A 144179-nucleotide genomic window follows, 5' to 3' on the forward strand; every position below is an offset into this window, starting at 1 on the left:
GTATCGTGAGATTTTGAGTGAAAACCTCCTTCCATCAGCAAGGGCATTGAAGATGAAACGTGGCTGGGTCTTTCAGCATGACAATGATCCCAAACACACCGCCCGGGCAACGAAGGAGTGGCTTCGTAAGAAGCATTTCAAGGTCCTGGAGTGGCCTAGCCAGTCTCCAGATCTCAACCCCATAGAAAATCTTTGGGGGGAGTTGAAAGTCCGTGTTGCCCAGCGACAGCCCCAAAACATCACTGCTCTAGAGGAGATCTGCATGGAGGAATGGGCCAAAATACCAGCAACAGTGTGTGAAAACCTTGTAAAGACTTACAGAAAATGTTTGACTTGTGTCATTGCCAACAAAGGGTATATAACAAAGTATTGAGAAACTTTTGTTATTGACCAAATACTTATTTTCCACCATAATTTGCAAATAAATTCATTAAAAATCCTACAGTGTGATTTTCTGAAAAAAATAATCTCATTTTGTCTGTCATAGTTGACGTGTACCTATGATGAAAATTACAGGCCTCTCTCATCTTTTTAAGTGGGAGAACTTGCACAATTGGTGGCTGACTAAATACTTTTTTCCCCACTGTATAAATCCAGTCAGAATTTTGACTGACTGTAAAAAATTAAACTTTGTGTCAAAATGTACTTTTCAACTATAAAAAAACGCACCCAATATAATTCCTACTTTGAGACGCTTGATATGGGCCCTTGTGGCTTATTTTTTATGATCTGAAAAGCAAAAGTGATCCTAAGCAATTGATAGACGCAAACTGCTTTGGCACCTACTGACGATAGTATCTTCTGGTCGGGGGAATTTTGTTAAGATCCCCGATAATCGTTCTGAATGTTAAAACGCATCGCTTGCGGTATGGTTTTGGGAACATAAGGATCCTATCTTTCATATTAGCGAGAAATAATTTCCCCCCCCCAAAAATGTGAAATTACTACACATCTTTATAGGGTTAGGGGTAGTGTTCCCATTCGGCCATATCTCCATGTTACATCACTTGTTTACGGAAGACAGACGGAAGACATAGGAGGCCACCTGTGCTAATTAGCTATCTAGCGCGCTCCGAACACCTGTGTGTCAGCGTAACTGGGGAGGAAGTGTAGTTCGTCAACTGGAGGCACACACAGTTTGTGGATCTGTGAAAAACTGCTACAGTAAGTGTATATTTTTTATTTGAAAGATTATTTTTGAAAAATGATAATGGGGATATCAGCATATGTTTTGAAAACCAGTTTGAAAGCGATGATTATTGACATTTCTAAACGTTAAAATACACCGTTGGAACTGTAGTTGACATGGATACAACTGTGGGTGAATGGAACCTCTGAAAACCCTACATATGGAGAAGAAGGGCCCAGAAGTACGCAGCATATAAAGAGGATGGGTGAAGTGACGGTGAATAACCCAGTTACTAGTATTTCCCTGGGTTAGTTATGTCTAAGAAGGCTAAAAAGGAAGCATGGAATTCCTGACTGACCATACTGCCATGGCAACCATACTGCCATGGCAACCATACTGCCATGGCAACCATACTGCCATGGCTATATACTGAAAAAATAAGCTATAAGTGAGCTTCCCTGGTGGCAGAGAGGATAGAAGACCTGTCTTGGGTACCAAACATTGCAGGTTTAAACCCTACGTGCAGATTGTCAATATATGAAGAGTAAAAAAATATGGTTGTGTTTGTATGATTTTAAATGCTGTTCAAATGTCCAGTGTGTTATGGGAACATTTCTCGTCGTCATGTGAATGTTTTTTTTGCACCCTAAAATAAACATTGTAGATTCATCTGCACAACTGGAAAGTTTTTGTGTTTTGGGAACCTTTTTAAAGAACTGACTAAATGTGTTCTAGGAATGTTCTTGCAACATCAGGCGAATGTTCTATACAAACATTCTATAATCATCACCACGACTGGACAGTTTTTGTTTAGTGAGAACATTTGCCGCAACCTAACGAATGTTCTGGGAACTTTCAATGAACCAATTTTGGTTTGCTGGGTAGCCAGCTGGAGGCTCAGCTCACCATGGAAACAGCAGAAAACTGGAGGAGGCAGTTAAATATCATTTATCTTTTTTTGCCACGTTGTCGAGACATTAGTGACATTTTGTATTCTGGTAGGCCTACTTCTCCCAACACATTATGGTAGCTTATTTAGTAGAAATAATCAATTGCATCATATTGTAACTGTATGTGTGCACTGTGCAGTTATCTCTGCTACATCAAACATGATGATGATGATGATGATAGACATCAGATATGGATTAGAAGACAAAATACTAAAATAACTGCAGATGTGATTCTGTGAATAGTGTGTGGTGACTGACCTATCTAGATGTCTACTCTGTCAAAAGGCAGTACATTGTCAGTGTGTGGTGACTGACCTGTCTAGATGTCTACTCTGTCAAAAGGCAGTCGTCAGCACTATAAAAGTGATAACAACACGAACCCCAGTGAGAGAAAAAAAAACTAATATTAGAGACTGGGCTCTGGATTTGTATTGGCTGAGAGTGAAGTGTGCGTCAGCTTGTTGTCATTGCGTGGAGAGGGAGGGATCACACTGGACAGATGATTAACTAGGTCCCAGGGGAAGGAAAAGGAGCCGACCTACACAGGTCCCCTCTCACTGTGACGATGCGGGTCATGCAGGAGAGTCTGTGGGTCCTACCTCTGGTACTACTGGGGCTGTTAAAGCCATGGGCTGCAGGCGACTCACTCAGTCAGGTAATTCCTGCTGTAAATTGATTTAATATATTATATAGCCTAGTGATATTAGCATTGACACAATATAATTTCCTTTTGAAAATATGATTAGGAATACTAAATTGCGACATAGGCTAATATTTGACAGGTGGTACATTTGCTGTATCGGTTTGGTGTAGTAAATTATTATTCTGTTTATTTCACAATCCAGTGGTTGTTGTTAAATTGATTATTTCTATCTGGGGACAAAACTAAATATTTACCTATCCTTGGAGAGTCATGCGAACCATTACGCAAAACGCGCCTGTTATTGTACTATCATAGTAAGTGACACGTCGGGGTAATGGACGTTTCCAGAAAACCACTGGCCACCTGAGAATCGTTTGAAAAAACATCATCATCCGACAGATAAAATTAGGGCTGACCCCATTTAGTTGACTAGTTGGCCGACTGAGATTTGTTTTGTCAAGCAGTCACAATTTATTTTATATTTCATGGCACTTGAGACACCTACCTGTCTTGATTTGCGTCTGTCTCAGTGGACTAATCCATTGTGGATGGAACAGTCCATAAGACACACATGCCGCGAGGCTATTTGTCTTGGTAGCCAAGCAATTTGATAAAATTCATAAAATAAGTGAAATTGCGTTCGTTTCAAAATTGCATTGGTGTTCCATAAATGGCTACTCCTTTGGACCTGACACCGTTTGTGAGAGTATTCCTTAGGCCTACAGTAAGTCTATGTGTGAAGATAATGTGTATTGGGTATAAATTAAAATGTTGAGTCAAAAAGGGGAGTGTGGCTAAGATGCACAATGTCTCTCTCCAGAATGCGCTCTCTCCCGCCATTTCGTGTGCATTCATTGTTTCATAACTTCATTGTGTGAATCTACAATGTTTTTTGGGTACCATAATTTCTGTTAATGCATTCGATATACACTACATGACCAAAAGTATGTGGACACCTGCTCGTCGAACATCTCATTCTAAAATCATGGGCATTAATATGGAGTTGGTCCCCCATTTGCTGCTATAACAGCCTCCACTCTTCTGGGAAGGCTTTCCACTAGAAATTGGAACATTGCTGCAGCGACTTACACTGATGTTGGACGATTAGGCCTGGATCGCAGTCGTTGTTCCAATTCAACGTTGTTCCAATTCATCCCAAAGCTTGGCATTGCGCATGGTGATCTTAGGCTTGTGTGCGGCTGCTCGGCCATGGAAACCCATTTCATGAAGCTCCCGACAAACAGGTCTTGTGCTTACGTTTGGAAGTTTTGGTAGTGAGTGTTGCAACCAAGGACAGACCATTTTTATGCACTTCCGCACTCGGTGGTCCCGTTCTGGTAGCTTGTGTGGCCTACCACTTTGCGGCTGAGCCGTTGTTGCTCCTAGACGTTTCCACTTCACAATAACAGCACTTACAGTTGACCGAGGCAGCTCTAGCGAGGCAGAAATTTGACGAACTGACTTGTTGGAAAGGTGGAATCGTATGACGGTGCCACGTTGAAAGTCACTGAGCTCTTCAGTAAGGGCCATTCTACTGCCAATGTTTGTCTATGGAGATTGCATGGCTGTGTGCATTTATATTTTTACACCTGTCAGCAACGGGTGTGGCTGAAATAGCCGAATCTACTAATTTGAAGAGGTGTCCACATACTTTTGTATATGTAGTGTACATTACAGTAATTTACCATTATCATTGTCGGAGTGGAAACGTTGTTTGCAGAGCTCACAACCTGCTACACTTGTGAGAAACACGTTTTGGTTTATTTCATTCCATTTATGAGTTTTGTTTGGAGCGCTCCTGTCAATATTGAGTAAGGATGTGCACCTGATTACACATAGAATGAAGAATGGCGCCGGAGGGGTTGGCTGCCGTTTTTTACGGGCTCCTAACCAAATGTGCTATTTTGTGTGTTTTTTTTTTTCGCATCGTTTGTAACTTATTTTGTACATAATGTTGACGCTACCGTCTCTTATGACCGAAAAATAGCTTCTGGATATCAGAACAGCGATTACTCACCTCGAACTGGACAAAGATTCTTTAATCAGTCGGACGCAAAGGATATAATGTTGCTCCCAGACAAGGCCCAAATCCCTGTCATTCGCATGAAGAAAATAAGGAAATACAGGAGGCGCAGACCAGGGTGCCTTGTGAGAATTTGTTTCGGCGAGTGGGTAACCCGCCTCTACTATCCGTTCTATTAGCCAATGTGCAATCACTGGAGAATAAACTGGATGAGCTCCGTTCGAGACTATCCTACCAACGGGACATTAAACACTGTAATATCTTATGTTACACCGAGTCGTGGCTGAACGACGACACGGATAATATACAGTTGGCTGGGTTTTCCATGCATCGGCAGGACAGAACAGCTACGTCTGATAAGACGAGGGGTGGGGGTGGGTGTCTATTTGTCAATAACAGCTGGTGCGCGATGTCTAATATTAAGGTAGTCTTGAGGTATTGCTCGCCTGAGGTAGAGTACCTCATGATAAACTGTAGACCCACTATCTACCAAGAGAGTTTTCATCTATATTTTTCGTAGCAGTCTATTTACCACCACAAACCAACGCTGGCACTAAGACCGCACTCAACGAGCTGTATGAGGCCATAAGCAAACAAGAAAATGGTATTCTTCAGTATGAAAATGTATGCACTCAATAACTGTAAGTCGCTCTGGATAAGAGTGTCTGCTAAATGACTAAAATTTAAATGTATTCCAGAAATGGCGCCCCTAGTGGCCGGGGACTTTAATGCAGGCAAACTTAAATCTGTTTTACCTAATTTCTACCAGCATGTCATGTGCAACCAGAGTGAAAAAACTCTTGACCACCTTTACTCACACACACACAGAGATGCGTACAAAGCTCTCCCTCGCCCTCCATTTGGAAAATCGGACCATAATTCTATTCTCCTGATTCCTGCTTACAAGCAAAAACTAAAGCATGAAGACCAGTGACTCGCTCAATACAGAAGTGGTCAGATGACACGAATGCTACGCTACAGGACTGTTTTGATAGCACAGACAGGAATATGTTCCGGGATTCATCCAATGGCATTGAGGAGTATATCACCTCAGTCACCGGCTTCATCAATAAGTGCATCGACGATGTCGTCCCCACAGTGACCGTACATACATATCCCAACCAGAAGCCATGGATTACAGGCAATATCCGCACCGAGCTAAAGGCCGCGAACTGCCCAGTGATGCGAGCCTACCAGATGGGCTAAATGACTTTTTGTGCTCGCTTCGAGGCAAGCAACACTGAAGCATGCATGAGAGCACCAGCTGTTCCAGACGACTGTGTGATCACGCTCTCTGTAGCCGATGTGAGCAAGACCTTTAAACAGGTTAACATTCACAAGGCCGCGGGGCCAGACGGATTACCAGGATATGTATTCAGAGCATTCGCAGACCAACTGGCAAGTGTCTTCACTGACATTTTCAACCTCTCCCTAACCGAGTCTGTAATACCTACATGTTTTAAGCAGACCACCATAGTCCCTGTGCCCAAGAAAGCGAAGTTAACCTGCCTAAATGACTACCGCCCCATAGCACTCATGTCGGTAGCCGTGAAATGCTTTGAAAGGCTGGTCATGGCCCACATCAATACCACCATCCCGGAAACCATAGACCCACTCCTATTCGCATACCGCCCCAACACATCCACAGATTATACAATCTCAATCGCACACCACACTGCCCTTTCCCACCTGGACAAAATGAACACCTATGTGAGAATGCAATTCATTGACTACAGCTCAGCGTTCAACACCATAGTACCCACAAAGCTCATCACTAAGCTAAGGACCCTGGGACTAAACACCTCCCTCTGCAACTGGATCCTGGACTTCCTGATGGGCCGCCCCCAGTTGGTAAGGGTAGGCAACAACACATCTGCCACGCTGATCCTCAACACGGGGGGCCCCTCAGGGGTGCATGCTTAGTCCCTTCCTGATGTGGACACCCCTCCTGGTGTCCACATCACCAACAAACTATCATGGTTCAAACACACCAAGAAAGTCATGAAGAGGGTACGACAAGGCCTTTTCCCCCTCAGGAGACTGAAAAGATTTGGCATGGGTCCCCAAGTCCTCAAAAAGTTATACAGCTGCGCCATCAAGAGCATCCTGACCAGTTGCATCACCGCCTGGTATGGCAACTGCTCGGCATCCGACCGTAAGACTCCGGTCACCCAAGTCATAGACTGTTCTCTCTGCTACCGCACGGAAGCGGTACCGGAGCGCCAAGTCTAGGTCCAAAAGGCTCCTTAACAGCTTACACCCCCAAGCCATAAGACTGCTGAACAATTAATCAAATGGCCACCCAGACTATTTGCATTGACCCCCTTGTTTTTATACTGCTGCTACTCACTGTTTATTATCTATGCATAGTCACTTTTAATGCAATTGAAGAACATGAACAAACCTCCATGCTTAGCCAATGTGATTTATAGGATATTTATTTTTAATCAGGATATTTTCTACTTGCAATGTTTTTATTTGTTGGCTTTATGTAGGCTTTTTACCTAGTTGGCAATAGATCACAAATAAGTTATTATCATTTAAATGAAAATGTTCATATGAAAATCATAACTGGCACCCAATGCAGATCAGTAGAAATGGTGAGATAAATTGTAAATTGGCACTCCACATGGAAAAAGGTTGCCAACCCCTGGTGTAGCCTGTCTTCAGGAGCATATTGGCAGGCCGCGGGAGAATGAGGGTTGGGAATATGTTTTTCTTCTTCTGGTTATCTTGATATCTGGCTCCCTCTTGAGTCATTCGTGTGTTAATTATTTAATCAAACGTGCTTAAAGCACGCGTCAAACTTATTCCATCGAGGGCCAAGTGTTTCGGTATTCCCTTGTAGTTGATTGATAAATGAAGGTCACTGATTAGTAAGGAGATCCCCTCACCTGGTTTTCTTAATTGAAAGGAAAAACCAAAAAACAGCAGAGACTAGGCCCTCCATGGAATGAGTTTGACACCCCTGGCTTAAAGCATCAGACAAGCTCAGTGCATATAGTTGATTTTATTAAAACACATAGTGTGTGTCTATATATATGGAAAAATCAATTGGTCGAAAGAACAGATGACTCTCGGTTGACCAAGATGTATTTTAGTCGGGGACAGCCCTAGACAGATAAATACACATTATTTATTATGTAAAACAAGTAGAATACTAGTGGTTACATTCTTGGTCAATTAGACTAGAGGGGCAGACATCACTATTGGATGTCATTGTTTAGTTTCGATTTTTGTTGAAGATTGAAAACTGGTTCTATGTGCATTTGGCCTATTTTCTAAGACTAACAGCTGATAGCACCACAAGAAAGGATATACATAAATAAACACACTTCAGGGAAAATGGCTATACAGCAGAGAATATGCATAACCTGTTTAAATGTGTGTGTGTGTGTGTGTGTGTGTGTGTGTGTGTGTTGATCCTCAGGTGTGTGACCCATCCAAAGATGGCACCATCTATAACTACAAAGCTAAGACTCTGAATGGGAGTCGTTCTGTCTCCCTCAGTGACTACATGGGGAAGACCGTCCTCTTCGTCAACGTAGCCACTTACTGAGGACTCACCTTCCAGTACCTGGGTAAGATTGTCTGGCTTAAGACGAATAGTATAACAATAGACTAACAGTTGAGTTAGCTAACAGTAGGCTAACCGGTATGGTACAGAAACGGTATGAAAATCTGGATAATGACCAACCCTACCCACGCTTAGTTTATTACCAAAACTGATTCACTGTAAATACCTCTTACAATGAGCAGGTCCGTACATAGACTAACAGGCTTGACTGACCTGAGGCCTAGATTCAATCAGATCAAGCGTATAGCGGATGTTTTGGCGGTGTTGGAGGTGGAACTGCGTTGGAGCTGTCCAATCGGGTGAGCAGCTGCTCTTGTGATCATTGTCACGACGCCACACTCGCCCCACTTTAGTTTGAAGTCAGAAGGTGAAAGTGTAGGTTATATAGAAACAATGATGCTCAAATTGAAAACCATTCAACAAAATAATGAGGATTTCTATCAGCTTAATCGAGGTGTAGATTACATCTCACATTACAGTGTTGGAGCTTGTAAACAAAGGCTGTTAATGTGACTCCGTGCAGCCAATGGCAATGTCTGATTTAGGTACAACGCCAGGAGTCGCTTGTGGATTTTACAGCGCTAACACTGTTCCAACTCCGAAACGTCAAAACAACCGCAATGGATCCTATGAATGGAGCCCTTAGAGCAGTCTGCAACAAAGAGAAAGAGGCTAGGCCATACAGTGGGGAACTGCTGTAACACCATGTTATAGGGCTGGTAGGGCTGGTAGGGCTGTAACACCATGTAATAGGGCTGGTAGGGCTGTAACACCATGTAATAGGGCTGGTAGGGCTGTAACACCATGTAATAGGGCTGGTAGGGCTGTAACACCATGTAATAGGGCTGGTAGGGCTGTAACACCATGTAATAGGGCTGGTAGGGCTGTAACACCATGTAATAGGGCTGGTAGGGCTGTAATAGGGCTGGTAGGGCTGTAATAGGGCTGGTAGGGCTGTAACACCATGTAATAGGGCTGGTAGGGCTGTAACGCCATGTAATAGGGCTGGTAGGGCTGTAACACCATGTAATAGGGCTGGTAGGGCTGGTAGGGCTGGTAGGGCTGTAACACCATGTAATAGGGCTGGTAGGGCTGTAACGCCATGTAATAGGGCTGGTAGGGCTGTAACACCATGTAATAGGGCTGGTAGGGCTGTAACGCCATGTAATAGGGCTGGTAGGGCTGTAACGCCATGTTATAGGGCTGGTAGGGCTGTAACGCCATGTAATAGGGCTGGTAGGGCTGTAACGCCATGTTATAGGGCTGGTAGGGCTGTAACGCCATGTAATAGGGCTGGTAGGGCTGTAACGCCATGTAATAGGGCTGGTAGGGCTGTAACACCATGTAATAGGGCTGGTAGGGCTGTAACACCATGTAATAGGGCTGGTAGGGCTGTAACACCATGTAATACGTAAATGTGCCCTTGAGCAAGGCACTTAACCCTAATTGCTCCTGTAAGTCGCTCTGGATAAGAGCGTCTGCTAAATGACTAAAATGTAAATGTAAATGTAATAGGGCTGGTAGGGCTGTAACACCATGTAATAGGGCTGGTAGGGCTGTAACACCATGTAATAGGGCTGGTAGGGCTGTAATAGGGCTGGTAGGGCTGTAACACCATGTAATAGGGCTGGTACTGCTGTAACACCATGTTATAGGGCTGGTAGGGCTGTAACACCATGTAATAGGGCTGGTAGGGCTGTAACACCATGTAATAGGGCTGGTAGGGCTGTAACACCATGTAATAGGGCTGGTAGGGCTGTAACACCATGTAATAGGGCTGGTAGGGCTGTAACACCATGTAATAGGGCTGGTAGGGCTGTAACACCATGTAATAGGGCTGGTAGGGCTGTAACACCATGTAATAGGGCTGGTAGGACTGTAACACCATGTAATAGGGCTGGTAGGGCTGGTAGGACTGTAACACCATGTAATAGGGCTGGTAGGGCTGTAACACCATGTAATAGGACTGGTAGGGCTGTAAAACCATGTAATAGGGCTGGTAGGACTGTAACACCATGTAATAGGGCTGGTAGGGCTGGTAGGACTGTAACACCATGTAATAGGGCTGGTAGGGCTGTAACACCATGTAATAGGGCTGGTAGGGCTGTAACACCATGTAATAGGGCTGGTAGGGCTGTAACACCATGTAATAGGGCTGGTAGGGCTGTAACACCATGTAATAGGGCTGGTAGGGCTGGTAGGGCTGTAACGCCATGTAATAGGGCTGGTAGGGCTGGTAGGGCTGTAACGCCATGTAATAGGGCTGGTAGGGCTGTAACACCATGTAAGGGCGGCAGGTAGCTTAGTGGGTAAGAGCGTTGTGCCAGTAACCGAAAGGTCGCTGGTTCTAATCCCCGAGCCGACTAGGTGAAAAATCTGTCGATGTGCCCTTGAGCAAGGCACTTAACCCTAATTGCTCCTGTAAGTCGCTCTGGATAAGAGCGTCTGCTAAATGACCAAAAACAAAAAATAAAAAATAAAAATAAAAATAAAAATAAATAATAGGGCTGGTAGGGCTGGTAGGGCTGTAACACCATGTAATAGGGCTGGTAGGGCTGTAACACCATGTAATAGGGCTGGTAGGGCTGTAATAGGGCTGGTAGGGCTGTAACACCATGTAATAGGGCTGGTAGGGCTGTAACACCATGTAATAGGGCTGGTAGGGCTGTAACACCATGTAATAGGGCTGGTAGGGCTGTAACACCATGTAATAGGGCTGGTAGGGCTGTAACACCATGTAATAGGGCTGGTAGGGCTGTAACACCATGTAATAGGGCTGGTAGCGCGGTAACATAATGTAATAGGGCTGGTAGGGCTGTAACACCATGTAATAGGGCTGGTACTGCTGTAACACCATGTAATAGGGCTGGTAGGGCTGTAACACCATATAATAGGGCTGGTAGGGCTGGTAGGGCTGGTAGGGCTGTAACACCATGTAATAGGGCTGGTAGGGCTGTAACACCATGTAATAGGGCTGGTAGGGCTGTAACACCATGTAATAGGGCTGGTAGGGCTGTAACACCATGTAATAGGGCTGGTAGGGCTGTAACACCATGTAATAGGGCTGGTAGGGCTGTAACACCATGTAATAGGGCTGGTACTGCTGTAACACCATGTAATAGGGCTGGTAGGGCTGTAACACCATGTAATAGGGCTGGTAGGGCTGTAACGCCATGTAATAGGGCTGGTAGGGCTGTAACACCATGTAATAGGGCTGGTAGGGCTGGTAGGGCTGTAACACCATGTAATAGGGCTGGTAGGGCTGTAACACCATGTAATAGGGCTGGTAGGGCTGTAATAGGGCTGGTAGGGCTGTAACACCATGTAATAGGGCTGGTAGGGCTGTAACACCATGTAATAGGGCTGGTAGGGCTGTAACACCATGTAATAGGGCTGGTAGGGCTGTAACACCATGTAATAGGGCTGGTAGGGCTGTAACACCATGTAATAGGGCTGGTAGGGCTGTAACACCATGTAATAGGGCTGGTAGGGCTGTAACACCATGTAATAGGGCTTGTAGCGCGGTAACATAATGTAATAGGGCTGGTAGGGCTGTAACACCATGTAATAGGGCTGGTACTGCTGTAACACCATGTAATAGGGCTGGTAGGGCTGTAACACCATGTAATATGGCTGGTAGGGCTGTAACACCATGTAATAGGGCTGGTAGCGCGGTAACATAATGTAATAGGGCTGGTAGGGCTGTAACACCATGTAATAGGGCTGGTAGGGCTGTAACACCATATAATAGGGCTGGTAGGGCTGGTAGGGCTGTAACACCATGTAATAGGGCTGGTAGGGCTGTAACACCATTTAATAGGGCTGGTAGGGCTGTAACACCATGTAATAGGGCTGGTAGCGCGGTAACATAATGTAATAGGGCTGGTAGGGCTGTAACACCATGTAATAGGGCTGGTAGGGCTGTAACACCATATAATAGGGCTGGTAGGGCTGGTAGGGCTGGTAGGGCTGGTAGGGCTGTAACACCATGTAATAGGGCTGGTAGGGCTGTAACACCATGTAATAGGGCTGGTAGGGCTGTAACACCATGTAATAGGGCTGGTAGCGCGGTAACATAATGTAATAGGGCTGGTAGGGCTGTAACACCATGTAATAGGGCTGGTAGGGCTGTAACACCATGTAATAGGGCTGGTAGGGCTGTAACCCTTAGGGCTGGTAGCGCTGGTAACTGGGCTGGTAGGGCTGTAACACCATGTAATAGGGCTGGTAGGGCTGTAACACCATAGGGCTGGTAGGGCTGGTAGGGCTGGTAGGGCTGTAACGCCATGTAATAGGGCTGGTAGGGCTGTAACACTAGGGCTGGTAGGGCTGTGTAGGGCTGGCAGGGCTGTAACACCATTAGGGCTGGTAGGGCTGTAACACCTAGGGCTGGTAGGGCTGCACCATGTATGGGCTGGTAGGGCTGTAACACCATGTAATAGGGCTGGTAGGGCTGTAACACCATGTAATAGGGCTGGTAGGGCTGTAACCGTAGGGCTGGTACTGCTGTAACACCATGTAATAGGGCTGGTAGGGCTGTAACCTAGGGCTGGTAGGGCTGGTAGGGCTGGTAGGGCTGGTAGGGCTGTAACGCCATGTAATAGGGCTGGTAGGGCTGTAACCCGTAATAGGGCTGGTAGGGCTGGTAACGCCATGTAATAGGGCTGGTAGGGCTGTAACACCATGTAATAGGGCTGGTAGGGCTGTAACACCATGTAATAGGGCTGGTAGGGCTGTAATAGGGCTGGTAGGGCTGGTAGGGCTGGTAGGGCTGTAATAGGGCTGGTAGGGCTGTAATAGGGCTGGTAGGGCTGGTAGGGCTGGTAGGGCTGTAATAGGGCTGGTAGGGCTGTAATAGGGCTGGTAGGGCTGGTAGGGCTGGTAGGGCTGTAATAGGGCTGGTAGGGCTGTAATAGGGCTGGTAGGGCTGTAACACCATGTGACCAGATCAGGAAAAACTGTAGCATGTACCCTACTTAATGTATGTTGTTGTTTTTAAATCTTATTTTGACCTCAAGTTACCCAAGGGTTTATGGGATTGATCTTGCTGTTGTGTTATCTTTCTATTATAAAACCTTTAATCCAACTGTGTGTGTGTGTGTGTGTGTGTGTGTGTGTGTGTGTGTGTGTGTGTGTGTGATCTAATCAGAGTTGAATGCACTACACGAGGAGATGAAGGATTATGGGTTCACCGTTCTTGGGTTCCCCTCCAATCAGTTTGGAAAACAGGAGCCAGGAGAGAATCATGAGATTCTGGCCACTCTAAAGTAAGTATTGTTTGTCTCAGAGACCAGTTAACAACTGAACAGTCATTAAAATACATATAAAGTGGTGTAATGTAATGATATGCATTACATTACCAACGTTTTTATTATAAAGTGGTGTAATGTATATGATATACATTACCAATGTTTTTTATTATAAAGTGGTGTAATGTATATGATAAATAAACCTGAAACCATGAAACTAATGCAAGGGTCCTGCATGCCTGAATGCAGGCAACAAGACCGCAATAAAGACAAATCCTCTTGTCAATCAACAGAGCTTCATTTAGTTTGGGAAAAACCTTCCAGGATTGGGAGATCAGTTTCTGAGAAGCGATATACAAATCCCTAAGATGTAGCCCATTCTGAGAAGTATATAACATTCCTATGTTATCTGGTCCCCCCTAACCCACCCTCTAGACTGTACTCCTGGCCAGTTTAAAGGAAAGCTTAAACCCCATGTACACTAGAATAGAAACCATGGTTTCACCAGCATCTGCCTTCAGTATATTTGGGTTTTATAACCTGGGTTGTTAACCCCTGGTAAAAGCAGAGTTTGTATGTATATGAGGCTTAAGAGTGTTGTGTTTCATGTTGTGGTTCGTGTTCGTGTCATATAGTCTTATCTGTCTAGGGCAATAGCTTAGTGAGTGAGGTCTGTTAAGTTCTCAAAAGCATGTCTAGGCCATGCCACTGTCCCAAATGGCACCCTATTTCCTAAATAGTGCACTACTTTTGACCAGAGCCTTATGGGGCCTTGTCAAAAGTAGCGCACTATATAGGGAATAGGGTACCATTTGGGAAGCAGCCCAGTGATAAGCGTCTCTCTCTCTCTCCTTGGGTTCCAGGCATGTCCGACCAGGAAATGGATTTGTTCCAAACTTCCTGCTATTCGAGAGGGGGGATGTGAACGGAGACACAGAACAAGGAGTCTACACTTTCCTCAAAGTAAGCAAGTGATTATTAGGGTTGCAAAAATCTGGAAACGCACTCAATATTCCCAGATTTTACAGAAATCCTGGTTAGTAGATTTCTGGAATCATGAGGGAATAGGCAAGAAATCTGAACACCTCCAACCAAGACTTCTGGAAAACTGGAACATTTTGGGAAAGTTACCAGAATTCTGCCATCCTACAAGTGATTAATTGTTATCATCCGAGTGTACAGCGGGTCAATAACACTTTGTGGGCGACTTACTTCCCACTATAATCCTGACTGAATTCTTGGACAGATACTGTGGAAGTGTCCCCTGTAGCTCAGTTGGTAGAGCATGGTGCTTGCAACGCCAGGGTTGTGGGTTCGTTACCCACGGGGGGCCAGTATGAAAATGTATGCACTCACTAGTAAGTCGCTCTGGATAAGAGCGTCTGCTAAATGACTAAAAAGTAAATGTAAAATGTAAGTGACAGCTGGCAAAATCACCCTATAACACATTTGCAACTGGGTTACACAGAGTGAGAATTATACCGTGACATTCGGGAGGACTGTTGGGTCACAATAGGCCTAACAGTAAAGACATGTATCACCTTTTTAATGTTCCATGAACACAACCAGTCATGATGTTTTCATCTGGTTGTCAAACAAATCACTTCAGACAGTAGGCTACCTGCTACTGGGCGTATTTGTCCACTCCAAAATAATTCCAGCATCCAAACAGTGCACTGTGCATCCACCATTTGATGAATGGAAAGAGACATCTGTTAGAAACAGGGTCATTAGTATTTATTATGGATCCCCATTTAGTTCCTGCCAAGGCAGCAGCTACTCTTCCTGGGGTTTATTATGGATCCCCATTTAGTTCCTGCCAAGGCAGCAGCTACTCTTCCTGGGGTTTATTATGGTTCCCCATTAGTTCCTGCCAAGGCAGCAGCTACTCTTCCTGGGGTTTATTATGGATCCCCATTAGTTCCTGCCAAGGCAGCAGCTACTCTTCCTGGGGTTTATTATGGATCCCCATTAGTTCCTGCCAAGGCAGCAGCTACTCTTCCTGGGGTTTATTATGGTTCCCCATTAGTTCCTGCCAAGGCAGCAGCTACTCTTCCTGGGGTTTATTATGGATCCCCATTAGTTCCTGCCAAGGCAGCAGCTACTCTTCCTGGGGTTTATTATGGATCCCCATTAGTTCCTGCCAAGGCAGCAGCTACTCTTCCTGGGGTTTATTATGGATCCCCATTAGTTCCCTGCCAAGGCAGCAGCTACTCTTCCTGGGGTTTATTATGGATCCCCATTTAGTTCCTGCCAAGGCAGCAGCTACTCTTCCTGGGGTTTATTATGGATCCCCATTAGTTCCTGCCAAGGCAGCAGCTACTCTCCCTGGGGTTTATTATGGTTCCCCATTAGTTCCTGCCAAGGCAGCAGCTACTCTTCCTGGGGTTTATTATGGATCCCCATTAGTTCCTGCCAAGGCAGCAGCTACTCTTCCTGGGGTTTATTATGGATCCCCATTAGTTCCTGCCAAGGCAGCAGCTACTCTTCCTGGGGTTTATTATGGTTCCCCATTTAGTTCCTGCCAAGGCAGCAGCTACTCTTCCTGGGGTTTATTATGGATCCCCATTTAGTTCCTGCCAAGGCAGCAGCTACTCTTCCTGGGGTTTATTATGGTTCCCCATTAGTTCCTGCCAAGGCAGCAGCTACTCTTCCTGGGGTTTATTATGGATCCCCATTAGTTCCTGCCAAGGCAGCAGCTACTCTTCCTGGGGTTTATTATGGATCCCCATTAGTTCCTGCCAAGGCAGCAGCTACTCTTCCTGGGGTTTATTATGGATCCCCATTAGTTCCTGCCAAGGCAGCAGCTACTCTTCCTGGGGTTTATTATGGATCCCCATTAGTTCCTGCCAAGGCAGCAGCTACTCTTCCTGGGGTTTATTATGGTTCCCCATTAGTTCCTGCCAAGGCAGCAGCTACTCTTCCTGGGGTTTATTATGGTTCCCCATTAGTTCCTGCCAAGGCAGCAGCTACTCTTCCTGGGGTTTATTATGGTTCCCCATTAGTTCCTGCCAAGGCAGCAGCTACTCTTCCTGGGGTTTATTATGGATCCCCATTAGTTCCTGCCAAGGCAGCAGCTACTCTTCCTGGGGTTTATTATGGTTCCCCATTAGTTCCTGCCAAGGCAGCAGCTACTCTTCCTGGGGTTTATTATGGATCCCCATTAGTTCCTGCCAAGGCAGCAGCTACTCTTCCTGGGGTTTATTATGGATCCCCATTAGTTCCAGCCAAGGCAGCAGCTACTCTTCCTGGGGTTTATTATGGATCCCCATTAGTTCCTGCCAAGGCAGCAGCTACTCTTCCTGTGGTTTATTATGGATCCCCATTAGTTCCAGCCAAGGCAGCAGCTACTCTTCCTGGGGTTTATTATGGGTCCCCATTAGTTCCTGCCAAGGCAGCAGCTACTCTTCCTTGGGTTTATTATGGATCCCCATTAGTTCCTGCCAAGGCAGCAGCTACTCTTCCTGGGGTTTATTATGGATCCCCATTAGTTCCTGCCAAGGCAGCAGCTACTCTTCCTGGGGTTTATTATGGTTCCCCATTAGTTCCTGCCAAGGCAGCAGCTACTCTTCCTGGGGTTTATTATGGATCCCCATTAGTTCCTGCCAAGGCAGCAGCTACTCTTCATGGGGTTTGTTATGGATCCCCATTAGTTCCTGCCAAGGCAGCAGCTACTCTTCCTGGGGTCCAGCAACATTAAGGCAGTTATATACAATGTAATATATTAACACTTTACCCAATACATATCACATATCTACAATACAGCATCCATGTGTACAAAACATTTTTTGATCCCCTGCTGATTTTGTACGTTTGCCCACTGACAAAGAAATTATCAGTCTATAATTTTACTTATTTCCCTCATTAAAATGCAAATCAATTAATAACATTTTTGACATGCGTTTTTCTGGATTTTTTTGTTGATATTCTGTCTCTCACTGTTCAAATAAACCTACCATTAAAATTATAGACTGATCGTTTCTTTGTCAGTGGGCAAACGTACAAAATCAGCAGGGGATCAAATACTTTTCCCCCTCACTGTACATATGTGTAGAGTAAGTGTCTTATCATGTGTGTCTGTACCTGTGTGTGTCTCTTCACAGTCCCTGCTGTTCCATAAGGTGGATTTTTATGTTTTTTACATCTGATTCCACTGCTTGCATCAGTTACTTGACGTGGAATAGAGTTGTGGCCATGGTTCTATGTAGTACTGTGCGCCTCACATATTCTGTTCTGGACTTGGGGACCGTGAAGAGACCTCTGGTGGCATGTATTGTGGAGTATACATGGGTGTCCGAGCTGTGTGCTAGTAGTTAAAACAGACAGCTCGGTACATTTAGCTTGTCAACACTTCTTACAAAAAGAAGTAGTGATGAAGTCAATCTCTCCTCCACTTTGAGCCATGAGAGATTGACATGCATGTCATTAATGTTAGCTCTCCGTGTACTTTTAAGGGCCAGCCGTGCTGCCCTGTTCTAAGCCAATTGTAATTTTCCGAGGTCCCTCTTTGTGGCACCTGACCACACGACTGAACAGTAGTCCAGGTGCGACGAAACTAGAGCCTGTAGGACCTGCCTTGTTGATACAGTTGTTAGGAAGGCAGAGCAGCGCTTAATTATGGACAGACTTCTGTAATGACATTCAGCGGTTGTCATTAGGCTTACTACAGTGGGTGTGTTCATGGGTGCCAAGGGAAGCTTCACCAAACATGTGAACAAGAGAAAAAGCGTCAGAGCGAGCGAAACCGCGCCCCTTTATCTCAGTATTTGTAGCCCATGTATCTGATGCTGTCTGGCCAGAGAGAGTATATATATATATGTGTGTATTTGTAGCCCATGTATCTGATGCTGTCTGGCCAGAGAGAGTATATATATATATGTGTGTATTTGTAGCCCATGTATCTGATGCTGTCTGGCCAGAGAGAGTATATATATATATGTGTGTATTTGTAGCCCATGTATCTGATGCTGTCTGGCCAGAGAGAGTATATATATATATATGTGTGTATTTGTAGCCCATGTATCTGATGTTGTCTGGCCAGAGAGAGTATATATATATATGTGTGTATTTGTAGCCCATGTATCTGATGCTGTCTGGCCAGAGAGAGTATATATATATGTGTGTGTATTTGTAGCCCATGTATCTGATGCTGTCTGGCCAGAGAGAGTATATATATATATTGTGTGTATTTGTAGCCCATGTATCTGATGCTGTCTGGCCAGAGAGAGTATATATATATATGTGTGTATTTGTAGCCCATGTATCTGATGCTGTCTGGCCAGAGAGAGTATATATATATATGTGTGTATTTGTAGCCCATGTATCTGATGCTGTCTGGCCAGAGAGAGTATATATATATATGTGTGTATTTGTAGCCCATGTATCTGATGCTGTCTGGCCAGAGAGAGTATATATATATATGTGTGTATTTGTAGCCCATGTATCTGATGCTGTCTGGCCAGAGAGAGTATGACATGGGATCCTTACTGTACCTCCCGTAAAATCCCTTATGAGGACAACACAACCTGCCCAACCCTAGTTCTAACCATGCCTTCTAGAACAGTTCTAACCCTATAACCCTGTCTTCTAGAACAGTTCTAACCCTAATACCCTGTCTTCTAGAACAGTTCTAACCCTAATACCCTGTCTTCTAGAACAGTTCTAACCCTATAACCTTGTCTTCTAGAACAGTTCTAACCCTAATACCCTGTCTTCTAGAACAGTTCTAACCCTAATACCCTGTCTTCTAGAACAGTTCTAACCCTATAACCCTGTCTTCTAGAACAGTTCTAACCCTAATACCCTGTCTTCTAGAACAGTTCTAACCCTGTCTTCTAGAACAGTTCTAACCCTAATACCCTGCCTTCTAGAACAGTTCTAACCCTATAACCCTGCCTTCTAGAACAGTTCTAACCCTATAACCCTGTCTTCTAGAACAGTTCTAACCCTATAACCCTGTCTTCTAGAACAGTTCTAACCATGCCTTCTAGAACAGTTCTAACCCTATAACCCTGTCTTCTAGAACAGTTCTAACCCTATAACCCTGTCTTCTAGAACAGTTCTAACCCTATAACCCTGTCTTCTAGAACAGTTCTAACCCTATAACCCTGTCTTCTAGAACAGTTCTAACCCTAATACCCTGTCTTCTCAAACAGTTCTAACCCTATAACCCTGTCTTCTAGAACAGTTCTAACCCTAATACCCTGTCTTCTCAAACTGTTCTAACCCTATAACCCTGTCTTCTAGAACAGTTCTAACCCTAATACCCTGTCTTCTAGAACAGTTCTAACCCTATAACCCTGTCTTCTAGAACAGTTCTAACCATGCCTTCTAGAACAGTTCTAACCCTATAACCCTGTCTTCTAGAACAGTTCTAACCCTAATACCCTGTCTTCTCAAACAGTTCTAACCCTATAACCCTGTCTTCTAGAACAGTTCTAACCCTAATACCCTGTCTTCTAGAACAGTTCTAACACTAATACCCTGTCTTCTAGAACAGTTCTAACCCTATAACCCTGTCTTCTAGAACAGTTCTAACCCTAATACCCTGTCTTCTCAAACAGTTCTAACCCTATAACCCTGTCTTCTAGAACAGTTCTAACCCTAATACCCTGTCTTCTAGAACAGTTCTAACACTAATACCCTGTCTTCTAGAACAGTTCTAACCCTATAACCCTGTCTTCTAGAACAGTTCTAACCCTGTCTTCTAGAACAGTTCTAACCCTATAACCCTGTCTTCTAGAACAGTTCTAACCCTATAACCCTGTCTTCTAGAACAGTTCTAACCCTATAACCCTGTCTTCTAGAACAGTTCTAACCCTATAACCCTGTCTTCTAGAACAGTTCTAACCCTATCTTCTAGAACAGTTCTAACCCTATAACCCTGCCTTCTAGAACAGTTCTAACCCTATAACCCTGTCTTCTAGAACAGTTCTAACCCTATAACCCTGTCTTCTAGAACAGTTCTAACCCTGTCTTCTAGAACAGTTCTAACCCTATAACCCTGTCTTCTAGAACAGTTCTAACCCTGTCTTCTAGAACAGTTCTAACCCTATAACCCTGTCTTCTAGAACAGTTCTAACCCTATAACCCTGTATTCTAGAACAGTTCTAACCCTATAACCCTGTCTTCTAGAACAGTTCTAACCCTATAACCCTGTCTTCTAGAACAGTTCTAACCCTATAACCCTGTCTTCTAGAACAGTTCTAACCCTGTCTTCTAGAACAGTTCTAACCCTATAACCCTGTCTTCTAGAACAGTTCTAACCCTATAACCCTGTCTTCTAGAACAGTTCTAACCCTATAACCCTGTCTTCTAGAACAGTTCTAACCCTATAACCCTGTCTTCTAGAACAGTTCTAACCCTATAACCCTGTCTTCTAGAACAGTTCTAACCCTATAACCCTGTCTTCTAGAACAGTTCTAACCCTATAACCCTGTCTTCTAGAACAGTTCTAACCCTATAACCCTGTCTTCTAGAACAGTTCTAACCCCTATAACCCTGTCTTCTAGAACAGTTCTACCCACCCCTGTCTTCTAGAACAGTTCTAACCCTATAACCCTGCCTTCTAGAACAGTTCTAACCCTATAACCCTGTCTTCTAGAACAGTTCTAACCCTATAACCCTGTCTTCTAGAACAGTTCTAACCCTATAACCCTGTCTTCTAGAACAGTTCTAACCCTATAACCCTGTCTTCTAGAACAGTTCTAACCCTGTCTTCTAGAACAGTTCTAACCCTATAACCCTGTCTTCTAGAACAGTTCTAACCCTATAACCCTGTCTTCTAGAACAGTTCTAACCCTATAACCCTGTCTTCTAGAACAGTTCTAACCCTGTCTTCTAGAACAGTTCTAACCCTATAACCCTGTCTTCTAGAACAGTTCTAACCCTATAACCCTGTCTTCTAGAACAGTTCTAACCCTATAACCCTGTCTTCTAGAACAGTTCTAACCCTATAACCCTGCCTTCTAGAACAGTTCTAACCCTATAACCCTGTCTTCTAGAACAGTTCTAACCCTATAACCCTGTCTTCTAGAACAGTTCTAACCCTATAACCCTGTCTTCTAGAACAGTTCTAACCCTATAACCTTGCCTTCTAGAACTCCTGCCCACCAGTAGGCGACAGCTTTGGGAACCCCACCAACAGGCTGTTCTGGGAGCCCCTGAAGATGAACGACATCAAGTGGAACTTTGAGAAGTTCCTGGTCGGACCGGACGGGAAGCCCGTGATGAGGTGGTTCCCCCGGGTCCCAGTGTCCAAGGTTCGGGCGGACATCCTCAAATACTTCCGTCAACTCTTCTCCCAGTCCACCCAGCAGAACATCGACTAAGGCTTTACTGTGGCAACATCCCAAATGGCACCCTATTCCCTATATAGTGCACTACTGGAAATTCTCCAATTGACCTGGGCCCATAGGGCTCTGCTTAAAAGTAGTGCACTATATAGGGAATAGGGTGCCATTTGGAATGCAGCCTGTGTTGTCATCAGGGCTGGGGTCGATTCCATTTCAGTTGAGTAAATTCCTGAATTGAATTGGAATTCATCCCAACCCTAATAGGCTGAATTTGAACTTTCTACAAATTTATTAAATATATGAAAACACAGTGGACCGGTTGCCAGGGTCCAGATTAAGCCTCTTTCTGGACTAAAAAGCACTTTCAATGGAAATTCTCCACATGAGCATGCTTTAATTTTATTCCAGGAGTAGGCTTAATCTGGATCAGATGTCGTACAACACGTTTTCCCATCCTTGTCAACAACCTCTGACAAACCATGTAATGTGTAGAGTTGAACATCTAGACACCAGCTGAAAGAAGAAATGTAAATCAATTGAAATGAACGGTTGTCTGTGGTGGAACAGGGTAAGGGGGTTGCTGGTCATAAGGAGGTGGCATGTCGTATGAAGGCGAGGCTTGAAAACAGTGAGTCTGTGGTGCCAAGCCTGAGTCTAGGGTCCAGGCCAGTCCTTCAGTGCATTCGGGCTGGGCCTGGTAACCCTGGGAGCCCTGCTACCTCCTGGTCCTCCTACCCAGATCAGACGCCTGTTACCCACTGCTGCTGCCCGACTCATTCATGTCAATAAATCACGTCAATGCAACACGGAGCGTGGTGCCAACTTCTTCTTCCTGTAAACGATGATGCACTGTGGTATGTGTGGCCACTCAAATGCTTTCACAAAATGTCTAGGTCGACTTAAGGGCAACAATGGGTTGTCAGGAGGATCTGTTCTTTTTTTTGTTGCAACAAAGACGACAAAAACTTTAAATGAAAATAACCACCAGAGTAAGATGCACGAAGACATTTAGGATATGTTTATTAAGCCAGTCAAATACAAAAAGTCTCATCACATCAGTAATGTCCTTTTGCCTACTGCAAAACTCCACAACTACAAACCAGAAAAAGACAACTGCCAGAGGAAAACAAAGCATTTCTTTCAAAGTGCAATTCAACTTCTCCATTCAACTATTGGACCATTCTGGAATCTAACGTCTTAAAAAAAAAAAAAAAACGTTTGAGTTATTGGTTTGATTCAGAGGAGATACAGAACATTAGTTCACCACCAAACCAAATCACACATCAGGAGGATTGGAGCTCTAGGATAGTGACCAACCCCAAATCAACCCCTCGCCCATAAACGCCAGACACTAGTGGAGATATCAAAGCATTGGCAAGGTATAAGCTAATGGTAATAACTCCACCTAAAATGAGTTGCTGCCATTTTGCCTGGAGTTAAGGTAAGGTACAGGGCTGGGCTGGGTTTGGAATTCAAGCGGGCTCTCGACGGTGTCACAGGGGTTCACAGGACTGTCGGATAGATACTGTAGACAGATAGGCGTTCGTATGGAGTCGCTGGTCTTAGAGGTGGATCGAGACCGAAGCCAAGCGGAGTCAGAAACGTGACCCAAACGGCACCCTATTCACTATATAGCGCACTACTTTTTGACCAGGGCCCGGGAGCGTCGGCCAAGAGTAGTGCACTATATTAGGGAATAGAGGGCCATTTGGGAAGCAGCCCCCCCCTTGTCTGGCTGAGGTGGTTTATCACTGTGCTGTTACTGAGGTATTGCGGACTATGACACGGAGCCTTAGGGTTAGCCGAGTCTCACAGTTTTAAAATAAACTTCAATTTCCTCGCCTCTGACTGATGCAAAAGGACATGACTGACAGGTTAAAGCAATATGATGGAGACCAATCATACCCTGTTAACTCGATTAGAAATTCACATATTAAAAGCACATACAGATCCTACATTATACTGACTATGCTCTGCTAGCAGAGCGCTCAGGTAGGCTAACGTTTACAGCAACCAGAACAGGAATACACCCTACAGTAGTACTATCAACGGTCAACAGTAGGGAAGGAAAGGAAACCTATTGGGACTGCTGGCTACACTACGACCTATGACCCAATCCTCCAGACATATGACTGGACAGCCTTGGGGTAAATATGTTGAGGACTTGTCTACCTTAGGATGTGAATACATATTGGAATCGATGATCAAATAATTTTAACCAATTCAATCCAAAAAAAAAAAAAAAAAGGGTGCTGCATTGAAATTACATTGTCATTTTTGGCCAATCAGGTGCTCTTGTGGAGGGTGTGTGTGCGTGTATGTGTTACGAACATACGATGTCAATAGCTACAATATATTGGGAGTACACTAACGACATAGAAAGAACAGCATTACTAAAAGACAAGTGATTTACATTTAGTCAATGCAACCATCAAAACAGTAGATTATAAATAAATGATCAATAAATCACCACAACCATGTTTTTTGGCATGATATACCAGCTAAATTCACTTCCCAAGTTTGATGTATTATAACAATCACTTTTTGAACAGTTACACTTGATGGTACAGTTCTAGAACACCAAATGGTACTGAAAAAAAATTCTCAGAAATGAAACATCCACGGTTACGATTTCTATGATTCCAATTCCAAGGCAATTTACCTATATAATTATATATCGTTGGAATGAATACAAGTAGTATTGGTTGTTATTGACATGGGGTGAATTGACCCCTTAACCCTACGAGTAACAAAACAGCTTTGTAAAAAGGTTACATCTTTGCAGTGGCACGATCGTCAATAGCCGATAATCACATGGGTATATTGTCTTAATATTACATTTGGATCATTTCAACCTATTACGCAGATGACTTCAGTTCCTGCATAGAATCATATGAAGCAGATATTAAATCTCCAAAAAAAGAATGAGGTTAAAAAAAGAAACATATCTAAATAATAATATTCATGTAATATATTTCTGAATAGCGAAAACAGTGTTTTTCACAAGTAGGCTTATAAAAAGGCAAGTATAAACAACATTACAACAGGATATCTACAGTTCAGTAGGAAAATTATAGTTCAAATCACTAACTGATTTATGCTGCTACCACCCAGCTAGCCCCATGGTGAGGGAACGAGACAACGAACGGTGGAGGCCCTTAGTGCTTTCCAGGGTCAATATTCTGTCGCTCTCTTTTTCCAAACCCAGTTGCTGTGGACTGATCTATAGACAGAATAGAGGAAAAGGTTTAACCTCTCATTGATCACACAATCAGTCACTCAGAGAACAAAAGAAAAAGTGAGAGAGACCATTTGTGAATGGATGAGAGAGAGAGAGAGAGAGAAAAAAATATGAATATTCTGGTAACTTTCCCAACCAGAAATCCTGGTTGGAGGATCCAGAATTTGCTGCTTATGCATCCTGATTCCGGGTGATCTTCCAACCAGGTTCTCCGGAAGTTTGCAACCCTTTTTTCCGAGGCCATCTGTTGTGTCAGCGTACCCGTGTTCTCTGGAGGTGGTCTGGATCCGTCCCCTGCTCCTCCTCCGGGCACCCTGGACCCTTTGGGCTGGGGGACCGATGACTGCCACAGGAATCCCTGATTGACCCGAACAGAGCAGAGCAGAGCAGAGCAGAGCAGAGCAGAGCAGAGCAGAACAGAGAGCACAACGTCAGTCAATCACATTTTATTTATATAGTCCTTTTTACACAAATTGTCACAAAGTGCTTTACGGTAACCCGGCCTAAGCTTCCAAAGAGCAAGTAGCTTTATAGTGACAAGGGGGAAAAGCTGCTCTGTCAGTAGCTATGATCAAGGAGTGGTGGCTAGGGGTCCATTAGGGATTGAGTAACTGGGTCATATTCACTAGGAAAACAAACTGAATAAAATGGAACGAAAATGGGGATGGACTACCTGAACCATTCCAATTAGAAACGCTTTATTTTGGTTTTCCATTGCAAAACAATTTTTGCTACAGTTTGCACTAATAGATCTATTGTGACATGGACCCTTACCGGTGTGAGGGGTGGGAAGTCGCTACGTCCCGGTGGCGCTGCGCTGGCTGCGTTGTTGGGTATCCTGGGGGGGAAGTGTGTTGGCCAGCCGTCCAGCCCCTGGGCACCTCCTGGAGCCACCTGCACAAAGGGACCACAGTAGGGAGGACTCAGAGGGCCGTTCACGGTGCCCGAGGAGGGGTCTGAGGTACGCCTCTCCTGCTGCTGGCCCTACCAGGGAACACAGGGACACACGCCTCGGTAACCCCGGTCAGAGCAGAGTAAGACAGGGCAAGCAGCCAGGTAGAGGAAGCACAGCGCCCAGTCACTTGGATTTATGCAACAGATCTAGTTGATCTACGTCTGCAAATACGGAGGGGTTGTTTTCAGCCAGGCAGAGGAATGTTCCACTAGTTTGAGAGTAAAGCACAGCCCGAGTTGGTGCTCCTCAAACAGACTGGATGGAAGCGAAGCACAGCACACAGCCATTTGTACTTACCCAATCAGGAGAAAATCCATCCCATTGCCATCATTACTTCAGCTAGGGGGAACTAGTCTGATAGGTTTACCACCACAGCCATGAGAAGACAAGGTAGGTAGGTCTGTCTGTCTGTCGGACTGAGGGGGTTAGCCTATAATACCTGTGCTAATGGACTAGGGTCACCGCAGCCACTTGAAGCCAAGCTAAACCTGTCTATAGTGGGAGGTGAGAAGGGACTGAGGCCTGGTGACTACAGTACCTGTTTATGATGCTGCATCTGTAGTCTCTCCAGCTTGCATCTCTCTGTTCTCTCTCTCTGACACTCGTTCTGGGCCTGGAGAAGCTGACGGAGGAACAAACCCAACAGAAATGGATGAACCCGTCAGGAAAAACCAACACACGGAGGTGGGAGGAGATGAGAACCTCCCTATTCAATGCAAAGTGCTGTGAAACAGTGTGTCCCAAGTGGCACCCTATTCCCTATTCAGTGCACTACTTTTGACCAGGGCCCGTAGGGTAGTGCACTACATATGGAATAGGGTGCCATTTAGGACATAGCCCCTAGCAGAAAGCAGCTCCTAACCTGATTGGTGAGGTTGGTCATCTGACCCTGCAGCCTCTCCACCTGTCTCCTCAAGTCCTCCTTTTCCTCGTTCATTCGTTCCCTGTCGCTCCGCTCTTTCCTAAAGTCTTCCTCAAAGATCTTCACCTGAGAGAGGAGATACAGCAAAGGGATGATTACCTCGGGAACTAAGTTGGTGAGGGATGATGATTACCTTGATCGATTCCCACGGGGGGCCAGTATGAAAACTAAAAAAAATAATGTATGCACTCACTAACTAAGTCGCTCTGGATAAGAGCATCTGCTAAATGACTAAAATGTAATTGAACTAAGATGGTGAGGGATGATGATTACCTCGGGAACTAAGATGGTGAGGGATGATGATTACCTCGGGTACTAAGTTGGTGAGGGATGATGATTACCTCGGGAACTAAGATGGTGAGGGATGATGATTACCTCGGGAACTAAGATGGTGAGGGATGATGATTACCTCGGGAACTAAGATGGTGAGGGATGATGATTACCTCGGGAACTAAGATGGTGAGGGATGATGATTACCTCGGGAACTAAGTTGGTGAGGGATGATGATTACCTCGGGAACTAAGATGGTGAGGGATGATGATTACCTCGGGAACTAAGATGGTGAGGGATGATGATTACCTCGGGAACTAAGATGGTGAGGGATGATGATTACCTCGGGAACTAAGATGGTGAGGGATGATGATTACCTCGGGAACTAAGATGGTGAGGGATGATGATTACCTCGGGAACTAAGTTGGTGAGGGATGATGATTACCTCGGGAACTAAGATGGTGAGGGATGATGATTACCTCGGGAACTAAGATGGTGAGGGATGATGATTACCTCGGGAACTAAGTTGGTGAGGGATGATGATTACCTCGGGAACTAAGATGGTGAGGGATGATGATTACCTCGGGAACTAAGTTGGTGAGGGATGATGATTACCTCGGGAACTAAGATGGTGAGGGATGATGATTACCTCGGGAACTAAGATGGTGAGGGATGATGATTACCTCGGGAACTAAGATGGTGAGGGATGATGATTACCTCGGGTAATAAGATGGACACCAGGTAGGTGAAATGTAGCCAATCACTGAAATGGATCAATGATCTCAGGAAGTGTCAGACTGACCTGTTCCTTTAACACTGCTATCTGAGTGAGCAGCTCCTGCCTCCTCAAGTTACTAGCCCCGTCGTCGTGGTTACCATGGTTACCACTGGCGCCCTGGCCCGGTGGCTGGTGGGAGGAGGGGGGAGGGTGCAGGTTCAGGGCCTTCTCTAGAGCCTGAAGGGTGGCAGGGGGAGACAGTAAGTCACAACACACACGGTACGTACAGACACACAGACAGACAGACAGACAGACAGAGCACACAGACAGACACACAGACAGACACACACAGAAAAACACAGACACACACAGACACACACAGACAGACACAGACAGACACAGACAGACACACAGACACAGCACACACACACACACACACACAGACAGACAGACACACCACACACACACACAGACAGACAGAGCACACACACACAGACACAGCACACACACACACACACACACACACACACACACAGACAGAGCACACGCAGACACAGCACACACAGACACAGCACACACAGTACATAGACTGTAGTGACCCTGTTGAGGCGCTGGATCTCCTTCTCCTGGCACTCTCTCTGTTTACTGAGGGGCAGCAGCTGATCCTGCAGGTAACGAACCTTCTGCTTCAACTCTGTGGTCTCAGAGTTCAGACACTCCTTCTCCCCCTGAAAACATTCAAAACAACATTGGCACAACATTACCACAATCATTTCACAACCTGCTTCAACTCCACTTTTTCAGAGTTCATTCACAGTTTAATCCAGACTGTGAAAGTCTGATGAGTAATGTTCCACTCTGGGCTCCCGAGTGGCACAGCGGTCTAAGGCACTGCATCTCAGTGCTAGAGGCGTCACTACAGACCGAGTGGCGCAGCGGTCTAAGGCACTGCATCTCAGTGCTAGAGGCGTCACTACAGACCGAGTGGCGCGGCGGTCTAAGGCACTGCATCTCAGTGCTAGAGGCGTCACTACAGACCGAGTGGCGCGGCGGTCTAAGGCACTGCATCTCAGTGCTTGAGGCGTCACTACAGACCGAGTGACGCGGCGGTCTAAGGCACTGCATCTCAGTGCTTGAGGCGTCACTACAGACCGAGTGGCACGGCGGTCTAAGGCACTGCATCTCAGTGCTTGAGGCGTCACTACAGACCGAGTGGCGCGGCGGTCTAAGGCACTGCATCTCAGTGCTTGAGGCGTCACTACAGACAGATTGGCGCGGCGGTCTAAGGCACTGCATCTCAGTGCTTGAGGCGTCACTACAGACCGAGTGGCACAGCGGTCTAAGGCACTGCATCTCAGTGCTTGAGGCGTCACTACAGACCCCCTGGTTCGATTCCAGGCTGTGTCACAACCGGCCGTGATCGGGAGTCCCATAGGGCGGCGCACAATTGGCCCAGCGTCGTCCGGGTTTGGCCAACATCATATCATAGGAAACAGTCATCCTGGCATGTTTCGCAAAAAAGGTCAAATGTCATAGTAGCTGATGTTTTTCTCAGTACATTTCAGTCAATGGGAAAAGATGTCACAGGGTTGACGTACTTATCATTTACCTCATGTCGGTCTCTCTCACTCTCCCCCTCCTCTCTCTACCTCCTTATTCCCCCTCTCATTCTCTCCCTCCCACTCCTTTCACCCACTGTCCCTCTCCCGTCCCTCCTCCAACTGGTCTGTCTGTTGACTCTCTCTCTCTCCCCCTCTACATCAGCAAGACAAATGAGCTGATCGAGGACTACAGGAAAGAGGGTCGAACGCCCCCATTCACATCGACGGGGCTGTTTTGGAGCGGGTCGAGAGCTTCAAAGTTCCTCGGTGTCCACATCACTAAAGGATCTATCATGGTCCAAACACACCAACACAGTCATGAAAAGAGCGCACAACAATGCTTCTTCCCCCTCAGGAAGCTGAAAATATTTGGCATGTGGCCTCAGATCCTTAACATGTTCTACAGCTGGACCATTAAGAGCATCTTGACTGGCTGCGTCACCGCCTGGTATGGCAACTGATCATACGGTGCTACAGAGGGTAAGGTTACCACAACCCAGTTCTCTCTGCTACCGCACAGCAAGCGGTCCCCTTTGTCTGGGACCAAAAGGCTCCTGAACAGCTTCTACCCCCCAAGCCATTAGACTGCTGAACAGTTAATCAAATGGCTACCTGGACTATTTACATTGGCCCCCCATTTTGTTTTGCAGACTCTTGCACCGGCTCTATGCACACTCGCTGGACTCTACCCACACACTGACACTCCCAACACACACAGACTACATACATTTTGTTGTGTTACAGCCTTAATTTAAAATTGATAACATTTAGATTTTGTCACTGGCCTACACACAACACCCCATAATGTCAAAGTGGAATTATGTTTTAAGAAATGTTAACTAATTATTTAAAAATTAAAAGCTGAAATGTCTTGAGTCAATCAGTATTCAACCCCTTTGTTATGGCAAGACTAACTAAGTTCAGGAGTCAACATTTGCAAAACAATTCACATAATAAAGTTGCATGGACTCACTGTGTGCAATAATAGTGTTTAACATGATTTTTGAATGACTGCCTCATCTCTGTACATACAATTATCTGTAAGGTCCCTCAATTTCAAACACAGATTCAACCACAAAGACCAGGGAGGTTTTCCAATTCCTCGCTAAGAAGGGCACCTATTGGCAGATGGGGGGAGAAAAAAAGCAGACATTGAATATCCCTTTGAGCATGGTGAAGTTATTCAATGCACTTTGGATGATGTATCAATACACTACAAAGGTACAGGCGTCCTTCCTAACTCAGTTGCTGGAGAGGAAGGAAACCGCTCAGGGATTTTACGATGAGGCCAATGGTGACTTTAAAACAGTTACAGAGTTGAATGGCTGTGACAGGAGAAAGCTGAGGATGTATCAACCACATTGTAGCTACTCCACAATATTAACCTAATTGACAGAGTGAAAATAAGGATGCCTGTTCAGAATACAAATATTCTAAAACATGCATCCTGTTTGCAACAAGGCTCTAAAGTAGTACTGCAAAAGATGTGGCAAAGCAATTAACTTTTTGTCCTGAATACGAAGCGTTATGTTTGGGGCAAATCCAACACATTACTGAGTACCACTCTCCATATTTTCAAGCATAGTGGTGGCTGCATCATGTTATGGGTATGCTTGTAATCATTAAGGACTGGGATGTTTGTCAGGATAAAAAATAAACGGAATGGAGCAAAGCACTGCCAAAATCTTAGAGGAAAACCTGGTTCAGTCTGCTATCCACCAGACACTGGGAGATGAATTCACCTTTCAGCAGGACAATAACCTAAAACACAAGGCCAAATATACACTGGAGTTGCTTACCAAGAAGACACTGAATGTTCCTGAGTGGCCTAGTTACAGTTTTTGACTTAAATCTAGTTGCAAATCTATGGCAAGACCTGAAAACGGTTGTCTAGCGATGATCAACAACCAATTTGACAGAGCTTGAAGAATTTTGATGAGAATAAAACGGCAAATGTTGCACAATCCAGGTGTGGAAAGCACTTAGAGACTTACCCAGAAAGACTCAGCTGTAATCACTGCCAAAGGTGCTTCTACAAAGTATTGACTCAGGGATGTGACTACTTACGTAAATTATATATTTAATATATATGTAAATTAGCAAACATTTCAATTTTTTTTTTTTTTTACATCCATTTTGAATTCCGGCTGTAACCCAAAATGTGGATTAAGTGAAGGGGTATGAATAATTTGAAGGCACCGTACATGTGAATATTACGTCAATTATCTCAACTACCTGGTATCCCTGCCCATTGACTCAGTACTCGTCTATAGCCCTGTAGAGACCTGAAAATAGCTGTGCAGCGACGCTCCCCATCCAACCTGACAGAGCTTGAGAGGATCTGCAGAGAAGAAATGGGAGAAACTCCCCAAATACAGGTGTGCCAAGCTTGTAGTGTCATACCCAAGAAGACTCAAGGCTGTAATCGCTGCCAAAGGTGCTTCAACAAAGTACTGAGTAAAGGGTAAATATACTTATGTAAATGTGATATTTCCGTTTGTATTTTTAATACATTTGCAAACATTTCAAAAAACCTGTTCTTGCTTTGTCATTATGGGGTATTGTGTGTAGATTGATGAGGGAAAAAAACGATTTAATCCATTTTAGAACAAGGCTGTAACGTAACAAGATGTGGAAAAAGTCAAGGGGTCTGAATACTTTCCGAATGCACTGTATGTCTTAGAGTGATGGACTGTGCCATCCCCGCGGCCTCCGCAATGGATTAGTCCACTGAGACGGAAGCGAATCAGACAGGGGTGTATTCATCACGGAAACCGTTTACCGTTCATGAACCAAACGGAAGCAAACAGAGCAAAAACCAGTGTCTATTAGACAAGTTCAGGTAGGTCCCCGTTTTGTTCAGTTTGCTTCAGTTTAAGAAAAGTTTGGCAACAGAATCGGCTTAATGATTACACCCCATGTGTCGTGTCGTGTCAAAAAAATAATAAGAGCACTCACTAAAGAAATCTCGGTCGACCAAACAATCGACCAGTCGGCTAATTGTGGTCAGCCCTAACAATCACACACTACATACGCTCACACACAAAACACACACACAAGCATATTGACGCACACACACACACACACACACACACACACACACACACTCACACATAGACACTGTTTCACACTTCACATACGCTGCTCCTGCTCTGTTTATTATCTATCCTGATTGCCTAGTCACTTTTAACCCTACCCACATGTACATATTACCTCAACTACCTGGTATCCCTCCACATTGACTCAGTACTGGTACTCCTTGTATATAGCCTCATTACTACCTGGTAACCCTGCACATTGACTCAGTACTGGTACTCCTTGTATATAGCCTCATTACTACCTGGTAACCCTGCACATTGACTCAGTACTGGTTCTCCTTGTATATAGCCTCATTACTACCTGGTAACCCTGCACATTGACTCAGTACTGGTACTCCTTGTATATAGCCTCATTACTACCTGGTAACCCTGCACATTGACTCAGTACTGGTTCTCCTTGTATATAGCATCATTACTACCTGGTAACCCTGCACATTGACTCAGTACTGGTACTCCTTGTATATAGCCTCATTACTACCTGGTATCCCTGCACATTGACTCAGTACTGGTACTCCTTGTATATAGCCTCATTACTACCTGGTAAACCTGCACATTGACTCAGTACTGGTACTCCTAGTATATAGCCTCATTATTGTTATTTTGTGTTACTATTTCCTTTTTATTATTTTGCTAATTGTTCTTACTTTTTAACTCTGCGTTGTTGGTTAAGGGCTCATAACTAAACATTTCACGGTAAAGTCTACACCTGTTGGGTTATTCGGCGCATGTGACAAAATGTGATTTTGATCTCTCTCCCCCTTCTCTCTCCCACAGACAGGCCGGCCGACCGGCAGGCAGGCAGGCAGACAGGCCGACCGGCAGGCAGGCAGGCAGACAGGCCGGCAGGCAGGCAGGCAGGCAGGCCGACCGTCCGGCAGGCAGGCAGGCCGACCGTCCGGCAGACAGTTTCAAGTAAATAGACCAATATCCTCTTCAGAATCTAGACCAATGGAGGTAAAAATGCCTTTGGGTCAATTTACTTTAAAATTTCATTGCTGGGTCATGACGGTCCCCCGGTCACAAATATGTACAATTTGGGAATATTCAACCTTATGACCCCCAATTAAGTAACTTCCTGTAAGCAGAAATGTGATGCTCTGTAAGGCCAGACCAGGGGACAGTACAGCGGCTATTCTTTCAACCAAAATGCATTTCAATTAACAGGTGTGCCTTCTTAAAAGTTAATTTAAGATTTAATGCCAATCTGAGCCAATCAGTTGTGTTGTGACAAGGTAGGGGGTCTTTTACCTATTTGGTAAAAGACCAAGTCCATATGATCTCCATATGTGTGGTTCTCACCGTGAAGCATGGATGTCTGCTAAATGGCATATTATTATTATTATTATTAGTATTATGAGGTGTGATGGTGTGGGGGTGCTTTGCTGGTGACACTGTGATTTATTTAGAATTCAAGGCATACTTAACCAGCATGGCTACCACAGCATTCTGCAGCGATACGCCATCCCATCTGGTTTGGGCTTAGTGGGACTATCATTTGATTTTTCAACAGGACAATGACCCAACACACCTCCAGGCTGGTCAAGGGCTATTTGACCAAGAAGGAGAGTGATGGAGTGCTGCATCAGATGACCTGGCCTCCACAATCCCCCGACCTCAACCCAATTGAGATGGTTTGGGATGAGTCGGATCACAGAGTGAAGGAAAAGCAGCCAACAAGTGCTCAGCATATGAGGGAACTCCTTCAAGATTGTTGGAAAAGCATTCCTCATGAAGCTGGTTGAGAGAATGCCAAGAGTGTGCAAAGCTGTCATCAAGGCAAAGGGTGACTACTTTGAAGAACCTCAAATATACTTTGATTTGTTTAACACTTTTTGGGTTACTACATGATTCCATAAATGTTATTTAATTGTTTTGATGTCTTCACTATTATTCTACAAATGTAGAAAATGTAAAAAATAAAGAAAAACCCTTGAATGAGTAGGTGTGTCCAAAATTTTGACTGGTAGTGTATTTCCTTGAACTGATAAAAAATAAATAAAAACGCACACAGAAGTTATCAGGATAATTCAGTTGCTACTGGCAGCCTGCAGTACCCCGGTTGGCCTTCAACTTGAGATACTCAATGAGAGGGGGCAGCACTGAGTTAGCCTGCGACGTCACTTCCTGGAGTAGCTTAATCCGTGCATGTTATGTCTACATACATATATGACTTCCTTGGGTTCAAATGCGCTATTGAGTCCATTCATATACAGTCATTGTGACAAACAGACAGGTGAGAGATACTCAAGGAAGCATGGCTATTCTGAGTGGGCTGGGTTGGAGCTGTTGTCACTAACGTGTTCATTGCAGTGAAGACTGCACACTCACACAGCAAAAATGTTCAGTGTAAGTGTGTGTTGTTGGGTTTGTATATGTCTTGAGGACATTGTTGGGTCGGTACTAGGTTTCTGTACGTTCTCACCTGGACGTTCTCGATCTTGGACTTGGCAAGCAGCAGCTTCTTATCGTAGTCCCGCTGCCTCTGTTCTCGCTCCGTCTCCAACTCCTGCACGGCCTTCTGGGAGTCCGCCAGCCGCTGACGCAGGTCTGTGATCTGATTGGAGGGGAGGGGGGGGGGGGGTTCAAACTGTTTTAAAAACAGGGAGTATGTCTTTTCAATGAGACAAACAGATGATCAGAATCATCATTTCAGACCCAGCAGAATAACACAAAACGATATGTTGAGCAGTTTGGGGTTAGACTCAAGGATACATGGGGTCAAACCTCTGAGCCATTGGAGTTTGTGTGGGCGTGTGTCTCAGTGTGTGTGTGTGTGTGTGTGTGTGTCTCAGTGTGTGTGTGTGTGTGTGTCTCAGTGTGTGTCTCAGTATGTGTGTGTGTGTCTCAGTGTGTGGACCACAGCAGGAACAGTGGGTACCCGAGAGGTAAGGGGATTTCTGACTGATGTATGACTAGAACATGTGGTTGACTCGTACACAGCCTGGGTGCCATCCAAGTACACACACACACACACACACACACACACACACACACGACTGCACCTTTTCCATCACCACACACAGGTTATTAGATGAACACACAGTAAACAAGACTGTATGTGTGTGTGAGAACATACCTTCTGTTCAAACTGTGACTTCATAGAGTTCCACTGGACATCCCACTGCTTGTTCACGTCCAGTACCTGTCATCATCATCATCATCAACAGAAATATAACTGAAACCAATACGTCATATACACATTTTGCACAGACTTCCCCACAAGGAAACAGGACACCTTATCAAAAATGTGCGTCCCAAATGTCACCCTATTCTCTTTTATAGTGCACTACCATGGACCCTGGTCAAAAGTAGTGCACTATAAAAAGAGAATAGGGTGTCATTTGAGCCGCAACATCCACATTTTTCACAAAGACCTTTCCATATGTAAAAGAGGACACCTGATGTAACGTTGAGAGGAGAGGGACTCACGTCTTTCCTCTGCTTCTCTAGAAGCTTGATCTTCTTCTCATAGGCCTCTGGGTCACAGGGCTTGGCCGGGGCTTTCTCCTTCTCTGGGGCTTTCCCACTCTGCTGTTGGACAGGGATATAAAACATGATGATTCTTAAAAAGGAATAATCTACTCCAAACCTGTTTTTTTGTATTTGTTTTCATTAGTCCACTGTTGATACAGTGGCAAAATGTTTTCTCATGTCAGCAATCACGTTTTCAATAAGCAAAATTGTCACGTCACAATGACGCGTTTTGCATCATATGATGCATTTTGCAATGCATTATTTAAAAATTACTTAATTCATTCATAGAGCCCACTCTGCAACAGGACAGGGATATGAAACATCGCGCTTAAATTCCCCCGCACTGGTACAGATCACCATTTATACAAGCTGTGTCATATTTTTTTTTTAAGCATTTGCAAGAGAGACCTGGGAAGTCTCTCACAGACATTATACACTGACCAATGTGACACTATGAGAAAGATCCCACACCAACATTACAGTAGAACTACAGTCAGTCACATGTACTGTACGTTAGGATGAGACATTAGTCATGCTAACTATCCCACTACTGTGATGCCTGGCAATGACCTGACTCAAACTGACAATACTCAAACTAGACGTCTATGCTGATCATTTGCCCTTTCCCTCTCCCAGCTTTTAAAAATGTCCTCTGAATCAGACAGGTGCCATCCCATCCATTCTGGGGCAGGATTTGCATACCTTCTGTGGTGTGCTGACCTCCATCTTGGATCTAACGCTGGCAGTTTCCTCTTTCACCACATCTTCTTTGGCTTCTGGCTGCCCCTCGCTCTCCGTTGCAGTATCTCCTCCTCCAGTTACCAGCTCTTTCAGCTTCAGGTTCTCCTGTCTGCAGTGACCAGAGAGTGAAAGCAGGGTTAGTGTTACTATGCAGTTATGGAGATATCTATAATATCTATCCCAGTGTTTAGTAGAGTAATGTGCAACTTGGCAGAGCCATAGGATATCCTCTGGGAAGACCCTACAGTCCCACTGAGGTAGGGAGAATATTCGGGCAATTCCAGAATCATCAAAAACAAAACTTTGACCAACTGTCACTTCACTTGAAGCTTTGTAGTTGCTGGACAGAGAATCATAGTGAAAAAAGAAGTCTACTCATCGTTTACTGACTACCAAGTGTTTATTGCCTTTATTTAAGCTCAATAAACTCCAACAAAGTCCTAAACTTGACTTTGGAGCAGAAAAGAGTATAAAGCCAACATTCAGTTTCAATTCACAATAATAAACTCAAACTCCTTCTCTCCCCTGGGGAGCTGAAAGTCCAACTGAATCCAGAGAAAATTCAAAACTCACCTCAGCTGTTCCAAGTCACCGTTTCTGTACTGAAGGTCCTCCTCCATCTTCTTTCTCAGCTCATTGTTCTCCTGTCTGAGCTGCTCACAGAGAGTCTAGACAAACAGAGGGACAAGCATTAGTAACACAGCACTCTCCTCTCTGAGCTGCTCACTAAACCTCAACTACATCTCGTAATGAATAATGTGGAAATTGAGCAAGTTGAGGTGACTAAACTGCTTGGAGTAACCCTGGATTGTAAACTGACACGGTCAAAACATTGATACAACAGTAGCTAAGATGGGGAGAAGTCTGTCCATAATAAAGCGTTGCTCTGCCTTCTTAACAACCCTATCAACAAGGCAGGTCCTACAGGCTCTAGTTTTGTCGCACCTGGACTACTGTTCAGTCGTGTGGTCAGGTGCCACAAAGAAGGACTTGGGAAAATTGCAGTTGGCTCAGAACAGGGCAGCATGGCTGGCCCTTAAAAGTACACTGAGAGCTAACATTAATGACATGCATGTCAATCTTTCATGGCTCAAGGTGGAGGAGAGATTGACTTCATCACTACTTGTTGTAGTACGTAAGTTGTTGTAAGTGTTGACAAGCTAAATGTACCGAGCTGTCTGTTTAAAATACTAGCACACAGCTTGGACACCCATGAATACCCCACAAGACATGACACCGGAGGTCTCTTCACAGTCCCCAAGTCCAGAACAGACTATGGGAGGCGCACAGTACTACATAGAACCATGGCTACATGGAACTCTATTCAACATCAGGTAACTGATGCAAGCAGTAGAATCAGATTTTTTTTAAATACAGGTAAAAATACACCTCAAGGAACACAACTGTTTTATCTTTTGGTTTATATGTAATGTAAGTACTTTCATGTGTTTGGACCCCAGGAAGAGTAGCTGCTGCCTTGGCAGGAAGTGGTGGGGATCCATAATAAACCCCAGGAAGAGTAGCTGCTGCCTTGGCAGGAACTAATGGGGATCCATAATAAACCCCAGGAAGAGTAGCTGCTGCCTTGGCAGGAACTAATGGGGATCCATAATAAACCCCAGGAAGAGTAGCTGCTGCCTTGGCAGGAACTAATGGGGATCCATAATAAACCCCAGGAAGAGTAGCTGCTGCCTTGGCAGGAACTAATGGGGATCCATAATAAACCCCAGGAAGAGTAGCTGCTGCCTTGGCAGGAACTAATGGGGATCCATAATAAATACAAATACAAAGAGTCTAGACAAACAGAGGGACAAGCATTAGTAAGACAGCACTCTCCTCCTGTACCAAGACGCACACCTCCCCCCTGACCGACCTGTTCCCTCACCATCAGACTCCATCACAACCGCCGTCATCGTGGGCAGCTCGATGGCGAGAGACATTGGCCTGCCTACGGCCTGTGGGCCGACCATGGTCCACTGTCACCCAGGCGCCCGTGTCCGATACGTCAACTCCCTCCTGCCCACATTTCTAGCCAACTACTCTAATACTGGCACCATCGTCACTCACGTTGGCTTTAACGCCATTCGCTTTTGGCAATCTGAAGGACTACAACATCGTCTTGAACACCGTTGTTGACATGGCAGTAATATGGCTCCCTAAAGCCTATTCTCGTAGGAAGTTGCTATAGACCACGGAGTGCTAAAAGTCCGTATTTGGACTGTGTGTGTAAAATGCTCGATAATGTATGTGATCTCAACAGAGAGGTATATTTTCTGGGTGACCTAAATATTGACTGGTTGTCATCAAGCTGTCCACTCAAAAAGAAGCTTCAAGCTGTAACTGATACCTGCAATCTGGTTCAGGTTATCAGTCAACCTACCAGGGTATTTACAGAACAGAACAGGAACTAAAATCACCCACATGTATTGACCACATCTTTACTAATGCGGCAGAAGTCTGCTCTAAAGCAGTATCCACACCCATTGGATATAGTGATCATTATATAATAGCCATATCTAGAAAAAACAAAGTTCCAAAGATTTGGAAGTAAAATTGTGTATTATCGATTACACAAGAGGTTTTGCAATGATTCCTATGTCAAAGATGTGAAAAATATTTGTTGATCTGATGTGTGTAATGAGGAACAACCGGATGCCCGCACTTGAAGCATTTATGAAATTGCTTTTCCGGTTACTGATAGGCATGCGCCCATCACAAAACTGAGTGTTAGAACTGCCAAATCCCCATGAATAGAAGAATTGAAAAATCCAGGTAGTCCCCTGTAGTTCAGTTGGTAGAGCATGGCCCTTGCAACGCCAGGGTTGTGGGTTCTTTTCCCACGGGGGGCCAGTATGAAAAATGTATGCACTCACTAACTGTAAGTTGCTCTGGATAAGAGCGTCTGCTAAATGACTAAAAATGTTTTTAAAAAGTACAAAAAAGAATCAACTGTATGGCTGAGAGGGATGAGGCAAAGGGAATAGCAAGCTGTCCTGCTGAAAACAGACTCAATGGTTGCAAAAAACAAAATGGGAAGAGGTCTGTCCATGATGAGGCATTGCTCTGCTTTCTTGACATCTAAAATCAACCAAGCAGTTCCTGTGGCCCGGGTTTTGTCGCACCTGGACGACTGCCCAGTTGTGTGGTCACGTGTGGCAAAAGAAGGACGTAGGAAAATTGCAGTTGGTCCAGAACAGATCAGTACGTATTGCACTTAGATGTACACAGAGGGCGAATGTCAATGACATGCATGTCAATCTCTCCTGGCTCAACGTTGAGGAGAGATTGACTGCATCACTATTGGTCTTTCTGTGAGGTATTGATGTGTTGAAGGTACCGAATTGTCTGTTTTAAGCAGTTGGCACACAGTTCGGACACTCATCGGTTCAACACGAGACATGCAGCCAGAGGTCTCTTCACAGTCCCCAGCTCCAGAACAGAGGCTGGGGAACACACAGTATTAAATAGAGCCATGACTACATGGAACTCTCTGCCACCCCAGGTAACCCAAGCTAGCAATAAAACCAGTTTCAAAAACCAGATAAAAGAGCACCTTACGGCACGACGGGGACTGTGAACAGAGACATTTTGATATATTTTGTATTGTATTTTGAATTATATGTATTGTGTAATGTATATTATTTGTTGTGTTTTGTTTCCTATTTGGACCCCAGGAAGAGTAGACGCTGCCTTGGTTTTGCAACATAATTTGGTTCAGCATCAGGAATGACAAACACACAATAGTTATTCGCTATTCAAGTGACATGCTGAATTTCCAGTCTTTGAAATACCTGTGTGGACAACCTGTTTACTTCTCAGCCTGTCTGTCTCCCAACCTGCCCCTCTCCCTGTCAGTTACCTGTAGGAGGGACGTCCTCTGCTCATTCTTCTGGACCTTGGAGGAGAGGTGGTGGAACTCGACGGCCATGCGTCCCAGGTGGGCTAGGAGTTGGTTGGGGTTGGACTCCTCAGCAAAGATACTGAAGGAGCTTTCTAGACGCTGCAGCTGGCTGGCTAACTCCTGGTTCTCCGGAGGTAGCTGCCCTGCTCCGGTACCAGTCTGGAGATCAAATCAAACTTTATTTATATAGCACTTCAAAACAATACATTTTCTAGACAAATATGACATTAAGATCGATAAAAAAGAGAGTTAAACAATAGTAAAAACTGAGGACCTGAGAGACACCAGTCAGACCCTCTGTACCACCACACTAATCAAGTAATGTCAGCACAACACCACATACATTTCTAGCTCTCCAGTTTTGAAGATACTGGATGTATAAAAATAAAAGGACAAATCCCATCTGAATCCTACAGCATGTAGATAGATAGACTGGCACACGAGGGAGACTCGGTCCCTCCTCCGTGTTGATTGGCCATGTAAGTAATGCTCCATATCCTATATGCAATGCAGTACTATACATTTTGTGCAATATTGTACAATGAAGCAAAACTCCATTGAGATTGAGTCAGAGGTGCTGAAACGTTCATAAGGAGCTCAGGTCTATAGACGTGCCAAAATGGGTCACCGTTTTCCTATACTTTGGCTGATGATGCGTATATCAGGTGACGGTCATTTGATTCTATACCATATCTAGCCGGAATATTCTGTGACTGCCATTCTTCCATGTCAGGCATTCCCTAACAGCACATTTGTGTGTGTGTGTGTGAGTGTGAGTGTGAGTGTGAGTGTGAGTGTGAGTGTGAGTGTGAGTGTGGTGTGTGTGTGTGTGTGTGTGTGTGTGTGTGTGTGTGAGAGAGTGTGAGAGTGAGTGTGTGTGGTCAGTAATACATCGTGGACATTCCCTGTGCCGACTCATGTTGAGCTACCAGTATTGAGTTAGTTGGCTGTTGACTCACCAGAGAAGAGACACAGGATAAGTTTCTGATATGGAAGAAATGACCAGAGAGCTAAGGAAATGAAACTTGAGGAGCTGCTGTCAAGCTCTTAGATTCTTCACCAGGTATAAAATTACACGTTCAATGGTTTTAACCTCTTTAACTCTGGTGGCATTTTCTAAACGACGCAGTACACTTCAGTTTCAGAACGATACGTCCTACAAACACATGCTTAGTGCTGTAAGAAAGGTAACAACTGGAATACTGATGAAGGTGTCCGAAACAATGGGACTAATACAGAGATACAGAAGTTCCCCCCAAAAAAGATACATTTACTTTTTCTGGGGGCTCACCCCAATTGTCCCCTGGTTGGTGAATAAGAGATTTTAACTAAAATATATATATGTCACCTCAACAATTACGCAACTTGCTCACGAGTTGAACAGGTTAACTGTTTTGACTGGAAGTTGAACGTGATCTATCTAGACATAAACAGATGCATTGAGTGGTCCTGAACACCTTTATGGATTAAACAACCAATTTACATAAAGAACCTGGATCGTTTTTCAAACATCCCATTTGAGCCCCGTTATTGTTAGCTAGCCCCGTGTGAAAATTGGTACTTACCGTCTGGGTATCGGAGGTCTTCTCCTCCATGTTCACCACCTCAAACTCTGACAGACCTTCCTACAAGCACCAAACAGGACAATGACAAACTGGAATAGATCCAGACTGAACAGTGTTAAAGGGATAGATGGGAATTTGTCAATGAAGCTCTTTATCTACTTCCCCAGAGTCAGATGAACTTGTGGATACCTTTTTTATGCCTCTGCGTCCAGTAAGGAGGAAGTTAGACGTAGTTTCCTGAGCCAAGGCTAACTAGCGTTAGCGCAATGACTTGAAGTCTATGAGAACAGCTAGCATGTTGCACTAACGCTAGTTAGCAACTTCCTTCAAACTACACGCAGAGCCCCAAAAAAATGTATCCACGAGTTCACCCAACTCTGGGGAAGTAGAAAAAAGGGCTTCATTGCCAAAATCCGGAACTATCCCTTTAAGTAAACCAATATGACTATTTAGCTAACCAATATGGTCCCGGGGTTTGACACTTGTAGCTACAAGGTACTGAACGTAAGTGAACCGTTTAAAATGAAAACTACTATCAGTTAGCCTTTGCTGGAAGCCATAAACCAGTTGAGAAAGACATAAAAGCACAACACCACCTGACATGTAAATGTTATGTTTCAGGCTGATGAGGTTGTAGGCTGATGAGGTTGTACTTTATGTTCTGGGCTGCTCAGCCTGATCAACAATATCTATAAAATATAAAGTACTCTATAGCTATAAAGTAATATCTGTTTACTTACACTGGGCTGCTCATCCTGATATCTATAAAATATAAAGTACTCTGTAGCTATGAAGTAATATCTGTTTACTTACACTGGGCTGCTCATCCTGATATCTATAAAATATAAAGTACTCTGTAGCTATGAAGTAATATCTGTTTACTTACACTGGGCTGCTCATCCTGATATCTATAAAATATAAAGTACTCTGTAGCTATAAAGTAATATCTGTTTACTTACACTGGGCTGCTCATCCTGATATCTATAAAATATAAAGTACTCTGTAGCTATGAAGTAATATCTGTTTACTTACACTGGGCTGCTCATCCTGATATCTATAAAAATATAAAGTACTTTGTAGCTATAAAGTAATATCTGTTTACTTACACTGGGCTGCTCATCCTGATATCTATAAAATATAAAGTACTCTATAGCTATAAAGTAATATCTGTTTACTTACACTGGGCTGTTTTCCGATATCTATAAAATATAAAGTACTCTATAGCTATAAAGTAATATCTGTTTACTTACACTGGGCTGCTCATCCTGATATCTATAAAATATAAAGTACTCACTAGCTATAAAGTAATATATGTTTACTTACACTGGGCTGCTCATCCTGATATCTATAAAATATAAAGTACTCTGTAGCTATAAAGTAATATATGTTTACTTACACTGGGCTGCTCATCCTGATATCTATAAAATATAAAGTACTCTATAGCTATAAAGTAATATCTGTTTACTTACACTGGGCTGCTCATCCTGATATCTATAAAATATAAAGTACTCTGTAGCTATAAAGTCATATCTGTTTACTTACACTGGGCTGCTCATCCTGATATCTATAAAAATATAAAGTACTCTGTAGCTATAAAGTCATATCTGTTTACTTACACTGGGCTGCTCATGATGTAGGGCCTTCCCCGTTGAGAGACACGGCCGACTCTCTCTCTGGTCCATACTGGGCTGGCGGTGAAGCTTCCCCTGACCTGAACCAGTCAGGAGTCATCATACAGTTATAGGGTCATTATACAGTCACAGCACTGTTAAGTACCTTACTGTGATTGTTTTCAATGAAAATTGTCAAAAAGAAATTAAAAATAGCTTCTTAGCAAAGTGCAATTTCTCAAGCAATAATTTTGATATGACTGTCTGGGAGTGGTATGGAGATTAGCTGTTATTGACAGAGAGATTAGGATCTATTTCTTATTGGTCTATTGACTAATTTACCCAGAACTCCATCCCACCAAAACAGGCTGACATTTCAAACAGCTCTTACACTAAAATGTCATTATCATTTTCAAAAAATGTACAGATTTACTCCAACCTCAGTGTGGAAATGAACATATAAAAACACAGGACAATCACACGTTTGAATGCACTGGGCCATTGACGATAACATCCTGCTGTAAATCATGAATAATAATAATAATGTAGAAAAGCCATCTCTGATACCATACCCTGTGTCTCAGTCTGAACAGGTCCTCCTGTACAGAAGCTGGAGGTAGAAGACTTCAGGGCCTCGTTGTCTCTGACCAGCTCCTCGACACGCTGACGCAACTTAGACGCCTCCGACTGAGACTCCTCCAACAGGTCTCCTACACTCCAGGACAGACAGAAGGTTAGAAACATCTTTGATTTGAAGTAGGCCTAGTCACGTGTTCATTTTGGGTTGTGGCATATAGCTGAATATGTTATTCATGGCCTATAATACATCAAGGACAGACAGTAACTAGTGCTTCTGATGACTAACAACTAAATCATGCCGGCCCTGAAAACATTACTCATTACAGAGAAACAGCACACTACCAAAGAATGGACCACGCCAACCCAACGCTCACTATAGAGAAAACTCCCTGCAAACATTACAGCATATAACCAAAGAATGGAATCAGGCCTGACCACATTCTTCCTACAAAGGCTATGAGAACGGAATATGTAGCTATAATGTTATAGGTCACAACACTAATCTAGTCAGATGAGTGTGACGAGGGTTGAGGTCCTGGTTGTGTAGGGTATGGTGTTGAGATCTGTCAGATCAGATGTAGTTAACCATCTGTCATAGCCGGCCGCGACCGGGAGACCCATGGGGCGGCGCACAATTGGCCCAGCGTCGTCCAGGGTAGGGGAGGGAATGGCCGGCAGGGATGTAGCTCAGTTGGTAGAGCATGGCGTTTGCAACGCCAGGGTCGTGGGTTCGATTCCCACGGGGGGCCAGTATGAAAAAAATAAAAATTATGTATGCACTCACTAACTGTAAGTCGCTCTGGATAAGAGCGTCTGCTAAATGACTAAAATGTGAATGTAAATGTACTGCTGTTCTGTACAGTGGTCAGATCAGATGTAGTTAACCCAGGTCTACTGCTGTTCTGTACAGTGGTCAGATCAGATGTAGTTAACCCAGGTCTACTGCTGTTCTGTACAGTGGTCAGATCAGATGTAGTTAACCCAGGTCTACTGCTGTTCTGTACAGTGGTCAGATCAGATGTAGTTAACCCAGGTCTACTGCTGTTCTGTACAGTGGTCAGATCAGATGTAGTTAACCCAGGTCTACGGTCTAGCCCAGTGGCATTGGTAGGCTATATCCGATTAGGATCATAATAAAGAGCTGGTGACCTAGACCAGAGAGGTAGGCTATATCAGATTAGGATCATAATAAAGACCTGGTGACCTAGACCAGAGAGGTAGGCTATATCCGATTAGGATCATAATAAAGAGCTGGTGACCTAGACCAGAGAGGTAGGCTATATCCGATTAGGATCATAATAAAGAGCTGGTGACCTAGACCAGAGAGGTAGGCTATATCCGATTAGGATCATAATAAAGAGCTGGTGACCTAGACCAGAGAGGTAGGCTATATCCGATTAGGATCATAATAAAGAGCTGGTGATCTAGACCAGAGAGGTAGGCTATATCCGATTAGGATCACAATAAAGAGCTGGTGATCTAGACCAGAGAGGTAGGCTATATCCGATTAGGATCACAATAAAGAGCTGGTGATCTAGACCAGAGAGGTAGGCTATATCCGATTAGGATCATAATAAAGAGCTGGTGACCTAGACCAGAGAGGTAGGCTATATCCGATTAGGATCACAATAAAGAGCTGGTGATCTAGACCAGAGAGGTAGGCTATATCCGATTAGGATCATAATAAAGAGCTGGTGACCTAGACCAGAGAGGTAGGCTATATCCGATTAGGATCATAATAAAGAGCTGGTGACCTAGACCAGAGAGGTAGGCTATATCCGATTAGGATCATAATAAAGAGCTGGTGATCTAGCCCAGAGAGGTAGGCTATATCCGATTAGGATCATAATAAAGAGCTGGTGATCTAGCCCAGAGAGGTAGGCTATATCCGATTAGGATCATAATAAAGAGCTGGTGATCTAGCCCAGAGAGGTAGGCTATATCCGATTAGGATCATAATAAAGAGCTGGTGATCTAGCCCAGAGAGGTAGGCTATATTCGATTAGGATCACAATAAAGAGCTGGTGATCTAGCCCAGAGAGGTAGGCTATATTCGATTAGGATCACAATAAAGAGCTGGTGATCTAGCCCAGAGAGGTAGGCTATATCCGATTAGGATCATAATAAAGAGCTGGTGATCTAGACCAGAGAGGTAGGCTATATCCGATTAGGATCACAATAAAGAGCTGGTGATCTAGCCCAGAGAGGTAGGCTATATCCGATTAGGATCACAATAAAGAGCTGGTGATGTAGCCCAGAGAGGTAGGCTATATCCGATTAGGATCATAATAAAGAGCTGGTGATCTAGCCCAGAGAGGTAGGCTATATCCGATTAGGATCATAATAAAGAGCTGGTGATCTAGCCCAGAGAGGTAGGCTATATCCGATTAGGATCATAATAAAGAGCTGGTGATCTAGACCAGAGAGGTAGGCTATATCCGATTAGGATCATAATAAAGAGCTGGTGATCTAGACCAGAGAGGTAGGCTATATCCGATTAGGATCATAATAAAGAGCTGGTGATCTAGACCAGAGAGGTAGGCTATATCCGATTAGGATCATAATAAAGAGCTGGTGATCTAGACCAGAGAGGTAGGCTATATCCGATTAGGATCATAATAAAGAGCTGGTGATCTAGACCAGGGAGGTAGGCTATATCCGATTAGGATCATAATAAAGAGCTGGTGATCTAGACCAGAGAGGTAGGCTATATCCGATTAGGATCATAATAAAGAGCTGGTGATCTAGACCAGAGAGGTAGGCTATATCCGATTAGGATCATAATAAAGAGCTGGTGATCTAGCCCAGAGAGGTAGGCTATATCCGATTAGGATCATAATAAAGAGCTGGTGATCTAGACCAGAGAGGTAGGCTATATCCGATTAGGATCATAATAAAGAGCTGGTGATCTAGACCAGAGAGGTAGGCTATATCCGATTAGGATCATAATAAAGAGCTGGTGATCTAGACCAGAGAGGTAGGCTATATCCGATTAGGATCACAATAAAGAGCTGGTGATCTAGCCCAGAGAGGTAGGCTATATCCGATTAGGATCACAATAAAGAGCTGGTGATCTAGACCAGAGAGGTAGGCTATATCCGATTAGGATCACAATAAAGAGCTGGTGATCTAGACCAGAGAGGTAGGCTATATCCGATTAGGATCACAATAAAGAGCTGGTGATCTAGACCAGAGAGGTAGGCTATATCCGATTAGGATCACAATAAAGAGCTGGTGATCTAGCCCAGAGAGGTAGGCTATATCCGATTAGGATCACAATAAAGAGCTGGTGATCTAGCCCAGAGAGGTAGGCTATATCCGATTAGGATCATAATAAAGAGCTGGTGATCTAGCCCAGAGAGGTAGGCTATATCCGATTAGGATCACAATAAAGAGCTGGTGATCTAGCCCAGAGAGGTAGGCTATATCCGATTAGGATCACAATAAAGAGCTGGTGATGTAGCCCAGAGAGGTAGGCTATATCCGATTAGGATCACAATAAAGAGCTGGTGATCTAGCCCAGAGAGGTAGGCTATATCCGATTAGGATCACAATAAAGAGCTGGTGATCTAGCCCAGAGAGGTAGGCTATATCCGATTAGGATCACAATAAAGAGCTGGTGATCTAGCCCAGAGAGGTAGGCTATATCCGATTAGGATCATAATAAAGAGCTGGTGATCTAGACCAGAGAGGTAGGCTATATCCGATTAGGATCATAATAAAGAGCTGGTGATCTAGACCAGAGAGGTAGGCTATATCCGATTAGGATCATAATAAAGAGCTGGTGATCTAGACCAGAGAGGTAGGCTATATCCGATTAGGATCATAATAAAGAGCTGGTGATCTAGCCCAGAGAGGTAGGCTATATCCGATTAGGATCATAATAAAGAGCTGGTGATCTAGACCGCAGAGGTAGGCTATATCCGACTAGGATCATAATAAAGAGCTGGTGATCTAGACCGCAGAGGTAGGCTATATCCGATTAGGATCATAATAAAGAGCTGGTGATCTAGACCGCAGAGGTAGGCTATATCCGATTAGGATCATAATAAAGAGCTGGTGACCTAGACCAGAGAGGTAGGCTATATCCGATTAGGATCATAATAAAGAGCTGGTGACCTAGACCAGAGAGGTAGGCTATATCCGATTAGGATCATAATAAAGAGCTGGTGACCTAGACCAGAGAGGTAGGCTATATCCGATTAGGATCATAATAAAGAGCTGGTGACCTAGACCAGAGAGGTAGGCTATATCCGATTAGGATCATAATAAAGAGCTGGTGACCTAGACCAGAGAGGTAGGCTATATCCGATTAGGATCATAATAAAGAGCTGGTGACCTAGACCAGAGAGGTAGGCTATATCCGATTAGGATCATAATAAAGAGCTGGTGACCTAGACCAGAGAGGTAGGCTATATCCGATTAGGATCATAATAAAGAGCTGGTGACCTAGACCAGAGAGGTAGGCTATATCCGATTAGGATCATATTAAAGAGCTGGTGACCTAGACCAGAGAGGTAGGCTATATCCGATTAGGATCATAATAAAGAGCTGGTGACCTAGACCAGAGAGGTAGGCTATATCCGATTAGGATCATAATAAAGAGCTGGTGATCTAGACCAGAGAGGTAGGCTATATCCGATTAGGATCATAATAAAGAGCTGGTGACCTAGACCAGAGAGGTAGGCTATATCCGATTAGGATCATAATAAAGAGCTGGTGATCTAGACCAGAGAGGTAGGCTATATCCGATTAGGATCATAATAAAGAGCTGGTGATCTAGCCCAGAGAGGTAGGCTATATCCGATTAGGATCATAATAAAGAGCTGGTGATCTAGCCCAGAGAGGTAGGCTATATCCGATTAGGATCATAATAAAGAGCTGGTGATCTAGCCCAGAGAGGTAGGCTATATCCGATTAGGATCATAATAAAGAGCTGGTGACCTAGACCAGAGAGGTAGGCTATATCCGATTAGGATCATAATAAAGAGCTGGTGATCTAGACCAGAGAGGTAGGCTATATCCGATTAGGATCATAATAAAGAGCTGGTGATCTAGACCAGAGAGGTAGGCTATATCCGATTAGGATCATAATAAAGAGCTGGTGATCTAGACCAGAGAGGTAGGCTATATCCGATTAGGATCATAATAAAGAGCTGGTGATCTAGCCCAGAGAGGTAGGCTATATCCGATTAGGATCACAATAAAGAGCTGGTGATCTAGACCAGAGAGGTAGGCTATATCCGATTAGGATCACAATAAAGAGCTGGTGATCTAGACCAGAGAGGTAGGCTATATCCGATTAGGATCACAATAAAGAGCTGGTGATCTAGCCCAGAGAGGTAGGCTATATCCGATTAGGATCACAATAAAGAGCTGGTGATCTAGCCCAGAGAGGTAGGCTATATCCGATTAGGATCATAATAAAGAGCTGGTGATCTAGACCAGAGAGGTAGGCTATATCCGATTAGGATCACAATAAAGAGCTGGTGATCTAGCCCAGAGAGGTAGGCTATATCTGATTAGGATCACAATAAAGAGCTGGTGATGTAGCCCAGAGAGGTAGGCTATATCCGATTAGGATCATAATAAAGAGCTGGTGATCTAGCCCAGAGAGGTAGGCTATATCCGATTAGGATCATAATAAAGAGCTGGTGACCTAGACCAGAGAGGTAGGCTATATCCGATTAGGATCATAATAAAGAGCTGGTGATCTAGCCCAGAGAGGTAGGCTATATCCGATTAGGATCATAATAAAGAGCTGGTGATCTAGCCCAGAAAGGTAGGCTATATCCGATTAGGATCATAATAAAGAGCTGGTGATCTAGCCCAGAGAGGTAGGCTATATCCGATTAGGATCATAATAAAGAGCTGGTGACCTAGACCAGAGAGGTAGGCTATATCCGATTAGGATCATAAAGAGCTGGTGATCTAGCCCAGAGAGGTAGGCTATATCCGATTAGGATCACAATAAAGAGCTGGTGATCTAGCCCAGAGAGGTAGGCTATATCCGATTAGGATCACAATAAAGAGCTGGTGATCTAGCCCAGAGAGGTAGGCTATATCCGATTAGGATCACAATAAAGAGCTGGTGATCTAGACCAGAGAGGTAGGCTATATCCGATTAGGATCACAATAAAGAGCTGGTGATCTAGCCCAGAGAGGTAGGCTATATCCGATTAGGATCACAATAAAGAGCTGGTGATGTAGCCCAGAGAGGTAGGCTATATCCGATTAGGATCACAATAAAGAGCTGGTGATCTAGCCCAGAGAGGTAGGCTATATCCGATTAGGATCACAATAAAGAGCTGGTGACCTAGACCAGAGAGGTAGGCTATATCCGATTAGGATCATAATAAAGAGCTGGTGATCTAGCCCAGAGAGGTAGGCTATATCCGATTAGGATCATAATAAAGAGCTGGTGATCTAGCCCAGAGAGGTAGGCTATATCCGATTAGGATCATAATAAAGAGCTGGTGATCTAGCCCAGAGAGGTAGGCTATATCCGATTAGGATCATAATAAAGAGCTGGTGACCTAGACCAGAGAGGTAGGCTATATCCGATTAGGATCATAATAAAGAGCTGGTGATCTAGACCAGAGAGGTAGGCTATATCCGATTAGGATCATAATAAAGAGCTGGTGATCTAGACCAGAGAGGTAGGCTATATCCGATTAGGATCATAATAAAGAGCTGGTGATCTAGACCAGAGAGGTAGGCTATATCCGATTAGGATCATAATAAAAAGCTGGTGATCTAGCCCAGAGAGGTAGGCTATATCCGATTAGGATCATAATAAAGAGCTGGTGATCTAGCCCAGAAAGGTAGGCTATATCCGATTAGGATCATAATAAAGAGCTGGTGATCTAGCCCAGAGAGGTAGGCTATATCCGATTAGGATCATAATAAAGAGCTGGTGACCTAGACCAGAGAGGTAGGCTATATCCGATTAGGATCATAAAGAGCTGGTGATCTAGACCAGAGAGGTAGGCTATATCCGATTAGGATCATAATAAAGAGCTGGTGATCTAGACCAGAGAGGTAGGCTATATCCGATTAGGATCATAATAAAGAGCTGGTGATCTAGCCCAGAGAGGTAGGCTATATCCGATTAGGATCATAATAAAGAGCTGGTGATCTAGACCAGAGAGGTAGGCTATATCCGATTAGGATCACAATAAAGAGCTGGTGATCTAGCCCAGAGAGGTAGGCTATATCCGATTAGGATCACAATAAAGAGCTGGTGATCTAGACCAGAGAGGTAGGCTATATCCGATTAGGATCACAATAAAGAGCTGGTGATCTAGCCCAGAGAGGTAGGCTATATCTGATTAGGATCACAATAAAGAGCTGGTGATGTAGCCCAGAGAAGTAGGCTATATCCGATTAGGATCATAATAAAGAGCTGGTGATCTAGCCCAGAGAGGTAGGCTATATCCGATTAGGATCATAATAAAGAGCTGGTGACCTAGACCCAGAGAGGTAGGCTATATCCGATTAGGATCATAATAAAGAGCTGGTGATCTAGACCAGAGAGGTAGGCTATATCCGATTAGGATCACAATAAAGAGCTGGTGATCTAGCCCAGAGAGGTAGGCTATATCCGATTAGGATCATAATAAAGAGCTGGTGATCTAGCCCAGAGAGGTAGGCTATATCCGATTAGGATCACAATAAAGAGCTGGTGATCTAGCCCAGAGAGGTAGGCTATATCAGATTAGGATCACAATAAAGAGCTGGTGATCTAGCCCAGAGAGGTAGGCTATATCCGATTAGGATCATAATAAAGAGCTGGTGATCTAGCCCAGAGAGGTAGGCTATATCCGATTAGGATCACAATAAAGAGCTGGTGATCTAGACCAGAGAGGTAGGCTATATCCGATTAGGATCATAATAAAGAGCTGGTGATCTAGACCAGAGAGGTAGGCTATATCCGATTAGGATCATAATAAAGAGCTGGTGATCTAGACCAGAGAGGTAGGCTATATCCGATTAGGATCATAATAAAGAGCTGGTGATCTAGACCAGAGAGGTAGGCTATATCCGATTAGGATCATAATAAAGAGCTGGTGACCTAGACCAGAGAGGTAGGCTATATCCGATTAGGATCATAATAAAGAGCTGGTGATCTAGACCAGAGAGGTAGGCTATATCCGATTAGGATCATAATAAAGAGCTGGTGACCTAGACCAGAGAGGTAGGCTATATCCGATTAGGATCATAATAAAGAGCTGGTGACCTAGACCAGAGAGGTAGGCTATATCCGATTAGGATCATAATAAAGAGCTGGTGACCTAGACCAGAGAGGTAGGCTATATCCGATTAGGATCATAATAAAGAGCTGGTGACCTAGACCAGAGAGGTAGGCTATATCCGATTAGGATCATAATAAAGAGCTGGTGACCTAGACCAGAGAGGTAGGCTATATCCGATAGGATCATAATAAAGAGCTGGTGACCTAGACCAGAGAGGTAGGCTATATCCGATTAGGATCATAATAAAGAGCTGGTGACCTAGACCAGAGAGGTAGGCTATATCCGATTAGGATCATAATAAAGAGCTGGTGACCTAGACCAGAGAGGTAGGCTATATCCGATTAGGATCATAATAAAGAGCTGGTGACCTAGACCAGAGAGGTAGGCTATATCCGATTAGGATCATAATAAAGAGCTGGTGACCTAGACCAGAGAGGTAGGCTATATCCGATTAGGATCATAATAAAGAGCTGGTGACCTAGACCAGAGAGGTAGGCTATATCCGATTAGGATCATAATAAAGAGCTGGTGACCTAGACCAGAGAGGTAGGCTATATCCGATTAGGATCATAATAAAGAGCTGGTGACCTAGACCAGAGAGGTAGGCTATATCCGATTAGGATCATAATAAAGAGCTGGTGACCTAGACCAGAGAGGTAGGCTATATCCGATTAGGATCATAATAAAGAGCTGGTGATCTAGACCAGAGAGGTAGGCTATATCCGATTAGGATCATAATAAAGAGCTGGTGATCTAGCCCAGAGAGGTAGGCTATATCCGATTAGGATCATAATAAAGAGCTGGTGACCTAGACCAGAGAGGTAGGCTATATCCGATTAGGATCATAATAAAGAGCTGGTGACCTAGACCAGAGAGGTAGGCTATATCCGATTAGGATCATAATAAAGAGCTGGTGATCTAAACCAGAGAGGTAGGCTATATCCGATTAGGATCATAATAAAGAGCTGGTGATCTAGACCAGAGAGGTAGGCTATATCCGATTAGGATCATAATAAAGAGCTGGTGATCTAGACCAGAGAGGTAGGCTATATCCGATTAGGATCACAATAAAGAGCTGGTGATCTAGACCAGAGAGGTAGGCTATATCCGATTAGGATCATAATAAAGAGCTGGTGATCTAGACCAGAGAGGTAGGCCATATCCGATTAGGATCATAATAAAGAGCTGGTGATCTAGACCAGAGAGGTAGGCTATATCCGATTAGGATCATAATAAAGAGCTGGTGATCTAGACCAGAGAGGTAGGCTATATCAGATTAGGATCATAATAAAGAGCTGGTGATCTAGACCAGAGAGGTAGGTTATATCAGATTAGGATCATAATAAAGAGCTGGTGATCTAGACCAGAGAGGTAGGCTATATGAGATTAGGATCATAATAAAGAGCTAGTGATCTAGACCAGAGAGGTAGGCTATATCAGAAAAGCAGGTACTTACCCAAGCTCTTGAGTCCCTTCATCCTCTCTCTGAGGACGTTATTCTCTTCCAGTAGTTGTCTGTAGCTGCCCACTCCACTGCTGCTGCCCTCCTCTCTGGCCTTAGCCTCAACCCCGCCTGGGTCGTAGATACGATAGGGCCCTTTTCCTTCCATCGCCACCGCGTCACTTACCAGGCATGGTGCTGGGAACTGGAGGAACAACAGAACTGAAAGGTCAATAGGAAAGAACCAATAGAAAAAGAGAGGCAGAGCTGCTTGGGAGGTTACAGTCAGGGAATGTGTTTTGACTGTGCTCAGTAGCTTTTGTTACAGTATGGGGGAAATAGGCCCATGTCATGTTTACCATATGTCATGGGAGAACCTGGACTTTAGTAGCCTGGTTCCAGATTTGTTTGTGCTATCACGTCAGCTCCTTGGCATGGCAATGAGTGACAAGGAGTTGACAGACAGATCTGGGAAACAGGCTAAGTCAATAGATCTAGAACACAAGGCTAAGGGGGAAACTAATAGGACATTGAGAAGATCTTTAGCCTGCCATTACAAAACGCAAACCTCCTACTACCTCATATAGGAGAGGTACTAACCTCCTACTACCTCATATAGGAGAGGTACTAACCTCCTACTACCTCATATAGGAGAGGTACTAACCTCCTACTACCTCATATAGGAGAGGTACTAACCTCCTACTACCTCTTATAGGAGAGGTACTAACCTCCTACTACCTCATATAGGAGAGGTACTAACCTCCTACTACCTCATATAGGAGAGGTACTAACCTCCTACTACCTCATATAGGAGAGGTACTAACCTCCTACTACCTCATATAGGAGAGGTACTAACCTCCTACTACCTCATATAGGAGAGGTACTAACCTCCTACTACCTCATATAGAGAGGTACTAACCTCCTACTACCTCATATAGGAGAGGTACTAACCTCCTACTACCTCATATAGGAGAGGTACTAACCTCCTACTACCTCATATAGGAGAGGTACTAACCTCCTACTACCTCATATAGGAGAGGTACTAACCTCCTACTACCTCATAGGAGAGGTACTAACCTCCTACTACCTCATATAGGAGAGGTACTAACCTCCTACTACCTCATATAGGAGAGGTACTAACCTCCTACTACCTCATATAGGAGAGGTACTAACCTCCTACTACCTCATATAGGAGAGGTACTAACCTCCTACTACCTCATATAGGAGAGGTACTAACCTCCTACTACCTCATATAGGAGAGGTACTAACCTCCTACTACCTCATATAGGAGAGGTACTAACCTCCTACTACCTCATATAGGAGAGGTACTAACCTCCTACTACCTCCTTATAGGAGAGGTACTAACCTCCTACTACCTCTTATAGGAGAGGTACTAACCTCCTACTACCTCATATAGGAGAGGTACTAACCTCCTACTACCTCATATAGGAGAGGTACTAACCTCCTACTACCTCATATAGGAGAGGTACTAACCTCCTACTACCTCATATAGGAGAGGTACTAACCTCCTACTACCTCATATAGGAGAGGTACTAACCTCCTACTACCTCATATAGGAGAGGTACTAACCTCCTACTACCTCATATAGGAGAGGTACTAACCTCCTACTACCTCATATAGGAGAGGTACTAACCTCCTACTACCTCATAGGAGAGGTACTAACCTCCTACTACCTCATATAGGAGAGGTACTAACCTCCTACTACCTCTTATAGGAGAGGTACTAACCTCCTACTACCTCATATAGGAGAGGTACTAACCTCCTACTACCTCATATAGGAGAGGTACTAACCTCCTACTACCTCATATAGGAGAGGTACTAACCTCCTACTTCCCTCATATAGGAGAGGTACTAACCTCCTACTACCTCATATAGGAGAGGTACTAACCTCCTACTACCTCATATAGGAGAGGTACTAACCTCCTACTACCTCATATAGGAGAGGTACTAACCTCCTACTACCTCATATAGGAGAGGTACTAACCTCCTACTACCTCATATAGGAGAGGTACTAACCTCCTACTACCTCATATAGGAGAGGTACTAACCTCCTACTACCTCATATAGGAGAGGTACTAACCTCCTACTACCTCATATAGGAGAGGTACTAACCTCCTACTACCTCATATAGGAGAGGTACTAACCTCCCTACTACCTCATATGGGAGAGGTACTAACCTCCTACTACCTCATATAGGAGAGGTACTAACCTCCTACTACCTCATATAGGAGAGGTACTAACCTCCTACTACCTCATATAGGAGAGGTACTAACCTCCTACTACCTCATATAGGAGAGGTACTAACCTCCTACTACCTCATATAGGAGAGGTACTAACCTCCTACTACCTCATATAGGAGAGGTACTAACCTCCTACTACCTCATATAGGAGAGGTACTAACCTCCTACTACCTCATATAGGAGAGGTACTAACCTCCTACTACCTCATATAGGAGAGGTACTAACCTCCTACTACCTCATATAGGAGAGGTACTAACCTCCTACTACCTCATATAGGGAGAGGTACTAACCTCCTACTACCTCATATAGGAGAGGTACTAACCTCCTACTACCTCATATAGGAGAGGTACTAACCTCCTACTACACTCATATAGGAGAGGTACTAACCTCCTACTACCTCATATAGGAGAGGTACTAACCTCCTACTACCTCATATAGGAGAGGTACTAACCTCCTACTACCTCATATAGGAGAGGTACTAACCTCCTACTACCTCATATAGGAGAGGTACTAACCTCCTACTACCTCATATGGAGAGGTACTAACCTCCTACTACCTCATATAGGAGAGGTACTAACCTCCTACTACCTCATATAGGAGAGGTACTAACCTCCTACTACCTCATATAGGAGAGGTACTAACCTCCTACTACCTCATATAGGAGAGGTACTAACCTCCTACTACCTCTTATAGGAGAGGTACTAACCTCCTACTACCTCATATAGGAGAGGTACTAACCTCCTACTACCTCATATAGGAGAGGTACTAACCTCCTACTACCTCATATAGGAGAGGTACTAACCTCCTACTACCTCATATAGGAGAGGTACTAACCTCCTACTACCTCATATAGGAGAGGTACTAACCTCCTACTACCTCATATAGGAGAGGTACTAACCTCCTACTACCTCATATAGGAGAGGTACTAACCTCCTACTACCTCATATAGGAGAGGTACTAACCTCCTACTACCTCATATAGGAGAGGTACTAACCTCCTACTACCTCATATGGGAGAGGTACTAACCTCCTACTACCTCATATAGGAGAGGTACTAACCTCCTACTACCTCATATAGGAGAGGTACTAACCTCCTACTACCTCATATAGGAGAGGTACTAACCTCCTACTACCTCATATAGGAGAGGTACTAACCTCCTACTACCTCATATAGGAGAGGTACTAACCTCCTACTACCTCATATAGGAGAGGTACTAACCTCCTACTACCTCATATAGGAGAGGTACTAACCTCCTACTACCTCATATAGGAGCAGTATCAACCTCATATAGGAGAGGTACTAACCTCCTTCCCTCAGCCAGGGCATTGAAAATGGGTCGTGGATGGGTATTCCAGCATGACAATGACCCAAAACACACGGCCAAGGCAACAAAGGAGTGGCTCAAGAAGAAGCACATTAAGGTCCTGGAGTGGCCTAGCCAGTCTCCAGACATTAATCCCATAGAACATCTGTGGAGGGAGCTGAAGGTTTGAGTTGCCAAACGTCAGCCTCTCCAAGATCTGCAAAGAGGAGTGGGACAAAATCCCTCCTGAGATGTGTGCAAACCTGGTGGCCAACTGCAAGAAACGTCTGACCTCTGTGATTACCAACAAGGGTTTTGCCACCAAGTACTAAGTCATGTTTTGCAGAGCGGTCAAATACTTATTTCCCTCATTAAAACGCAAATCAATTTATAACATTTTGACATGCGTTTTTCTGGATTTTGTTGTTGTTATTCTGTCTCTCACTGTTCAAATAAACCTACCATTAAAATTATACACTGATCATTTCTTTGTTAGTGGGCAAACGTACAAAATCAGCAGGGGATCAAATACTTTTTCCCCCCTCACTGTAGGAGGAGGACTAACCTCACATAGGAGTACCAACCTCCTACTACCTCTTATAGGAGGAGAAGTACCAACCTCCTACTACCTCTTATAGGAGGAGAAGTACCAACCTCCTACTACCTCTTATAGGAGGAGAAGTACCAACCTCCTACTACCTCTTATAAGAGGAGAAGTACCAACCTCCTACTACCTCTTATAGGAGGAGAAGTACCAACCTCCTACTACCTCTTATAGGAGGAGAAGTACCAACCTCCTACTACCTCTTATAGGAGGAGGAGTACCAACCTCCTACTACCTCTTATAGGAGGAGGAGTACCAACCTCCTACTACCTCTTATAGGAGGAGAAGTACCAACCTCCTACTACCTCTTATAGGAGGAGAAGTACCAACCTCCTACTACCTCTTATAGGAGGAGAAGTACCAACCTCCTACTACCTCTTATAGGAGGAGAAGTACCAACCTCCTACTACCTCTTATAGGAGGAGAAGTACCAACCTCCTACTACCTCTTATAGGAGGAGAAGTACCAACCTCCTACTACCTCTTATAGGAGGAGAAGTACCAACCTCCTACTACCTCTTATAGGAGGAGAAGTACCAACCTCCTACTACCTCTTATAGGAGGAGAAGTACCAACCTCCTACTACCTCTTATAGGAGGAGAAGTACCAACCTCCTACTACCTCTTATAGGAGGAGAAGTACCAACCTCCTACTACCTCTTATAGGGAGAAGTACCAACCTCCTACTACCTCTTATAGGAGGAGAAGTACCAACCTCCTACTACCTCTTATAGGAGGAGAAGTACCAACCTCCTACTACCTCTTATAGGAGGAGAAGTACCAACCTCCTACTACCTCTTATAGGAGGAGGAGTACCAACCTCCTACTACCTCTTATAGGAGGAGAAGTACCAACCTCCTACTACCTCTTATAGGAGGAGAAGTACCAACCTCCTACTACCTCTTATAGGAGGAGAAGTACCAACCTCCTACTACCTCTTATAGGAGGAGAAGTACCAACCTCCTACTACCTCTTATAGGAGGAGAAGTACCAACCTCCTACTACCTCTTATAGGAGGAGAAGTACCAACCTCCTACTACCTCTTATAGGAGGAGAAGTACCAACCTCCTACTACCTCTTATAGGAGGAGAAGTACCAACCTCCTACTACCTCTTATAGGAGGAGAAGTACCAACCTCCTACTACCTCTTATAGGAGGAGAAGTACCAACCTCCTACTACCTCTTATAGGAGGAGAGTACCATCCTACCTCTTATAGGAGGAGAAGTACCAACCTCCTACTACCTCTTATAAGAGGAGAAGTACCAACCTCCTACTACCTCTTATAGGAGGAGCCCACCTCCTACACCTCTTATAGGAGGAGAAGTACCAACCTCCTACTACCTCTTATAGGAGGAGAAGTACCAACCTCCTACTACCTCTTATAGGAGGAGAAGTACCAACCTCCTACTACCTCTTATAGGAGGAGAAGTACCAACCTCCTACTACCTCTTATAGGAGGAGAAGTACCAACCTCCTACTACCTCTTATAAGAGGAGAAGTACCAACCTCCTACTACCTCTTATAGGAGGAGAAGTACCAACCTCCTACTACCTCTTATAGGAGGAGAAGTACCAACCTCCTACTACCTCTTATAGGAGGAGAAGTACCAACCTCCTACTACCTCTTATAGGAGGAGGAGTACCAACCTCCTACTACCTCTTATAGGAGGAGAAGTACCAACCTCCTACTACCTCTTATAGGAGGAGAAGTACCAACCTCCTACTACCTCTTATAGGAGGAGAAGTACCAACCTCCTACTACCTCTTATAAGAGGAGAAGTACCAACCTCCTACTACCTCTTATAGGAGGAGAAGTACCAACCTCCTACTACCTCTTATAGGAGGAGAAGTACCAACCTCATATAGGAGAAGTACTAATCTCCTATTACCTCATATAGGAGGAATGGTACTAACCTCCAACTAGCTCATATAGGACGAGAAGTACTAACCTGTAATATATATATATACTACCAGTCAAAAGTTTGGACACACCTACTCATTCAAGGGTTATTCTTTATTTTTTACTATTTTCTACTTTGTAGAATAATAGTGAAGACATCAAAACTATGAAATAACACATATGGAATCATGTAGTAACCAAAAGAAGTGTTAAACAAATCTAAATATATTTTATATTTGAGATTCTTCAAATAGCCACCCTTTGCCTTGATGATGGCTTTGCACACTCTTGGCATTCTCTCAACCAGCTTCATGAGGTAGTCACCTGGAAAGCATTTATATTAACAGGTGTGCCTTCTTAAAGTTAATTTGTGGAACTTCTTTCCTTCTTAATGTGTTTCAGCCAATTACTTAACCAGCATGGCTACCACAGCATTCTGCAGCGATATGCCATCCCATCTGGTTTGGGCTTAGTGGGACTATCATTTGTTTTTCAACAGGACAATGACCCAACACACCTCCTGGCTGTGTAAGGGCTATTTTACCAAGGATTGTGATGAGTGCTGCATCAGAAGACCTGGCCTCCACAATCACCCGACCTCAACCAAATTTAGATGGTTTGGGTTGAGTTGGACGGCAGAGTGAAGGAAAAGCAGCCAACAAGTGCTCAGCATATGTGGGAACTCCTTCAAGACTGTTGAAAAAGCATTCAAGGTGAAGATGGTTAAGAGAATGCCAAGAGTGTGCAAAGCTGTCATCAAGGCAAAGGGTGGCTATTTGAAGAATCTCAAATATAAAATATTGATTTGTTTAACACTTTTTTGGTTACTACATGATTCCATATGTGTTATTTCATAGTTGATGTCTTCACTATTATTCTACAATGTAGAAAATAGTAAAAATAAAGAAAAACCCTTGAATGAGTAGGGGTTCTAAAACTTTTGACCGGTAGTGTAAGTATTCAGACCCTTTGCTATGAGATTCGAAATTGAGCTCAGGTGCATCCTGTTTCCATTGGTCATCCTTGAGATGTTTCTACAACTTGATTGGAGTCCACCTATGGTAAATTCAATTGATTGGACATGATTTGGAAAGGCACACACCTGTTTATATAAGGTCCCACAGTTGACAGTGCATGTCAGAGCAAAAACCAAACCATGAGGTCGAAGGAACTGTCCGTAGACCTCCGAGACAGGATTGTGTCGAGGCACAGATCTGGGGAAGGGTACCAAAAAATGTCTGCAGCATTGAAGGTCTCCAAGAACACAGTGGCCTCCATCATTCTTAAATGGAAGAAGTTTGGTACCACCAAGACTCTTCCTAGAGCTGGCCGCCCGGCCAAACTGAGGAATCGGGGGAGAAGGGCCTTGGTCAGGGAGGTGACCAAGAACCCGAAGGTCACTGACAGAGCTCCAGAGTTCCTCTGTGGAGATGGGAGTACCTTCCAGAAGGACAACCATCTTTGCAGCACTCCACCAATCAGGCCTTTATGGTAGAGTGGCCAGACGGAAGCCACTCCTCAGTAAAAAGGCACATGACAGCCTGCTTGGAGTTTGCCAAAAGGCACCTAAAGACTCTCAGACCATAAGAAACAAGATTCTCTGGTCTGATGAAACCAAGATTGAACTCTTTGGCCTGAATGCCAAGCATCACGTCTGGAGGAAACATGGTACCATCCCTACAGTGAAGCATGGTGGCAGCATCATGCTGTGGGGATGTTTTTGAGCGGCAGGGACTGGGAGACTAGTCAGGATCGAGGGAAAGATGAACGGAGCGAAGTACAGAGAGATCCTTGATGAAAACCTACTCCAGAGAGCTCAGGACCTCAGACTGGGGCGAAGGTTCACCTTTCAACAGGACAATGACCCTAAGCACACAGCCAAGACAACGCAGGAGTGGCTTCAGGACAAGTCTCTGAATGTCCTTGAGTGGCCCAGCCAGAGCCTGGACTTGAACCTGATCGAACAACTCTGGAGAGACCTGAAAATAGCTGCGCAGCGACGCTCCCCATCCAACTTGACAGAGCTTGAGAGGATCTGCAAAGAAGAATGGGAGAAACTCCCCAAATACTGGTGTGCCAAGCTTGTAGTGTCATACCCAAGAAGACTCGAGACTGTATTCGCTGCCAAAGGTGCTTAAACAAAGTACTGAGTAAAGGGTCTGAATACTTATGTAAATGTGGTATCATTATTTTTTTTTATACATTTGCAAAGATTTCTAAAAACCTGTTTTTGCTTCGTCATTATGGGGTATTGTGTGTAGATTGATAAAGGGGGGGGACAATTTAATCCATGTTAGAATAAGGCTGTAACAAAATGTGGGGTCTGAATACTTTCTGAATGCATTGTAGGAGAAGAAGTTTGGTTACATAACAAGCATTGTTTTGGTTCCCCACCCTAAACCATTTACAATACAAAGAGTCACATTTGAATGCCACTATCAAAGGGGACTTCTGTAAAAGCTATTTCAAGACTGTGTAACTTAAACACTGATGTGGTCAAATCATTGAGTGATAACATGGTTGTAAAAATGTTATGAAAATGCCACACGGGAGAATGCCTCTGAAAAATGACCATGCAATATTAAACTGAACTTCCAGCCAGACAGATGAGAAACAAAGACATTGTACAGTAACCAGACGATTTAATAGACCCTAGCTAGTGCAGTTGATTTTAGTTGCAAAATAGAATAATGAAATGAAAGACAATACATTATTTTTTGAAAACTTCATAATTCAAACCAATTGAAACTGGATGTTGTCATGAGATGTGATGACGTCATCCAAACGTCACGACAACACCACATTATCAACATGACCCAACTCACTCTGGCGTCTTTTCGGCCTCTCTTTCTTTCTTCGTTCATTATTGATTAGAAGAAGAGACGGCTAAAGTGTCCAGTCCAGAAAAGATAACGGTCCCTGATTAGATGACAAGCGAGAACAACATCTATCGCGCTTCAGTAGTTAAGAGCGACATCCGATAGTCACACTGGCTTAACTAACGATACAATTATGGCTAGCCATGAAGCTAGCTAGCAAGCTAGCTAACGTTAGTCATATCAGTTGCTATGCTGGGATGCCGAAAAACCATTAGCTAGGTAACGTCAGCTAACAAGTAGCAAATCGGACTGTTTAGCAAGCTAACATTATGCTTACTTGAACGATAGCTAATTAGCGTTAACTAGAGAGTTAGCTATCTGTCAATGTGAAAGTATTTCTACAAAACAACGACCTGGCTAACCCGTTAGCAGATTGTCATGCAAATTATAGCTAACATGACAGAATAGATCTTACGGATAGCTAGCTAGCGAGCAAACTAACTAACTAGCCATTTGCTACGCATCAAAACCAGTGTCTGATTCCAGATAACGAAGCTAGCCAACTTTCAATTAATTTCATGGTAAACAAAGAGATCGACGTTGGCTTATGTTAGCTACCTTTCTGCTTCAGTGGCTCCTTCGATTTACCCAGACACCAATAGCGGAAGTGGTCTCTGCTGTAACCTGGGAAATTCCACCTCGCTGTCTTTTGATGTTGTAAACAGCTGTGGTTGACAACCGGGCCGACCAATGCAGAAGCTGGTTTAATCTTTAAAGGGACAGTGCAGGGTTTTGCGCCAAACCTTGGTAGCGTAGGGATAGAGTGGGGGCATGCATGACCGCAGCCAGAGCAAGGCTTGAACTGGTGACCTTCTACCATCAGGCCCTTAAAGCTACAAATCTTAGTTGAAACAATAACAAAGCGGAAACACCCCGCCTCTGTTTTGGTAAAACGCTGAGGGATGGACCTGGAGACATGTAACTACTCTCAAATTCATAGACAGAGCTATAGATGCAAGGACTGACCATCCATGATATCACAATTATAGTTTTAACCATGGTATGAAAAATGTATGCACTCACTAACTGTAAGTCGCTCTGGATAAGAGCATCTGCTAAATGACTAAAATGTAAATGTAAACAAGTGTGTGTTTACATTTATGTTGTTTACAAACATTGGAGTAAATGTCAGGTTCTGATTGGGTACGACAGTTGAACTAAGCTCATGAGGCATTTATAAATGATGTTCTTCATGAATCAATGGGTATATATCATTCATTTATAAGTCCCCAAAAATATGTAGCAACTAAGGATTATAGCTATAAGCTCCACACCTCTGGGCAGAGGCTGTAGTACAGTCACATAGACTTCACTACTCCTTTAAAGCTCCACACCTCTAGGCAGAGGCTGTAGTACAGTCACATAGACTTCACTACTCCTTTAAAGCTCCACACCTCTGGGCAGAGGCTGTAGTCCAGTCACATAGACTTCACTACTCCTTTAAAAGCTCTACAATAGGCTGAAATACTATTTCCATGATGTTCTATCTATGCACATATGAACTCTGGGACAACCTTGATAAAAGTACCAACACCAGCATGCATACGCCTACTGCAGATAGGTCTATGATCAACAAAATGTGTTCTTCTGCTCAGTTATTTTCAAAGATAGGAATCTCATGATGGGTGACCTCCACACACTAGATGCAACCAAAACCAATAGAGACATCTTGTGGAAAATAAAAATAATACCTCAACATCAACCGCTATTGACTAAGATATGTGAGACACAGTGCAGACCTGTGTCTTTACCATATAGATACTGTTGAAGTCTAAAGTTTACATACACTTAGGTTGGAGTCATTAAAACTTGTTTTTCAACCACTCCACACATTTCTTGTTAACAAACTATTGTTTTGGCAACTCGGTTAGGGCTTCTACTTTGTGCATGACACAAGTCATTTTTACAACAATTGTTTACAGACAGATTATTTCACTTATAATTCACTGTATCACAATTCCAGTGGGTCCGAAGTTTACATACACTAAGTTGACTGTGCCTTTAAACAGCTTGGAAAATTCCAGAAAATGATGTCATGGCTTTAGAAGCTTCTGATAGGCTAATTGACATAATTTGAGTCAATTGGAGGTGTACTTGTGGATGTATTTCAAGGCCTACCTTCAAACTTACTGCCTCTTTGCTTGACATCATGGGAAAATCAAAAGAAATCAGCCAAGACCTCAGAAAAAAGAAATGTAGACCTCAACAAGTCTGGTTCATCCTTGGGGGCAATTTCCAAACGCCTGAAGGTACCACGTTCATCTGTACAAACAATAGTATGCAAGTATAAACACCATGGGACCACGCAGCCGTCATACTGCTCAGGAAGGAGACACGTTCTGTCTCCTAGAGATGAACGTACTTTGGTGCGAAAAGTGCAAATCAATCCCAGAACAACAGCAAAGGACCTTGTGAAGATGCTGGAGGAAACAGGTAGAATAGTATCTATATCCACAGTAAAACGAGTCCTATATCGACATAACCTGAAAGGCCGCTCAGCAAGGAAGAAGCCACTGCTCCAAAACTGCCATAAAAAAGCCAGACTACGGTTTGCAACTGCACATGAGGACAAAGATCATACTTTTTGGAGAAATGTCTGATGAAACAAAAATAAAACTGTTTGGCCATAATGACCATCGCTATGTTAGGTGGAAAAAGGGGGTTGCTTGCAAGCTGAAAAACACCATCCCAACCGTGAAGCACGGGGGTGGCAGCATCATGCTGTGGGGGTGCTTTGCTGCAGGAGGGACTGGTGCACTTCACAAAATAGATGGCATCATGAGGAAGGAAAATTATGTGGATATATTGAAGCAACATCTCAAGACATCAGTCAGGAAGTTAAAGCTTGGTCGCAAATTGGTCTTCCAAATGGACAATGACCCCAAGCATACTTCCAAAGTTGTGGCAAAATGGCTTAAGGACAACGAAGTCAAGGTATTGGAGTGGCCATCACAAAGCCCTGACCTCAATCCTATAGAAAATATGTGGGCAGAACTGAAAAGGCGTGTGCGAGCAAGGAGGCCTACATACCTGACTCAGTTACACCAGCTCTGTCAGGAGAAATGGGCCAGTATTCACCAAACTTACTGTGGGAAAGCTTGTGGAAGGCTACGCGAAACATTTGACCCAAGTTAAACAATTTAAAGGCAATGCTACCAAATACTAATTGAGTGTATGTAAACTTCTGACCCACTGGGAATGTGATGAAAGAAATAAAAGCTTAAATAAATCAATCATTCTCTCTACTATTATTCTGACATTTCACATTCTTAAAATAAAGTGGTGATCCTAACTGACCGAAGACAGGGAATTTTTACTATGATTAAACGTCAGGAATTGTGAAAAACTGAGTTTAAATGTATTTGGCTAAGCTGTATGTAAACGTCTGACTTCAACTGTAGATGGAGGACTCATCTTTGTATCTGTGCCATTATAGCGTCTGTGACAGCATGGGCAGAGCCATTGAGGCTATCTCCATTTTGAACAGTGGAGGCTGGTGGGAGGAGCTATAGGAGGACGGGCTCTGTGTAATGGCTGGAATGGAATACATGGAACGGTATCAAACATATGGAAACCACGTTTGACTCCGTTCCATTAATTCCATTCCAGCCATTACACAGAGCCCGTCCTCCTACAGCTCCTCTCACCAGCCTCCACTGATTTTGAAGTAGTGCATTTCTTCTTCACGATTGGCTGATCCCTCCTGATGACCCAGTTCAACAGTGTCACCAGGAGGGATCAGCCAAGGAAGTTGGAAGTCCCATCCAGTTGACTACATTAAAATGGTGGAAGCTCTCAATGGCGCTGCCCATGTTAAAACAGCCTTTTGGCCACTATCAAAAATGAAAAGCCAAGTGGCGTTTACTCCTGATGTACTGACCTGTTGCAACCTCTACAACCACTGTGATTATTATTTGACCCTGCTGGTAATCTATGAACGTTTGAACATCTTGGAGAAAAATCAGGCCTTAATGGCCATGTACTGTTATAATCTCCACCCGGCACAGCCAGAAGGGGACTGGCCACCCCTCAGAGCCTGGTTCCTCTCTAGGTTTCTTCCTAGGTTTCTGCCTTTCTAGGGAGTTTTTCCTAGCCACCGTGCTTCTACATCTGCATTGCTTGCTGTTTGGGGTTTTAGGCTGGGTTTCTGTATAGCCCTTTGTGACATCTGCTGATGTAAAAAGGGCTTTATAAATACAATTTGATTGATTGATTGAATACAGTAGACTAGAGTACAATAGAGTAGAATAGAGTACAGTAGAGTAGAATAGAGTACAGTAGAGTAGAATAGAGTACAGTAGAGTATAATAGAGTAGAATAGAGTAGAGTAGAATAGAGTACAGTAGTGTAGAATAGAGTACAGTAGAGTAGAATAGAGTACAGTAGAGTAGAATAGAGTACAGTAGAGTAGAATAGAGTACAGTAGAGTATAATAGAGTACAGTAGAGTATAATAGAGTATAATAGAGTACAGTAGAGTAGAATAGAGTACAGTAGAGTAGAATATAGTAGAATAGAGTACAGTAGAGTAGAATACAGTAGACTATAGTAGAATACAGTAGACTAGAGTACAGTAGAGTAGAATATAGTAGACTAGAGTACAGTAGAGTACAGTAGAGTAGGATAAAGTAGAATAGAGTACAGTAGAGTAGAATAGAGTAGAATAGAGTACAGTAGAGTAGAATAGAGTACAGTAGAGTAGAATAGAGTACAGTAGAATAGAATAGAGTAGAATAGAGTACAGTAGAGTAGAATAGAGTACAGTAGAGTAGAATATAGTAGAATAGAGTACAGTAGAGTAGAATAGAGTAGACTAGAGTACAGTAGCGTAGAATATAGTACAGTAGAGTAGAATATAGTAGAATAGAGTACAGTAGAGTAGAATAGAGTACAGTATAATAGATTAGAGTAGAATAGAGTACAGTAGAGTAGAATATAGTAGAATAGAGTACAGTAGAGTAGAATAGAGTAGACTAGAGTCCAGTAGAGTAGAATATAGTAGACTAGAGTAGTCTCCAATCTCTATTGAAATATTTTTTTAGTCCAGGACTAGGCTTCATCTGTCCGAGTGGATACTGGCCCTTGATCTAGCCCAGGGTTTCTTAAGCTATGGGTCTGGACCCAAAGTGGGCCCTGGGCATGTGAGAGGTGGGTCATGAGTTATGAGAAAACATCTAAAATCACATACTATTTCTTCTTAATTTGGGTCGTTGGAGGACGATTTGGGTCACGGGAAGACTGTCAATTTCTCATTTTGGTCTCGAGCACATTGGTCATTCAAGTTTAACAAAAACATTTCAATTAATATATTTTTTAGATATCAAAAGTTATCAAACGTTATTTACTTCTTTGTAGGAATGAACATCAAAGAATTTGCCGCAATACATGGCTCACTTTTGGCTTCTCCTCATGCACAAAATACTGTGAAAAGTCCACATCTGGACTGTAGCTAAATAAATAAATAAATAATATGCCATTTAGCAGACGCTTTTATCCAAAGCGACTTACAGTCATGCGTGCATACATTTTTGTGTATGGGTGGTCCCGGGGATCGAACCCACTACCTTGGCGTTACAAGCGCCGTGCTCTACCAGCTGAGCTAGATATGTGCTGAAGAGAAGACCAGTCCGGAAAAACTGGCTGATATTTGCATGGTGTACACTGTTCAGTATAGGGTTGGTTTTTCATAACTCATATTGACTGTTAATGCACACCAATTGTAAAATCTGTATCATTTTTAATTTGGAGTGATCACAGAAATGTCATGTTATAATTTCTTATGTGTTTTTTGAACAAATATTACCTATAATTATTCCTCTAGAAAGGTTTGCACATGTTTTTTCAAATCAGTCAAAGAGATAATATTACATCACATAAATGGAATTAAACATGAATTTTAGATTACAGAAAGAGTATCATATTTATATTTATGATGTCTGCGATATTAAGAATTATATTCTAGATTAAAATTAACCTTTTTAATATCAACAATCATTCACAAATCAATAGCGTTTCTTCACTAACTTTGTTATCCCATGTACGCACATTGGATGATTCGTTTAGCACGACCAAGACAGAGTCAAAAAGCTTCAACACAGGAGTCTTTATAAACCGATTAACTATTTTGTAACATTAACCAAAATTAAATCTGTATATACAATTTGGAAAAAAGCTAACAAACTCACCCACACGTTGAGCGTGTGTCCGGGAGGCACTTTTTAATAAGGAAACTGGTGAAAAGGGTGGAAGCAATTTCAATGTTTTTTAGAGAGACATGGGGAATTCCCACATAGAGAAAAGGGCCTGATACAGATCATAGCCTGAACAGAAGAGAACAGAGCAGAGCAGGGGGACCTGGGCTCTGTCTAACTGCGCAGTGGTGTAGCCTGGTCTGGCCCGAAGTGAACAGCACAACACAACACAGCAGAACAGACACGATCAATGCTATCAGTCTGCTAATGTGTTAATTCTACTCTACACAGAAATACTAGAGTTGCATCGTGCTCTTTTATGAATCAAAACTAAAGTGTGATGGAAATTAAATGGCGGAGGTCTCATATGTGTCTTTGCACATTTAGTTTACACAACACAGCCATTAATGTCCATGCAATATAAGGCCTAATAACCAAGTTTAGTCTCATTTATATTCAACTGTACAATTTGACTTGAAGAGAATACAGAAGCTACTTCACAGCAGTCAGAAAGGACGATCCTGCAACACAGGGTGATGATCTGACAGCGCACTGCAAAGACGGCTTGCTATTTACCTTCATCTATGAATATATAATAATTCACATGAAATAGGGATAATTTTGAGGTTGTGTCAGTATGTAGTTTTTGTTTACGTGAGCAGTGTTGGGCTGCTGCAAGGTGCAGTCTGTACTCTACATGTTGCCATGGATTTCTTGGCCTAACGTAGGGGATTTCCTCCTCTCTCAAAACCCTTTTTTTTTTCTGCTTTCCGCTTTTAACTCTGAGACGGCTTGACAACAGCTGCACTCACAAATACAGCTCATCACATACAGTACATCATACACTAGATCATACATCATACAGTACATCATACAGTACATCATACACTAGATCATACATCATACAGAACATCATACAGTACATCATTCATCACACAGTATATCATACAGTATGTCATCCATCATATCATACATCATACAGTACATCATACATCATACAGTATATCATACAATACATCATTCATCATACAGTATATCATACATCATACAGTACATCATACAGTACATCATACATCATACAGTACATCATACAGTACATCATACACTAGATCATACATCATACAGTACACCACACAGTATATCATATAGTACATCATACAGTATATCATACAATACATCATACATCATACAGTATATCATACATCATACAGTACATCATACAGTACATCATACAGAACATCATACAGTATATCATACAGTACATCATACAGTATATCATACAGTACATCATACAGTATATCATACAGTATATCATACAGTACATCATACAGTATATCATACAGTACATCATACAGTATATCATACAGTACATCATACAGTACATCATACAGTACATCATACAGTACATCATACAGTACATCATACAGTACATCATACACTAGATCATACATCATACAGTACACCACACAGTATATAATATAGTACATCATACAGTATATCATATAGTACATCATACATCATACAGTATATCATACATCATACAGTACATCATACAGAACATCATACAGTATATCATACAGTATATCATACAGTACATCATACAGTATATCATACAGTACATCATACAGTACATCATACAGTACATCATACAGTACATCATACAGTACATCATACAGTACATCCTACAATACATCCTACAGTATATCATACAGTATATCATACAGTACATCATACAGTACATCATACAGTACATCATACAGTACATCATACAGTACATCATACAGTACATCATACAGTACATCCTACAATACATCCTACAGTATATCATGCAGTACATCATACAGAATGTTACGTTCCCCAGTTTCTGTGTTGTGGTTTGTGTATTTTCATGTATGTATTTCAGGAAATGGGTTCCTGAAATTCCCCAACAAGCAGCTGATTGGTCAATAAACATTGATGATTGGAGAGCTGACCCCGCGCCCTCGTCAGGACGCAGCTGTCTCCAATTACCAACTCCTTCTGAAGCTATATAAGAGTTATGTTGCTCAGAAGGGGGGGGACCAGAATGTCTGAGAGTTATAGCATGTTGGTTGTTGCTAAGACATTTGGTATGTACTGTGTAGTTGTTGCTGTGAGAACCAATTGTAATGTTTTGTGTTAGTTGGTTGCTTAGAGAGTTTCTTTAATGTCCTGAGTTAGTTTTTTCTCAGGTTTTGTTGTGAACCAGTTTGTGCTATTTTGTTTCATTTGTTCCCAAGGGGGGAAGGGGAAGGCACCTAGGGAGTGCTTAGGCAAGAGGCCCGCGGGCATACATTACCCGTAGAAGTTAACTGTCTATGCACACTAGGAAAGACCTGGGCGTACCATCCCTTGTATTTTGGTTAGTGCACCAGGAGGTGCTAGTTAAATAAGTAGTGGGTAGGCAGGTAAGGTAGGAGAGGGGGCTTTGATATTTACTTTCTTTGCTTTGGTTCCGTCCAGCCCCTTTTCCCCAAACTTACCGTGCGAAGGAATAAATTCCCTGTTAACGGTATTCTCTGCCTTTTGTCATCCTTACTCACACCTACAGTCCCATACCTCTTTCACACCACGGAGAGTTGAGTTGGAGCAGGGTGTTGCGTTCCCTCTTCCGAGAGGAGTGCGTAACACAGTACATCATACAGTACATCATACAGTACATCATACAGTACATCATACAGTACATCATACATCATACAGTACATCATCATCATAAAGTACAGTACATTATACATCATACAGTACATCATACAGTACATCATACAGTACATCATACAGTACATCATACAGTACATCATACAGTATCTCATACAGTACATCATACATAATACAGTACATCCTACAGTAAATCATGCAGTATCTCATACAGTACATCATACATCATACAGTACATCATCATCATAAAGTACAGTACATCATACAGTACATCATACAGTACATCCTACAGTACATAATACAGTACATCATACATACCTCATACACCATACAGTATATCATACAGTACAACATACAGTACATCATATAGTACATCACATATCATACAGTACATCATACAGTATATCATACATCATACAGTACATCATACAGTACATCACATATCATACAGTACATCATACAGTATATCATACATCATACAGTACATCATACAGTACATCACATATCATACAGTACATCATACAGTATATCATACATCATACAGTACATCATACAGTACATCACATATCATACAGTACATCATACAGTATATCATATATCATACAGTACAACATACAGGCGGCAGGTAGCTTAGTGGTTAAGAGCGTTGTGCCAGTAACCGAAAGGTCGCTGGTTCTAATCCCCGAGCCGACTAGGTGAAAAATCTGTCGATGTGCCCTTGAGCAAGGCACTTAACCCTAATTGCTCCTGTAAGTCGCTCTGGATAAGAGCGTCTGCTAAATGACCAATTATTTATAATTATTTATACAGCACATCATACAGTATATCATACAGTATATCATACATCAATCAGTATATCATACATCATACAGTACATCATACAATACACCATACAGTATATCATACATCATACAATACACCATACAGTATATCATACATCATACATCATACAGTACATCATACAGTATATCATACATCAATCAGTATATCATACATCATACAGTACATCATACAATACACCATACAGTATATCATACATCATACAGTACATCATACATTATACAGTACATCATACAGTACACCATACAGTATATCATACAGTACATCATATATCATACAGTACGTCATACATCATACAGTACATAATACATGATACAGTACATGATACAGTACATAATAGAGCACATCATACATCATACAATACATCATACATACTTCATACATCATACAGTACCTCATACAGTACAACATACAGTATATCATACAGTACATCATACAGTACATCATACAGTATATCATACAGTATATCATACAGTATATCATACAGTACATCATACAGTACATCATACAGTACATCATACAGTACATCATACAGTATATCATACAGTATATCATACAGTATATCATACAGTACATCATACAGTATATCATACAGTATATCATACAGTATATCATACAGTACATCATACAGTACCTCATACAGTCCATCATACAGTATATCATACTTGAGCTTGTACTGGGCTGAGCGGGAGCTGAACCAGTTCGGATTTACATATAGTTTTTGTATGACTGAAGCCTTTAGTGAGAGGTCCAATGCTTTAATATTTAATAATTTCTGCCCTCCAAATTCATATTCATTATATAATTAGGCCCGTTTAATTTTGTATGGCTTGCCTTTCAAAATAAAGTGGAATATTTTCTGCTCATATAATAAAATAGAAAAAGTTGTTAGGTGTAGGCAGGGCCATAAGTAAATAGGTAAACTGGGATATGACTAAAGAGTTAATCAGGGGGATTTTTTCATTAATAGACAGGTGTTGTCCTTTCCATGGTAGCAAGATCTTATCTAATATGGCTAACTTTCTATTAAAAATTATTGTAGTGAGATCATTTCTTTCCTTCGGGATATGAATACTGAGTATGTCCACTTCACCATCAGACCATTTTCTTGGTAAACTACAGTATTTTTTAGTGATCCAATACGTGATATAGTACATTTACAATAGTTCGATTTTAATCCAGAGAGGTTAGAAAAAGTATTTAGACCCTTTATGAGGCTGTGCAGGGATCCAAATTGCGGATTTAAAAGAAAACATGAATCTTCAGCATACAATGAAACCTTTGATTTTTATCCCTGGATTTCTAGCCCCTTGATATTATTGTTGGATCTGATTTTAATAGCTAGCATTTCGATGGCTATAGTACATAGATATACTGATAGTGGACAACCTTGTTTTACTCCTCTTGACAGTTAGGATCGGACCCTTTTTTTCAATTTTCGCCTAAAATGACATACCCAAATCTAACTGCCTGTAGCTCAGGACCTGAAGCCAGGATATGCATATTATTGATACCATTTGAAAAGAAACACTTTGAAGATTGTGGAAATATGAAACTAATGTAGGAAAATATAACACATTAGATCTGGTAAAAGATAATAAAAACAAAAAAACATGCATTTATTTTTATTTATTTTTAATCATCTTTGAAATGCAAAAGAAAGGCCATCATTTCATATAGGACTTTAGGCGCAATTTAGATTTTGGACACCAGATGGCAGCAGTGTGTGTGCAAAGTTTCAGACTGATCCAGTGAAGCATTGCAATACTGCACAATATTTTGTATTAAGTCTGCCCAAATGTGCTGAATTGGTAAATTGATACAGCTTGGAGACAACATTTTTGTTTACACACTCCCAGGAATGTCATAAATGACGGATCATTAGCTTATACACTAACTTTCACACATCTAGATGGCCGGGCGGGGTGGGTGTGGAGCCAGAGACAGCAGGGGTTCAAACTGTAGAACTCAGTTCCTACATTTTTATATAAAAATGGATTTTATCAAACAAAACTATGCTACATTTTATCTCTGGGACCCTCAGGATGACAAATCAGAGCAAGATTACTGAATGTAAGTACATTATTTACCTTCAGAGGTGAATGTATCAAACCAGTTGCCGTGATAAAGGTTTTTTGTCGTTGTGCACTCTCCTCAAACAATAGCACGGTATTTTTTCACTGTAATAGCTACTGTAAATTGGACAGTGCAGTTAGATTAACAAGAATTTAAGCTTTCTGCCCATATAAGACATGTCTATGTCCTGGAAAGTGTGCTGTTACTTACAACGTCATTCTAGTCACATTAGCGCACGTTAGCAACAAATGTCCCAGTATGGGGACACCGATCCTGTAGAGGCTAATACTTTCTGAGAAGTAGCCATTATTTAACATTTTACACCCAGCGTTGCTATCCATAACTTTAACCCATTGTATACGAAATTCTCCAAATTTTAAAAAGTCCAGGCATTTATATATAAATTCCAGTCATACTTTATCAAAGGCCTTTTCAAAGTCAGCCATGAATACCAGGCCTGGTTTTGTCCTCCGAAGTTTCTGAGGTTTTGTCCTCCAAAGCTGCCTCCCCTCCTTGTTCGGGCAGGCTTCAGCGTTCGTCTTCACCGGCCTACTAGCCACTGCCGCTCCTCATCTCATCATTTCATTTGTCTTGTCTTGTCAATTACACACACCTGGTTCTTATCCCCTCATTAGTACATGTATAAGTGTTCCCTCTGCCCCACTTGTCCTACGCTGACGATACACAACTAATCTTCTCCTTTCCCCCTTCTGATAACCAGGTGGCGAATCGCATCTCTGCATGTCTGGCAGACATATCAGTATGGATGACGGATCACCACCTAAAGCTGAACCCTGGCAAGACGGAGCTGCTCTTCCTCCCGGGGAAGGACTGCCCGTTCCATGATCTCGCCATCACGGTTGACAACTCCGTTGTGTCCTCCTCCCAGAGTGCGAAGAGCCTTGGCGTGACCCTGGACAACACCCTGTCGTTCTCCGCTAACATCAAGGCGGTGACCCGCTCCTGCAGGTTCATGCTCTACAACATTCGGAGAGTACGACCCTGCCTTACACAGGAAGCGGCACAGGTCCTAATCCAGGCACTTGTCATCTCCCGTCTGGACTACTGCAACTCGCTGTTGGCTGGCCTCCCTGCCTGTGCCATTAAACCCCTACAACTCATCCAGAATGCCGCAGCCCGTCTGGTGTTCAACCTTCCCAAGTTTTCTCACGTCACCCCCCTCCTCCACACACTCCACTGGCTTCCAGTTGAAGCTCGCATCTACTACAAGACCATGGTGCTTGCCTATGGAGCAGTGAGGGGAACGGCACCTCTGTACCTTCAGGCTTTGATCAGTCCCTACACCCAAACGAGGGCATTGCGTTCATCCACCTCTGGCCTGCTGGCTCCCCTTCCTCTGCGGAAGCATAGTTCCCGCTCAGCCCAGTCAAAACTGTTCGCTGCTCTGGCACCCCAATGGTGGAACAAGCTCCCTCACGACGCCAGGACAGCGGAGTCACTCGCCACCTTCCGGAGACATTTGAAACCCCACCTCTTTAAGGAATACCTGGGATAGGATAAAGTAATCCTTCTACCCCCCCCAAAAAAAAAAAATTGTAAAGTGGTTTTCCCACTGCCTATAGGGTGAATGCACCAATTTGTGAGTCGCTCTGTTTAAGAGCGTCTGCTAAATGACGTAAATGTGCCCTTGAGCAAGGCACTTAACCCTAATTGCTCCTGTAAGTCGCTCTGGATAAGAGCGTCTGCTAAATGACTAAAATGTAAATGTAAATGTAAAATGTTATTTGTGAGTTGAGTGTAGCTCGGTTGAGCTACCCGTACCTTGTATTTCCGGGGAGATTGTTCCCCGTGTGCCTGTATTTTGTTGACGCTATCCAGCGTAACTGTGTCCTACGGATTAAACTCTGTATTCTGTGATTTACCCTCCTGCGCCTGACTCCTTCAAATCACATTCTCACAGGTTTCCCATATTTTTCATAGTGTTCTATTGTTACCAGTACCTGACTTATATTATCTCCAATGTATCATGCATATAAAAAACCTGTCTGATTAGGATGAATAATATCCGACAATACCTTTTTAATTCTATGCGCTATGCATTTTGCTAGGATTTTGGCATCACAAAACTGAAGTGTAAGGGGTCTCCAGTTTTTTAGGTGGACTGGATCTTTATATTTACCACCTGGGTCCTGTTTCAGTAATATTAATAATATGCCATTTAGCAGACGCTTTTATCCAAAGCGACTTACAGTCATGCGTGCATACATTTTTGTGTATGGGTGGTCCCGGGGATCGAACCCACTACCTTGGCGTTACAAGCGCCATGCTCTACCAGCTGAGCTACAGAGGACCACAATAGTGACATCAAACCTTCTTGCTGAGTATCTGATAGTCTACCATTTTTATAGGAGTGGTTAAAACATGTTAATAACGGACCTTTGAGTACATCAAAAAATATTTGATATACTCCATCAAGCCATGGAGTTTTCCCGGACTTGAATGCTTTAATTGCATCTATAAATTCCTCCTCTGTAATTAGGCCTTCACATGAGTCTTTCTGTATAGCTGTTAATTTTACACTAAATTAAGTTACACTAGTAACTTCAATTAGTGGAAATGGAGGAGACTGAAATGAAAACATATGTTTAAAGTACCTTGCTTCCTGTTTCAAAATATTGTTTGCTGAATCATGGATGACTCAATCATTGTAAATTACTTTTGTTAGCATTTCTATGTTGAAGATTAAAAAATAACTTGGCACATTTTTCCCCATATTCCATCCAGTTCGCTTTATTTTTTGATAATATATTACACTTGATCTTTCTTGAATAAGTTCCTCCACTTCTTTAGTTTTTTCTCTTAACTTATTCTGTGCCTCTATGTTACAGTTTTTGTTGCTATCGATCTGGACTGTTAGTTATTTTTACTTAAATTGGTTTTAAAGATGAGTATTTAATTGCATGGCCTCTAAAGGCACATTTAAAAGTGTTCCTTACAATAAGGGTATCTGTTGTACGTACGTCATATAGGAAAAAGTCAGTTATAAATAATTCTGTCTTGGGTAAAAACAATTTGTCATCCAGTAGGCTTTGAATACATTTCCAATATCTTCGCCCTTGCGGAAATTCTGTAAGAGTCATGTGTCTACCAATTATTTGATGGTCCGACCGCATTCTGTCCCCTATCAACAGTCTTTTCACTTTTGGTGCCAATGAGAATGACATAAGAAAGTATTCAAGACGACTAACTTGATTCATCCTCCGCCATGTACAGTTGAAGTCGGAAGTTTACATACACTTAGGTTGGAGTCATTAAAACTCATTTATCAACTACTCCACAAATTTCTTGTTAACAAACTATAGTTTTGGCAAGTCGGTTAGGACATCTACTTTGTGCATGACACAAGTAATCTTTCCAACAATTGTTTACAGACAGATTATTTCACTTATAATTCACTGTATCACAATTTCAGTGGGTCAGAAGTTTACATACACTAAGTTGACAGTGCTTTAAACAGCTTGGAAAATTCCATAAAATGATGTCATGGCTTTAGAAGCTTCGGATAGGCTAATTGACATCATTTGAGTCAATCTCTGTGGATGACTTCGTCAACCATTTTGAAAAGAAGGTTGACGACATCCGATCCTCATTTATTATGTCAAATGATACCTCTGGTCCTGCTCACACTGCCCTACCCTATGCTTTGACTTCTTTCTCCCCTCTCTCTCCAGATGAAATCTTGCGACTTGGGACGGCTGGCCGCCCAGCAACCTGCCCGCTTGACCCTATCCCCTCCTCTCTTCTCCAGACCATTTCCGGAGACCTTCTCCCTTACCTCGCCTCGCTCATCAACTCATCCTTGACCGCTGGCTATGTCCCTTCCGTCTTCAAGAGAGCGAGAGTTGCACCCCTCCTCAAAAAACCTACACTCGATCCCTCCGATGTCAACAACTACAGACCAGTATCCCTTCTTTCTTTTCTCTCCAAAACGCTTGAACGTGCCGTCTCTAGCCAACTCTCATGCTATCTCTCTCAGAATGACATTGATCCAAACCAGTCAGGTTTCAAGACTGGTCATTCAACTGAGACTGCTCTTCTCTGTGTCAGGCTCACCGCACTGCTAAAGCTAACTCTCTCTCCTCTGCTCTTATACTTCTAGACCTATCTGCTGCCTTTGATAATGTGAACCATCAGATCCTCCTCTCCACCCTCTCCGAGTTGGGCATCTCCGGCGCTGCTCACTCTTGGATTGCGTCCTACCTGACAGGTCGCTCCTACCAGGTGGCGTGGCGAGAATCTGTCTCTGCACCACGTGCTCTCACCACTGGTGTCCCCCAGGGCTCAGTTCTAGGCCCTCTCCTATTCTCTCTATACACCAAGTCACTTGGCTCTGTCATATCCTCACATGGTCTCTCCTATCATTGCTACGCAGACAACACACAATTAATTTTCTCCTTTCCCCCTTCTGATAACCAGGTGGCGAATCGCCTCTCTGCATGTCTGGCAGACATATCAGTGTGGATGTCGGATCACCACCTCAAGCTGAACCTCGGCAAGACGGAGCTGCTCTTCCTCCCGAGGAAGGACTGCCCGCTCCATGATCTCGCCATCACGGTTGACAACTCCATTGTGTCCTCCTCCCAGAGTGCAAAGAACCTTGGCGTGACCCTGGACAACACCCTGTCGTTCTTCGCTAACATCAAAGCGGTGACCCGATCCTGCAGGTTCATGCTCTTCAACATTCGCAGAGTACGACCCTGCCTTACACAGGCGGCACAGGTCCTAATCCAGGCACTCGTCATCTCCCGTCTGGATTACTGCAACTCGCTGTTGGCTGGGCTCCCTGCCTGTGCCATTAAACCCCTACAACTTATCCAGAACGCTGCAGCCCGTCTGGTGTTCAACCTTCCCAAGTTCTCTCATGTCACCCCGCTCCTCCGCACACTCCACTGGCTTCCAGTTGAAGCTCGCATCTACTACAAAACCATGGTGCTTGCCTACGGAGCTGTGAGGGGAACGGCACCTCCTTACCTTGAGGCTCTGATCAGTCCCTACACCCAAACAAGGGCATTGCGTTAATCCACCTCTGGCCTGCTAGCTCCCCTACCTCTACGGAAGCACAGTTCCCGCTCAGCCCAGTCAAAGCAATTCGCTGCTCTGGCACCCCAATGGTGGAACAAGCTCCCCCATGACGCCAGGACAGCGGAGTCACTGATCACCTTCCGGAGACACTTGAAACCCTACCTCTTTAAGGAATACCTGGAATAGTATAACATTAATCCTTCTACACCCCTCCTCCCCCAGTGGTAAGTTGAATGCACCAATTTGTAAGTCGCTCTGGATAAGAGCGTCTGCTAAATGACTTAAATATAAAAAATGTAAAATTGGAGGTGTACCTGTGGATGTATTTCAAGTCCTACCTTCAAACTCAGTGCCTCTTTGCTTGACATCATGGGGAAATCAAAAGAAATCAGCCAAGACCTCCTAAAAAAGTTTTACGACCCTCCACAAGTCTGGTTCATCCTTGGGAGCAATTTCCAAACGCCTGAAGGTACCACGTTCATCTGTACAAACAATAGTACGCAAGTATAAACACCATGGGACCACGCAGCCGTCATACCGCTCAGGAAGGAGACGCGTTCTGTCTCCTAGAGATGAACGTACTTTGGTGCGAAAAGTGCAAATCAATCCCAGAACAAGAGCAAAGGACCTTGTGAAGATGCTGGAGGAAACAGGTACAAAAGTATCTATATCCACAGTAAAACGAGTCCTATATCGACATAACCTGAAAGGCCGCTCAGTAAGGAAGAAGCCACTGCTCCAAAACCGCCATAAAAAAGCCAGACTATGGTTTGCAACTGCACATGGGGACAAAGATTGTACTTTTTGGAGAAATGTCCTCTGGTCTGATGAAATAAAAATAGAACTGTTTGGCCAGGAGGGACTGGTGCACTTCACAAAATAGATGGCATCATGAGGAAGGAAAATTATGTGGATATATTGAAGCAGCATCTCAAGACATCAGTCAGGAAGTTAAAGCTTGGTCGCAAATGAGTCTTCCAAATGACAATGACCCCAAGCATACTTCCAAAGTTGTGGCGAAATGGCTTAAGGACAACAAAGTCAAGGTATTGGAGTGGCCATCACAAAGCCCTGACCTCAATCCTATAGAAAAGTTGTGGGCAGAACTGAAAAAGCGTGGCCTACAAACCTGACCATCTCTGTCAGGAGGAATGGGCCAAAATTCAGCCAATTTATTGTGGGAAGTTGCGGAAGGCTACCCGAAACGTTTGACCCAAGTTAAACAATTTAAAGACAATGCTACCAAATACTAATTGAGTGTATGTAAACTTCTGACACACTGGGAATGTGATGAAAGAAATAAAAGCTGAAATAAATAATTCTCTCTACTATTATTCTGACATTTCACATTCTTAAAATAAATTGGTGATCCTACCTGACCTAAGACAGGGAATTTTTACTAGGATTAAATGTCAGGAATTGTGAAAAACTGAGTTTAAATGTATTTGGCTAAGGTGTATGTAAACTTCCGACTTCAACAGTATATCTCACTAGGTCAGGATATTTAAGCCTCCATATATCCACTAGTTCCAATATATCCATAATATTCGTAATTTCCTTAAGTGCATGAGAACACCTTCCAGATATTGAGGGGATTTCCTCGTCTATCAAAGTTCCCCCCCCCCCCAGGCCAGTCTGAAGTTAGCCAATGACCATCTGGATGATCCAGAGGAGGAATGGGAGAAGGTCATGTGGTCTGATGAGACAAAAATAGAGCTTTTTGGTCTAAACTCCACTCGCCGTGTTTGGAGGAAGAAGAAGGATGAGTACAACCCCAAGAACACCATCCCAACCGTGAAGCATGGAGGTGGAAACATCATTCTTTGGGGATGCTTTTCTGCAAAGGGGACAGGACGACTGCACCGTATTGAGGGGAGGATGGATGGGGCCATGTATCGCGAGATCTTGGCCAACAACCTCCTTCCCTCAGTAAGAGCATTGAAGATGGGTCGTTGCTGGGTCTTCCAGCATGACAACGACCCGAAACACACAGCCAGGGCAACTAAGGAGTGTCTCCGTAAGAAGCATCTCAAGGTCCTGGAGTGGCCCAGCCAGTCTCCAGACCTGAACCCAATAGAAAATCTTTGGAGGGAGCTGAAAGTCCGTATTGCCCAGCGACAGCCCCGAAACCTGAAGGATCTGGAGAAGGTCTGTATGGAGGAGTGGGCCAAAATCCCTGCTGCAGTGTGTGCAAACCTGGTCAAGACCTACAGGAAACGTATGATCTCTGTAATTGCAAACAAAGGTTTCTGTACCAAATATTAAGTTCTGCTTTTCTGATGTATCAAATACTTATGTCATGCAATAAAATGCAACTTAATTACTTAAAAATCATACAATGTGATTTTCTGGATTTTTGTTTTAGATTCCGTCTCTCACAGTTGAAGTGTACCTATGATAACAATTATAGACCTCTACATGCTTTGTAAGTAGGAAAACCTGCAAAATCGTCAGTGTATCAAATACTTGTTCTCCCCACTGTATATCATATCTCTCATAGTCCTGGTCAGAGAAATAAAGAACGTAATGGATGTGCATAAAAATAAACTAGCTATTATATTAACTATGAAAAACCTTTCAATGACTTTGATGATTTCATTTCATAAAATCTTTCAAATGGGCATCAACCCGTCTTTGTGAGACAGTGATTTATGAGGACTCAGAAGACCACAACATACTCTGTTTTTTAAGATTGGATAACTTTTATGCATTGTTGGTTCAGTGAGAGAGGCAGTGAATTAATTATACAAAATGCTGTGTCCAAAATAGTAGCCTATTCCGAATGGGGTACCATTTGCTACTCCCGAAATAGTGCACTACTTTTGACCTGGGCCCATAGGGCTTTGGTCCAAAGTAGTGCACTATGTGTAGGGAATAGGGTGCCATTTGGGACGTAACCAGGGAGTTTCCTGATTCTAAAGCTCTGCCCAGTGCCCGCTGCCAACATCAATATTTAATCACTGAACTGCACCCAGAAGCTACCCGGGCAGCTGCCCATAGTGAACCGCAGTGACACGGCCCAAATGGCACCAAATTCCCTTTGTAGTGCACTACTTTTGACCAGGGCTCATAGGGCTCTGGTAAAAAGTAGTGCACTATATAGGGGATAAGTTGCCATTTGGGACGTAGAGACATTGACACGGCCTTAACCCTGGCCCTGCTGTATCTCTCAGAAGAGATCAACACAGGACATTACCTTCACATTATCTCAGCCAAATGGGGCATTACTCTGTCATATGTGCATATTGCACAGAATATGGACCTAAGAGCAATTTGGTTTAAATCTATTCAATGCTGTTTGAACATGTATGCATTTTATATGCATTTATCACAATATAGTCATTACTTATCAATCAAATCTGTCTTCATAAAAAGAAAAGCCAACAGAATACAGTACTACGACACATTCCTTTTATTTGAGGAGACATAATGTAACGTTACTAAAACCATACAGTTTTCATTGGATGGATGACCTATTGCATTGTAGAAGCGCCATACAAACACTTAAAGTCCTCAATAGGTTGACAGTTAGACACATAGCCAAGCAGTTTCCTATCTCTCACTTTCAATGTAAATACCACTAAAACTACAGGGGTTCTGTAAAAAATTAAAATTAAAATAACGTTTGACATGAAGAACACAGGCTATCTGACACAGAGGTGACAGCACAGAGCTTTGGCTCTTGTTCCAATACTTTAGAAATGCATCCTTAGTTATGGATAGGTGTATGCATTGCAAGGTTACCACCCTAACATCACTTGAACCGATTTAGATCTGTGATTACTTCAAGAAAGCTAGGAAGGAAGAAAGGAACTTGGACTCTGTGGGGAGGCTGTTGAGGTCATAGGTCACTTTGGCAGAGGAGTGGCAGCGGTGAGGGACACACAGAGCAGACTGACTATCCCCACTAGGTTCAATGGGGATGTATGCACAGCACAGTTGACCTGTAGATTGACAGCTTCAGTTGGTGTTCTAGAGGGTTCCAGAAGTTCCACTGGTGTTCTGAAGCCTTCTGGAAGCCTGCTGAGTGGTTCTGGTTCTAGAGTGTTCTGGGACCTTCTGGAAGCCTGCTGGGTGGTTCTAGTCTTCTCCTCCACACAGAATCAACAGGGTCTTACGGTAGTCCCCTGAGGTTTCACCCTGAGAGAGGAAGCAGCAGCATTTTAGGAACTTACTAAAACAAAGTCTTCGTCTCAAATGGCACTATATAATAAAAGGGGACCATTTGGGACGCATTCACATTTTGAACACAATATTTAACATACAAGCAGAGGAAGGAGTATTTAGGGTCTCTTTTACTGACTGTTTATACAGTGTACGTTATTATATCACATATTATATAACTAAGCAATAAGGCCCGAAGGGGTGTGGTATATGGCCAATATACCACGGCTAAGGGCTGTTCTTATACACGACGCAACGCAGAGTTCCTGGATACAGCCCTTAGCCGTGGTATATTGGCCATATACTACAAACCCCCGAGGTGACATATTGCTATTATAAACTGGTTACCAAGGTAATTAGAAGAGTAAAAACAACCCAGTTTATAACTTAGATTATATCACATATTATATAACTTAGATTATAACCTGGGTGGTTCAAGCCCTGAATGCTGATTGGCTGACAGCCGTGGTATATCAGACCATATACCACGGGTATGACAAAACATTTATTTTTACTGCTCTAATTATATTTGTAACCAGTTTATAATAGCAATAAGGCACCTCAGGTGTTTGTGGTATATGGCCAATATACCACGGCTAAGGGCTGTGTCCAGGCACTCTGCGTTGCGCATAAGAACAGCCCTTAGATGTAGTATATTGGCCATATACCACACCCCCTCGGGCCTTATTGCTTAATTATATCACATATTATATAGCTATATAAAAATGATACGTTATCAGTTATTCAGAGCGGCGGTACTAATCAGTTAGGTCTATGAGGCAGCTCCCACAGTAAAAGCATTGTCAACTCAGTAACGTCACACAGACACAGACACAGACACAGAGACACACAGTACAGAGAAATATACAGTACAGAGACACATACAGTACAGAGACACATACAGTACAGAGACACATACAGTACAGAGACACATACAGTACAGAGACACATACAGTACAGAGACACATACAGTACAGAGACACATACAGTACAGAGACACACAGTACAGAGACACATACAGTACAGAGACACATACAGTACAGAGACACAGAGTACAGAGACACACAGTACAGAGACACACAGTACAGAGACACACAGTACAGAGACACACAGTACAGAGACACATACAGTACAGAGAAATATACACATACAGAACAGAGACACATACAGTACAGTACAGAGACACACAGGGTTAGTGGACAGACATTTATAGAAAGCAAAGAAGGTATCACTTGTCAGAATCTAAGTTCAAAATTGGTTTTGAAATACATTCTTTTAGCAAAATGGCAATTTACTTTATGCTGACAGCAATAAAGAATGTCTTCAAATCTAGTTAGATTTGATTGTATTTTTCCAACAACTGTATTTACAGAATGTGACTTCTCGACTCTTTCAACCTGTCCGTATATCAATCCCCACCAATTCCATAATAGCTCTTAAATCCTCCTCTGGTACATGGCGAAATTCATAGATATTATTTAAGGCCCATCCTAACCTGCAGAAGTTATTACTGGTGTTGGGTGTCCCAAATAGAACCCTATACTCTATATAGTGCACTACTTTCAACCAGGGCCCATAGGGGAAGAGGGGGCCATTTAGTACACAACCCTGGTCTTTTACACGTGAGAGAGCCAGTATAGACCTGTTATTGGGCACTTCCTGCCTTGGCATCTCCTAGCCAATCACGGGTGGCGTGCCTACAGAGAGGAAGTCGAGCATGCAGGGGAAATTCCTGAACAGCTACAAGGCAGCCGCAGCCCCACAAGCCCCGCCCAACACAGGAAGCTGTAGAGCACCGTTCCCCCTCCACCCGCCTCGACGAAAAGAGGATGTGCTGCAGCACGCAGGACGGACACACACACACACACACACACACACACACACACACACACACACACACACACACAGCGAGGGTACAGGGACATGTAGAGGGATATGCAAAGTGCAGCAGACAGTCGACATGTAAAATGTGAAAACTTACAACCATGGTTTCTACCTGGATGAATTCATGGAGAGAGCAGTCGTGAGTCTCCTTGAACTCTTTGCGGATATTGAAAAGGTCGACTTCACTGCGTGAGACCATGATGCGGATGAGAGCCCTGTCGTCTGTGCCCATACACTGCAGAGAGGAAAGAGAAACATGTTTATCCATATATACTGAACAAAAATATAAAAAACGCAACAAGCAACAATTTCAAAAGGTTTTACTGAGCTACAGGTCAGTCGATTTAAATAAATTAATGAGGGCCTCCCGAGTGGCGCAGCGGTATAAGGCACTGCATCGCAGTGCTTGAGGCATCACTACAGACCCGGGTTCGATCCCAGTCTGTGTCACAACCGGCCGTGACCGGGAGTCCCATAGGGCGGCGCACAATTGGCCCAGCGCTGTCCGGGTTAGGGGAGGGTTTGGCCGGGGGTGCTTTACTTGGCTCATCGCGCTCTAGCAACTCCTTGTGGCTGACCAGGCGCCTGCAGGCTGACTTGGGTCATCAGTTAAATGGTGTTTCCTCCGACACATTGGTACAGCTGGCTTCCGGGTTAAGAAGCGCGGTTTGGCGGGTCATGTTTCGGAGGACGCATGACTCGACCTTCGCCTCTCCCGAGCCCGTTGGGGAGTTGCAGCGATGAGACAAGATCGAAATTGGGGAGAAAACGGGGGTAAAATACCCACAAAAAAACAACAATTAATTAATTAATTAAGCCGTAATCTATAGATTTCACATGACTGGGAATACAGATATGCATCTGTTGGTCACAGATACCTTTAAAAAAAAATGGGCCCCACAATGGGCCTCAGGATCTCATCGCAGTATTTTTGTGCATTCAAATTGTTATCGATAAAATGCAATTGTGTTTGTTGTCCGTAGCTTATGCCTGCCCATAGCATAACCCCACCGCCACCACGGGGCACTTTGTTCACAACGCTGACATTAGCAAACCGCTCACCCACACGACGCCATACACATGGTCTGCGGTTGTGAGGCCGGTTGGATGTACTCCAAAATTCTCTAAAACGACGTTGGAGGCGCCTTATGGTAGAGAAATGAACATTAAATTCTCTGGCAACAGCTCTGGTGGACATTCCAGCAGTCAGCATGCCAATTGCACGCTCCCTCAAAACTTGAGACATCTGTGGCATTGTGTTGTGTGACAAAACTACACATTTTAGAGTGGCCTTTTATTGTCCCCTGCACAAGGTGCACCTGTGTAATGATCATGCTGTTTAATCAGCTTCTTGATATGTCACACCTGTCCAGGTGGATGGATTATCTTGGCAAAGGAGAAATGCTCACTAACAGGGATGTAAACACATTTGTACACAACATTTTGAGAGAAATAAGCTTTTTGTGCGTATGGAACATTACTGGGATCTTTTAATTCAGTTCATGAAACATGGGACCAACACTTTACATGTTGCATTTCTATCTTTGTTCAGTGTAGTTGGATCCCAAGTATTCACTGTTGAAGTAGCAACAGCTATACTCTTTCTGGGGTCCACACACACACAATACAAAACACAATACAAAATACAATACAAAACACAATACAAAACACACAGTACATAGCCTACCAGGACAGAAACAACAACACGAACTGCTTAGAAAATGCATCCCCTTTAGGCCTGCTAATACTAACTGCTAGCCTTAGTAAAAACTGCATTTAGCTAGCTATCCACAGGCCAGTGAAATATGGCTGGGCTGCAACGGGAGCCGTTTCTAAAAGCAGCAGAAACAGACCTACCTTCATGGCTTTGTACAGGCGCTCAGCAAAGTAATTAGGCTGGTTCTTTACACTCAAAACTGCGGAGAGAAAGAGAGATATGATAGGTCAACAAAAACTAAATATTACAATACCCAAACCTGTAAGATGTAATTTGTCAACAGCCTCAATGGCCTATACTCCACTATGGAGTCAAGGGCTTAAATAAGTAAGCTATGCACAGCCATCCAATCAGAGCCCTTACCTATGCCATACATGGCCTGTTTCACGTCTCCAGACATCTCCTTCTTGATGATCTGCTCAATGTCCTTATTGCTGCATCGGACAAACTCTTGGAACACTGCAAAAACAGAAATTACAATCGTAAAAGCCAGATATCGAGGCTTGTATGTCCAATAATATATGTTTATCTAATACTGCATTAGTGATGAAGCAGTGTTTCTCTGGTACCACTCCTGAGATGTGGTCAGTAGTGATGAAGCAGTGTTTCTCTGGTACCTCTCCTGAGATGTGGGAAGCTCCTGGTACAGAGGATACTCATGAACTTAATCTCCATGTCGTCAGAGTCTTCGTTACAGGCGTCGGCCAGTTCCTGAAAAGAGCATCAACAACATTCCACAATAAACCCCATTTGAAAGTCAAAAGAAGCGAGAGTCATGTTGTCATGATGTCATGATGTACTCACCTGGGCGTCCACCAATGCTCTGTCCCAGTCCGCTGGACCCTGCTCTCTCGCCCCCTGGGGTAGGAAGAGCACAACAGGTAATGTTATGTAGAATAGACTTCATTCACTCCTATAGAATTATATGGACGGCCATATTATGGCCCTTTGGTTTTGTAGATGCACGTAGGAATAAACGTTACCTGCACCAGCGACGTGAGGATTTGACTGAAGCGTCCTGAGGTGTCTGACTGGATAGCGTCCTCCATGCTCTTCTTATAGCCTGAGGTTAATACATGGTTATTATTCATGCATAATAGGTGTTTATAGATACGGTAACTGTTAGTGCTTTAGTGTGTTACGGTTTAGTACCAGCTACTAGAACAACTGGCTCCCCCTAAAGGCAACAACAGGTACCACAGTTGAAAGAACAATTAAAAATAAATTGTTATTAGTTGCACATATTTTGCAGATGTTATTGCAGGTGCAGCTAAATGCTTATGTTTCTAGCTCCAACAGTGCAGTAATACCAAACAATACAATACACACAAATACCGCAACAAATAACATTGAAAAAAGTAAGAAATATCAGAACGAGCAATGTCAGAGTCCGCAATATAAATATATATATACACAGTGCCCAGACCGAATTTGGGAAGCCCAGGGGTAGAGTACCGGGTGGTAGCCAGCTAGTAACAGTGACTAAGGTTCAGGGCAGGGTACTGGGCGTAGGTCGGCTAGTGGTGACTGTTTAACAGTCTGATGGCCTGTGTTGCAACAACAACCGCTTATAACACAGACTAGAGGACTATTATTATTATTATTATTATTATTATTATTATTTTATTATGGAGTACGCTATAGGCCTCACCAGCCTGGTAGGCAGCGTTCATGGCGTGGATCTCCTCGTTGCTCCTGGTTACCAGGATCTCAATCAGAGCATGTTCGTCTGTCCCCGCCCCCTGGAATAGGAAAGGGATGTTGTCATTGTGGGTTTTGTTTGAGCAACCAAACATCACATCCATTGTAAATAGTGAGATTTATCTTTTAGTATGTTTGGATTTCGTCAAGACGGAAACTCCTACCTTTGTCAACACTGTGTATGCCAGGCTGAGTTCTCTCACTCACTCACTCACTCACTCACTCACTCACTCACTCACTCACTCACTCACTCACTCACTCACTCACTCACTCACTCACTCACTCACTCACTCACTCACTCACTCACTCACTCACTCACTCACTCACTGTGCTTTTTGATTCATAGTTCGTCATATCTGTCTCACACATCAATCCACCCACAGGAGAAAGTACCTGTAGGCTGTCCTTTGTCTGCGGCACATACTAAATATGTATCACACAGAACAGACGATGTTATCTCATTCTAAGACTTATCTACTAGATATCTTGCATACTGAGAGATCCACCACCTCCACATACATTCAGTATTTCTATATATTACAGTGCATTAGGAAATATTTAGACCCCTTTACTTTTCCACATTTTGTTACGTTACAGCCTTATTCTAAAATTGATTAAATAAATACAATTCTCATCAATCTACATACAATACCCCATAATGACAAAGCAAAAACAGGTTTTTAGAAATGTTTGCAAATGTATTACAAATAAAAACAGAAATACCTTATTTATATAAGTATTCAGACCCTTTGCTATGAAACTCTAAATTGAGCTCAGGTGCATCTTGTTTCTATTGATCATCCTTCAGCTGTTTCCACAACATGATTGGAGTCCATCTGTGGTCAATTCAATTGATTGGACATGATTTGGAAAGGCACACACCTGTCTATATAAGGTCCAACAGTTGACAGTGCATGTCAGAGCAAAAACCAAGCCATGAGGTTGAAGGAAATGTCCGTAGAGCTCCGAGACAGGATTATGTCGAGGCACAAACCTGGGGAAGGGTACCAAAACATTTCTGCAGCATTGAAGGTCCCCAAGAACACAGTGGCCTCCATCATCCTTAAATGGAAGAAGTTTGGAACCGCCAAGACTCTTCCTAGAGCTGGCCGCCCGGCCAAACTGAGCAATCGGGGGAGAAGGGCCTTGGTCACGGAGGTGACCAAGAACCCGATGGTCACTCTGACAGAGCTCCAGAGTTCCTCTGTGGAGATGGGAGAACCTTCCAGAAGCCCAACCATCTCTGCAGCACTCCACCAATCAGGCCTTATGGTAGAGTAGACAAACGGAAGCCACTCCTCAGTAAGAGGCACATGACAGCCCACTTGGAGTTTGCCAAAAGGCACCTAAAGGACTCTCAGACCATGAGAAACAAGATTCTCTGGTCTGATGAAATCAAGATTGAACTCTTTGGCCTGAATGCCAAGCGTCACGTCTGGAGGAAACCTGGCACCATCCCTACGGTGAAGCATGGTGGTGGCAGCATCATGCTGTGGGGATGTTTTTCAGCAGCAGGGACTGGGAGACTAGTCAGGATCGAGGGAAAGATGAACGGAGCCAAGTACAGAGAGATCCTTGATGAAAACCTGCTCCAGAGCACTCAGAACCTCAGACTGGGGCGAAGGTTCACCTTCCAACAGGACAACGACCCTAAGCACACATCCAACGCAGGAGTGGCTTCGGGACAAGTCTCTGGATGTCCTTGAGTGGCCCAGCCAGAGCCCGGACTTGAACCCGATCAAACATCTCTGGAGAGATCTGAAAATAGCTGTGCAGCGATGCTCCCATCCAACTTGACAGAGCTTGAGAGGATCTGCAGAGAATGGGAGAAACTCCCCAAATACAGGTGTGCCAAGCTTGTAGCATCATACCGAAGAAGACTCAAGGCTGTAATCGCTGCCAAAGGTGCTTCAACAAAGTACTGAGTAAAGGGTCTGAATACTTATGTAAATGTCGTATTTCATTTTTTTTTTTTTTCATAAATTTGCTAAAGTTTCTAAAAATCTGTTTTTGCTTTGTCATCATGGGGTATTGTGTGTAGATCGATGAGGGGGAAAAAAAACAATTTAATCAATTTTAGAACAAGGCTGTAACGTAACAAAATGTGGAAAAAGTCAAGGGGTCTGAATACTTTCCCAATGCACTGTATATACATTGACCACCACCTCCTCCTACCTCCATAGCTTTCCTCATCATCTTGGCGTCAAACTCAGCGGGCGTCAGCATCAGGCCGATTATCAGCCTCTCCAGGTTCTTAGAGAGCTCAGACTTCAGATCCTTCATCAGGTCCTATAGGAGAGGACATCGTTAACACACAGAACACACAACCATCTAATCTGTGGGACTACTGGTACAAAATGGCTGCTGCTGTATCACCCACCCACTGGAATGATGTCATCACATTCTAGCACACACATTGAGTTTTGGATGCGGTGGGTTTCACGTTACAATGTAAAGCGCTACTATGTGAGTGTTGGGGATGTCCGTCTTACCCTGCCGAGGATGGACTTGAAGGCCTGTCTGATCTCCTGTCTCTGCTCGTTGCTCCTGTTTGCCACAATGTCAATGATGACGTCTTCATCTGTGCCTGTAGACACGGCAGGAACAATGGTTATAAATACCTGTTTTATCAGACATATATATATATATATATATGTTTCATACAAACACCATATGATGTATGAACCAGTTACAACAATGTCATTAACATCAGAGTAAAGGTGAGGTGTTTTCCATGGGAGGCAGCGTACCAAAGCCTTTCATGGCTTTCCTCAGGTTCTGAGCATCATCAGCTGGGTCAAAATCACTGGCAGGACGGATGGTTGGTCTGAGCTGAAGAAGACAGGATGAGAGGATTAGAGGGGGCAGGGGACAAATCAGATATAGTACACACACACAGACAGACATAGACACACACACACAGACACACACACACAGACATAGACACACACACACACACACACACAGACACAGACACACACACACACACACACACACACACACACAGACATAGACACACACACACACACACACAGACATAGACACACACACACACACACAGACATGGTAGAGTTATCAGCACGGGTTGAGGGGCCACAGCAAGGGAAGAGATGGTAGAGTTATCAGCACGGGTTGAGGGGCCACAGCAAGGGAAGAGATGGTAGAGTTATCAGCACGGGTTGAGGGGCCACAGCAAGGGAAGAGATGGTAGAGTTATCAGCACGGGTTGAGGGGCCACAGCAAGGGAAGAGATGGTAGAGTTATCAGCACGGGTTGAGGGGCCACAGCAAGGGAAGAGATGGTACAGTTATCAGCACGGGTTGAGGGGCCACAGCAAGGGAAGAGATCCTTGTAAAGGTAATGAGATGCATGCCAGAGCCAGAACAAACATGCAATCTATACTATGAGCAAATCTAAAATGGAATCCTACTTAGTGCACTATTTTTTAGGTCCAAAGGGGCAAAAAGGGATGTGTCCCAAATGGCACCCTATACAGTGCACTACTTTTGACCAGAACCCACTAGTGCCCTAAATAGGAATAGGGTGCAATTTGGGATGTGTGAGTAGAGGTCAGAGGGCACGGGCCGAACCTGGACTTTGGTCATGGCGCTTATTTCCCACATCTTGTAGGCTAGCTGAGCAGCCTCTGGGAAGAACTCTCCTGCTAGGCTGCAATTACCAATGATATACCAATGAGTTAAGGAGTCAAGGACACACTGAATCATAAAAACAGACAGTGGCTTATAAGCCCATCTGGGCTGGGCATCCTGAAGATGCAAGACACTGTAATAATAAAATGTATCTAATCAACCCTAATCATGAGTCAACTTAACCCCCCACAACAACAAAACCACAGAGCTAACCCTGACCCCCCCAACAACAAAACCAGAGAGCTAACCCTGACCCCCCCAACAACAAAACCAGAGAGCTAACCCTGACCCCCCCCCAACAACAAAACCAGAGAGCTAACCCTGACCCCCCCAACAACAAAACCACAGAGCTAACCCTGACCCCCAACACATCCAAAGAGAACTGGCTATCTAATACACACTGGGGTAATTTCCTGAAATCTGACACATTCAACATGACATGATGTTCCTTTGCTTTGCCAACTCTGTTTGCTCTCCTAATAATAGTTTCCTAAAGTAGCTGGGTCGTTCCATGAAATGAGGGCCTTTTGCGTCCCTTTGATATTTTAAGTAGAAATTGTGCACCAATATTGAATTTTTAAAAACCTGTTATATTAAATGAAGTGCCCTTTAATATAGACCACATGGGGAATTCAATAAATCTGATTTATTTATATGAAAAAGTCTTGCTAAAGTGCCAAGATTCAGCATTTGGACATGTCCCGCCGTCAACCCTGTGTCACTTCTAGGAAGATTTCAACCCACTTAACCCCAACATTTCTCCAAGTTTCACCATCATTGTAAAGACATAGTTATTTTGTTGCTTTGACAAAGTCCTTTCTGAAGATTATCATTTATTTAATCTGATTAGCGATCAATTTACGTCAGTCCCTCATTTTAAGGTCAACCCTGTTACGTGAACTGAACTCTCGTTTTAATATAGTGAAACTATTCCTTTAGAAAACAATTTTTCTTCAAAAGAAACACTGAACAGTCAAATCATAGTGTAAAAGCATGTGAGCTGGTTCTACTCTTTCTGGCCATTTTCTGATGTTTTGTGGTGGAAAACTGAGTGGGTCAAGCATCACACGTCAACCCTGTTACCCATCGATAGGCAAGGAAAAGGAGATACCTAGTCAGCTGCACAACTGAATGCATTCAAACGAAATGTGTCTTCGAGCATTTCCCTCTGAATCAGAGAGGAAAAATCGACGTCATCAGCACCCGAATAGAAATGTTTTAACAATAAATAAATAAATGGTGAAGCATGCATTCAATTGCCACTCTCTGTTGCACACAACACGCTTTCATTTCGCCAGTCACAAGGGGATTTATGGCTGATTTAACCCCCTACAGTCGATTAACGCACCGGTACATCAGTCTAAATTACATAACAAAAAAAATCCCCATCAAAATCCGTCAGTTTAAACTACAGATATTTTTTGCATTGGATGCGTCTCAATCCACCGCATCCGCCAGTGTCGCACTTCCTCATCTGTGGTGTCAGAGCTAGAGAGGGGTTTGTCAGACCATGAGACGTCCCAAAAATTGGTGTTCTCACGTAAACGTCTGTAGCGTCCGAACGGTTTGACCTACAAACTATTATGACCCCTCTATGGAAAGATGAGCCTCTCATGATGGGTGGTCTCCGATTTGCTCTACGACCCCCAAAAGTGTCAGGAGACTCGTCTGAAGCCGGTACCGTCGATGTGCCAACTTCTGTTTGGTAGCGCCGAACTAATGGGAAAGGATGAAATCATCAACCCCTATTATGGTCAGCCATGTTACGGTCAACCTTGTTACGGTCAACCCTGTTACGGTCAACCCCTGTTACGGTCAACCCCTGTTACGGTCAACCCCTGTTGCGGTCAACCCCTGTTACGGTCAACCCCTGTTACGGTCAACCCTGTTACTTTATTTGGCACTTAATAGGCCTTACTATAGTATTTTATTAATTAACCTCTTGACATGTTTTTTTATTTAGTTGAACATGTGCTCTTTATGAAAGAATGTTAAAATTAGGTGAAATCAAAAGTTTCATTTTTAAACCAAGTTACACTTCTCAAAAAGGCACTGAATCGTTGGAATGACCCAGCTGTAGCCCTAACCTACGCTAGCCTGGTCACAGATCTGTTTGTACTCTTGCCAACTTAATTGCTGTCCTTGTCAAGCCAAACATCATGTTGGTATGACAATGAGTGCCATGGAGTTGGCATGACAGCACAAACAGTCTGGCATTCAGGCTTACACTATAACCAGACCCTGTTCTGACCCTTTAGGTTTTCCCGTTGAGAATTATATATGAACAGTATTTCTCCTCTGACTCATTCCTGAACTATGACAACATTTCATTCTAAATTCTCTCACTTTTTAGGGAAGCTTTGGGTTTCAGCTCCTTGGCTTAATGTTGTCTCAAAAAAAGGCATTGTTGAATCTGCCAACTGTGGATACATTTAGAGGGTGCAATGTCGCCCCCAAGTGGTGTAAACGAACTACTGCAAAACACAGTAATGATGAGCTCCATCAATCAGCAGTAACTAACTTACTCATCATCTCCTCCACACAGGGCGAGCAGAGTCCTCTTGTAATCTCCTGATGTGTCTTCCTGTTGGGTAGAAGACCAGACTGAACATTAAGATACCATGTTGAAAGATATACAGGTCAGGGAGATGTACAGATAAACAGAAAGCTACTTAGACAGACAGGGACATATACAGATAGACAGATATATCAGATATACAGATATACAGAGATATCAGATATACAGGAGATATACAGATAGACAGAGATATCAGATATACAGGAGATATACAGATAGATAGAAAGCCAGATAGTTAGACAGGGAGATATACAGATAGAGATATCAGATAGACAGCTAGAGATATCAGATATACAGGAGATATACAGATAGACAGATACAGTAGCTAGTTAGATAGACAGGGAGATATTCTGATATACAGATAGCTAGTTAGATAGACAGCTAGTTAGATAGACAGATAGACAGTTAGATAGACAGATAGCTAGTTAGATAGCTAGTTAGATAGACAGGGAGCTATACAGATAGACAGATAGCTAGTTAGATAGACAGATAGCTAGTTAGATAGACAGATAGCTAGTTAGACAGACAGCTAGTTAGATAGACAGATAGCTAGTTAGATAGACAGATAGCTAGTTAGATAGACAGATAGCTAGTTAGATAGACAGATAGCTAGTTAGATAGACAGATAGCTAGTTAGATAGACAGATAGCTAGTTAGATAGACAGGGAGATGTTCTGATATACAGATAGCTAGTTAGATAGACAGATAGCTAGTTAGATAGACAGATAGCTAGTTAGATAGACAGATAGCTAGTTAGATAGACAGATAGCTAGTTAGAGAGCTAGTTAGATAGACAGATAGCTAGTTAGATAGACAGGGAGATGTTCTGATATACAGATAGCTAGTTAGATAGACAGATAGCTAGTTAGATAGACAGATAGCTAGTTAGATAGACAGGGAGATGTTCTGATATACAGATAGCTAGTTAGATAGACAGATAGCTAGTTAGATAGACAGATATCTAGTTAGATAGACAGATAGCTAGTTAGAGAGCTAGTTAGATAGACAGATAGCTAGTTAGATAGACAGGGAGATGTTCTGATATACAGATAGCTAGTTAGATAGACAGATAGCTAGTTAGATAGACAGATAGCTAGTTAGACAGACAGACAGCTAGTTAGATAGACAGATAGCTAGTTAGACAGACAGACAGACAGACAGCTAGTTAGATAGACAGATAGCTAGTTAGATAGACAGATAGCTAGTTAGATAGACAGATAGCTAGTTAGACATACAGATAGCTAGTTAGACAGACATAGCTAGTTAGACAGACAGACAGACAGCTAGTTAGATAGACAGATAGCTAGTTAGATAGACAGATAGCTAGTTAGATAGCTAGTTAGATAGACAGGGAGCTATACAGATAGACAGATAGCTAGTTAGATAGATAGACAGATAGCTAGTTAGACAGACAGACAGCTAGTTAGATAGACAGATAGCTAGTTAGATAGACAGATAGCTAGTTAGATAGACAGATAGCTAGTTAGATAGACAGATAGCTAGTTAGACAGACATATAGCTAGTTAGACAGACAGACAGACAGCTAGTTAGATAGACAGATAGCTAGTTAGATAGACAGATAGCTAGTTAGACAGACAGATAGCTAGTTAGACAGACAGATAGCTAGTTAGACAGACAGCTAGTTAGACAGACAGATAGCTAGTTAGATAGACAGATAGCTAGTTAGATAGACAGATAGCTAGTTAGACAGACAGACAGCTAGTTAGATAGACAGATAGCTAGTTAGACAGACAGACAGCTAGTTAGATAGACAGATAGCTAGTTAGATAGACAGGGAGATATACAGTAAGTATGGAGTCATAAAGTCACTCTTATCTCAGTCACAAGACAAGGTAACTAAGACAGAACTTCAAACAAGAGGCATTGTTACATCTAGAGGTTACAATCTATAGGATCAAAATATCTATGGGTTTAAGATAAATTACGTTTAAGTTGTATCACCTTGATCATGTTGTACAGGGACTTCTCATAGCACATACGGAAGCACTCCCGGATATCCAGCATGTCTATCTCAGAACGACAGATCATGATCCTAATCAGAGTGTTGTCTTGCGTACCAAGACCCTGGAGAGGAGGGATGGAGATAGAGGGAGAGAGAAGGAGGGAGGAAGGAGAGAGAGAGAGAGAGAGGGAGGGAGGGAGGAGAGAGAGAAGGAGGGAGGGAGGAGAGAGAGAGAGAGAGAAGGAGGGAGGGAGGAGAGAGAGGGAGAGAGAAGGAGGGAGGGAGGAGAGAGAGAGAGAGAGAGGAGGGAGGGAGGAGAGAGAGGGAGAGAGAAGGAGGGAGGGAGGAGAGAGAGAGAGAGAGAAGGAGGGAGGGAGGAGAGAGAGAAGGAGGGAGGGAGGAGAGAGAGAGGAGGGAGGGAGGAGAGAGAGAGAAAGTGAGAAATAGAGAGAGAGAGAAAGAAAGAGGGAGGGAGGGAGGGGAGAGCGAGAGAGAGAGAAATGAGGTGGAAACTGAGCTGCACTTCCTAACCTCCTGCCAAATGTATGACCATATTAGAGACACATATTTCAACTTTTGTTTATTATCTATTTCACCTGCTTTGGCAATGTAAACATATGTTTCCCATGCCAATACAGCCCTTATTGAATCGAATTGACAGATTGTTGGTCAGAGTGAGTTTGATACGAGTGCAGCGGAGACTGAAAGACCTTAATAAGAAGAAGCAGTTGATTTTACCTTCATAGACTTATAGAGACGCTTGGCGAAGTACATAGGTACACTCCTGATGCACTGGACTGTAGGAGACAGTGAGCACAAGACAGACATGTTGGAATAAGAGTTCATGGATGACTTGACTAGGTATGATCTTTTAGCCTGATTAAACCCGACTGAACGATGGTGAGTTCACTCAACGGTGTTCCATTTGATTTCAATTTGGTTCCGTCTGATTTTACCCAGGCGAAAGGATCTTCATGTGTGTTATCAGAAAGAGTCAACGCGTACCGACAGCCAGCATGAGTCTCTCAATGTCCCCAGACAGCTCGCTCTTGATACTGTCCTCTATGGGCTTCTCTGCTATCTCCTGGTACTTATCAAACACTGCAGGAAGAAGAGAGAGAATGGAGTCATTCCCTGGCACGGTATCCTAGTCAGTGAACTACTGAGCCCAGACCATAGACTGTAATGTACAGGGTCAGACACATATCTCAGCAGCCTGATACAACCAGGGTCACTGTATGTTGTGGGTGTGAGAAGCAATGACCGATTCACACTAGTAGATGCCACACTGATGTGACAATGGATGCGTCCCAAATGGCACCCTATTCGTTACATAGTGCACTGCTTTTAACATCTATGGGTTACACACAGCGTACTATGTAGGGTGCAGGGTGCCATTTGGGACGTAGCCAGTGTTCTGGTCAGGCTGAGGTCATGATACTGTTGTCACTCTCTGCCTCGTGTTTATGTACCCCAGTGTGTTATACTCACCCATCTGCAGGTGGTCGACACTGCGGTTTCCCAGCAACATAATGAATATGGACTCCTCTGTGCCCCACTGCTCCTCCCCGGCTGCAAACAGCACCTGAAAGTGTTGAAAGGTGTTGAAAAGTGTTGAAAAGGGATAGTTAGAGACGGCTAGAAAAGGGGTTGATAGGGCTAGGAAGGGAAACGAAAGGATAACAAATGCTTGGTGTTTGTATTGTGGTGAATGTGTCCTGTACTACTGCTTTTAAACACTCACCTGAGCATCCTCCTCCACTAGGTCAGCATGCACTACTCCTGGCTCATCTCTGGTCCCCTGGAAATACACACACACACACACAGACTAAGACTGACTAAACAGCTATACAAATGCCTTGGTTAGGACAACAACAAGTTAGGTAACAGATTGGTACCCAGACTAGATCTACTTACAAAAAAACTCAAGCTAGAAAACAAGCTATTGACAGCCTTTCAAATAGTAAAAGCACATTAGATCAATTACATTTCCTGTTTCCTGTGACCTTTGTAAAACAACTGACCTGGAGTAAAACAACCAGCATCTTCTTAAAGTGCCCGGAGGTCTCTCCTGTAACGTCCTCCTCGATGTCTGAGCCGTACGCTGAAGACAGTAACAAAACAGACGGTTAATAATACAACCAGGATTTCACTGGAACATGCTGCGTTTGTCATACACTACATGACCAGAAGTATGTGGACACCTGCTCGTCGAACATCTCATTCCAAAATCATGGGCATTAATATGGAGTTGGTCCCCCATTTGTTGCTATAACAGCCTCCACACTTCTGAGAAGGCTTTCCACTAGATGTTGGAACATTGCTGCGGGGACTTGCTTCAATTCAGCCACAAGAGCATTAGTGAGGTCAGGCACTGATGTTGGGCGATTAGGCCTGGCTCGCAGTCGGCGTTCCAATTCATCCCAAAGGTGTTCGATGGGGTTGAGGTCAGGGCTCTGTCCAGGCCAGTCAAGTTCTTCCACACCGATCTCGACAAACCATTTCTGTATGGACCTCGCTTTGTGCACGGTGGCATTGTCATGCTGAAACAGGAAAGGGCCTTCTCCAAACTGTTGCCACAAAGTTAGAAGCACAGACATGTCTAGAAAGTAATTGTATGCTGTAGCGTTAAGATTTCCCTTCACTGGAATTAAGCCGCCTAACCCGAACCATGATAAACAACTCCAGACCATTATTCCTCCTCCACCAAACTTTACAGTTGGCACTATGTATTGGGGCGGGTAGCGTTCTCCTGGCATCCGCCAAACCCAGATTCGTCCGTCGGACTACCAGATGGTGAAGCGTGATTAATCACTACAGAGAACGCGTTTCACTGCTCCGGAATCCAATGGCGGCGATTTATCTATCTATATATATAGTTTACTTAACTAAAGTTACTACATCCAAACTACTTTGTGCAATCTGAAATTGTCATACACTACAACTTGCAAGGACAGATCATTTTGGGGTTATACAGTGCCTTCATAAAGTATTCATACCTCTTGACTTATTCAACATTTTGTTGTGTTACAGCCTGAATTCAAAATGGATTAAATATTCAGTGTGTTATGCTGTAGCTGTATGGATGTCTAATCTTGGGGTGCGTTCGTAAATTCGCTCTGGCCATCTACTCCGATTTCAGAGTGCTCTCGTCTCAGCGTGCCAGAGCGCAGAATAACTGACGCATTTACGAAGGCTCAACACGGGTTGAATATGGCCGGTGGCAGTAAACCTAGGTAAAAAAAGCGTCATTAAATTGTTGCCAGCAGCACAGTTGCAGTCACCAACGCTCTAGATAACATGAAAACAGCCTAACCAGCTCTGCTAGGGTGAGTAAAATGGTCAGAGTGAGCTGTTCTCTTTAGCCAGTTAGCTTGGGTGCTTGACTGCTGTTGTGAGGTCAGAACGCTCGGATCAACTCTACTCCTTGGCCAGATTATCCAGTGGGCGCTCTGAACGCTCCGAGAGCGAAACGCTCTGAATTTACAAAAGGACAATCTGACAACCCTCTGAATTTTACGAACGCCCAGAGCGCACTCTGAGAGCCCTCTGGCACTCCAGATTGAATTTACGAACACACCCTTAATTTGACCAGTTTCACATTTCCTGCAGCAACAGCAAACGGGATTTCAAGTGAAAATTACAAACTCCAGAAGCCTTGAATACACTACAAGTTTGCATTTCCTGCTGTGCAGCAAAATTCTCAGCAACAAAAGAGTGATCAAATCAAAATCCTAGATCTGTATTTGGTGTGTGTCAGCTGTATTTCATACTATAGCTGTGATGTACTATATTTGAGGTTCCATCGTTGCCATGACGCCGGAATAGCAACCTAGACTAGGGGCTCCTGTAAATGTGTACATATTTAATACTTTTGAAGTACTTTTGATTGCATTTTTTTAATAACATTTTTGTTTTTGTTAGCTAATTTGTTAGCTATCGGCATGGCATGACTGGCAAGTCAGTTGGTTTCACCTAACTAATGAGTCACTGTCATCACGAAGCTAAGATGGCTAACTTGCTATCTGCTTTGATTCAAAGTAACGGAGTGGTGTTTGGAGATGGCAGTTGAAGTTGAAGTTTTGAGCAGTTTTCTCCAGTGGTTAGCATCAAGGCAGACTATTCTGGACTGATGTGCTGCGTGCTTTTCTGGTGCTTTCGCTGCTGTCGGATCGTCACCTAGGTGGGTGCTACACATCGGTAGTGGAGAAGTTGTACCCATGGAGTCTGACTTCAGAGACTACTACTGAGAAGCACTGCTTCAGAGACGGCAAGGGCCAGGGTGCCCTGTTAAACGGCTCTGGACCAGTCTGACACCCCCTGGATGTGACCCCCCTCTGTTTCATCTCCGAACTGCCTCTACTCTAGCTTTCCTCCTGGTGCTGACTGCCTCAAGCCATTAATGAACTACCCTGCCTGCCACGATCGGCCATTAACTATTTGTTTTGGTTTTTCTAAATTGTATGTTGTTGTTGTTGTTGTTGTTGTTGCTTAAAGCTCTTTGCGATTGTAATAAAAAGTGCTATAAAAGTTTAATAAATTATTATTATTATCATATGGTTTATGTCATACTGTAAGTGTATTTGGCTTTTTGCACTCATTGTGATCATGTTTTGATGCTCAAGATCAAGATCGATTGTTTAATGGATCTGCAGGCATCTCCAAGATTCACCATCTAATGGGTTGACGTAAATATATCTTACCATCTAATGAGTGGAATAAATATATCTTACCATCTAATGAGTGGAATAAACATATCTTACCATCTAATGAGTGGAATAAATATATCTTACCATCTAATGAGTGGAATAAATATATCTTACCATCTAATGAGTGGAATAAATATATCTTACCATCTAATGAGTGGAATAAATATATCTTACCATCTAATGAGTGGAATAAATATATCTTACCATCTAATGAGTGGAATAAATATATCTTACCATCTAATGAGTGGAATAAATATATCTTACCATCTAATGAGTGGAATAAATATATCTTACCATCTAATGAGTGGAATAAATATATCTTACCATCTAATGAGTGGAATAAATATATCTTACCATCCTTGTATGCCTCCACCAGGTCGTGTATCTGTTGGTTGTTCCTGGAGGCCAAGACTTCAATCAGGCACTTCTCATCTGTTCCTGCCCCCTTAGAAATAAAGCATTACATTAAATACAGAACGGCATAAGTTACTAACTGGGCTGTGTAACAGTTACTTTAGTATGTGGCGTCTGATGTGGGTACTATCAACTCTTATCATTTTCCTGTTTCTTAACTTTTTACTTCCTGAATATAATCATTTGATGGCATGGTGGACGTCTACTACAGTATCTCACTTCAATGGCATCGTGGATCTCTTTGGCGTCATGGTAGGCCTGGGGTCTCATCAGACTGACGATGAGACGTTCAAACTTCCCCGTCAGCTCATACTTCAGGTCATCTACCAGGTCCTGGGGAAGAGACATGTCTGTTATGAAGTTACCCTCTCATGGTGTGTGACACACTGACTTGTGAATTGACTGGACAAACTCCCCTTAAAGAATTCAACATAATTAGTAAGAGACATGTCTGTTATGAAGTTATCCTGTCATGGTGTGTGACACAATGTGCAGAACGCTCAGTAGAGTGTAGTGAGTTCAACAACGCTTCTGTTAGCGGCAAACACGTTCCTTAGTAACAATTTCAGTTGAACGATTTCAAATGAACATTCCAAAGTGTTACAGTGAAACATCAAACAGGTCATTTTTACAAGGATAACTGTGGCAGTTTAGGGACAATAATCAAACTGCAAATGACTTTGCTATTCCTACTACATGTAATAGAAACCCTACATGGCCACATTATTATTTGTCGTGGCAGTTTAGACCCCAAAACAGAAACTTACGTTCGCCGCACACTACCTTCTCAGACTGTTAGCTAACGTTAGCACAAAACAACACAAATGGGAAATATTAGCTAACATTCACAAACTATTTCCCTTGATGCGTGCACCTCTGGAATTTAACTAAGAATGTATTGTACCTTCTAACAAATGGCACACTGAATTGTGTAATTTGTGTTATAGCTTTATTTTCCGCCGTGGTTTTAGCTGGTACTTACCTGATCCAGTATTTACCTGGTATTAACTAAAGATCTGGAGTGGGTCACAGTAACAATGGGTACTTTCTGGTATTTACCTGAAAGCATTCACCACCAAATGATACATAGTGATGTTTATGTAAATTAATTTCCAAAAAAACAAACTGTAATTTCAATGCGATCCAGGTCCAGTTCTGGAAAGGTACAGAAATAGGATGATAGACGTGATGTTAGAAGTTATATGATGTGATGTTCCTGTACCTGCCCATAGCTAGACTTGTACGCCTGTACAATCTCCTGTCTCTGAGCATTGCTTCTGCCAGTGACCAAATCCAAGATGGCCTCCTTGTCGCTGCCTGCAGAGCACAGAAGAAGATCATCAGTAACATCTTCAGTAACATTTTACCTTAGAACCTTCTAAGCCAGGGCTGCCCAACCCTGTTCCTGGAGGGTTACACCATTGAAATAGAATGATTATATAATTTTTCTATGATCTACCCTCCTGTAGGTTTTCGCTCCAACCTCAGTTGTAACTAACCTGATTCTTATCAACCAGCTAAGTATTAGAATCAGGTGCGCTAGATTATGGTTAAGAGTGAAAACCTACAGGACGGTAGATCTCCAGGAACAGGGTTGGACAGCCCTGTTCTAAGCAGCCGTGAATACTGGTGTTGGAGTTGTGCATCTCTAGCCTGGTTCATAAACCAGACAGAAGTAAACTGAAACAAAAAGGTGTGCAGTGTTGAGTTTGGTTTTTTACCAGGCTAGTGTACCCCTGCCCTACAGAAGACACTGAGCGTAGCTACACTGCTACTCACCGATGCCTTTCATGGCATTGTAGAGAGACTCAGCATCTGCACTGGCATCAAAGTCTGGAGCATCGGTTACTGTGCCTCGGAACCCCTGGGAAAATATTCATGACTTTTTATCAACTTCATCAGGTCAGTTGTTAAAGAACACATTCATAACAATGGCCTGGGGCAGAGTTTCAGAGGAGGGTTAGAGTTTTGTTAACTTTGTCAGGTCAGTTGTTAAAGAACACATTCTCATTCACAACATGAGTTTCAGAGCAGGGGAAAGGGTCCGGGCCTATCCCAGGATGAATTACAGTCACAGGGGAGTCAGGGGCTGTGTAAAGGGCCATGGGTGTGTATGTGGGCAGTGTGGGAGTATGTGACAGCCTTTGAGGGGCTGTGTGGGTGTACAGGGGGCAGGAAGGGTCAGGAAGGGGCTGTGTGGGTGTACAGGGGGCAGGAAGGGGCAGGAAGGGGCTGTGTGGGTGTACAGGGGGCAGGAAGGGTCAGGAAGGGGCTGTGTGGGTGTACAGGGGGCAGGTAGGGTCAGGAAGGGGCTGTGTGGGTGTACAGGGGGCAGGAAGGGTCAGGAAGGGGCTGTGTGGGTGTACAGGGGGCAGGTAGGGTCAGGAAGGGGCTGTGTGGGTGTACAGGGGGCAGGAAGGGTCAGGAAGGGGCTGTGTGGGTGTACAGGGGGCAGGTAGGGGCTGTGTGGGTGTACAGGGGGGCAGGTAGGGGCTGTGTGGGTGTACAGGGGGCAGGTAGGGGCTGTGTGGGTGTACAGGGGGCAGGTAGGGGCTGTGTGGGTGTACCGGGGCAGGTAGGGGCTGTGTGGGTGTACAGGGGGCAGGTAGGGGCTGTGTGGGTGTACAGGGGGCAGGTAGGGGCTGTGTGGGTGTACAGGGGGCAGGTAGGGGCTGTGTGGGTGTACAGGGGGCAGGTAGGGGCTGTGTGGGTGTACAGGGGGCAGGTAGGGGCTGTGTGGGTGTACAGGGGGCAGGTAGGGGCTGTGTGGGTGTACAGGGGGCAGGTAGGGGCTGTGTGGGTGTACAGGGGGCAGGTAGGGGCTGTGTGGGTGTACAGGGGGCAGGTAGGGGCTGTGTGGGTGTACAGGGGGCAGGAAGGGGCTGTGGCTACAGTCTGAGGCCCAGCCGGCCCTGAGTAGAGGGCTGACAGGCAGACAGACAGCTGACACCCGTCTGTCCCCCTGACTACAGCTGCCCCCTCCAGAACAGCAGTGTAGGAGGGAGGAACAGGGAGTCTGGATAACACACACACACAGACCTGCTCACTCTGCAGGGGTCTGACTCGGCTTCAGAGAAGCTGACCTCTAATCAACACAGTAACAACAAACCACAATACTGCTGCAATTCAATCAAACATGCAGTCGGGAACATACCAGAGTTCATATGGCCTGAAAATACACGTTGAAAATCATGTCATAAACAAGAACCAAATAAACTGCTCAGAGACTACAGATCTGTCTTGAAGAATCCCCAGCCTATATCTGATATGTATTTTTTTATCCTGTATCTGAGAAACATATCCATGCAGCTGCTGTTTCTGTGGAGATTCTTTCTGCTGCATTGAGGCACACAGCCAATGTCTCCCACCCAGGAATCCAGCCAGCCAGAAAGCCAAGGAGGCCACTGCACATGCTCAGATGTGCCCCTACTACAGCTCTACCATAGAGACCATCACTCCACAGGACAGCTGGGAGGTATCACCCACATAGCAACAGAACCAAAACAACGGGACCATAGCAACGGTCCTTTCAACAAACAAACTTTTCAGGCGGCAAATATGCGTAGTAGAACATAGATAATCACATTATCGTCAGATGATACATGTGAATTACTAGAGCTATTTGCTTTGATGATAAAACTAAACTACAGCAGTGCTTGGCTACTCGCTAACTTCCATCCAGACACTGCACTATCCTTGGCACCAGTCTGTGCTATGGCCAACGTGTGGTTGTCTTGCCAAGGCAATGCAGTTAGGATGGTGCAGTGCAGAGGTCATGTACAGTAGTATGAATCAAACCCACTACTCTTTGTGTAGCTGATACCATGCTCCAACCAACAGATCCAGCAGAACCAAAAAGGCCATGGTTGTGATATTAGATAGTCTAGCAGGGCCATCCTTGCAAATATCCTCTTGTTGACTGGAGCTTTCAGAGCGTAGGTGAACGGAACCTGGGTGTCCGAGGCTAGGTATTAGATAAGAGAAGCAGGCCTGTCGTACGCCTTCCAGAGCTCTCTCTCTCTCTGTGTGTGTCTGTCAATAACATGTCCAGGTAGACAGAAGGAAGAGTGACACCTTGTACTAGCCTACTGCCATTACAATAAACAGACGCCCCAGGGCTGATGACAGCTGCTAGTGAATGAATTACTCTCATCTGACCCCTCCTCTTTCCTTACCTCATTATCATACAGTCATTATGGAATATGATACGTTTATCCTTATAGCTTCACTGTTGCTACACATAGCACTGAGAGAATGGCAGACAGGATTATGGTTTTGACTTACCATTCCCATATTTGGTCTTTTTAAGGATATGCAGGAAACAATCAACCTGCAAGACAAGATATGTGAAAGCAGAAATGAGAACACAGAAACATTTTGACATGCTGTTTAAGATGGTATCAATATCAAATCAATCAAATGTATTTATATAGCCCTTTTTACAACAGCAGTTGTCACAAAGTACTTTTTACAGAAACCAAGCCTAAAACCCCAGAGAACAAGCAATGCAGATGTAGAGGCACGGGTGGCTAGAAAGAAATCCCTAGAAAGTCATGAACCTAGGAAGAACCTAGGGACCAAGGAGGCCATTTTGAATTGGATCACTTGACCTAACATTCACCCACATGCTGACACGTTGGCGGAAAATATAGGGTTGTTAGCTTTATGGCCTAGTGGATAAAGCATAGCCACGTTTTCCACAGGAAAAATATTGGCTGCTCCTCTCCTGCAGTTCAGTAAGGCTGCAATGTTCCCTTTCAGAGTGGTAGTTAACTTTAGCATCTGGTGAGGTGGGGGGGGACATAGAACATCTTATAAAGAAACATCTACTTCTACAAAGGTAGGGTTAGGTCAAACTTGTTCTCTCACTCTTTAACTGTTTTGTAGCATGTCAACTTAGAACCAAAACACACGTGGTCTACGATGATGTAATCTACAATAGATGGAAAAACAGTGTAGCTTATAAAATTGTGTGTAAATTAAGGGAATCCTGTCGGACTTCCAAATGAGATGTAAGTCATTCAGATTCTCATTAGGAATATATCACAGGAGAAGCACTCAGTGAGGACCAGCTGTCCTCTGGCATAGCACACAGTATTGCAATCAATTGTTGGACAGTTTCTCCATTAGTGAGGATATGAGATAAAACAGTCTAAGAAATGTGTCTTAGTTTGTTTAAGATAAGCCCACGGCAGTGTTAAGTCTCCTAAAATAGCCACCAGGCACATTTTGATCCAAGATCACTATAGTCACATAACATGTCCAGGACCACATCCCATCTCTCAGTCTCCCACCCCAAAATTATACAACTTTATGTTCACCAAGCATAACTTTTTTTGTTTGAATACAATAGACATCTATGATAAACATGACTCGTGTCTATGCTCAATCCATTGCTTTACATTTACAACATTGTTGTAGAGAGCGGCAGGTAGCTTAGTGGTTAAGAGCGTTGTGCCAGTAACCGAAAGGTCGCTGGTTCTAATCCCCGAGCCGACTAGGTGAAAAATCTGTCGATGTGCCCTTGAGCAAGGCACTTAACCCTAATTGCTCCTGTAAGTCGCTCTGGATAAGAGCGTCTGCTAAATGACCAATTATTATTGTTCAACCCTTTTCTCTCTGTTGTTCTTTACCCTTAGTCCCATTTTACAAACCAATAATCTGTCTGTTTATTACTGTCATATCACAAGCTTGCTATTATAGGCTCGGGCTGGGCTAATATTAGCCTCAACAAACCGTTATAGCTCCGTTATTGTCTTTACATGCTCGCGCCGACATTATCTTAGCCTATATTGTTGAGCATTTGACACTATAGAAAACTCTACAACGCAAAAAATCCAAACTCACCTCTTTAACCGAACTAATTTGATCCAAATCAACCCCTGCCGCAGTGCTGACCTCCTCTGTCTTGCGTTTTGCCCGGTGTTGAAACAGCCAGCTGTCTTCTTCCCTGTCCTCGAGCTGACGTAATAACTGCGGCGCTCACCGGCGGTGCGTCAAAATACTTTCCCCTTTCAAACAGGGAGCCCTTCCACACTGAATAACAACAATAAATGTACGGTAAATTAACAAAGCTGTAAACAACTCATTTACTTGTGCTGATTGGTCTTTCTGGACGCCCCATATACCCACTAAGCACGGACCTTTATACTTCTTTTTTTTGTTGGTCCTGTCATGTCCAAGAAGGGTGAAATTGTGCGTTCCTGCATGTGGGCGTTCCTGCATGTGGGCGTTCCTGCATCTGCGGGAAACCCTCTTTATACTTCTATTGGTCCATGTTTAAGCTAGGACAGGAGGGAGGTGGGGCAGTCCAGCATGGTTCGTGGCGTTAGTGCGAGCGATGAGTTGATAATGCACAATAATGTTGGATGCCAGCCAATAAACCCCACAGAAGAACGGGCGGGGGCGGCCATAGAATAAATTACCAAAAAAATAAGTATTTTCAACATCTGTAAATTACGTTCTTTCAACTTTCAGACAGAACCGAAAATGAACCTCATTTCAACTTCCAGAAAATACATATTTTCAACATTAATTCAGAACTAAAATGAACCTGATTTCAATTATGTTTATTATGTTACATGCAGAGGAGCCACATCCACCAGAATGGATACACACCTTTATGTTACAATCATGTTAAGATATGAGAGGAGCCAGTATTGAAACATTGAAACAACATGCAGGGCCTTCTGTACAACAAACCATACCAGCTCTACTGCTTCACTGATATAATGGTTTGATCCTCAGTGAGAGAGAGGTATGACTGGTGTGTGTGAGCTGTGAGGCCTGCCGGTTTGTGACTTTGCCAGAGCTGAGCATTCTGTGTGAGAGACTGTGACTGTGCTATTTCTGTCTCTGCTGGCCGTGGAGGGAGCCATTCCGGGTAAGAGGGTGAGGAATGTAAGGCTAGAATAGAGAGAGGGAGAGAGAGAGGGAAAGAGGGGGGAGAGAGAGGGAGAGGGGGAGAGAGAGGGGGGAGGGGGAGAGAGAGCAAGAGGGAAAGAGGGGGGAGAGAGAGGGAGAGGGGGAGAGAGGGGGGAGGGGGAGAGAGGGCAAGAGGGAAAGAGGGGGGAGAGAGAGGGAGAGGGGGACAGAGAGCAAGAGTGAGAGAGGGGGGAGAGAGAGGGAGAGGGGGAGAGAGGGGGGAGGGGCAGATAAATCAGAACTTGGGGAAACAAGAGAGGGGAGAGCGAGAGAAAAAGCAAGAGAGAGGCAGAGAGAGAGAAAGGGGGAGAGTGTGATAGAGAAAGAGAGGGGGAGGAAAGAGACGAGAGAGAGAGCGAGAGAGAGAGGAGGAGGAGAGAGAGAGAGAGAGAGAGAGAGAGAGAGAGAGAGAGATAGAGAGAGAGAGAGAGAGAGAGAGAGAGAGAGAGCGGGCAGAGAGATCAGAGAGATCAGAGTAATCTCTGTTAACCCATAAGTAAAATCTTGTGTAATTTGCTGCGTGATTAACTTCTGTGTTCGTACTGTGTTAGAAATTGAGAGTTCTGGCAAAAGGAAAGGCCCTGAAAGGCCCTGATAACCCCCATAGCGCATGAACGAAGCAATAAACTGCATCGCCTCAAGTGCTTCAGCTGTGTGCACACGAATCAAAAGGGAGGGGGGACCCCAAAAACGGAACTAATGCTGCTCGTTATCCAGTCCCTCCGGGATTTCGCTGACATGTTTTGTGATATTTGCAGGATAAAATGCTAGATTTTTCTGCCGCATTTCTGACATTTTGCATGGAAATTTCCAATGATTTTGTCCAATTTGTCGAGAAAATGCGCTGACGAGGGAAAAAGTTTGTTGACGTGTGGATGATTGAACCATATTATGCGGTAAATGTGCGATGATTGGTTGAAATTGCGAGCCCTCTTTTTGTACTGCGGTGATGGTTCAGTTTTATGTGATAATATTGCAATGATTTTACTGTTTTATGTGGAAATAGTGTGGTGATTGGTCAAATTTGCAAGCCCCTCGCATAATATGCAAGCATTGTTAATCTTGCCAAAAATGTTGCGATCGCAGAATCCCGGAGGGACTGGTTGTCTCACGCATCCCATTCAGTCCTGGCAGATTCTTTGTCTACACGCATAATCTGCTGCCCATTAGAGTGTGAGGGAATCAGAAAGAGAGAGAGAGAGAGAGAGAGGACAGGACAGGACAGAGACAGACATTGACACCCCTCATAGCTGGATCATGACTGGACTTACATCACTGCCAGCAATACTGGCCACTACTTCTCCCCTGTTACTCAGAGCTTCCCAGAAGTCACCTGGCACCTTACAGCACAAACAAGGTAGACAGTTTTTTGGAAATGAAAATGTTCCCAACAAGTATGATGGCATTTTTGACTTTTTTTTTTAGAAATGAGTTAATCTGTTGTCTTTGATACCTTTCAATCACATCCCTGGGAAAGATAAGTATGTTTTTCTCTGCTTTTCCCTGAGCAGAATGTGAAACTATGCCCTGGATTACTGTCATAGTTATAGGACAAAAAGTAGCTGTCCACTGCAGACACCCAATGCTATTTTCTCCTCATAGAGTTAGCCAGACTACATGACACAGCAATGTGATCACTGATATGTTAAATATGCAAGATGGAGCCGACAGACACGGTTACCCTGTTCCTAGCTCCTAGCAAACTTTGCAGTACATTATTTGCTCAGAACGTTTTATATTATTATTTCCTACAGCCAGAAATAACTTTTGGACGTTCGATCGGCGGTCACTCACCTTCCGAGTATATTACTCGCTAATGTTCAGTCTCTGGACAATAAAAAAAGACGAGCTCAGGGCGAGGATCTCCTTTCAGAGAGACAAAGGGACTGCAACATACTCTGTTTTACGGAATCATGGCTCAATCCAGATATATTGTCCCAGTCCATACAGCCAGCGGGGTTCATTGCACAGACAGAAAGAAAGAACTCTCCGGGAAAACAAAGGTGGAAGGGTATGTAATGATTAACAACTCATGGGGTGATTGTGGAAACTTACAGGAACTCAAGTCCTTTTGTTCTCCCAACCTGGGATACCTCACCATCAAATGGCAACCACATTAACTGTTGGTTAAGGGCTGTAAGTAAGCATTTCACTGTAATGTCTGCACCTGTTGTATTCGGCGCATGTGACCAATACAATTTGATTTGATTTGATTTGATTTGATTTGACATTATCTCCCAAGATAATTTTCTTTGGTTATTGTCACTGCCGTGTATATTCACCCCCAAGCCAACACCGCAACGCCTCTCAAAGAACTACACTGGACTTTGTGCAAACTGGAAACCGCATATCCTGAGGCTGCATTTATTGTAGCTGGGGACTTAAATAAATGAAATCAGAGGAAAACACTCCCGAAATTCTACCAACACATATCTTGTGCTACACGCAAAGAGAACACGCTTTGACCATTGTTACTCTCCCTTCTGGGACATCTATAAGGCCCTCCCCCGCCCTCCCTTCAGAAAATTAGATCACACCTCCATCCTGCTCCTCCCCGCCTATAGGCAGAAACTTAAACTAGTAGCACCCGTGATAAGGACTGGTCAACATTGGTCTGACCAATCAGAATCTATGCTTCAATACTTTTTTTTGATCACCTGCACTGGGAAATGTTCCTGGGTCACGAGTATCAACATATACACTGACTCGGTGACTGGGTTCATCAGGAAGTGCATAGAGGATGTTGTTCCTACTGTGACTATTAGGACTATTAGGACCAGTAACCATGGACGGCTGGCAGCATTCAGGCAAAACTGAAAGCGCAAACCACCGCATTTAACCACAGCAAGGTGACTGGGAACATTGAACGTGAACAAACAGACCAGCTACGACCTCCGTAAGGCGATCAAAGATACGCATGTGGCAGGGATCAGAAAGGGAAAGATATCACAGATCATAAAGGGAAAGATATCACAGATCATAAAGGGAAAGATATCACAGATCATAAAGGGAAAGATATCACAGATCATAAAGGGAAAGATATCACAGATCATAAAGGGAAAGATATCACAGATCATAAAGGGAAAGATATCACAGATCAGAAAGGGAAAGATATCACAGATCATAAAGGGAAAGATATCACAGATCATAAAGGGAAAGATATCACAGATCATAAAGGGAAAGATATCACAGATCATAAAGGGAAAGATATCACAGATCATAAAGGGAAAGCCAGCCTCGTCGCGAACACGACTCCTCACTCGTGGACAAGCTAAGCACCTTCTTTGCCCGCTTCGAGGAAAACAACAACAAACACAACAACGAGCCGCGTCTTCAGAGCATGTGCAGACCACCTGGCTGGAGTGTTCACGGACATATTCCATCTCTCCCTATCCCAGTCTGTTGTCCCCACATGCTTCAATATGTTCTCCATTGTTCCTGTACCCAAGAGTGAAGGTAACTGAACTAAATGACTATCGCCAGAACAGAGTTACCTAATGTAACAAATGAGGAATTTGCACTGATCACTGTTGGTATGGTTACAGCAGCTAGAGTAGCCCTTAGAATCTGGAAGGGTCATGTGACTCCTACTCTGAAACAGTGGATAGAACCAATGTTGGAGGTAGCATCTTATGAACAATTGCTTGCTAGGATCACTGGTAGAAACAACAATTCTAAAAGCTGGACGTGTTTTATTTGTCATGTTTCTAAGACTGGGAGATGATTACTTATGTTTGCGAACCCATTTAGTTCTGTATTGTAACTTGTGAGATACTATTTGACTGTGTACGTGTTCTATGTTGGAGGTTATGTCTGGATGTCATGCTCAATGTTTTTATGCTGTACAATGTTTTATTTTAATGTTTTATTTGTTTGTTTGTTTGTGGAAAAACTTTAACAACAACAAAAAAAAAGTATACAAAAAATAAAATAATAACAACTATGGCCCCGTAGCCCTCACTTCTGTCATCATGAAGTGCTTTGAGAGGCTAGTTAGGGATGATATCACCTCCACCTTACCCGACACCATAGACCCACTGCAATTTGTATACCGCCCCAACAGATCCACTGACAACGCAATCGCCGTTGCACTGCACATCCATGACTGCGTGGCTACCCACGTCTCCAACTCAATCATCATGTTTGCTTATGACACAACAGTGGTAGGCCTGATTACCAACAACGACGAGACAGCCTGCAGGGAGGAGGTTAAAGCCCTGGTGGAGTGGTGCTAGCACAGACTGGAATATGTTCCGGGATTCATCCAATGGCATTGAGGAGTATACCACCTCAGTCACCGGCTTCATCAATAAGTGCATCGACGACGTCATCTCCACAGTGACCGTACGTACATATCCCAACCAGAAGCCATGGATTACAGGCAACATCCGCATCGAGCTAAAGGCTAGAGCTGCCGCTTTCAAGGAGCGGGACACTAATCCGGACGCTTATAAGAAATCCCGCTATGCCCTCAGACGAACCATCAAACAGGCAAAGCGTCAATACAGGATTAAGATTGAATCCTACTACACAGGCTCTGACGCTCGTCGGATGTGGCAGGGCTTGAAAACTATTACGGACTACAAAGGGAAACCCAGCCGTGAGCTGCCCAGTGACGTGAGCCTACCAGACGAGCTAAATGCCTTTTATGCTCACTTCGAGGCAAGCAACACTGAAGGATGCATGAGAGCACCAGCTGTTCCGGACGACTGTGTGATCACGCTCTCTGTAGCCGATGTGAGCAAGACCTTTAAACAGGTCAACATTCACAAAGCCGCAGGGTCGGACGGATTACCAGGACGTGTACGCATAGCATGCGCGGACCAACTGGCAGGTGTCTTCACTGATATTTTCAACCTCTCCCTGACCGAGTCTGTAATACCTACATGTTTCAAGCAGACCACCATAGTCCCTGTGTCCAAGGAAGCGAAGGTAACCTGCCTAAATTACTACCTCCCCATAGCACTCACGTCAGTAGCCATGAAGTGCTTTGAAAGGCTGGTCATGGCTCACATCAACACCATCATCCCGGAAACCGTAGACCCACTCCAATTCGCATACCGCCCCAACAGATCCACAGATGACACAATCTCAATCGCACTCCACACTGCCATTTCCCACCTGGACAAAAGGAACACCTATGTGAGAATGCTGTTCATTGACTACAGCTCAGGGTTCAACACCATAGTGCCCTCAAAGCTCATCACTAAGCTAAGGACCCTGGGACTAAACACCTCCCTCTGCAACTGGTTCCTGGACTTCCTGACGGGCCTCCCCCAGGTGGTAAGGGTAGGCAAGAACACATCTGCCATGCTGATCCTCAACACTTGGGCCCCTCAGGGGCACGTGCTTAGTCCCCTCCTGTACTCCCTGTTCACCCACGACTGCGTGGCCAAACACAACTCCAACACCCTCATTAAGTTTGCTGACGACACAACAGTGGTAGGCCTGATCACCGACAACGATGAGACAGCCTATAGGGAGGAGGTCAGAGACCTGGCAGTGTGGTACCAGGACAACAATCTCTCCCTCAATGTGAGTAAGACAAAAGAGCTGATCGTGGACTACAGGAAAAGGCGGGCCGAACAGTCTAGGACCAAAAGGTCCAAGTCTAGGACCAAAAGGCTCCTCAACAGCTTCTACCCTCAAGCCATAAGACTGCTTAAAAATTATTCTAATGGCCACCCGGACTATTTACATTGACACCCCCACCCTTTGTTTTTACACTGCTGCTAGTCGCTGTTTATTATCTATGCATAGTCACTTTACCCCTACCTACATGTACAAATTACCTCGACTAACCTGTACCCCCGCACATTCTCGGTACCGGTACCCCCTGTATATAGCCTCGTTATTGTTATTTTATTGTGTTACTTTTAATTTTATTTTAATTTTGTTTTACTTTAGTTTATTTAGTAAATATTTTCTTAACTCTTTCTTGAACTGCATTGTTGGTTAAGGGCTTGTAAGTAAGCATTTCACGTTGAGGCCTACACCTGTTGTATTCGGCGCATGTGGCAAATAACATTTGATTTGATTTGATCATGGACTACAGGAGACAGCAGAGAGAGCACGCCCCCATCCACATCGACGGGGCCGCAGTGGAGAAAAATCGGGTTGGCCCCTAAGACCCTCACAAACATCTACAGATACACCATCGTGAGCATTCTGTGGGGCGCCTGTATCACCGCCTGGTACGGGAACTGCACCGCCCACAACCGCAGGGCTCTCCAGAGGGTGGTGCGGTCAGCTCAACGCATCACCGGGGGCACACTGCCTGTCTTCCAGGACATCTACAGGCCCCGGTGTCACAGGAAGGCCAAGAAGATCATCAAGGACCTCAGCAGCCCGAGCCACGTGTTGTCCACCCCGCTATCATCCAGAAGGCGGAGGCAGTACAGGTGCATCAAAGCTGTTACCGAGAAACTGAAAAACAGCTTCTATCTCCGGGTCATCAGACTGTTAAACAGTCATCACTAGCACATTAGAGGCTGCTGCTGCCTATTGAAATCACTGGCCACTTTAAGAAATGGAACACTAGTCACTTTAATAATGTTTACATATCTTGCACTACTCATCTCATATGTATATACTGCATTCTATTCTACATTGCTCGTTCTGATATCTCTTAATTTCTTGCTTTTTTAAAAACGTTTTGGTTATTGTGCTAGATATAACTGCACTGTTGGAGCTAAAAACATAAACATTTCGATGCACCTGTGATAAGATCTGCAAATCTGTGTACGCGACCAATAAACGTTGATTTGATATACCGCTCTATATTGCTTCAGAACTGCGATACATAGAAGATTTCATCAGATTCCTTGACAGATATGAGTTCCCACCCTCACATCTCTGTATCTCAACCTGTTCAACTCCATCTCAAAGTCACAAGACATCCGCAAAACAAAAGTCCCACTTCTTCATCAATGACATTTCATGTTCCCGTGTGACACGGTACGTGGGGCCCAACCAATAACCTAAAGAGCAGAGTGTACAGCACAAAAGCATTTCTGACATTCGGCACGGGATTTGCTCGCCGTTTCTCACCCTGTCGTCCCGGCTGTGGGTTCGTCCCAAATGGCACCCTATTCCCTATGTAGTGCACTAGTTTGACAATAGGGCTCTGGTCAAACGTATTGTACTACAAAGTGCACTAGTTTTGACCAGGGCCCATAGGGATTAGAGGGCCATTTGGGACACAGCCTGTGTGTAATAATGAAGACATTATGGGCCAAACGGAGCCGGACGCAGCAGCCACTCAGAAAGGCTACTTTGTCGCTAAATCTAGTGAGTAGGAGGGTCACACAACACGACCTTGTATATATGGCCGTAAAAATCACATTGCCCTCATAAGAGTAAACACAGACAGCGGATGTGTTTGTCCGTCCAATCGGGATAAACAACAACAACAACAACAATTTAAATATCAGTCTTGGTCTGGACTTGAGACAAGGTAAAGAATCTATTCAAATTATGGATTTATAGAGTGGTTTTGGGGAGAAAAAAAGAGAGAAAAGAGAGAGAGAGCGAGAACTTAGTAGCTTTTCAATTTGGGATATTTATAAATATGCAATGCGATTTTCCTGCCTGAATGCATTTCTGTGTGTGCAATCTGTCAGGTTGACTTGTCACTTGTCATGTTAAAACCCACTGTCTGTGCACACAGGGAAGTGACATGATTCTAACCTGCCTAAGTCTGGCGAAGGCCTCGAGGCCGATATGTAAAGCTTATTAAAAGAGTGGCGTCTCAAATGGCACCCTATTCCATTTACAGTGCACTACTTTTGACCTGGGCCCATAGGACTCTGGTCAAAAGTAGTGCACTATATTGGGAATAGGGTGCCATTTGAGACACAGCCTCAGCATGCCTGTAGACTTTACTGAAGTTCTGTGTGATTCCTCGCTATCTCTCTCTGCTTTATAAACGTGTTCCTCATAACTGTTCTGTTTCGCAGCAGTGTGTGTGTGTGTGTGTGTGTGTGTGTGTGTGTGTGTGTGTGTGTGTGTGTGTGTGAGAGCGGCGTGACTGTTCTGTTCCACAGAACCTCTGTGGTTTTACTAATATCATTACTGGCACTCTGAAGAACAGAAATCTGTGTTATTGAGATGTTCATGATGAGATTGGTCAAAGGTACACGGCCGTGCACTGAGGCAGGGCAGGGGTGGAGAGGCAGGCCTGGGGTAGTGACAGAAACGGACTGGCCACAGGGCAGTTCTGAAAAATGCCAGATGGGCTGGTCCATCTTTAGCTGAGTGGGCAGAACGATCATTATGTGGCTAATAATAGAGGCCTCAAGGGGGAAACAATGGGCTGGTGTGTTAGAAATGCCCGGGCTGGTTTCTGGTCCCAGTCCGTCCCTGGCTATGGAGGTGGATGTCAGGAGGGATTAGGGTTGGCTGAAATCTGTTTATGGGAGACGAGAGGAGGCTCAGGGGGAAAGAAAACTAAACAACCCCACAGTCACAAAGAGTGTGCAGCCCGAACCAGGGTTATAAGCCATGAAAGCAGCTTTGTCCCCTTCTCTCTCTCTCTCTCTCTCTCTCTCTCTCTCTCTCTCTCTCTCTCTCTCTCTTTCTTTCTCTAACCTCTCTCTCTCTCGATCTCCCCCCCCTCTCTCACTCTTCTCTCTCTCTCTCTCTCTCTCTCTCTCTCTCTCACTCTTCTCTCTCTCTCTCTCTCTCTCTCCCTCTCCCTCTCTCTCTCTCTCTCTCTCTCTCTCTCTTTCTCTCTCTCATCTTAATTATCTAGCTAACAAGGCCGATAGGGATAATTATGACATTATCTATCAGTTAATAGTGATTATTTTGACATTATCTGTCAGGGTTGATAGTTAGGGCTGCATGTCAGCTTCTAAGGAACTAAATTACAGAAACAAAAACATAACCTCGTCTACCGGCTCAACTGCTACACAGTCGGCTGGCACCTAACTGAGATGACGGGGACAGGGCAACAATGCAGGGTGTGTCGTGGTGTGGGCTGAGGAATAAACTGTGTGGACAGACAGCTACAGTGGGGTCCGAAATGATTGACACCCTTGATAAAGATGAGCATAAATGACTGTATAAAATAAACAATTAAAAATACTGAGCTACAGGTAACTGCCAAAATAATGGAAACAGTTGAGTAAATGAGGGATACAAATTATATTGAAAGCAGGTGCTTCCACACAGGTGTGGTTCCTGAGTTAATAAACATCCCAACATGCTTAAGGTCATGTATAAAAAATCCTGGGCAGGTCATTATTTTGGCGACCATGGCTACGTCCCCATAGGATGACAATGCCCCCATCCACAGGGCACGAGTGGTCACTGAATGGTTTGATGAGCATGATAACGATGTAAACCATATGCCATGGCCGTCTCAGTCACCAGATCTCAACCCAATTGAACACTTCTGGGAGATTCTGGAGTGGCGCCTGAGACAGTGTTTCCACCACCATCAACAAAACACCAAATTATGGAATGTCTTGTGGAAGAATGATGTCGCATCCCTCCAATAGAGTTCCAGACACTTGTAGAATCTATGCCAAGGTGCATGGAAGCTGTTCTGGCTCGTGGTGGCCCAGCACTCTAACACACTTTATGTTGGTGTTTCCTTTATTTTGGAAGTTACCTGTACATTGTATGCTAAAACATTTTGGGAAATTGTATTATTTTGTACTAATACAATTGCTCAGAGAAAGAGATTTTGTTTAACAAGTAATATTTTTGTTTCTCAAAAAGGGAGGGTTAAAAGTCAGCGCCATTATCCTCGCAAGGTGAGGTATTGAAAGGTATTGAAAACAGGGGTGTCAATAATTTTGACCCCTCCCTTTTTGAGAAACACAAATATTTATTGTTAAACTAAATCTCTTTCTCTGAGCAATTGTATTAGTATAAAATAATATAATTTAAAAAATGTTTGGAGCATACAATATAGCTCAGTATTTGAATTATTTATTTCATACAGTCATTTTTGCTCATCTTTATACAGGGTGTCAATAATTTCAGACCCCACTGTATATATTCTCCTTCGAGATAGTGGCATTTAGCTAGCGGATCATTCCCTGGTTCATTCTTCCCCCCTCCGTTTTTGTCCCCTCCAATGTAAGGAAGGAGCGAGTGGTGACCGTACAGAACACCCAGTAGAGAGAGAGAGAGAGAGAGAGAGAGAGAAAGAGAGAGAGAGAGAGAGAGAGAGAGAGAGAAGAGAGAGAGAGAGAAAGAGAGTGAGAGAGAGAGGGAGCAGAATGGAATGTCTCTGATTCTCAATGTTCCGTCTCAGAACACATGACAACATGGGACTTCTATCGTAAGGTGAGTACACATTCTATTGGTTCACACACCTGTTATTAGATATTTCATTCCTAATACATGTTTTAATATGACATATATGTTTCATTAACATGTATTTACATTACATACTGTAAATATTTCCTTACATACTTGACTCATTTAGGTTTATCCTATGGATAAAAGTTGGAAAGTTAAGTTTTGTCTATATATTTGTGTGTGCCTAGTTATTAGTAGTTGTGTAAAACCCAGAGTCATGGAGCAGGTTAGAGCGTACTGTAACAAGGTGAGTAGGACGGAGCCTGGCACAGGAGCTGTAAATCAAAGAATAGGGTTTTGTTAGGCCAATACAGCAGTCAGCAGCAATGCGTAAACCAAATACAGTGCGACTTAAATGCGTTCTGGGAAAACAAAACACACGGGTGAATATCCCGGCGATAAAAGTAACATAATGCTCAACACGAGCTAGCGACACCTCCACATGGAACAATAACACACAAAGACATGGGGGAGCAGAGGGGATAGTTATACAGAGACTGATGAGGGGATATGTACCAGGTGTGTGTGAAAAACAAGACAAACCAAGACATCCACCGCAGGATCTTCGGTCTGGCTCTGATGCCACGGCGCCAGGACCGGCTGATACCCTAATACACATTGAAATGGAGATAGGTTAGTGGAGGAGTGGCGGAGAGAGTAATGGGCATATTCGGCCCATGGCAAGACCCCCCAGACGTTCCATGAACGCCTTCCAGACCCTAGACGTAAACTGGGGACCCCGGTCAGACACTATGTCCTCTGGCATCCCGTAGTGCCGGAAGACGTGAGTAAAAAGGGCTTCCGCAGTTTGCAGAGCCGTGGGGAGACCGGGCAGAGGAAGGAAGCGGCAGGCTTTAGAAAAGCGGTCCACAACGACCAGGATGGTGGCGTTACCCTGAGAGAAGGGAAGATCAGTTAGAAAATTGATCGATAAGTGAGACCATGGCCGTTGTGGAACTGGTAAGGGATGTAACTTACCCACTGGGAGGTACCTAGGTGCCTTACTCTGGGCTCTCACCGAGCAGGAGGAGACATACACCCTCACGTCCTTAGCCAAGGTAGGCCACCAGTACTTTCCGGTCAGGCAGTGCACTGTACGGCCGATGCCTGGGTGACCAGAGGAGGGGGACGTGTGTGCCCAATAGATAAGACGATCACGGACACTAGACGGCACGTACCGAAGCCCAGCTGGGCACTGATGTGGAGATGGCTCTGTGCGTAACGCCCGCTCTATGTCCGCGTCCACCGCCCACACCAACGGCGTCACAATGCAGGAGGCCGGGAGTATGGGGGTGTTATCAATGGGCCTCTCCTCTGTGTCATACAGCTGTGACAGTGCATCTGCCTTCATGTTCTTAGTGCCTGGTATATAGGACAGCGTGAAATCAAACCGGGTGAAGAACAAGGCCCACCTGGCCTGGCGAGGGTTCAGCCTCCTCGATGCCCGGATGTACTCCAGGTTACGGTGGTCAGTCCAGACGAGGAAAGGGTGTTCAGCCTCCTCGCTGCCTGGATGTACTCCAGGTTACGGTGGTCAGTCCAGACGAGGAAAGGGTGTTCAGCCTCCTCGCCGCCCGGATGTACTCCAGGTTACGGTGGTCAGTCCAGACGAGGAAAGGGTGTTCAGCCTCCTCGCTGCCCGGATGTACTCCAGGTTACGTTGGTCAGTCCAGACGAGGAAAGGGTGTTCAGCCTCCTCGCTGCCCGGATGTACTCCAGGTTACGGTGGTCAGTCCAGACGAGGAAAGGGTGTTCAGCCTCCTCGCTGCCCGGATGTGCCTCCACGCGGTCAGGGCTCTGACAACAGCCAACAGCTCCCGATCACCAACATCATAGTTCTGCTCCGCCGGGCTGAGCTTCTTAGAGAAGAAGGCACAGGGACGGAGCTTGGGTGGCTTGCCCGAGCGTTTGGATAGGACAGCGCCTACCCCTACCTCGGACGCGTCCACCTCCACTACGAACGTCAATGAGGGATCGGGATGGACCAGTACCGGGGCTGAGGTGAACAGAGCCCTCAGGGTACTGAAAGCCCTGTCAGCCTCAGCAGACCAGCGGAGCTGGGACAGCTCGCCCTTCAACAGAGAGGTGATGGGGGCTGAGACCTTGCCAAAGCCCTGGATAGACCTCCGATAGTAATTGGCAAACGCCGAAGCTTGCCCGAACAAGGAGATGAGGCAGCTTCGGAGGGAGTCGTGACAGCGTAGTTATAGATCCAATGGGCTTCGGGAGAAAAGGACAAGCATCAGCAGTCTTCTGTCAGGCAGCTGATAAAGGAGGAGGCATAAAATAAAATAATTAAGTTATTGTAATGGAAGGAATATTAAACACTATCAATTGTCTCTCCTAAACACAGCACAGCTCTGTAGCAGGGATTCACTCACTGACAGGTAAGCAGACAAACAAATATTTATGTGTTTATTATTTGGTAGTTAATGATAGTGATTTTGGTGTTTTGGTGTTTTGGTCCTCTGTAGCTCAGCTGGTAGAGCACGGCGCTTGTAACGCCAAGGTAGTGGGTTCGATCCCCGGGACCACCCATACAAAAAAAAAAAAAAAAAATGTATGCACGCATGACTGTAAGTCGCTTTGGATAAAAGCGTCTGCTAAATGGCATATTATTATTATTATTATTATAAAAGAAGAATGCAAGGTTGTCACTCAATGTTGCTGAACTTTTGAAGTTACCGTGCCTTGTGTAAGAATGTTACTGATAGGGACAGTACATAAAGTAGCTTATGGATTTTACAGTAGATTTACAAAGAGCACGGTAGTCTATAGAAGACTTCATGAAATACATGGAAACTGATAAAGGTTATTGATAATGTTTCTGATATTATACTGCTGATCTTTCAAATACTTTGAAGTAGTTTTTTATGTAATAAACTATGTGGTAAAGACAGACAGTTTTACATTGATTTCCAGTGTTTATTTTCTTCAGTGTATTTTTTGAACAGCTAAATTATTAGAAAGTAATGTTCTTGAACATGTAGTCCGAAATGATTCAGCGTTAGGGGTGATCTGACAATTATTCACCGACATGTTCACTCATCCATCCATCCATCCATCCATCCATCCATCCATCCATCCATCCATCCATCCATCCATCCATCTCTCTCTCCCCCCACCCCCTCACTGATCCCCTTTTCTCTCTCTACCTTCTCTATCTTCCTCCCCCAACCCCTGATCCCTGACCCCTGACCCCAGTAGAAGGATGACCTGCCACTCATTGAGCTCCTTTGTTCGGAGCCTGTCCAGGAGAAAACCTCTGGAGCCCGAGGGAGAGGAGTCCACTTTCAACCGTTGTCTGACCACCCTGGACCTGGTGGCCCTAGGGGTGGGGAGTACCCTGGGGGCAGGGGTCTACGTTCTCTCTGGAGAGGTATGGATACAACTTCTTCTTATTTAACTAACTTATTTTAACGTAACACTGTTGAGTTGGTGGCCCTAGGGGTGGGGACTACCTTGGGGGAGATGTATGGATACATATCTGATTGTTGCACTTATCCTCTTCTCTTTTTCACCTTCTTACCTTTTAACACTTTGAATGCTTTAACACTTAACCATACGTAACACTTTAACGTAACACTTCAACGTAACACTTTAACGTAACACTTTAACGTAACACTTTAACGTAACAATTCAACGTAACACTTTAACGTAACACTTTAACGTAACACTTCAACGTAACACTCTAACATAACACTCTAACGTAACACTTCAACGTAACACTCTAACGTAACACTTTAACGTAACAATTCAACGTAACACTTTAACGTAACACTTTAACGTAACACTTCAACGTAACACTCTAACGTAACACTTTAACGTAACACTTTAACGTAACACTTTAACGTAACACTTTAACGTAACACTTTAACGTAACACTTCAACGTAACACTTTAACGTTTAAAGACTCACTCCAACTATTTTATAACTGTTCCTGTTAAAAAACATTGTGAATACAGTAAGTACACTTAAGGGTAAAAAAAATTAAGATGTTTGGAGCAAAATACGATTTTTTAGACACAACTGCAAACTTCACTGGAGTAGGCAATTCCAGGAGTTGGTCTAATGGTGCCCTCTGATGTCACCTGTGTAAGGCAGGGTCGTACTCTTCGAATGTTGTAGAGCATGAACCTACAGGATCGGGTCACCGCCTTGATGTTAGCGGAGAACGACAGGGTGTTGTCCAGGGTCACGCCAAGGCTCTTCACACTCTGGGAGGAGGACACAACGGAGTTGTCAACCGTGATGGCGAGATCATGGAACGGGCAGTCCTTCCCCGGGAGGAAGAGCAGCTCCGTCTTGCCGAGGTTCAGCTTGAGGTGGTCATCCACACTGATATGTCTGCCAGCCATGCAGAGATGCGATTCGCCACCTGGTTATCAGAAGGGGGAAAGGAGAAGATTAGTTGTGTGTCGTCTGCGTAGCAATGATAGGAGAGGCCATGTGAGGATATGACAGAGCCAAGTGACTTGGTGTATAGCGAGAATAGGAGAGGGCCTAGAACTGAGCCTTGGGGGACACCAGTGGTGAGAGCACGTGGTGCGGAGACAGATTCTCGCCACGCCACTTGGTAGGAGCGACCGGTCAGGTAGGACGCAATCCAAGAGTGAGCCGCGCCGGAGATGCCCAACTCGGAGAGGGTGGCGAGGAGGATCTGATGGTTCACAGTATCAAAGGCAGCAGACAGGTCTAGAAGGACAAGAGTAGAGGAGAGAGAGTTAGCTTTAGCAGTGCGGAGAGCCTCCGTGACACAGAGAAGAGCAGTCTCAGTTGAATGACCAGTCTTGAAACCTGACTGGTTTGGATCGAGAAGGTCATTCTGAGAGAGATAGCAAGAGAGTTGGCTAAAGACGGCACGCTCAAGAGTTTTGGAGAGAAATGAAAGAAGGGATACTGGTCTGTAGTTGTTGACATCAGAGGGATCGAGTGTTGGTTTTTTGAGAAGGGGTGCAACTCTCGCTCTCTTGAAGACGGAAGGGACATAGCCAGCGGTCAAGGATGAGTTGATGAGCGAGGAGAGGTAAGGGAGAAGGTCACCGGAGATGGTCTGGAGAAGAGAGGAGGGGATAGGGTCAAGCGGGCAGGTTGTTGGGCGGCCGGCCGTCAGAAGTCGCAAGATTTCATCTGGAGAGAGAGGGGAGAAAGAAGTCAAAGCATAGGGTAGTTCAGTGTGAGCAGGACCAGCAGTGTCATTTGACTTAACAAACGAGGATCGGATGTCGTCAACCTTCTTTTCAAAATGGTTGACGAAGTCATCCCACAGAGAGGGAGGGGGGGATTCAGCAGGGAGAAGAAGGTGGCAAAGAGCTTCCTAGGGTTAGAGGCAGATGCTTGGAATTTAGAGTGATGCAAGAGTAAACAGTGCAAGACTGACAGGAACGACTCTTGACAGGAATGATATGTTGGTCTAAAGCAAGGAGGGGGCTACTCTGATGGTATTTGATGAAGGCATTGGCAAAATCTGGTGCTTTTATCACAAAATGAACAATCATTAGGAACATTTTAGTTCAGCCGCCTCATTACTTTAACACTTTAACTTAACACTGTAACACTTACATTTACATTTAAGTCATTTAGCAGACGCTTCTATCCAGAGCGACTAACACTTCAACACTTAAAGGAGAATTGTGCTTTTTTACAACCAAATCTCAATTTTTTATGTAAATGGCATGTTACAGAAGGGTGCGATTTCATTTGTTTTTGAGAAACTTACCCCAACCAGTGAATCACTTCCTCATTCTCTCTGTGCAGTACGGGGGCTCTGAAAAAACATGAACAAATGCTCCAAAAATACTTTACATTTTAGAAACGGAAACGCTCTGTGTAGTGATGCAGGTCTTTAGATGCTGTACACATGAAATTGTGTCATTTCGAACATAATATTTTATTTTGTTTGCGACTTGAGCGATACCGCTCCGTCCATTCAAGCAGCAGGCTACATGGAAAATGGAACAACTGGAAAGGAATGCACAATGAGGATGAGGAAGTGAATGGCTGGTTGAGGTAAGTAAAATAAAAAAAAGTGTCTGGATCTTTCTATAACGTTCTTGGGAGTTTTCACTTGCCACTGGGCTTCTGCTTCTGCATTGCTTGCTCTTTGGGGTTTTGGCCGGGTATCTGGAAACTGGTGATGTAAAAAGGGCTTTATAAAATCAATTTCATTGATTTATCATGTCTATTAGGTTGCTAGGACGTCGTCAGGTCCCAGCATCATCATATCCTTCTTCATCGCTGCCTTGGCCTCCATCTTTGCCGGCTTGTGCTACGCTGAGTTTGGGGCCCGCGTCCCCAAAACGGGGTCTGCGTATCTGTACAGCTATGTGACGGTGGGAGAGCTACTGGCGTTTATTACCGGGTGGAATCTGTTGCTGTCCTACGTCATAGGTAAGATACAACACCATAATACTTCATTCTAGTTCAGGCGTTTTATTAGGTACACCACCCCGTTCACGAAAAATGGATTGCTTCCACAGTCACGTGGCTTGCTATGTAAAGCAGGCAGACAGGCATCGAGGCATTCAGTTACTGATCGACTGAACGTTAGAATGGGCAAAACGAGTGACCTAAGTGACTTTGATCGTCGGTGCCAGACGCGCCGGATCCAGTATCTCAGAAACGGACGCCCTCCTGGGCTTTTCACGTATGACAGTGTCTAGGGTTTACCGAGAATGGTGCGACAAACAAAAAAAACATCCAGTCAGAGGCAGTCCTGTGGGCAAAAATAGCTTGTTGATGAGAGAGGTCGAAGGAGAATGGCAAGAATCATGAAAGCTAACAGGAGGGCCACAAACAGACAAATAACGGCGCAGTACAACAGCGGTGTGCAGAACGGCATCTCGGAAACACACAACTCGTCGCTCCTTGTCACGGCTGGGCTATAGCAGCAGACGACCACACCGGGTTCCTCTCCTATCAGCTAAAAACAAGAAGGAGCAGGCCATCACCAACACTGGACAAAACATCGCCTGGAACATGACAGTGAGTTCAGTTTACTTGAGCGGCCTACGCAGTCCCCAGACCTCAACCCAATAGAGCATCTTTGGGATGAGATGGAACGGGCTGTTTGCAGCATGAATGTACCACCGTCCAATCTGCAGCAACTGTGTGATGTCATCACGTCAGCATGGACCAACATCCCTCTGGAATGTTTCCGACACCTTGTAGAATGCCCTTAAGAATTCAGGCTATTCTGGAGGGAAAGGGGGGTCCGACCCGGTACTAGATGTGAGTGTATATCTATATTGAGGCATAAACAACATGTTTACATTATTATTAGTATAACATTGGCTCCCGAGTGTAACGCAAAACGTTTTGTCTCAGTGCATGGGAACATTGAGAACCATAAATGATCAACCATAAACACAAGACTGTCTTCCTTTAACTTTTCATCTCTGACTTTAACCCCCTGCAGTAAAATGTTGATTCACCATCATCCATTTATTTGTTCCAGCATAGTACAGAGTGTGGTGGAGAAATCAGAATTAGCTAGGTAACATAGATAATTAAGATGTCTTATCTGCAGAATATGCTTATGTGATTGAACTGTTGAACTCTTGATATTAGAGTTCAGCTGCACTTCCTCCCTGATATGGGCCTCAGTCACCTGGGGCCCAGAGAGGGGAGAAATCAGGCTTGTCTATCACATGTCCCTGTTGCTATGCGGAATACCAGAAAGAGAATAGGCCAAAGGAGGTCAGAAGGAAACATTGTTTCCATACGTGAATATGTGTCTTTGCCTATTGCAAACCATGTGAAGGGAAGGCGTGAGGAATGGGAACAAATCACTTGTCTCCACAATGTCTGTGTGTCAGTCACCCCCCTCCTTTGGGCCTTGGGGGAGATTGTTCTCTCCCCTGGTTCCCTTTCTAGAAAGGTGGAAACTAACTAACAACAAATGTCCTTCTAAATTCTTAGTACTGAACAAAACAATGAGTTGTTTGTATTTGGGGCTAAGGTCTGGCACAGGATGTGTGGGGTTACTGTCTGGAACCATTGTATGTTATCTCTGAGGTTGCACCTATCCTGACCCATCCTGAGATGGTACATAACCCAGAGGCTCGCTCCACTCAGTGGGCTCTCACTCTATTCACTTTGGTGTGGGTATTGTGACCAGCTCCCTTATCAATATGTTTTTAATAAAGTTAATATTCTGATTGGTGATTCACCTTGTCTCTCCTCATTATTGATTAAAATATCCACCAGAGGGTAGAGAGAGAGAGAGAGAGAGAGAGAGAGAGAGAGAGAGAGAGAGAGAGAGAGAGAGAGAGAGAGAGAGAGAGAGAGAGAGAGAGAGAGAGAGAGAGAGAGAGAGAGAGAGAGAGAGAGTTTGTACAGCAGTTTCCACCAGTAGGTCCTATAGTATGCTATTTTAAAAACAACTCCATGGCAGTTAAGTTAGCGCCACCTGGGCAATACTGACCCATAAAAACTAATTTGATAGTTAAGAGTCCAGCCCTACTCACAGAAGTGACCTATCTGAGATACCTAACCTTAACCAACTGGAGTAATTGACCTAAGCTTAACCAATCACATTTCTTGCCTAAACTTAACCAATCACATTAATATCTGCCCTCGAGGGCGCTCTCTGTATGTACAATATCACACAACACAGTAAAATTATCATTCGTTATCTTCTCAGGGACACTGCATGATAAAACGATGAGTACTGATCGATGGATTGATTGTGTAGCACTTTACAGTCGTACCCATATACGGGTTGAAAATGGCAGATGAGGGGGCACTGATACACGGCTAAATTGCAACGCTTGTGGCTGTACAGTAACATGCTATAAATGACATCATAGATGTTTATTATTAAAAGATTATAAATGCTGAATGGGTTTTGACTGACAGCATCGTATGCAACGATACATTTTCCCCATCCCTCCTGCTAATTGGGCAACTTTAGCAAATGCTTTGCTGCCTGAGTGAGGGAAATGCTGTAAATTAAGACGACTCGATGTATTTTGAAAGATGACATTTTGAAGTTTATAATAAATGCCGCTTTGATGTCATACACCCCTGAGTCCAAATGTGCACTTCACATAACATAAAACTCGTGGCATATACAGTGTCAACATTTATGATCACTATGTTTAATGTACAGTTGCAAGATGACATGGTGTCATACCCTGGGATTGTTCTGAACAGAATGAGCCTATGTTTGTTTATTGTAATTCCCCCGCGGCACCTGAATGCACTCAGGACTCCTTTCTATGGGCACCAAAATTACCATCTGTTTCTCTGATTTGCCTTGTGAAATAGAACAAGCTTTCAAATGAGGCCCACCAGATTGCGATTTATAATGGGCCAGTTTTTTGGATCGCGTAAACAACAACAGTAACTGTGTGATGGCGGGGATGCAGGGCTGCGTTCCAAACAAAACAACTACCAGTGTGCTTGCTCTAGTTCCTCAACAGCACAGCTAGGAGAGCTAAAAAAAGCACCTTATAGTTGAAGACTCTTCTTTGAGTCATAAAAGTGCATTCAAATTACTTAGCAACTGTGTACACTTTGAAGAGGTGTGTGGCCACTTGGAGACACCAGTTAGTCCTCTCACTCAAACCCTTGGCATTTCTTTTGTCTTATGTTGTACCTACCCCACGTTTTCCACTAATATTCTTATCATGTTACTGAATGTATCCGGAGTATTTCGTTATCAACATATTGTGTCGAAAAGTACAGTAAATGTAAAATGCACATAAAATCAACAGTTTAATGTTTGAGGATTCAGTCTTGTTTCAGGTGAACTGTTGTGTCCTCAACTTTGGTCTAATCATTTTCCCATAATCTCCAACGGTTCCGTTGCAGTTGCTACCATGGTTATGCACGTGCTTTTCATCTGTCCTCTGTAAGAAACATATCCATAAAGGCCAATTGTTGATTGATTGATTGATTGATCCATCTATGGTCATATGGCTAATCTCCTCTTATCATTATCTTCTCAGGAACGTCCAGTGTGGCGAGGGCTTGGAGCGGAACCTTTGATGACCTCATCGGCAACGTCATGGGGAAGTTCTTCAAAGAAAACCTATATATGGGCCTCCCGGGCCTCGCAGAATACCCAGACTTCTTTGCTGCTGGGCTCATTATGCTCCTGGCAGGTAAACTGAATCTGATGATTGATTGATTGATTGATTGATCATTCGTTCGTTTAACAACATAGAGACATTAAAACTGTCTGGTACTGATGATGATGGTGATGATGGATGACGATGATGATGGCTGACGATGACGATAATGATTATGGTGATAACGATGATGATGATGGTGATGATGATGATGATGGTGGTGGCGATGATGATGGTGATGATGATGGTGATAACGATGATGGATGACGACGGTGATGATGATGATGATGGTGATGATGACGATGATGATGATGATGATGATGGTGATGATGATGATGGTGATGATGATGGTGATGATGATGATGGTGGTGGTGGAGATGATGATGATGATGATGATGGTGATGATGATGATGATGATGGTGGTGGAGATGATGATGATGATTATGGTGGTGATGATGATGATGATGATGATGATGGTGATGATGATGATGATGGTGATGATTATGATGATGATGGTGATTATGACGATGATGATGATGATGATGATGGTGATGATGATGATGGTGATGGTGATGATGACGATGACGATGATGATGATGATGATGATGGTGATGATGACGATGATGATGATGATGATGATGATGGTGGTGATGATGATGATGATGATGATGGTGAGGATGTTGATGATGATGGTGATGATGATGATGATGATGATGATGGTGATGGTGATGATGACGATGATGATGATGATGATGATGGTGATGGTGATGGTGATGATGACGATGATTATGATGATGGTGATGGTGATGATGACGATGACGATGACGATGACGATGATGATGATGATGATGATGAACACATGTTCCATGTGTTTCCGTCCTGTGAAGGTCTGCTGGCCTTTGGTGTCCAGGAATCGGCAATAGTCAACAAGATCTTCACGGCCATCAACATCCTGGTGCTTCTGTTTGTCATTGTAGCGGGCTTCGTCAAGGGAGACATCGGCAACTGGCAGATCAATCAGGAGGCGCTCATCAACGCTACAGCAGAATTCCAGTATGCAATATCCTTCATTATACCAAACTTGCTAGCAACATCAGTGGATGTTGAACACGTTTCTACAGGCAAACGTGTGTGAGTGTGTTATAGCAGTGGTATTAGCAGGAAATACTAGCGTGAATCTTTCAACCGAGATTTCTGGAAAACCAGGGAAGATTGGGAAAGTTACGAGTTTTGCAACCCTGTATATACAGTACCAGTCAAATGTTTGGACACACCTACTCATTCCAGGGTTTTTCTTTATTTTTACTATTTTCTACATTGTAGAATAATAATGAAGACATCAAAACTATGAAATTACACAGATGGAATCATGTAGTAACCAAAAAAGTGTTAAACAAATCAAAATATATTTTATATTTGAGATTTTTCAAATCACCACCCTTTGCCTTGATGACAGCTTTGCACACTCTTGGCATACTCTCAACCAGCTTCATGAGGTAGTCACCTGGAATGCATTTCAATTAACAGGTGTGCCTTCTTAAAAGTTAATTTGTGGAATTTCTTTCCTTCTTAATGCGTTTGAGCCAATCAGTTGTGTTGTGACAAGGTAGGGGGGGGTATACAGAAGATAGCCCTATTTGACCAAGTCCATATTATGGCAAGAACAGCTCAAATAAGCAAAGAGAAACGACAGTCCATCATTAATTTAAGACATGAAGGTCAGTCAATACGGTAAATATCAAGAACTGTCAAGAATGTTTCTTCAAGTGCAGTCGCAAAAACCATCAAGCGCTATGATGAAACTGGCTCTCATGAGGACCGCCACAGGAATGGAAGACCCAGAGTTACCTCTGCTGCAGGGGATAAGTTCACTAGAGTTACCAGCCTCAGAAATTGCAGCCAAGTCACAGACACATCTCAACATCAACTGTTCAGAGGGGACTGTGTGAATTTGAGATTTTTGGTTCCAACTGCGTGTCTTTGTGAGACGCGGTCTGGGTGAACGGATAATCTCCGCATGTGTATTTCCCACCGTAAAGCATGGAGGAGGACGTGTAATGGTGTGGGGGTGCTTTGCTGGTGACACGGTCTGTGATTTATTTAGAATTCAAGGCACACTTAACCAGCATGGCTACCACAGCGTTCTGCAGCGATACACCATCCCATCTGATTTGGGCTTAGTGGGACTATCATTTGTTTTTTAACAGGACAATGACCCAACACACCTCCAGGCTGTGCAAGGGCTATTTTATCAAGAAGGAGAGTGATGGAGTGCTGCATCAGAAGACCTGGCCTCCACAATCCCCCGACCTCAACCCAATTGAGATGGTTTGGGATGAGTCGGACCGCAGAGTGAAGGAAAAGCAGCAAACAAGTGCTCAGCATATATGGGAACTCCTTCAAAAAAGACTGTTGGAAAAGCATTCCAGGTGAAGCTGGTTGAGAGAATGCCAAGAGTGTGCAAAGCTGTCATAAAGGCAAAAGGGTGGCTATTTGAAGAATGTCAAATATAAAATATATTTTGATTTGTTTAACACTTTTTTGGTTACTGCATGATTCCATATGTGTTAGTTCATAGTTTTGATGTCTTCACTATTATTCTACAATGTAGAAAATAGTACAAATAAAGAAAAACCCTGGAATGAGTAGGTGTGTCCAAACATTTGACTGGTAGTGTATATGTCCTATGTTGTGACCTCTCCAGGAATCTAACCTCTACAGTCAATGTGACCAGTATATATGGGGATGGAGGGTTCTTCCCCTACGGTTTCGAAGGGACAATCTCCGGAGCCGCTACCTGTTTCTACGCCTTCGTAGGCTTCGACTGCATCGCCACAACAAGTAGGCCTGCTTTGATCTTTGAACACGCACGGACACACTAACCCATATATACATCAGAAACATATTCCATCCTACAGAAACATTGATAAAGCCAGGTGCTTCTCCAAGCTTTGTCCATACAGTATCTTTGGTAATGTCTACTCTACTCAGAATACCTTTTGGGTGAATATTTAGGCATACTCTAAGAGTCGATATTCCACACGATTCAACTTTGCTTGCTTAATTGACCAATATTGGCTGATTGATTGGTCGACTGATCGACCAATCTACTGATTGACTGATCGGCCAATCGACTGATGGACTGATTGATTGGCAGCGCTGCATTAATTAATTAATTCATTGTCTCTCTCCAGGTGAGGAGGTGAAGAACCCTCAGAAGTCCATCCCGCTGGGCATAGTGGCGTCTCTCCTCATCTGTTTCCTGGCCTACTTCGCAGTGTCAGCGGCCCTCACACTGATGATGCCCTACTACATGCTCAACGTTAACAGCCCGCTGCCCGTGGCCTTCGAGTACATCGGCTGGGCGCCCGCCAAGTATGTGGTGGCTGTCGGCTCGCTCTGCGCCCTCTCCACCAGGTAGGTAGGAGAACACGGGAAGTCACTGGTCAGTGATGTCACCATGCATCATTACAGTTGGTCGGTTGGCCTGTCTGTCTGTCTGTCTGTCTGTCTGTCTGTCTGTCTGTCTGTCTGTCTGTCTGTCTGTCTGTCTGTCTCCATTCTAAAAAGATATAAACCATATTTACCAGGGTGCAAATGCTTTGTAAATCTGGCCTCGTGTATTCTGTTGTTATAGTTGTTTTGCTGAGATTGTAACATGGCCCTGTGCTGAGTCTGCATGCCAAATGGCACCCTAATCCCTATGTAGTGCACTACCCCTGGTCAAAAGTGCACTATATAGGGAATAGTGTGCCATTTGGGACACAACCTGTGACTGTAACATGACTGATGGCTATCTGCGTCTGTCTGTCTCCTGTGACTGTAACATGACTGATGGCTATCTGCGTCTGTCTGTCTCCTGTGACTGTAACATGACTGATGGCTATCTGCGTCTGTCTGTCTCCTGTGACTGTAACATGACTGATGGCTATCTGCGTCCGTCTGTCTGTCTCCTGTGCCTGTAACATGACTGATGGCTATCTGCGTCTGTCTGTCTCCTGTGACTGTAACATGACTGATGGCTCTCTGCGTCTGTCTGTCTCCTGTGACTGTAACATGACTGATGGCTCTCTGCGTCTGTCTGTCTCCTGTGACTGTAACATGACTGATGGCTATCTGCGTCTGTCTGTCTTCTGTGACTGTAACATGACTGATGGCTATCTGCGTCTGTCTCCTGTGACTGTAACATGACTGATGGCTATCTGCGTCCGTCTGTCTGTCTCCTGTGACTGTAACATGACTGATGGCTATCTGCGTCCGTCTGTCTGTCTCCTGTGACTGTAACATGACTGATGGCTATCTGTGTCCGTCTGTCTGTCTCCTGTGACTGTAACATGACTGATGGCTCTCTGCGTCCGTCTGTCTGTCTCCTGTGACTGTAACATGACTGATGGCTATCTGCGTCCGTCTGTCTGTCTCCTGTGACTGTAACATGACTGATGGCTCTCTGCGTCCGTCTGTCTGTCTCCTGTGACTGTAACATGACTGATGGCTCTCTGCGTCCGTCTGTCTGTCTCCTGTGACTGTAACATGACTGATGGCTCTCTGTGTCTGTCTGTCTCCTGTGACTGTAACATGACTGATGGCTCTCTGTGTCTGTCTGTCTCCTGTGACTGTAACATGACTGATGGCTATCTGTCTGTCTCCTGTGACTGTAACATGACTGATGGCTCTCTGCGTCCGTCTGTCTGTCTCCTGTGACTGTAACATGACTGATGGCTATCTGCGTCCGTCTGTCTGTCTCCTGTGACTGTAACATGACTGATGGCTCTCTGCGTCCGTCTGTCTGTCTCCTGTGACTGTAACATGACTGATGGCTATCTGTCTGTCTCCTGTGACTGTAACATGACTGATGGCTCTCTGCGTCCGTCTGTCTGTCTCCTGTGCAGTCTGTTGGGTTCCATGTTCCCTATGCCCCGCGTACTGTTTGCTATGGCCAGAGACGGCCTCCTCTTCAAGCCCCTCAGTAAAGTCAGCGCCAGACAGAGTCCCGTCATCGCTACCCTCTCCTCCGGGGTCGTGGCAGGTAACACTCCATCGATCTCTATCTCTCTCTACCCTCTCCTCCGGGGTCGTGGCAGGTAACACCCCATCGATCTCTATCTCTCTCTCTCTCTCTCTCTCGATTTCGCGATCTCCCGATTTCCCGATCTCCCGATCTCCCGATCTCTCTCTCTTCCTCTCTCTCTTGTAGAGATATAAATAGTTTATTGTGTTTGGACTATGATATCTTTTGTGTAATGATTTATTTAAAATAAATACTTGAATGCTTGTTTTGTTTTCCTTTCCAGCGATAATGTCCCTGGTGTTTGACCTGAAAGCATTGGTTGATATGATGTCAATTGGGACACTCTTTGCCTACACACTTGTGGCTATATGCATTCTTATACTTAGGTAAGTATTTCACAAATATCCAAACTTAGATAAACAGCTGTCCTCTATTTAGCAAAATAAATAGATTTAGCAAAATAAACGGTACTAAGTTGACTTTATAACATCTAGGTACCAAGAGACCCAGTCAGAAGACTCAGATCTCCAGATCCTTGAATCAAACACCAAGTTTGGTTGTCTCAAACCACCATCATTCCCAACATCGGGCACCTCGAAAACAGTCACAAATTTGACTGTATTTTCTGGTAAGCAAAACGGTTTGAGAAGAAATCTCCAGTAGATCTATCTTTAAAGTTGCCACTTTATAACAATGACGAATAATATTATTCAAAGATCTTCTACATTTTAAAGGTACTGGAGTATCTGCAGTGTAGCCTTCCACCTTTCTTTCGGTCATTCTTCCCTCGGCCTACTCTCTCTCTGTTCAGATGTTCTTCCATCGGCCTACTCTCTCTCTGTTCAGATGTTCTTCCCTCACCCCCTTCCTCTCTCTCTCTGTTCAGATGTTCTTCCCTCGGCCTACTCTCTCTCTGTTCAGATGTTCTTCCATCAGCCTACTCTCTCTCTGTTCAGATGTTCTTCCCTCGGCCTACTCTCTCTCTGTTCAGATGTTCTTCCATCAGCCTACTCTCTCTCTGTTCAGATGTTCTTCCATCGGCCTACTCTCTCTCTGTTCAGATGTTCTTCTATCGGCCTACTCTCTCTCTGTTCAGATGTTCTTCCATCGGCCTACTCTCTCTCTGTTCAGATGTTCTTCCATCGGCCTACTCTCTCTCTGTTCAGATGTTCTTCCATCGGCCTACTCTCTCTCTGTTCAGATGTTCTTCCATCGGCCTACTCTCTCTCTGTTCAGATGTTCTTCCCTCACCCCCTTCCTACTCTCTCTCTGTTCAGATGTTCTTCCATCAGCCTACTCTCTCTCTGTTCAGATGTTCTTCCATCGGCCTACTCTCTCTCTGTTCAGATGTTCTTCCCTCACCCCCTTCCTCTCTCTCTCTGTTCAGTTGTTCTTCCCTCACCCCCTTCCTCTCTCTCTCTGTTCAGATGTTCTTCCATCGGCCTACTCTCTCTCTGTTCAGTTGTTCTTCCCTCACCCCCTTCCTCTCTCTCTCTGTCCAGTTGTTCTTCCCTCACCCCCTTCCTCTCTCTCTCTCTCCAGTGGTGTGTGTGTGCGGTCTGTGTGTCCTTCTGACCCAAGCCATGGACGCTCTACAGAGGCAGGAGATCTGGAGCCTGGTGTGTGTGTCCATCGTAGCCTTCATCCTCCTGGTCCTCGTCATCATCATCTGGAGGCATCCACAGAACCAAGCCAAGGCTGCTTTCATGGTGAGGAGCACCGTGGGAAGATGAACACCGGCATATAGAGGACATTATCACAGGCTATTCAAACATCGCTGATTAGAGGACGTTATCACAGCCTATTCAAACATCGCTGATTATAGGACGTTATCACAGCCTATTCAAACATCGCTGATTATAGGACGTTATCACAGCCTATTCAAACATCGCTGATTATAGGACGTTATCACAGGCTATTCAAACATCGCTGATTATAGGACGTTATCACAGGCTATTCAAACATCGCTGATTATAGGACGTTATCACAGGCTATTCAAACATCGCTGATTATAGGACGTTATCACAGGCTATTCAAATATCGCTGATTAGAGGACGTTATCACAGGCTATTCAAACATCGCTGATTCACAATAATTATCAACCATTATCAGATGCAGCCTAACAGATCGTAATTTCACTCAACCCCAATGTTTTTGAACTCCAGAACGTTTACCTTTGGGCCCAGACCCTGTGTGATGCATTGTTAGTGTCTTTATTTTTGACATTCTAGTAAAGTTATCTTACCCCCTGCCCTCTGCTACCAGGTGCCCTTCCTGCCTGTGCTGCCGGTAGTTAGTGTGTTTGTCAACGTCTACCTGATGGTCCAGTTAGGAGGAGACACCTGGATGCGATATGCCATCTGGATGGCCGTAGGTAAGTATTCTACCCAACACTTCTCTGCCCAATAACACATGCCACAAGCACAGGCTGGTGGGGATGGATGGGTCATTTTCTTGGGGGTATCTGACCTTATATCAATAGGAGTGTGGGTTGTCTAAAGTGGGTTGGAGGCTATACAGTATGTCGGAGGGTTGAGGGGTGGGTTCTCTATGTTTTAAGATTGTAAACGCTGATCTTCTACTCTCTCGCTCTCTCTCTCTCCATCTATCTCGCTCTCCCTCTCTCTCGCTCTGTAGGTTTCCTCATCTACTTTGGTTATGGGATCCGTAACAGCGTTCAGAAGCAGAGGAACCAGACCAGCCAGGTGAAGATTGACACCATCAGCAGTATGATGGAGAAGGAGGCCTTCAAAGAAGATACATTCTGAGGCTGATTGGAAAGGACAGCACAGGACAGGACAACACAGGACAGGACAGGACAGGACAGCACAGGACAGGACAGCACAGGACAGGACAGCACAGGACAGGACAACACAGGACAGGACAACACAGGACAGGAGCGGAGTGGACAGAAGAGAAGAAGAGAGGACAGGACAGAAGACCGAGAGACAGGACAGAAATGGTCTGTAGCTGACAGGACAGGATGGGCTTGGACTGGAGCTGACAGGCGAGGACATAAAAAGGACTGGAGCTGACAGGACAGAAAAGGACTGGAGCTGACAGGACAGGAGAGAGAGAGAGAGGGAGAGAGAGAGAGAGAGAGAGAGAGAGAGAGAGAGAGAGAGAGAGAGAGAGAGAGAGAGAGAGAGGGAGAGGGAGAGGGAGAGGGAGAGGGAGAGGGAGAGGGAGAGGGAGAGGGAGAGGGAGAGGGAGAGAGGAGAGATGTTCTGATGTTACAGTGTATATTTTAGAGAATTCCTATCTACTGTAAAACTAAAGGCTGGTGTATACTTGGTCTGCAGACCACTAGAATTCAACAAGTGTAGTTGGTCAAAACAACATTTAATTTATAACCATTATGTTTGTACATTTCTACTGTATCTTTTCCATCTTTAAAATAATGTATTTTACAAGGAGACATCATGGTGGGCTTCGATCAAATAAATTGGTTTTCCCATTGGTTTGTCATGCAGTATTGGGATGGACAGAATGGAAAATGTCCAAAGGAAATACATGACAAGTTTTATGAGTTGATTAGTCAGCTGTTTAGTGCACGTGAGATTTGGTTATGGGTTCAGAGATTATGAGTTAATCTACCTTTGTATCTCCTGATGTAAGAGTTGTAACAAGCTTTAACAACTTTATCAGATGTAAGTTCAAACAATTTATCTGATGCATCAACACTTTTCCATTACAACATGATGAGGGGAAAGAGTGTTCAGAGCAGTAAGAACAGTTAATGTGCTTGCCGAAAGCAAGAACCACTGCTGTATTCCTACATACTCCAGGCTTATGGCTTAAGGCTTGTGGTCCTCTGTAGCTCAGCTGGTAGAGCACGGCGCTTGTAATGCCAAGGTAGTGGGTTCGATCCCCGGGACCACCCATAAACAAAAAATGTATGCACGCATGACTGTAAGTCGCTTTGGATAAAAGCGTCTGCTAAATGGCATATTAATTAATTAATTTAATTAATTAATGAATTTATTAGTGTGCTTGATGACTTAGTTGCTTGAGAAAATCACTTTGATACTATTTATACTATTTGAACTAAGACTGCATAGAATACAATGCATTTAAATGATCAAAGACTTACAATTGAGATTTTTTGGGATAGTACTGCTCTTCAACTCTTTATGTTAGTCACATCAAAAAACAGCATTGGAAGTTATTCAACTTTTTAAAAAAAACGTATTCTACTACCATAAAAATAATTTAGGACAGCTGAAGCAAGCACACCATTTTTTTCTTCAGGAAAATTACCCTAGTTAATACATTTTTTAATTTGGCACAAGTATACACAGTATGGAGGAGTCCATTCAACCAGTTAAGTTGAGCTTTTGTTTCCTCAACGCACCTGTGAACTAAGATGTGACCGAAGGTGTGCTAAGGTTCATATTACTCAGTGCTTTACCCTTCTTGTCATTGTCCTGTGTGACTTTTAAATCCAAGATACATTTCTTATTCAATTTCTTAGAATCCAGTTTTATACATGTTTTAAAAATGTTAACACGTGTAGATATAGAATGTAGATATGATGAAAAATCGTATTTTGGAACAAAAACATTTTTCCAGTACATAGCTTATTTTAAGATTTTAACAAGATATTTTATTGTTTCATAATGTAAATATGAAAAAATTTAATGTATACAGTGACATAAATGACTTAATGCAAAATGCATCCCAAATAAACTTGATCATGTCCCATTTTTTCGTCAAAGCCTTCTTACTTGGGTCATTCATAAACTGTAACATATATTTTCCATTGACCAAGGCGAGGATGAAGGCAGTGCTAAACTGGGATAAAGAGCTAGCATAGTCCGCATCCCAAATAGCACCCTATTCCATATATACTGCACTACTATAGGGCTCTGGTCAAAAGTAGTGCACTATACAGGGAATAGGGTGCGATTTGGGACACAGACATAGCGTGCCACTTACCTCCCTGTGTTCATGGGGAACAATAGAACCATTCACATGTTCTTACCTAGGCCATGCTATAATCATGGCTTAGCAAGTAATTCCTAAGGCAAGGTTTAGTGCACTCACACAGCACCGACATCTAGACCTGCGGTACAGTAGAGTTAACTAAGCACAATATAGGATACATTCCAATACTCTTTAATTACACCATATAGGATACATTCCAATACTATACTCTTTAATTACACCATATAGGATACATTCCAATACTCTACTCTTTAATTACACCATATAGGATACATTCCAATACTATACTCTTTAATTACACCATATAGGATACATTCCAATACCCTAATCTTTAATTACACCATATAGGATACATTCCAATACTCTACTCTTTAATTACACCATATAGGATACATTCCAATACTCTACTCTTTAATTACACCATATAGGATACATTCCAATACTCTACTCTTTAATTACACCATATAGGATACATTCCAATACTCTAATCTTTAATTACACCATATAGGATACATTCCAATACTCTTTAATTACACCATATAGGATACATTCCAATACTCTACTCTTTAATTACACCATATAGGATACATTCCAATACTCTACTCTATAATTACACCATATAGGATACATTCCAATACTCTACTCTTTAATTACACCATATAGGATACATTCCAATACTCTACTCTTTAATTACACCATATAGGATACATTCTAATACTCTAATCTTTAATTACACCATATAGGATACATTCCAATACTCTACTCTTTAATTACACCATATAGGATACCTTCCAATACTCTAATCTTTAATAACACCATATAGGATACATTCCAATACTCTAATCTTTAATTACACCACATAGGATACATTCCAATACTCTACTCTTTAATTACACCATATAGGATACATTCCAATACTCTAATCTTTAATTACACCATATAGGATACATTCCAATACTCTTTAATTACACCATATAGGATACATTCCAATACTCTAATATTTAATTACACAATATAGAATACATTCCAATACTCTACTCTTTAATTACACCATATAGGATACATTCCAATACTCTACTCTTTAATTACACCATATAGGATACATTCCAATACTCTACTCTTTAATTACACCATATAGGATACATTCCAATACTCTTTAATTACACCATATAGGATACATTCCAATACTCTACTCTTTAATTACACCATATAGGATACATTCCAATACTCTACTCTTTAATTACACCATATAGGATACATTCCAATACTCTACTCTTTAATTACACCATATAGGATACATTCCAATACTCTACTCTTTAATTACACCATATAGGATACATTCCAATACTCTTTAATTACACCATATAGGATACATTCCAATACTCAACTCTTTAATTACACCATATAGGATACATTCCAATACTCTACTCTTTAATTACACCATATAGGATACATTCCAATACTCTTTAATTACACCATATAGGATACATTCCAATACTCTACTCTTTAATTACACCATATAGGATAAATTCCAATACTCTACTCTTTAATTACACCATATAGGATACATTCCAATACTCTAATCTTTAATTACACCATATAGGATACATTCCAATACTCTTTAATTACACCATATAGGATACATTCCAATACTCTTTAATTACACCATATAGGATACATTCCAATACTCTACTCTTTAATTACACAATATAGGATACATTCCAATACTCTACTCTTTAATTACACCATATAGGATACATTCCAATACTCTACTCTTTAATTACACCATATAGGATACATTCCAATACTCTACTCTTTAATTACACCATATAGGATACATTCCAATACTCTAATATTTAATTACACCATATAGGATACATTCCAATACTCTAATCTTTAATTGCACCATATAGGATACATTCCAATACTCTACTCTTTAATTACACCATATAGGATACATTCCAATACTCTAATCTTTAATTACACCATATAGGATACATTCCAATACTCTAATCTTTAATTACACCATATAGGATACATTCCAATACTCTAATCTTTAATTACACCATATAGGATACATTCCAATACTCTACTCTTTAATTACACCATATAGGATACATTCCAATACTCTACTCTTTAATTACACAATATAGGATACATTCCAATACTCTATTCTTTAATTACACCATATAGGATACATTCCAATACTCTAATCTTTAATTACACCATATAGGATACATTCCAATACTCTTTAATTACACCATATAGGATACATTCCAATACTCTACTCTTTAATTACACCATATAGGATACATTCCAATACTCTACTCTTTAATTACACCATATAGGATACATTCCAATACTCTTTAATTACACCATATAGGATACATTCCAATACTCTACTCTTTAATTACACCATATAGGATACATTCCAATACTCTTTAATTACACCATATAGGATACATTCCAATACTCTACTCTTTAATTACACCATATAGGATACATTCCAATACTCTACTCTTTAATTACACCATATAGGATACATTCCAATACTCTACTCTTTAATTACACCATATAGGATACATTCCAATACTCTTTAATTACACCATATAGGATACATTCCAATACTCTACTCTTTAATTACACCATATAGGATACATTCCAATACTCTACTCTTTAATTACACCATATAGGATACATTCCAATACTCTTTAATTACACCATATAGGATACATTCCAATACTCTACTCTTTAATTACACCATATAGGATACATTCCAATACTCTACTCTATAATTACACCATATAGGATACATTCCAATACTCTACTCTTTAATTACAACATATAGGATACATTCCAATACTCTACTCATTCCATGCAGGTTCAAAACAACGACGTGTACTTTCATCTTCTATGTGTATGTTGTGGTAAAATGAAGATTGCGGAGACCATAGGTGGAGATGGCAGTACATTTCTAGATTTGGATGGTTTTGATCTGGTACTGTAATTCACATCAATGCAAAAACTTAGCACCCAAAGGTTCCACAGTAGTGATTTATTGTGTGTGTTTGTGTGTTATCCCGGCATGTTCAGGTCTTTCATTTTACATTTACATTTAACATTGTAGTCATTTAGCAGACACTCTTATCCAGAGCGACTTACAGTTAGTGAGTGCACACATAAAAATATAAATAAATTAATACTGGCCCCCCATGGGAATCGAACCCATAACCCTGGCGTTGCAAGCGCCGTGCTCTACCAACTGAGCTACACGGGGCCCAAGAAGTACCCGCCTTTATGAACTCTTATCTCCCTGTGCTTACTGAGCGCACGGTATTCCATCATAGTTTCCATCACAACATATCATTTTGAAGGTATTATTACATAACCATAACACCTTATAATAATAATAATATACCATTTAGCAGAAGCTTTTATCCAAAGCGACTTACAGTCATGTGTGCATACATTTTTTTTTTTTTTAATGTATGGGTGGTCCCGGGGATCGAATCCACTACCCTGGCGTTACAAGCACCATGCTCTACCAATTGAGCTACAGAGGACCTTGACATCAACACGCTGAGTGACAACTGACGTTTACAATTTAGGATTCAATACAACTCAAACTGTAACAAGTTGCCTTTATCACTATTCTGATATCTATTCAAATACCCATATTATAATGAAGAAATGAATAATAACAGATATGGAAGCATATACCATTTAATTTGAATGATGTCAGATATATGCTTCCATAAACAGAGGCCCCCCACATGGGGTATGATGTAGCTGTGTCAAGAATGGGTAAGACGTTACATTAGGCCTTCCATACAGTACCATTCATAAAAAAACACACGTTAAACCAGTGTTGGGGAGCAGTGATCTAAATGTAGTTCAACTAGTAATGTAACTACATTTAGCAGTAGCTTGGTGGTAGTTGAACTACATTCAAATATGGGTAGTGTAGTGTTGCCATGTAGCGGTGTAGCTAACTACTGGTATCACACATCAAACGTATTTTTCAAAAACAAAATAAAATATGGGGGAAGTAGGCAACAATCTCCTTTCTTTTTCCAGCATCAGACCTGCTTAATTCTCACTTGAAACATAGTTTTTCTGCTTAATAG

The 144179-nt window shown here is 43.5% G+C and overlaps 3 protein-coding genes and 1 pseudogene across 12 annotated transcripts; 2 read left to right on the forward strand and 2 right to left on the reverse strand.

Annotated features, from left to right (window-relative positions):
• Positions 1–2626: 2626 nt before the first annotated feature.
• On the forward strand, positions 2627–22669 carry LOC121530668 (annotated as a pseudogene).
• A 199-nt stretch (positions 22670–22868) lies between these two features.
• tnip1 (TNFAIP3 interacting protein 1) lies at positions 22869–69449 on the reverse strand. 6 transcript variants are annotated; one of them, XM_041835763.2, is made up of 19 exons: positions 63740–63841; positions 63128–63188; positions 54252–54441; positions 44534–44671; positions 43968–44062; positions 42352–42411; positions 40745–40945; positions 37459–37553; positions 36847–36994; positions 36100–36198; positions 35747–35812; positions 35093–35224; positions 28571–28699; positions 28056–28208; positions 26924–27049; positions 26600–26683; positions 25881–26090; positions 25368–25464; positions 22869–25088 (listed from the first exon to the last, which is right to left on the reverse strand). In XM_041835763.2, the coding sequence occupies exons 2-19, from the start codon at positions 63164–63166 to the stop codon at positions 25024–25026; spliced, it is 2127 nt and encodes a 708-aa protein (XP_041691697.1). In that variant the 5' UTR covers positions 63167–63188; positions 63740–63841; the 3' UTR covers positions 22869–25023. The 6 variants fall into 6 exon arrangements, with proteins under 6 accessions (XP_041691697.1, XP_041691690.1, XP_041691725.1 ...); XM_041835756.2 differs by having other exon boundaries at positions 63128–63221; positions 63740–63806; XM_041835791.2 differs by having other exon boundaries at positions 25881–26000; positions 36100–36201; positions 63128–63221; positions 63740–63803.
• A 13951-nt stretch (positions 69450–83400) lies between these two features.
• LOC121530626 (annexin A6) lies at positions 83401–108978 on the reverse strand. 2 transcript variants are annotated; one of them, XM_041835744.2, is made up of 25 exons: positions 108631–108978; positions 107068–107113; positions 104563–104647; positions 104006–104100; positions 103003–103116; positions 102724–102814; positions 99685–99764; positions 99405–99461; positions 99152–99245; positions 98666–98761; positions 98399–98457; positions 97660–97782; positions 95645–95703; positions 93060–93138; positions 92220–92301; positions 91962–92056; positions 91645–91758; positions 89420–89510; positions 88752–88831; positions 88573–88626; positions 88386–88479; positions 88132–88227; positions 87909–87967; positions 86164–86286; positions 83401–84143 (listed from the first exon to the last, which is right to left on the reverse strand). In XM_041835744.2, the coding sequence occupies exons 2-25, from the start codon at positions 107074–107076 to the stop codon at positions 84084–84086; spliced, it is 1989 nt and encodes a 662-aa protein (XP_041691678.1). In that variant the 5' UTR covers positions 107077–107113; positions 108631–108978; the 3' UTR covers positions 83401–84083. The 2 variants fall into 2 exon arrangements, with proteins under 2 accessions (XP_041691678.1, XP_041691670.1); XM_041835736.2 differs by having other exon boundaries at positions 86149–86286.
• Positions 108979–117032: 8054 nt separating this feature from the next.
• LOC121536278 (cationic amino acid transporter 2-like) lies at positions 117033–137963 on the forward strand. 4 transcript variants are annotated; one of them, XM_041843560.2, is made up of 15 exons: positions 117033–117163; positions 119975–120006; positions 122375–122408; positions 123226–123400; positions 126210–126411; positions 129975–130130; positions 130985–131150; positions 132802–132938; positions 133292–133514; positions 134987–135123; positions 135389–135491; positions 135600–135733; positions 136648–136814; positions 137371–137479; positions 137743–137963. In XM_041843560.2, the coding sequence occupies exons 4-15, from the start codon at positions 123233–123235 to the stop codon at positions 137871–137873; spliced, it is 1833 nt and encodes a 610-aa protein (XP_041699494.1). In that variant the 5' UTR covers positions 117033–117163; positions 119975–120006; positions 122375–122408; positions 123226–123232; the 3' UTR covers positions 137874–137963. The 4 variants fall into 4 exon arrangements, with proteins under 4 accessions (XP_041699494.1, XP_041699503.1, XP_041699487.1 ...); XM_041843569.2 differs by having other exon boundaries at positions 123229–123400; XM_041843553.2 differs by lacking the exon at positions 117033–117163 and having other exon boundaries at positions 119883–120006.
• Positions 137964–144179: the final 6216 nt, after the last annotated feature.

Source organism: Coregonus clupeaformis, chromosome 29 (genome assembly GCF_020615455.1).
Source record: "Coregonus clupeaformis isolate EN_2021a chromosome 29, ASM2061545v1, whole genome shotgun sequence".
Classification (NCBI taxonomy): Eukaryota; Metazoa; Chordata; class Actinopteri; order Salmoniformes; family Salmonidae; genus Coregonus; species Coregonus clupeaformis.

Excerpts from the sequence above, each read along its gene's own strand:
- LOC121536278 (XM_041843560.2), top strand. The coding sequence starts at position 123,233 with ATGACCTGCCACTCATTGAGCTCCTTTGTTCGGAGCCTGTCCAGGAGA. Across the intron at positions 126,412-129,974 it reads GTTGCTGTCCTACGTCATAG|GAACGTCCAGTGTGGCGAGG; the intron begins GTAAGATACAAC and ends TTATCTTCTCAG. Across the intron at positions 135,492-135,599 it reads ATATGCATTCTTATACTTAG|GTACCAAGAGACCCAGTCAG; the intron begins GTAAGTATTTCA and ends TATAACATCTAG.
- LOC121530626 (XM_041835736.2), bottom strand. Across the intron at positions 99,765-102,723 it reads GGTGGAGGCATACAAGGATG|CGTACGGCTCAGACATCGAG; the intron begins GTAAGATATATT and ends TACTGTCTTCAG. Across the intron at positions 84,144-86,148 it reads TCCAGGTAGAAACCATGGTT|GGTGAAACCTCAGGGGACTA; the intron begins GTAAGTTTTCAC and ends TTCCTCTCTCAG.
- tnip1 (XM_041835763.2), bottom strand. The coding sequence starts at position 63,166 with ATGAACGAAGAAAGAAAGAGAGGCCGAAAAGACGCCAGA. Across the intron at positions 28,700-35,092 it reads CCAAGATCGAGAACGTCCAG|GGGGAGAAGGAGTGTCTGAA; the intron begins GTGAGAACGTAC and ends GAATGTTTTCAG. Across the intron at positions 26,091-26,599 it reads AGATGCAGCATCATAAACAG|GGCCAGCAGCAGGAGAGGCG; the intron begins GTACTGTAGTCA and ends GTTCCCTGGTAG.